Raw genomic sequence first — 128,443 nt, forward strand, 5'->3', positions numbered from 1 at the left:
AACAGATTTATTTAGAATTAACATACATTTTAGATATTCAAAGTTTGACTTTATATAAAAATTGTTGTAATTAATGTACTTTGATTATTTTGGCAAATAATTTCATCTTTATATTTAATTACCTCGTGATTATTTACAGGATCTTTTACTTTCGGTTTTCTTCCCATCTGGATCTAAGATCTAGAGTATATTATATGAGAAGTAATTTTAATTCTAATATAAATTAAATTTGATAGTAACTATTTGCATTAATATCGGTGATAAATTTTACAATGCTTTATGAAATAACGGAAAAAATATAAAAAAAAGTGGGCCAACTGCAAATAGCTTACCTTTTTTCACCTAACCTGATACTGGTATCAAAAATTTTTATTAAATTAAAAAATATATATTTTTATTAAATTTAGATTTTTAATTTATTTATTCTTTTTATTGAATTAGGAGTTTTTATCTAATTTTAGATTCTGAGCGGAGCGATGAATGTATTGATTTTACAACGATGTGTTTTTTTATTTATTCATTTTTTTTGTGTCTGTGTACACTATAACTTGTCGAAATAATGCTTCGATTTTCAACTTCAGTAACTTTTCCGGTTGGAAAGCAAATCTAGTTGATGCATTGTGGAAGTCATTTTTTGAAATTCCCAATAGTTTTCAAAAGCATTGGGAAAAATCAAAACAAAAAATTAAGGAAAAAATGGGAATTTTTACACAAAATACATTTTTGAAAAAATAAATTTTAGATATTGGTGTAACTTTAAAACAAATTACCGGGCATTTTTTATACATAATAAAATTTTCAAAAAATTTCAAACCTTTTAAAGTTATTTATGAACATTTGAAAATTTCAATTATTTTTTTTTTTTTTTTTAATGATAATACAATTTTATTCGTTGGGTAAAAAAGCTACAAAATTTAATACAAGGCTTCTAATATATTGTCACAATAGTAGTTAAAAAGTATAAAAAATACAAAGTCACAATTTTTGATTCTGAACGGAGTGATGAATGTATTGATCTTACAATGATGTGTGTGTGTTTTTTTTTTGTTTCTGTGTACAGCATAACTAGTCGAAGTAATGATTTAATTTCAATATTTAAATAATATAATATATCCTAGACTGACAAATCATCTCTGTTTAGAATCGTTTTTCGTATACAATGATGCCTACCATTGCATTCAAATTTAACCTACCCTAGTCAGAGGTCCACGGTCCACCCCACCCCAGAGTACAGCAGAGCGGTACTCACTTACCCGCTTTTTTTTAATAAGCATTGAATGTTTTTTTTTTTTGGTAGTGATTTATCATTGCTTTAAAATATATTATAATAATACATCAGTGGTTAGCTCCGAATTGAGCGAAGCGAGACGAGTGTCCAACACCCCAGTCATTGTATCCGGTCAGTACATTTTTTCTTATTATTTTTAAATTATGATTTATCATCACAATCCACAGTATGATTACTAATCGTTTACTCACGGTTTTTTTCTCTTTTGCAAAAAAAAACCATCATTTTTAAAATTTTTTAGTTAATATACATTATTATTTATTATAGTTTATAAGTTATATGCGTTTGTAACGTACCTGTACATTCCAGGTTCATATTTCAATAACATGCATGATATTATTAATATTATAACTAGAGGTAGGTACTGCATTTATCATTTACGTTTATTACAGGGAATTATAATATCAGATATACCTATAAAGTTACAAATTAAATAAATAAAATATAAACATTATACCTAATAGAAGTAATATACTTGAAGCTCGGCTGTCAGACAAACGTTTAAATCGTACCTAACTATTTAAATTAATTATGTGTGTTTATTTACCGCTTGGACCAGTGCAAGTCATTTTTGTGTAAGAAATTATAATTAGCTGTATACAGTTATGATTATTATCTCACATTTTTGACATACTTTGTTTCTTATATTATATATACCATATAGTTGATGATTCAGTCGTAGCAATTAATATTGTCATAAATCATAATAGTCGTATATTTTCTAGAAATGTTCACTCACTTTTCAGCATTATAATTGTCTTATATCCACACTTAAAAATTCCAAAACTATTAATTAACTGGCTTAAGTTTATTCTCAAGAATATCGATAAAAATTACTTCAATATTTCCTTCAACCTTAGGGTATTGGTTATTAATTGTTTTTAGATAGAATTAAAAGTATATTTGATACAATAGTATAATAGTATTATTGAAACTATACAAAATTAAAAAGCATCTAAACAACAATAATTAATAATCATGGAAACCTTATTCTAAATTCCAACCGTTTTTTAACCTGCGTACGGCAATCGTACCCCAACACCCCAACAGAAGAGATATAGGTACGATATTATATTATGTAGCTACCTAAAAATATGACTATAGCGGGACGGCAGTATTTAATTACTAATTATGGTTAAATAATAATTTTATTATTTAAATCAGCACATTTGCTTCATTGGACTGGCTTATATTAATAAATTATTTAATATTTTTCTAAAACGTATAATTCATACTAAACTATTTGTTTCATAAAATATTTATAAATTTATTATAACTGTCTTTAACATGAGGTGAATGCAGGAGTTCGTGTGGTATACTGTGTAGTTTACAAAATGTAATATAACACATTAATGATATATAGGTAGTGGTTTTCGATTTTTAGAGACAAAAAATACAAAATAAAATAAAATACCCGACAAATATATTTTTATGAAAAGTATTTAAATGAAGCAAACTTATTGTTAATAATATAGGTACTTATATAGGTATTATGTTTTGCATGATATCTATCGACCAACTTTGTGCAAACACGTTTTATATCAACAATTTATAAATAGAACAGAGCATGAAAATATCACTATAGCGCTATATGTAGTACGTGGTATCCTGGTATAACATTATATTATAGTCTTCAGCGTTATATGATGACACCTGCAATGACACATCGATCGATGATATACTATGTATTATACAAGCTGTCTAGGTATTATATTATTATATAGGTAGTGTATATAAAATTGAATGTATGAATGTATATAAATAATAAAATGCGTTGCACGCGTTCCGTTCTAGTAGTTCAAGAAAAATGCTCGTAGGTACATATTATAATGTATAATCTATTATAATATTATAGAGGTAGTATATATTATTATTTTGGTCTAAGAAAAAGTTATCTGTTATATATATACGTTTTAATATGTATACTGTATAGGTGCGCATTGTACATATTATGGTACACTATATATTATAGCCATAGCTTCTAGTGTGCGGTTTTTTTTTATTTTAAAAACGGTTATTGTTTATCCTCTATACTGAAAATTTTAAACTAATGACCGTTATTGTTTGTCACCACATAAGGCGTTCGAGTAAAAGATGCATAAAATTATCCAGAACCATACCCTTCAGTAGCTATAATAGTGTCATGAAGCTAAGTTAAAAAAGCAGAGCGCGCACTATAGTTATACTCGTACAGAGTGTAATAGAAAGAGTGTAACATAATTTGTTTTTATTTTTCAAGTCTTTCTGTTGCATTTTGTATGCATGAAGCAGAATGCACCCATTACAATTTTCAACATTGTGAACTACAATTTTTCTTTAAGTTTAGTGGTTCATAACAATGGAAAAATTTGTTAATTTACGTTATCTATACATTTTCGCAGTAAAGTATATTGATAGATAAGGGAATAACACAATAATTTTTAACATCAGTATAGACACTGGTTAAAATGGCCTGACTGACGTAAACAAAAATGTATTGTTGAAAATTATTTTTTCCAAATAAAACATGATTCAGTTTTTTTCCCTCAGTGCTATTGTCTTGACAGCTGATATAGAGGCAGTGAAGGCACAAGGCAAGTGACGGAAGTTGACTTAATTTCGGTGGATTACCTGAAAATCAAGACAAAATAGGTACATGGGAGATAGGTATGTACTATGTAGACTTGTGATGTGTCTTGAAATATGTCTTATACATCATAAATAATGTTACTACCTAATATATTTTATACTGTAGGGCTGACATATTTTAATTTACTTAAACCGGGAAAACATTTTTTATACAATTTTTATGGGAAAAATCGTAGATATTTATCATTTATCAGTCTCATTCAATATTCTGTTGCAACTAGAATATATACATAACACACAAAATGGTCAACACTCTACTAAACCTGCTGTGCTAGATAGCAAATATGTTTGTTTGGCAAAAACTAACTCACCGTTACAAATCGGAATGAGTATAACTAACGAAATAATCAATTAACGATAAGTAAAAACAAAAATTGGAAAAAGGGAACAGAAAAACAATTAATGTATTCATCAATAATAATTGTTGTCATCAAGCTAAGAAAATAATTTTAAAATAAATTTCATCAATCAATCAAATAATTATCTTGATTATTTTATCAATTATTAAGATAATGTTGTTTTTTTACTATAAGTGATAAGCGACATACAATAGTTACCTTAAATTACCAAAGTTTGATACAATTCCGAAATACTTTATTCAGACATTGGTATGCTATATTTTCAAAACTGGGAAGTATGTCAACCCTAACTATTTGACATAAAATGTTTAGATGTTGGTTATTCGGTTATTAGAATAGATTCTGTTTATCGTTAAATTAATGAGTGAATTAGTGAGCACATCAAATTCGTAATACAATGAACTAATAAGCCAGCCATTATTATTGAGTGATTAAAAAAGTAACATCTTTAATCTTTTGCTAAGCGATTAACTAATTTGATGAGCGATGACTAATAAAAATATTTTATGCAACAACCAATCATAAAATCAATAAAAAAATTAATCAATATTGTGTTATCTAGCCCTAAAGTTATTAATATTGATATTAAAATAATATTTTATGCTCGAAAAAGGGAATAAATCCTTATACATTTTTAACTAATTAATTTGTATATATTGTGTTGAATGACTTCTTTATTAACTTCGTTTTTATATTTGATCAGCACGTTTTTACGTGGTGAAGTGTATCTGTCAAGATATATATTATAATAATAGCGAACATGACATTTGGTGTGAAAAAAAAAGTGGGTCAAAAGTCTTTGGCTGTTGTCCAAGACGTTTTGCACATTTCATCTTTCTACACCTTTGGTGTTTCAAATATACCTATATGCGCTTATATACAATATACTTTAAAAAACTATAGATACATTTGTATATTACGTAAATAAATATATGGAATATAGATATTATAATATATAATGTAGAGTGTTTTTTCTTTCAATCTATATCGTTATTATGTGTGGTATCTATTATAGATATAGCTTCATTTTTTTCTCTCTTCGAAACGTTTAGTTTTTAATTAAAATTTTTTAAAGGGAACGAACGTGGACGGAAAGAATAAAAACAAAAAAACTGCAGCCTACGTTTAAAAGGCATACTCGAGCTATATACACTTTCTATGTGACCGGCCAATCGGACACGTACGAAATCGGATACGGCCGATGACAATCGGAAATCTTCATCTCCCGCGCATAACGACTGCTGAAACATTCTATTGCACGCGCGGTAGTGACGGCGGCAAACAAAACGCATAAAAACACGTCTACGGACCAGGCGCAGTGCGCGTATCGTACCTTGTCCTGTGCGGTCGTGTGTTGGTGCATAGTAGTATTCGTTTATATTATTATTTTTACGTAGTGTTGTCGGTGGTGGTCCGGTGAAAAACGGAACTTATTCTTTGTATTAATTTTTATTTTTTTTTTTACCCTAACTTAACTCTCGATCTATTTAATATGCTACGATTTTCGATCACCAGCGTGTGTGTTTGTGTGTGTGTGTAAATCAGCGGTACGTGGACATATAATATAATAATAATTATATTATATCATTATTACATCAAAACACTACAATGGACGAGGATACAGCGTTGGTTTTGGGCGTGCAACTGTTGGCCCTGTGTTGTATAGCGTGTTCTCTGGTGGGTACCTATTATATGGCTTCAATAAATAATATATTTTACATTTTGCAGACGACTATCTAATACAGGTACTTATGCTGTGTTTAAGGTGTACTTGCTAGACTAGAGTCTACGTCCCCTTTACAATATTAAAATACATATCTAAACTCAAAGTATTCTGGTATATATATATATATATATATTTATGTATCTACCTATGTAAGATATCGTCTTATCCCAGAATAAAATTATAATTTACAGTCTTAAGCACGCACTTATTTCTTTTTATTTTGTATTAAAAAGTTAAATTATTTACTAAATACATTTTTGAAATTAAATCGTTTGAGTATTTTCGAATGTGGTTCAAAATAGTACATAAATATGTAGCATAAATATTAAATATATACTAAGTATACAGTCCTGTACCGCTATCACCTAGAGGTATAGCCAGGCATAGACGTGCGCAGACTCTTGTTTCATGTGTGGCTTTTTATTTATTTTTTTTGATTTTCCATCCTCCTTAAAAAAAAAAAAAATGTGTAAAACAATTAAATAGAAATACAAGACATGATAGGTGCCAGTACGATAATTTTTATGATAAAATTGATACAAATAAATTTCTGGTTTACCAAAACAGTGAGTTATCTGCTCCTTTTACTTAAGTACCTGGTACCAATTCCCAGCATCAGGTTATAGAACTATAAGCCTCACCCGTGCACACACCTGTATGTGATCAGGATTTTGCGTTTGTAAAAAGCTGATCATTTATTATACTAGAGATATTAAGATATTATTTGTTATATAAATAAACTAGAATCCCTCATATACCTACGTTTGTCGTGGTTATATAACAGTTAATACTTTTACAGCAACCTGCATTAAACAAACAATGATTCACTTGATATATTGTCAGATGTGGAGAACACTGCACATTGGAAGTATTTTTAAATTTTCTTGATATCTGCAGCACCATGAGCACTTTTGATTAGGTACGCTATTGCTGTCACTATATAGTCCAAAAGTCACTTGTTGACTGCTACTATACTGCAGACTCAAAGAGCGGTGTACTGGAGTAGTAGTCAAAGTACACATTTCGCATTTAGTTTTTACGATTGCAACTGTAATATTTGATGTAATTTATTTATTAACTGTATCGAGTTTCTATGAGAGCAAATGTGGTAGATTAAAAATGCTTCATTTTAATAATATTTATAGGATTACACTATGCAAATTAGAAAGAAACTGAAAATAAAGTAGTTTAATTCTGCAGGTTACTACTATTATTCCATATATACGCATTGATGATGTATGGTTTAAATTTTGTATTTCTTATAATATGTACTTATAATTTTATGATTATATGGAAATACAGAATAAACTCATTGGTTTTATTGTCAACGGAAATAAAATATTTGACGATGTTGATGAAGTAAGCCATGAGAAATGAGTGTAAGAAAGATTTCTCATGCATATTATCAATAATTTTCAGGAAATAGCTAAAAGAACAAATATGAATAATAACCTCCATATTCCTATAAAACTTCGAACTGTAATGATATAATAACAAAACTATATTTTAAAGTTATAAATTAATAACGATATTCGATAATTAGGTTTGTATTTATCTGCATCTTAAAAGTAAAAGTCATGAATTATGAAAATAGGATTTTTATATATATTTAAAATGTCACTAACAACAGTATACCTATAATAATAAACGTATATAAAAAGTATATAAAGAATAAACATAATATATAAAATTAAATTATGATTAAAAAAAAATGTCAACGGTGAATTGTTTATAATATAATATATAAATTTATATGTGTAAGTAATAGTTACTATAGTAACGATACCTATAGTAATAGCTTGAAGAATCTTTATTCTTCATGAGTAATAGCAATCTTTACCATATATTATTCGTGTACAGACGTAGATACATAACTACGTGATACGTAGACTATTATAGAGCTAAAATGTTCACACTATACACTATACTACTATATTAACAAATTCAATTTCTACCCGTGAAGTGTATACATTTCCAATTACGTAATTTGATATCGTCATTCACCAAAAAGTACTTCAAAAAATAGTATATTATACTTTTAAGTATATATAGCATCATATATTTCAACTATTGGTTTCGTGAAACTGTACATACAAAATATATCCCTTTTAAACTTAAAACTTTGAAGTTGGTTTTTTATTAATAATGTATAATATAAATATTATATCTATAGTATATAACTATTGTAAAACGCATGCTCCAAGACTTTCAATTGACATTTATTTCGATATTATCACATATTATTATACTTAATTAAATGTATCCTACCTAACTGGGTTATCATTATTAGGATTACTATTAATTATTACAATTATGATATTATGTCTATATATACTTTTAACTTGATACAATTCTACTATTGTTAATCGAATTAATTAAATATATATAATTACTCGCATTACTGCAACATACAATTATTGGATTGGATCGCCTTATTTTTATATGCCTTCAAAAAAATGATAAAACAAATGCGTAAAATTGTAATTGATATTTTATTGCGCAATCAAGCCTTACTATTTAAAATTTTAATCACTGATTTGAGAAATCTCTTGAATGCCTCTATTAATTTCGTTTGAATATACATAATTGTATTTATAATTAAAATTATTGATATTTTTTATTATTATTACAAATTTGTTTATAATTTGTTAATTTAATTTTTTAATTTGTTTATACAATTTTCAACTAATCAAAAACTATACATTATATATAATAGATTGGGTAACAATATAATATAATTTGTACCACAATAACATAATATAGTAGAGAATTGGAATATTGAATCTATGTATAAAGGATATATTATCGTAGCTTATAATATATTTTACCTAAAAAAAGCGATAAAATACGGTATACCTACTATATACCTAGGTAACATACCTATAAATATTATATTTTATATTATATATTTTACACATTATCGCGAATAATTCACTAAGCATGCTTATCCACATTTTTTTTTCTCTTACTACTTAAAAAGTATCCTGTGGTGTTACAAACTTATGTTTTTTTAATGAGAACTCCATCTCCTTATTTACTTATTTGAAAAAAATACTCCAGTCGTTAAAATGGGTAAACATTATTATGGTGTGTGTGTATGTGTAATTACATATATAAATTGGAATCTACATAAAATATTCGATAATAATCATGAAATAATCGGACTCGATACTTTAATTATTATTTGTTACAACACACGCAGTGTAGGTATAAGTATCCGAGTCACAGCATTGATAAATATGTAAAGGACCACTATGTTTAATACGCTTATAACATAAAATTGTAGGTAACTGTACGCTTAAATACTATTCTACGTATCAATTCTTATGTATCTAATACCAATATTACGTATAGATATATACATAATAATATTATGATATTATAATATGTAAGTGTTTTGCTAATTTCATTCAAGTCGTGACCGACCACTGGTCGTGGAACTTGGTAGTTGGGATATCGATAATATGTTATATTATATATATACGAAAACACGCTACCAACCAATAACAAAACTGGTTACGCTTATAAAATATTTATTTTTTAATATTATTCTCATATACGACTTATAAAGTAATAATATAATCAATGCATTCAGTGATAAACAGTCGACAAGCAGTTTGCCTCTACGAAAGTATTATTATAATATGTTGGTAGGTACTTAATCTATCCATAATATAATATCATGTATTATATAATATACTTACTTGTAAATCCGTAGACGAGAACGTTCAAAGCGCTTTCTATAAGATTCGCTTACCAATTATTATTATAATTTACTAGGTAACTATCAAAATAACAGAGGGCCTTTTTAGAATATTATTGTAACGTTACTTTCGACCGATGTCGTATTATCGTGTTAATACCGCGAATCGTATTTGAAATATTCAAATATAAATAATTATACGCGATTCGGGTTGGAGTGAAGATATATAGGTACATCTGGAAGTTCGTTATTACTATATAAGTTTGTTTTACGGAGTAACGGTTGAACTAGCTGAAATCTTTTCTTTATTCGTTTGAACGATTTTGATTACAACCTGATCTCAGATCTACAGTATAATATATATATATAGATATGTACAGAGTGTTTCAGAAAGACTTGAAAAATAAGATGATTGATAGGTACGTATGACAAAAGTTATGAGAACTACATAGATAAGATAATATATGATTTAAAAAGTACCAATACTTAATACTTAAGTAAGGAAAAATATTTTCAAAATAGTTATTACCTACGTTTAATTAATTTACTATAATAAAATATTGATATAATAAAAAATAAACTATTTGGCATAAATAAACGTTTCTATACCCTAAAAATTGGTCCAAAAATTAAATTTACAAATTGGATATTTTGAATTTTCCATATTTTCCAGTATTAAAAATTAAAAATGTACTTGTTGCGCAAACGTCTATAAATTATATATATATAAAAAAAAATAAATATTGATTGTAAAAAGTTATTACTTATTTAATTTGTCAGGTCTCTATGCATGACACCTTGTAAGTTGTCAGTATTGGTATAATATACATTAAAAAATATACTTTATATTGTATAGATAAATTATACTCCAAGTTTATGGTGTTTTCAATGATTTTTAACCAATTGTTAGAGTTTTATAAACGTCAACACCAGCGTAATTTTAATATAATATTTTTTTTTTTTTTTTTTATTAATATTCAATAATGCAACACTTTCTAATAAATAGCACATCTTAATCACGAAAAATAGAAAATATTATCAGATGACAGCTTAATTGTTTATTTTTTTTTTCTATCCGTGTGTGACTAAATAGGTATAAATTATATCTAATCAGATGACATGATTTAAATAATGTAGTGAGTATAATATCTTCAACAAAAAAGAATTTAAAAACTTTGAAGGTTTAGAAAAACATTATTTTTTTCACAATAGAATTATTAAAAACGTTTAATCTCTAATGAATAAATTATGATGGTGAGGACTCCATAAACAATTTAGCTAGTGGATATATTTAATACTTTGATGTTTGATTTCACCATAGTTGACTTTCCAATGACTAAAAGACAACATGGAATGCTAATTGATAGTAAATGTTATTACTATTGTCACATGAATACAATATTATCGTGGCACTATAACTATTATTAATTGATTAGGTCTTAGCTGTCATTGAATATGTATTATGGAATTGATTTGACTATTAACATTTTTAATAACCAGGCAAAAAATTATATTTTTACGTCTTTGTATATAATAACATAAATGCAAAAAAAAAATATTTGACTAATGTATATTTATGAAAAAATAATTGAATAAAATAAACAAACATTTCATTGAGATATTTTAAAATGAATAATTCATTAAAACAAGATAATTTTTAAATTTATTATTGAGTAATATAATCATTTATAACTACTACTAATATTACCGAACAATATATGTTTATGACTTCAATGATATCTATTTTTAACTAATATTAAAATACATTTATTGGAGTTGGATTTGCTTAAAATGATCTTCTTACATTTTTTAACATTTTGATACAGTATATAATGTTTATGAACGTCAAACTGAATTTTTACAATGTAATATACTTGTTAAAGTTTAGATTAAATGTATATAGAAATAAAAAGATAGATAAGTAATTACAATAATATTTTTTATTTTTTATTTTATTATTCTCAACTCTACTAAAATATTACTTAAAACTCTAAAATTAATTTGAAATACACATAAATACATAATATTTAATTTAACCTTTAATTAATGAAATATTTTAAAAGATTGATGTGTACATTAAACATGGTTGATTAAAAAAATAAATATTTTGATAGATAGTGTATTCAGGTCACAAATTAAATATTTATCAGAAATGTATAATTATTTAATTATTTGATGTTTAATGAATGATTGGTTTATGTAAGCGATAGATGCTTGCAACATCGTGTAATATTAAGTAGGTATCCACATATTTGAATTATAATTTTTTTAATTTCATGTAATACCTATCTTATAAATTCAAACGCAAACCTATTTATACTACTATACTCTATAGTCTACACAATATAATAATTATTTTCATTAACTCAATTATTTATCATAGAAATAATTGAAAAACGGTTAATTAATAAAAAAATTAAAAAATTTACCAACTTAAGACTTGAATTTCTTTCACAGGAAGGTTTCTGTATTCTGTGAATTATTATTTATTTTCTTTACTCAAATATTTACAAATTCACTATTGTTTAAAAAAAATTAAATGGTTTTGTTGGATAAAAAATAATACTTGAGACTTATACCTAATATTATATACTTTATAGATAAGTATATAATATTTACAGAAATTTGATCTTGAGTTATTTAGTGGTCATTTGTATCTTCAATCATTTTTTATAAGCTTCTACATTTTAATACATTTTAGTAAGATAATTTATAAAAATAATATAAATATAAACCTAGTACCTATAGTTTATTAAATGATTGTCTGCTGTAATTGAAATCATAAATATACAATAAATAGGTGTTATAATATAGGTAAATGTAGGTGTCTACTATAATAGTTGTCGATAAAAATGTTTTACAATTTTTCACATTAAATATTTAGGTGTAATATCCAAAACAGTTGAATGCGCAACTATAGTATTATGGATGGTATACGGGTTGCTAATAATAATTTAATAACGTTACCAATTACCAAAACAGTTGTATACTTCAATAGAACGCATAGCCGCATAGGTACTTATGAACAAAAGCACAGAGTATAACGGAACGTTTTATTTTCTTTTTGAGAACAAGCAACAAGGGCTTGTCTTTTTTTAGATACAATATTCTAGGTTAGGAAACAATAATAATTGGCTTATTAAGTTTATTTCTATAGGAAGGTAAGCGATGTGCAAAAACGTGTATATTCACAATTCACAACTAAATTATAAACTACCTATACAATATAATCATGGCTAAGTACAATAATTTTTTTCACAGTTTAATTTGGCTCAAATATATTTACTCACAATATACGGTTAACTATCATAAGCGTTTAAAAACGTACAATCGTATAAACGTATTATAGGCGTCTAGGTGGAAATTTATAATTAATAATATTATTTTATTTTTGTTTATTTTTTACGCTTTCCTACGTTTATTGTAAACACTTCATTTTTTTGTTATTAAAAATAATATAATATTAGATATTTAACAATCTGTACCTATACTACTGCACATGAAAATACAACAAGAAAATTGGCCAATATTTATAATTATAGACATAGACGCAAAGTAAACAATTAACATACCTAATGTATTTTTAAAATAAAATATCTCTAATAGCCAAAAGCTATTATTTGGAAATATTCAATTAACATGAAATTAATGTATTTGGCCATAACTAATTGAGTTTTGTAATGTCAATTTATCAATGTTGACATTTTAATATAGGTAGTTTGAAGAAAGACGTTATATTTTATGTCATACAACATAATAAGTTGGTTAGCATATGCTACATGCAAACAAATACACAATATTATTATATTATTATAATATTCAAATAATCTAGATTCAAGGAAAACATAAGTGATTTGAATAACATCTCGTGATATCATATCACATGGAAAATATCAAGTGTTGTAAAGACACTACAGTCTTCTAAGACGCATAATGAAAACTTTACAAATTTAATTTTATACAGTTTTTGGGTGATTATTTGGTCCTCATAATGTTGAAGTAAATTTCGTAACGATAACCAAAAATTAAGAGGAAATCAGAGGCCGAATAATTTATAGCACCACCAGGTAACACAATATTTTAACATAAAAAGACCGTCGTCATTAGTGCGTGGCGCACATTCACACGTACATAAGACAATTGAAAATATCATTATAATAACTAATAAGTAATAAATAACTAAGGTACCTCAAACTATTGTGCATGATAATTTGTGTATATATTAACCAACCACCGTGTCTCTCCACCTACACTTTACTTATTACGGCTCATTGAACGTTGATTGATTAAAGCCAAGAATTAATAGGTGTATAAACTTACTTGTACTCGTAGACGAAACGACTAATTATTAATCCACTATAACTGTAACAATATAATTTGATAAATGTATATTAAAATATGTTAAGAAAATACTGAAACTCGGAGGTGATTTTTGAAAATATATATGAGTAATCTAAGTGCATTATATTGCAACTTATAAATATTAAATATGATAAAAAACAATAGTACGTCTATAGCCTATTAGAATTTATTATTTTCTCATTACATACATATAATATTGTATTCCTTCAATAATATTCAAAGATTCACCACGACTGATAAATATTTCATTGTTTTAAACAACTACAGTCAATTTCTATTTAAAAAAATGTTTTGTATATGCTCGTGTCGTGGGCTGTACGAATTTCACTATTTTTCAGATAACAACATTTTAAATAAATAATTTAATTTAAATAAGGCGTGTAATAATACCTATGCTTTTATATCATTTTTATTTTGAACTTTTGCAAATATGCAATGAAGTGTAGACGTTACACAGTATGTACAAAATTTATTTTTGAATCAAAAAAATATATTGTATTGTAAGTTCAAAAAATCATTTTTTTCAAATCAAAAGTTGATAAAACAAGTTTTTATTTGCATGCGTAATATCCAATACACCGGTTCGAACGTCCCGCGTGGCCGCGTGTAATTGGGTGAAAGTATAGATTTGAAGTTGTTCTCGACTGCGGTTTACTGTATATTGTACGCTTGTACGTGTATATATATATATATATATATATATATATATATATATATATATATATATATATATATTTATACACTATACACATAAATATACAAGTCAAATACGGAATTTCTATATTTGGATAAGACACTCACCTTTATGACCTAAACCATCAGACCAATTGTAATCACTCGTAGATATTTGCATGAAATATATAATTTCTATCGCGTAATAAAAAACGGAAGAACATTAGCGCCATTCGTACGCGTTGAATGATCAATAATCATATTTAATGATATATAGGTACAAGTGTACAACCATGGATATATTAATTGTTACAGGAGGTTATTAGTGTCTGATAAGTTAATAATCAAATCTTAACTTCTCTTCTTTAAATATATTTTCTTTTGAAGTATTTTCGGATACTACAGTAGGACTATATTACTTATATTATCGATTAACACGACTTTTTAACTTCAACATTTTTTATTCAATTTTTATTTTATTATTATTATTTGTTTTGCCAATAAACTGAATAAACATATTTGACTTTATAAGAATACTTCAGAAAATTCATATACTGCATAATTGCAGCGTGATATTTTAACTATAAATATTATTTCGAGGCGTGGTTGAGTGTGCTCCATCGGTTTTCCAATCAGTGCCCTCATAATTTAAGATTAATGAGTTCTTATTTTAAATAAATAAAAATATTAAACTAATATGCATTGTCATGCCATAATCATCCATCATTTTAAAATAGTCGAATAATATGCGTTTATTGAATGACAGTGCAGAGGGTGGTAGCATATGGGTCATCATAGTTAATATTATATTTATTTCCATTTTACAATGTTCCTCAATATCTAGGTTTTCATTAAAGTAGCTTTCAGTGGCACAACCAAGGGAGAGATTTGGGGGTTGTAACACCCCCCGAAATGTTTTTAAAAATAAAATATTTCAAATTGAAGACCTTTTTCTTTTTGTTAATTCATTTTTTGATTTGAATAACCCCTCCCCCAAGGGCCAAGAGCCACTGGTAGCTTTAAATTGACAAAATTATATTATAATCAGGCATGATACACTATACAGTGATAAAAAATATCTTTTATTCTCTAAACAGAGTCAGAATGTGCCCAGTGTTATTATATTAAAATGTACAAATCTAGTTTTAACGTAGGCATAATGATGGCCAGCTTGGTGTTTTACTTGGTGGTTTTACCACCTTTACCTCGGTAACCAATAACCACGTGATGAAAATAGCGAGCAACGCTAATGTAGGTACTCTTGTAGTTTATATAAAATATTTATCGATATTAGGTTACTGACGTGGTAATTTGTTCCAGGTGCTATATTTGTTGCGGAAAATGAGCAGGAAAACCGTGGACGCAGTTCCAGCGCTCCGATCAGTGCTGGTCACATCGTGTGAGACGTCTGTCGGACTACAGCTTTGTGACCGGTTCGCGGCCGCTGGTTTCCGGGTGTTTGCCGGCCACAAACCGGACATGCGAACGGACGCGACCGAGTCTTCCGATCACGCGCAACCGTCCAGCCTGTCATCCAGTGCCTGCACCCTGCTCCGGTCACGCGTAAAGCAGCGTGAATCGGCCGCGACAGACGTTGAGCGGGCACACGGAGGTATCGTGTTTGTGCCGTTGGACGTGACTCGTGAGGATTCGCTCCACGAGGCAGTGGTAACCATCAAAAGACATCTACCCGCCGGCGAAGACGGTCAGTAAACCGCTATATTTGACATGCCCGTTGATCTAAATTTTAATCTTTGATCAGTTTGATCGAAAATGAATAGTGATAACCATGCAATTGTAGAGAGATACCTGTAGTATCTACTTAATAAAAATTAAGGTCATCTGAAGGTTGTGTGAGTGCCAACTGGTAATATATAATATTAGATTGATAGTGGCGTACCTGTGTAGAATAAAAAGGTATGACCTACCTGGCTACCTATTTGCATATAATTTTATATTATAGGTTAATTTATATATTTTAAATATGATATTTGGGGGGTAAGTAACATTTTAAAAGTAATACATAGAATAGAAGCTATAGGTAATATACACATAAGTCATTACACTGGAAGTATCAATTAAATTTGCATTAATGAAATAATGAATCTAAATCTGTTTATTAAATTTAAATCACTACATTCCACGCAAATACCTACGCAACATTTTATAAAATGCAATTATGTACTATTAACATTACTATTAGTGTTACAAAAGTGTTAAACACGACATTTTTGTACAATTAACAAGTTGTCATTTTGTGATTTTTAAAATTTCTCTTATTCATATTTGTTTCATATTAAATTTTATAAATACACAATAATTAATGTTAGTATTATTATCTTAAATATTGGGATTGCATGATTATGCAACTATTCAAGAAGTGAAATTATAACCTGTAAAATAATACAATTTTCTTATGGAATGGGTCATTATATTTATGGGATGGGTCAGTGATCATCACTCATGCCCATTGCCCATACATTACTATATAATATACTATTATACCACTCATTATATCATTAATATTTTATATAATAAAGGTAACATCTTGTACGAAGTACCAACGTAATTCTGAAGCCATAGATGAACTTTATGAATGCTGTTTAAAACAGAATCTGTTATCTGAATACCAGATATCCAACCGGAAATGTACTCGAACATCCTTCCTGAGTATAAAATATTTAACATTTATACTTAGGTATAGCATATCTATGTACGTAGCGGCGGAACAGTTGCACATTAAGTTATTCTGTATTATAGATGTTTCTGCGAATCATAAAAACGTTATCACTAGTAGAATGTTGAAAATTTTGTAGGTATTTATGAATTTATGGTAATAACTTGTTTTTTATGAAAGCGCACAAAGTTATAAGTGTACAACCTGATGTGACTTGATGTAGATATATGTTGTTATGTATAATATATTATTACTCATAAAAACGTTTAACTGAAATAATTTTTCGAACTTGTACAATAGAGGTTTTTGTTGTTCGGCATTCACTTGGCTTTTGAATAATAATTGATAAACGGCCATGAAATGAAAATACTTTGCAAACTATATGCCTACACATATGACAACACTATACTCAGCTGAACCATTTTTAAAATTTTTTAAATGACACCTTCCTACAACAGTAGTACTAAAGTGACGTATTTAATTCATAATAGTATACCGTTTTACTAGTAAAGCCGTAATAAGTGGATATGCTCGTAAGTTGAGGCATATTATTTTACTATCGGTTCAAGGTCTTGGGTTCGAACATTGGCATAGTATCGTATTAAAAGCCTATACATTATAATAATAATGTAGCCTTCATTTTATTCACAAAACAACCTACATTTAATTTATATTATATAATTTGTAAATTTATTTTCTTTATCAAACGGATTTCCGTTTAAAATTTCATCATTTTATTGCTGTACATACTGTAAAATAGGTACTGAACCTGTTGAATTTACTCAAAAAAAAAAAAAAAAATTAAAATTATATGTCGTAAAAATACAAATCACGAAGTCATGAAATTATAATATAGGATATATATTTGAATAAACACTATTATTTCCTATCGTTATTGTATTTGAATTATGATTTTTAAGATTATTAAATTCAACTGAAATGACAAAATATTATAAAATAAAATAGATTACGATGAAAATGACGATAAAACAAATTAAAGCAATAATTATTATTGTTTTATATTTAATTATAATAATTATTAACATTTTTGTAAAACGTGGTATCAAAATTATATTACATATTAATCTCCAGTTTTAAATTTTCCTAGAGATATTATATCCTTGATAAATTTTGTTTTCATAGATAAGCATCTCGTATCTGTATCTATAGAATATCTCTGAGGCATCGAAATAACATTCATTTTTTTTTTTAATAATCTGTATATATAGCACAGATATGTAATTGATTAGATGTTAATGTACTAAAAAATTTGATCTTCTGAATAATACGTATATATACGAGTATAATTTAATTAAAATATAATATTAATTACATATAACATCATTATATGATTCACAATATTATAAAATCTATATTATTTATGAAAATCTCAAAAATATGGTGGAAATATTGAATGACACATATTTAGATATCATATGGATATAAAATAATGGACAGTGATTGTAAGAAGGCTTTATAATGTGCCAAAATAATTTTAAAAATCTTCTAAAATTCAATTGATATATTTCAATAAACATTATTTTAATTTTAACTCTATAGGTAAGTAATAAAAAATAATAGTAATTAGGTATAATAGTAATGGCTAGTTAAATGTTAATAATACGATAAAAATATAATAGTTAATAATAATTATGCAATGGAAAAGAAAGTAGGTATTCTTTGTAAACTGCATACTGCTTAGATTTAAATGGTAAATACTCATTATATTCATCATGCTCATTAGTAAGTATTATTATAGTTAATTTTTGAGCAAACTACATATTTCAAACCCATCCAAACTTAGAGATATTAACAAAAAAATACATAATTGATTGAAAGTGCATTTTGCAATTTAATTATATATACCAAAACAATTTATTATTATATATTTATATTAGTATATATTAAGTTGTATATAATCATTGTAATTCTGTTTTTTATAATATGGTATATTAATTATTATATTATATTAAGTACCAATAATTACCAATAACCTTAATTTAATTTTTAATTTACAATATTTTTGGATTTTTATACTTGGTAATTAGGTACTTATTGATATCTTGTTTGAGAAATAAAAATTTATCTCATTTTATTGATTTCATGATGTATAGTTTATAATAATTTATTTAAGAATTTCATAGGATTCATTTTTTTTTAGATTTTTCGTTCTATATTAGAATATTAGAAGTATAATTGTATTTAAGTATATTTACATTAATTATCATAGTGTTTGAAGTTATGCCTGTATAACTCTAACGTATTATATTATACGTGCTTAATTCATAATTATTTTGATAAAACTATCAAACCTATCTGAAATAAAAGTATACGCTTGTAAATAGGTATATATTTAATTTTTATGCATCTAAAATTCATATAAATCATAATTAAACACGTTGATTCACATTCTGTCGGCTGTGCCTAATTTGTAAAAAGAAAAAAAAACTCAAGCTAAACCGTAGATTTCCTAGACAGGTATATGATTATGGCAACTATAGTGACTACCAACAATAACCTACATTGGCTAAGCAAACCCGACTATATTATTCGTATCCGTAAAGTGAGTGTAGAGACTATCTTAATAATTTTTGTCATCGAAAGAAAAATAGTGTCAAACGCATCTTAAATTTTAAACACGGCGTTTCACCTTCTATTGTATACGCGATGTCCTTGTAAATGGGTAGGTTAGTGTTTTAATTTTTTATTCATGAAATCAAACGTATAAAATATCAATATCATCGGATTTAAAGTTTTAATTTAGGTACAGAAAATTCACGAAACAGTTCATGCTATGTAAATACTACTATATATAGTTAAAATTAATAACACTGTAGGGATCTCACAAAATAAACACTATAAACACTTAAATAAATTTAAATTATTACTGTTGGTCGTTTTATTTTTGTATTTTCACATAATATAATACACACATTATAGAAATGTAGAAAATATAAAATTCAGTATAATCGTATATTACGTACTGTATTGATATACTATGTACCATTACAATAATATTTTAAGTGGCCTGGTGTGGCCCAGCGTTTGATGCCATTAATATGTTTTGAGATCAAGCATGAGCCGGTGTCACTAATTCTAGGGTGAGTGACCAGTGACCACACGGGTTTATACTTTTTCAGTGACAAATCTTCGCCACATGTAATCGTACACGTGTTCTAACCAACCGTATCCTCCTTTACAGTTATGAACCTACTAAAATAAAATATTTTCACCTTCCTATAGAAGCAATAATAATATTTCCTATGTTCCTTACCGAATGATTTGTCGCAAGTAAAAAATAATACAAATTATGAAGTAGCTATATTTAATAATAACCACTGCGTCGTAAAGATGTGAGTGTCATTGTTTTAATTTGTCTCTGAATAAATATATTTATCAAAAACAATAATGTCACAGTAAAACGTGCGATAATTTAAAAATTAAATAAAAATATATGCCACGAAAGTTGAAAAACGAGAAAAATTTGAGCAGTAAAATGTAATCTTTCACGGAGATCAACGACAGTTAAAAAATAATATTGCCTTAAGAATCAACCATACAAGATACTTTCTCGATTTTTATATTATATTATAGAGTGAAAATTATATTTACGCGCACATTCTCTATGCAGATGGCGTCATCGATTATAAGACGAACATTTTTGGTGTATGACTTAATGATAAATGATAATAACCAAGTTCATATCCAATAACATTGACCGGTCTTAAATTTAAATTGCATATTAACGTATTTATAGTAAAATAAAACAGTTAATGTTATACATAGTTGTGTTAATATTTTTTAATCTATACAAATAATAAATAGCCTCTTACTGTAAGAATTACTTGTGGAATTTATCACTTGTATTATCACATATCAGTCAGATATTATGAGTTATGACATGTGAAAATATAAGTAGGTATATTATTTAGGCATAAAATCAAACCCACAATGTAATTGTTAAATTTGATATTATATGTTAATTTTCTGGTTTTAAATATTAATATTTTAACTACTAGAAATAAAATTTCAAGTGTTAAACTCAAAGATCAGACTTCTGATTAGTAGGTATATATTTTGTTTTTTTACTAATTTACCAGGATAAAAACTATTTACGAGATCAAAATCATCTTAATAAGTTTAATTTCTATTTGATTATTTCGACAAAATATTTATAATGTACTATAATGTAAAGTATTTTAATTACTGTAAAATTTTTTTTAACATATTTTACGTACCATGATAAAAAAAAAATGTATCTTAAATAAATATAATAATATTAAAATACTCGACTAAGCACATAAATATAATCATATGAGTTATGGAGTCTTATTACATTGTTGTTTGTTATTACTGGACACTTATTGAATACTAATACACCATCGGCACCACATAATTATAAGAGTAAGCTAAATTTCACAATTTCACACACAAATAATCTAACTGGTCCAACTCGGGTACAAATTATTTAAAAATAGAATGTTAAAATTAAATTCTACACATGGATATATGGAAATATGGTTGAATAAATTAGTAGACTACAAATTAAATCATGACTATTGGCAAATTCCCATTGAATACTATTCTGACATAGTAAAATTTGTTTTTCATCCATAATGCATAAATAATTCGAAAAGAGTATTATGTAATCAAGTATTTTTTTGATGTGCACATAAAAAAGGAAAATATCATAATACATATATTAATATAATACATATCATACGTTCAGATCACTTGAAAACAACAGTGTTAAAAAATTCAAGACTTATCAAGTTCACATATTTTGTGAACACTATGCGAATAATGTTAAATGCAAGGGTAATGCTTAAAATACTGTAATGTTATAATACTTACTGGGAATTATACATGAACAACTATTATGATTATGTAAAAAAAAATCAATCTTGATTATTAATTATGTTTATTAAATCAATAAGATTCTTTTTTTCATTTATTGATTTAATTGTGTCAATACATGCACAGAGTACGTATTTTTTCAATATTAATTATAATTTACGATTTATATGTTTATAATAATATTTACAGTAACTTTTAACTTTGGTTAGCTTATTATAAGTCTAGATCTAAATCTGAATCTGAAATATCTTCTTTAGGTACAAGTAGAATATCCTATGGTAGCCGTGGTTTTAATCTTAGATTGGTGGATCTTCTGCCAATTTTATAGTGGAGTGCTCCGTCAGCTTTGTGAACTTTTCGTGGACATTTTTGGATTGTTGTGTTATATAGATAGTTATGGTCGGCCCGTATCATTGTGTAGTAATTTGTTTCTTATGCACCACGAGGTCTTTAGGATTATTTAAAACAATTTATTTTTGAAAATGTAGTTTTTTAATTTTTGTTTGTGAGGCAGCTGCCCACACCAGGCATGTGTAAGTTATTAGGAATCGATAAGATTATTACAATTATTGAAAATATTGAAAATATACTTAACACTAGGAGCATAATATCTACGTCAATGATTATAATCATAATATGTATTTTTTAAATATTGTATAATTTTACACCGACTCGTGACTCTATAGAAAAATATTATTGGTAACATATAATAAAACAAATTATAATCAATATTAAATTAAAAGATTAGAATTGATTAGTTTTGTAAACACATATCACATTAGCTAGGTATCTCATATATATTGTGTCTCACTCAATTTATGTAAATTTGATTTTTCTAAATATTACTCTAGAAAAATGTCTAAACCAGTTCACAATTTATTCGTTTCCAGTTTAATTTAATACTATATATTTATTATGATATGTATAGTATATAAGTATAAGTATTGGGTATGTATGTACCTATAAATTATAATATATCACGAACAACTAATTAAAGGATGTATTTTCAAGAGGGGATCTCTTTAACACAGCTTATCTGTAATTACTTATATTAACCTACATTGACGTTCTTAAGCATTAAAATAAAATAACTCTATTGAGTAAACGTCTGTTACTATATATAATATAAACGAGTTCGTTTTGCTCTTAGCAGAAGCAACTGGTTTATATAACAAGGAATCTAGTGCATTTAGATAACGGGCAAGTAAGCATTATGTTTATATATATAATATATGTATTATGTACATATATAGGGCACAACGTGCCTTGAGCTATCATGGAAAATTGTTGGAAAATATTTTTTTCCAACTGACAAATAATTAACCATAATAGTGACGTCTACAAGGGTGATTTGGGGGTCAGATTCCCCATATTTCTATTTTTGAAATTCTATTAAATAGTTGTTACGAGGTTACATTTAATAGTTGTATACCTAATATAAATAATAATACAAAGTTAATAGGTTAGTACTTAAATTATGAAATAAAATGTTACCTATATTTTTTTATTCATGATTTTAATATGCAGATACCTAGTATTTTACTATTTAAATTATAATATTGTAATATGTGAGTTTGCGTAAATGTGGAAGAACAAAATAATATAAAAAAGACATCTTTACTTTATTCCCTCTATATATTATATTACATTACAATGAACGCTGAAATTGTCGTGTCCCCGATCTTCTTTTTTTTCGTTTCGCATATTATTCGTCGGGTTGTTTTGTGCAGTAGGTATTAGGTATATCATTATACATTTAACAGCCGATATCATTTGTCACAGTTTGACACATTAACTTCTATATTTTTTTTCTAAATAATACCCACACGCACGCACGCGCACACACACTATATAATATATATATTATTATAAACATATATCGCACGCGTATATAGATTATGACAGAAAATCTAAATGGTAAAGTGACATGGAAAAAAAAAATTACACGATTGAAACGCTATATATACTTTCTCTTTGACAACTGCCGCACCATGTGCTGGTATGTTGTGTACTGTTAGGCTACTCGGTCATTCACATCGCGGTGACCGGCCCTGTTGGAAGAAGTAATACTACAATGATCGTAGGTATGCCGATGAATATATATATATATATATGTCTGTAGGTAATATGTATACACTATATAAATGCAATAAAATATTAATATCTGATACATCCACGATCGTATAATATATTATAAGATTATCGAAATAATTTATAATTGCAGAATATAGAATGGGGGGAAAAAAAGTATTATACCGTGCTCTATTTGTTACGATAACTACTAATTAGTATATTTATATTCCTCCTTGCGTTCTCTTTGGAAGGTAATACAAAAAACATGTTTGTTTATTGTATGTGTATTGCGTTTCGATCGAGCTCGCACACAGCGCGCTTGTATTATCACATAATAATGATTGGGCGCGTGTTATTGCGAAAGATCGTCCGTGGCGATTACACAGCAGATGATTATTATAAATGCTGCAGAATTAGTATGCTCACGAGCAATACGTTCATATTTTATATTAATTATAAGCCTTATCAGTACGCAGGTATACAATAATGATAATAATAACAATAACAATAACAATAACAATACGAGCGCGTATATATATATATATACACACAGGTACTACACTACACGTCTACCATGTGGTAATTACATTATGCTATCCGAAAAAAGACAGTAAATTGTTTACGGCCGATGAATTTAACAATTATACAACAATAAACAAAATAACACGGTAATGACGCGTATTTTTTTTTTTTAGTCACAATCTCTGAATCTCGTGCATAAACATTCCGTTTGTGTACCTATAGTCTTTAAATGAATGCGCTGTCGCGGTTGTTTGAGAGTACTAATAAGTATAATAACTATTATAAGTATTGGCTGATTAATCGAATTCGGTTGACCGGCCAAGCAAAGTGTATCAAATCAATCGGTATAGGTTGGGCATAGGCACATAATAATCATTTGGACTTGTGCGATTACTTCTTATATAGTGGTCTCTATAATTGATCGTAACTGTTTTTCTTTTTTTTTATATTTTAATCCGAAAATCGATTAGTTTTTTTACAAGACCATAATCTTATTTCTATCTATTTACTATATACGTATATATGGATACTATTACACATGTTTACTCGTCTGTTTCCATAAAGATACACTATAATATGGATGCATTCCTATGCAATATTTTTTACATTAATTTGGATTAACTAGTCATTGTATTTATTATTATTCAAAATACGGTATTTTTAACACGTATGCAATAGTGAGAAAATAAATAGCTATACCTCCATTACTATTATATTTATATTATTATATGTATAGAGAACACTGACTACCTAGGTAAAAGATTTTTAAATTTGATTATTTGCAGTTAATCTGCACATTTTTAGTTGCATGTAATATTTTGTAAATTCTATGCACCAATCTTCCTAGATAATATACGTTTTGAAGGACCATTGTTCCAATTTCAAGATTTGTTGATCTTTTAACGCACAAATGTGATTAAACAAACAATAACAATATTATTACTCATACAATATAAGACAAGACACACCCTAACATGGCTTATATATATTATATATTGTCTATTCAACACTCCTTAAAAAAAATAACGTTAGGTGTAATAGATAATTACTTTCGAATCAACGAAATGTACCTGCTGTAAAATACACCTAACAAATAAACAATCTTAAACCGTCAGAACCAATTTGATACATTTTTATTATACAAAAAAGTTAACCAACCATATAATTATATTTTTAGTTTCCTTTTAAAATGCAATACTATAACGCCGTAATAAAAAATGTAGCATTGAGCTGAACAGTTTTTATCTTAAAAATAAATACTATGCTTATAAGTCTATATAACGCTTATTAACGGAATTGTAAAATATTGAGACCTATCTGCACCAATCAGTATTCACCTAAATATTATACTATAAAACATTGATTATTGAAAAACGCAATTCTAAATTAGTAAACAATCTCTCAGAACAATAAATTATTTCATGAACACGGCTAATATGAACCTACTATTACAGATTATAAAAGTATCTTACGTTATTAACTCAAAGTTTACCTTGGGCAAATTATAATTTACACGTAGTAATTCGAGAAACTAGAATTTAATAAACGTTCAAATTATTTTAATTTTGTTGGATATTTGAAATCTATATACCAACTATCCATCTGTGGTAGATATAACTATACATTTTAAATATACAGTAATTTATAAACAGTATAATATTATATTATGCATATATGTACCTATATTGTTAGATACTACGTCAACGAATGGAATAATAATATAATATATATATATATAATATTATAGAATTATTTATATGTACCTGTTTATTAAACTTCGATAGGTTGTTATGGTAAAAATGTTAATGCCTGATCGAATAACGAACATTATACAACAATTAATAAGCAGTAATTTATGACGTATTATACTATGAGACGATCTAAATATTCTTATGGATAGTGCTTCAATATTTTCTACTTACGTTCTGATAACATTGTAATAATAAATATGACATTATATTGTGTGTTTATTGAATAGGAACTGTGCACGGAAATATATTATACACATTATATACAAGATATGAGAATAGGATTTCGAACAATGATATTGCCAGGAGTATTTTTTCATCTGCAGTGTATTATTTCGCGTATGCTTTATATAGTGTAGTGGATATATGTATATATATATTGTGTATAATAAAAATATTGTATGGTCCACATCTTTTGCAAATATTTCAAGTTTTCACATCTTGACAATGTCTGAATAAAAAGTAATTATTGCGTGTTTGTTGTCAAACGTTATATAGATAGAGTTACAATAGTGTGGTTCTTACAATTTTACGGTCAAATCGTAATTGGTTGAAGAAGATGGAGAATAAAAGGACTAGATAGATATAGGTTCTGACCGGCAGTGACCGCGTGATTTGCGCCACGCACTGCCACCGTTGAACGAACCCTACACAGCTGCACAGGAAGTTGTAACTTAATTTTCTAAACCTTTATCGCGATGATAGTCATTGTAAAACATTGTGCTTGTAATGTGAAGTATAATATATAATATATAAATATAAGTCTTGCAAACAAATCTTCATATACATATGACGTATGAAGTACATTGTGCTTGTGCACGTTGCATATTGTATATTTGTATATACCTGATGTTTATTTCCTATGTGTATCATGTATATGTATGTACAGCGTAGGTACACAAATTATGAATCCATTGTAGATATTGAATGATATTGAAGATGGCTACTATAATACGGGTGTTATAATAGTATAATAAATTGCTTACGTAAGAAAATTAAAAAAAAATTACTTTTTCTACAACAAAGCCATTGTAAAAGTTGAGGAGTATAATAAATTGCTTGCCTATGTGAACATTACAAACAAATTACTTTTTCACCCTAGCCACACACACACACACACACACACACACACACAAATACTTACATGTAATACAGATATTATTATATTATTTTCTGTTGGCCAGATGCCTGTGCAGTCTATAATATGTTCTATGTATACAGTAATATACCTATTATAATGATGCCATACCCAGCATACCCTACTCTTCGGAAACGTCTATAATACATACATTATTATTGTACTTACATATATTATACATATAATATAATCCTGTAGTATATTATATATATACTATAAAATATAAACAGCTATGTATGATGTCAGTCACGCGGAGGAATGCGTATGCCCGAGATAGATTTAAGCAAACTAGGCGTACCTCGCTGAGCAGTCCTTGTGAACAAGTTATACATTAATAATAATTATTATTATTATCATTCTAAGCGCGGCAACCTTGCCGACTATCGTATTTTTAACGGTGACTATCGCGCCCGATTGCTTACAAATATACGCGTGATTGTGACAGGTATTAACATTCCACTCTCGACCCTTAGTTAGGTACACATATAATAACATAATATAATATTATTATACAACTATACAAGGATTATAATAATAGTTATAATACTTTAAATTAATATATACATTCTGGACAATAGTAAAAGTCATATGAGAAAAACACATTATATACGTACCTACTGTACGTCTGTATGTTCGTACAACAATAATAATATTATGATTTATGGAACATTAATATTGTAAGACGCGTATGAATTATTAATCATTGCTGTGTTCGCAAAATTATTAAAAAAATAATTAAATATAGGTATTATGTTAGATCTGTGTTATTAAATGAAATACGGTTATTGAAATTTTCTACGCACAATCAAAAAAATAAAAAATAAATTTAAATTGTTTAGTACGGTTTCAATAATTTGTAAAGTAAACATATTATATAAATGCTAGGTATATTAATGTAATAACTAATAATATTGATTCATCACTTATTAATAGTTATTATTTATACATTTTAAATTATTGCTTTTTAAATAAAAAACCTACCTGACAAATCATTGTCAATATTATTTAGTTGTCATTACTTTTCATTTTTCAATGTAACCATAGTGCACCCAACATTTAATATTACTTAATATAATATATTGATTTAATACCTATTATACTTGTCTCAATTGTTTTATTTTTTATAAACATAGATTTACTTAGTTTAAAACTCTTGTCTCCAACTTGAGCTTACTTTTGAAGACAGATTATTTTATAATGAGGCTGGCGTGTATGATATCTTTGAAATAATAATAATTTGCTATTTACATATTATCATATAGTATGGATGTATGAATACCGTATATACGTATAAGTAGGTACATCACGTTAATAAAACGAATTCATCTTCATAAATAAATTACTGTTGTTTTTAAAAAAAAAATAATAATGTTAAATTAATAATCAAACTTATTATGATACTACATTCCCAGTATCCTTGAATTCTCAAGTCTCTTACTTTTATTAATACCAACCAATGATTTTTTTTAATCCATACTTTTTAATGGTTACTTATTATTATTATTATTATAGTTTTAATTTAAATATACTTTTTATATTTTAATACTGCACATTTTCTTATAAAAATACTATTAAATATGTTATGAGCTATAAATATTAACAATAAATATCAATATAAATGTGATTTGTAATTTAATTAAAAAACATTTTATTATCAATTAGATAAGAAAACATAATTTCAAACCTATCGATAATTATTTATAATAAAAAAATTCGTGACAAAAATACGCATTCCGTACAAACAATGAATTCTAAGTTCTAACCAAACAACATAATATATTAATATTATCTTAATAATACTACTATAACTTAAATGAGTTTGAGTTAATCTAAATTAGACATTAGTGGCTTATTTTAATCTAAAAGTTTATGTTTATACTAAAAATATTACGTTAACAATAAGATTCTTACACTGTTATGGCTTAATGTAAAATTCATAAAATGTAATATTATCATTGTGGTAATGATACTGAGATATAATAATATGTAGGATACGTTTTAAGGAGGAGTTTAGCCTTTTTTACTTCCTCAAAAGCCGTATTTTGAGGGGCAAAAGTATACGGCACTATAAAACTACAATCCACGAGAATTTCAAACAAACTACCAAACATACGATTTCTTAATTCCATATATTATTACTAAAATATTATTTTCTTACAATTTGTTGAAGGATTTTTATTTCATTTTTAGGTTTATGGGCTGTCGTAAATACCGCAGACGTTTGCCTGAAGGGAAGAATCGAAATGCAAGAGAGCGCTCAATGGGAGACGTTATTTAAGACTAATGTTTTTGGAACACTCAAGACAGCCCGAACATTTTATCCTTTACTAGTGAGCCAAAAAGGTAAACAAATAGAATTTAAACAAGAATTATTTTATATATGGTATGCAACGTATTTTTTTTTTAAACTACTGCATCTATAAATTATACACGTATATTTTAATAATTGGTCACAATAATTCTATAATGATAATTTCATGTAAAATTGTATGATAATGATTTTAACGTAGATATGTTTTGGGGCTAGGTGGTTAAATTTTTATTTTCCTATCAATTTTCGAAGCGCTTCGTTAATTGCCATAGAATTGCACATTTACAACAAAAACAAGAACAAAAAAATTGTATTAAATTTCTAATAACAAGTAGAGTGCTACTAGCTATTTTGTTCACTGTACTATAACCAAAAATAATATGTCTGTGGTTCCTCAGTTTTCCTTGCAGAAGAAAAATATCTAGTAGCATGCAAATGACAAGTATTATGTTTATAGTATAAGAAATTATAAAACCAAAAAAATATTTCAATTTATATTTACAATTCAGCGAATCTTTTAAAATTAAAAATAAGAACTAGAATCAGTCGTGAAAATCAGATAATACAATGAATTTCTATTTTTAATAATACTAATACCCATTGTATTTAATATGTTTAATTATTACTTACCATGCAGTCTTAAAAAATGTATTGTTTATCAATTTATATTAATTAACGCAATAAAACATACAAAAAATAGCAAAAAACAATTATCTTATTAATATTAATTGGTCGACAATTTAATAAATATGGCATGTTCATATTTCATACTCACTATCATTTTTTTCTTCTTCTTTTACTTCTTAGTGGGCTTTTATTGCACTATATTCTAATTGCCTATCTTCCTATAGAATAACTTTTTTTAGATATCCAATTATCTGTTATTCGTTCTATTTCATCCGAGAACAACTCAAGTGGTTCTTCTTGTAAATGTATGCATACTGCCACTTGTTAAATTATTTTTCCATCGGGTCCTCATACATAACAGTTATTGATATATTAATACCGTACAAACGAGAGAATATTTTTAGCTGTCCATAAATACTTTGTTAAGACCAATATTTATACTATATTATGGCACATTCTCTATTTTATGATCTATTTTTTGGGCTATATATAGAGATTCAAATTTGTTTTTTAATACCTTCCTTTCTAAAATTCCTACATACCTATTCGTTTTTAAGGCGGCTCTTTGTTGTTTAAGGGGCAGAATGTAGGCAATTTCAAATAGTTTGCATTGCTCGTGATTTCCATGTTGTACGTAAATGTGAGTGTAAGTAACTGTAGTTCAATATGTGGGTGGACTTGATTACTATGTAGTACAGTAAAGTTATGTGCATGCATAAGGCATCAAAGGTAGGTACTCGAAAATATGATTGAACTACGTCAATGAATTTGCCAATAACCCTGTAAAAAATAAATACACTTCTAGTAGTCCAATAATTATTGTAATCTTGAAAAATTATTTGAAATTCATACATTTTTCTCTATGCTTTATATGAAATAAATTTCTACATTTCATTACCAGCTTGTTGATTTAAATGTATGGAAAATATAATCGCTTAAAACCTTTGAGTCTCCATAATTCTAAATACACCTTAAGTATTTTTGATTAAATCACTTAGCTGTACGACATGATTATTGTCTGTACTCAAGTGTCAAGTGTAGATTCTTATAGTCAATTCACATTTTATAATGTTCACTAATTATTACAATAACAAAATGTTTTAAATTGTTACGTTTTTTCAGGTCGTTTTATTAACTTCGGTACATCCAATGGACATCCTCACCGACATGGAATGACTGCTTTTGACTCCGCGCGCCATGCCGTGGTCGGTGCTAGCACCTCGTTAAGAGAAGACCTGAAGAATTTGGGTGTACACATAATCGTTATAAACACAAATCATATTTTGCCGGAGCACATGTTCGAACCAGTACGGTATTCAGGCAAATCAAACGAACAAACGCTCAATGAAATGTTTTTGAAAACACCTCTACCCGAGTATGCCATACACACACTATTGGACGCACTACTCGAGTCCAATCCGAAACCCGTGTACGGTTTTGAAAAACCATCGATGTTCAATTGCAATAGCTTTTCAAAAAAAATTTTGAAATCCGAACGCTATGTTGGATATGAAAATATTTAGTATAACACCTTTGCCCAAGTTCCAACTAAATGTACAAAATCTAACAGGCAATGAATTAGAACTAATTAAAGTTCCATTATTATTTTATTATCATAACATTAAATATTTATACAATATTATTTAAATGTTATCCAAAGAACATTATTTAATGGTCAGTATAGTTTTATATAATATGTTTTTAAATGATTGTATGTTTTATTTATGTAAAATATATTATGTTCAAACGAATATGATAGAAAACTCTGTCAAATTACCGTCATAAATAATGTATCTACATAATATTATATCAATTATCCTTGTTATCCAATGAGTATGATATTGTATAAAAATTGAAAAAAATATAAAAAACATTTAATTGTTATCAACAAATATACCAATGTGTTATAATGTATATTTTTTAAAAACCAATCAGTACATAAAATAATATACCTTCTATTGTACATATAATTATATTTTTAAGTATACCATAATGTTCATATTAGTTATAGTCTTATATTATAGAACAATATCACTTCAAATATGAGATACTGTTTTCTTCCATGGTTCATACTATTTAAAAAAACATATCTCATATTATTGTTTAGCAAAATTTGTTAAAAATATTAGCAAGATATAGTGACTAGATAGGCAAAATTTCAGACACTCTCGTTTCTCATATTATGCATATTATAATGCACTCTCATCGTTAGTCATTAAGCATTCACATATTTGCAATTAGGTACATCATGAATTTCAGTAGACCCTGTTATATTTTAGATTCTGAGAGGATTTTCAATATCAGTAGTATCTTCTCTGGTAGGAAAGTGAACCTATTTAGTGCATTAAGAGGTCGAAATTGAAGATTCCCAGTAGTTTTTCAAACAACGGACTTAAAGAAGAATAAATGTAAAAAATTCCTAGTAATTTTCAAAAGCACCTTGAAATTAGTCTGCACGTAGAATTTTGACAGAATTAGTAAAATTACGTAAATATAAAAATTATATTGAGTTAAAAATTCACAATTTTTTTTATATATGTATGTGATACGAGATTCTTCTTAAGTTTAGAAAAAAAATGTATTAGCGCTTAAGATAAAATATTTATTAACTTGGATATTTACTTAGTTTCTCATGGAGATTAAAAATTTAATATCCAAGGCGTTTGATATATTTTACAATAGCAGTTAAAAAATATTAAAAATACATAGGTAGGACATTTGTTTAAAATTAGTATTGTAAGTTCAAATTTCACAATATATTTTATTAAATTTAAAATGTACAAATTATCTTGATTTAGATTTTTTTTTAATGTTCATAATTTATAGCTAAAAATTGAAAATTTAAGACAAAATATTACTAAGTAATTATGAACTAAAAAATTCAAAAAATATACAAACGCAGTTTTTTATATAGGTAGTTATTTTAATTTCAAATTTGTTAAAAATTACATATTAAATAACCAAGAGTAACAATTTTAGTTATTTTGTTACAATTAAAGATATTATTCGTAAGTACTTAGAGCTTTTAGAGTATATTATTATATTTTATACATATATTGACTAATAAATGACACAAATAGTTAATACTGAAGCTAAAATATGAAGAAGTATGTCACGAGTATAACACCAATACAATTAGAGATTGAAGAAGAAACGTCAAATTCAAGTAAAGAACACGAAACATACGGAAACCAGTTTGAAAACTTATGTTTTAAAACTATGGTATAGTTAAGTAATTAATAAACCTAATAATAATATTAGGGTACATAATTGTGAATACTAGACTGATGATGATGGAAAAATTGATACATTAAGATCGCTGAGCTACGATGATATTAAACTGGAATTATGAACTTTTGAAAAATCTATCAAATGAGTGACAAAAATATATCTCTAATCTTCTTTTATTAAATATTCTAAACATACCATGGTATATTATAGATTCGGGTAATATATATATATATACCTATATAGTATATATATCGGTTAGAAGTACCCACACAAATTTACGGATGCATCACTCATGGCTTATGGTGCATATTTATATTTAAGAACAATTAATTAACATCAAGAACGCGCTATTGATATTATTATGTACTAAATCTCAAGTATTTTCTTTAAAGACAATATCATTACTTCGATTCGAATAATGTGGCACACATTTACATTAACAATAAAGTCCATTTGATTTTTGAACAAATATGTCATCACAAATTACAAGTACTTCATTTTTCAGTTGTCATCAATTATTTATAAAAAACGATAAGTAGTTTTGATAATAGACTTCAAGTGTAATAATTCATTGTTGAATAAAATTATAATTAAAAATTCAAATTAAAAAAAAAAAGCGGGTAAGTCGTGGATGTCGCTCTGCTGTACAGTAGGTTACTGTAATGGATGGGATTAAATTTGAATGCAATGATAGGTATCATTGTATACGGAAAACGACTCTGAACGGAGATGATTTGTCAGTCTAGGATATATTATATTTAAATATTGTCATATATTCTATTTTGAAACAAATATTTTATTTTTCAATTAAGACGCATTTTGCATAAGGCATGGTTAATCAATTTTTCCAAAAACATTGCATGTAGTTATCATAATTCATAATACCTTATAATATTATCATAGGTATACATATACCTGGTTTGAGGATAACTCGTTATCATTACGCAATCTCATAAAAATTTAAAACTCGAACGCTCAAAACATTTTTCATATTATGACGGTTCAAATTTTCTCTATAGCTATTTGAAGCAAAACTTATGGAAAACTTAGTGTTGAATTTTATAACCTTAGATAAAAATACAAACAATATTATGAATTTTGAACTACAAAATAATTTGCAAATAACTATGGTTTTGACGAATTTTTGTCAATATTTGAAATTCAAATGCTTATAAAAATTTAATTTGCATTTCCGGTGGACATTTTTCTTTTGATAAAGATTGAAAAACTTGTATTAAATTATCAAATCTTAGATTTTAAAAGAAAATTTTTATGAATTTCTAGCTTATAATAATTTACTTTTGACCTCTATAATGCACCAAGGATATTCACTTTTACATCGGAAACCACCCCCAATGTCTGAAATTGAAGCATTATTTCGACTAGTTATGCTGTACACAGACACAACAACAAACATAAAAAAAAAAAATAATACACATCATTGTAAAATCAATACATTCGTCACTTCGTTCAGAATCTAAAATCATAGAAACTTTGTATCGGCCTATAATATAGTATCTTTAAGGTCTATTATTTATCAAATTTTTATTCTGTTAGCTTCTCTATTATTTATTAGTAATATATTTTAATTCTAAGCTGGGCGATAAATATATTAGTTTAAAATAATTGTGAGTATAAGTATTATGACAGAAAAATAATTCGATCTTGAATTTTTAAAGTGATTTCTAGAAGAAAATTAAACTTTTGTAACGTAAAACAAGACAATTTAGGATAAACAACAAAATAATGAATCCCCTGGATTTTCACTCAAAGTCGTTTGAAACTATAACAAATACTACAACATATTTTTTTTTCAATTCTAACATAAAGACCGCAAGGATATGTAATTTTCACTAAATAGTCATGACAGAAATTACTATAGATTTTATCAAATTTGTACAATGTAATTTATCAAAAAAAAAATAAGATATTATAAAATATAATTAAATTTTGCTTAGATATTTTCAATTATATGCATAATAAATATACAAAATATTATATTTTGTAATATAAAAATACATATAGTAAAAAATATGATAGTAAACAATTTAAGTATATTATTATAAATAATATGTACTGAGTTATGCTTATAATAATAACTAACGAATAATGTTATTATTATTATTATATTATTTTTACTTATCGTGTATTATTTTTATTTATTATCTACATATTTACCCCCCATATTTTACGGGTTGGAATTATGATTATGTCTATAATACTTTGTGAGGGCAACTAGAACATATTTTTTGAAATTCCAAAAACAGCCGTTGAGATGAACGGGTCAACAACAACATTTAAACTTATTGTTATTTATTTAGATAAAAATTAAGTAACTATATAATATTTAAATACATTTACATCATTGATCATGTTATATCTTAACAAAAACGCTCTGTAAAATTTTGTTTAAAATTATCGCTAAGTATATTATTTTTTTTTAAACAAGTAAATGTTGTCATATAAATTTATAGCTATATTTTTTAACTATATATTATATGATTTAGGTTAAAACGGTTATTTCATTTAATAATTGTATTTAGCTTGGCGACTTAGATTTAAATTATAAAATAAAAATACTATAGTATAATGAGTACATATACAAATATAATTTACTAGTATAGGTATTGGAATAGGTAGTGTATTACTTATCAATTGTCATAAATGGGTATTACAATAAACGTGAAGAACTATAATTTGTTATTATAGATCGCAACCCTAAATTCATATATATCTAAGAAACCAATTTTTATATATAAAGCTACAACCCTACAGTCCAAGATAGGGATCTTCAACATTTATAAAAAAAGCCATAACACATGTATCAAAGCAAACGGAGATGTGGGCTACATGATCAATTAACCATATCCAATCATAGAAATCTTCCTCAAAATCAATCTAAAAACTATCATAATTCATAGGTACTATCGCTCTGTTCTACACAAATATAACAGTATATAACATTTATATACCCAATTAGAAAGAATTTAATCTTTCCGATAAAGAACATATTATTGTTTATCACCTTTCTCGCCATGGGACCTTTAACAGCCACAATGAATGCTGGAGATCGTATATGTCAGACTCTAGAGTACAAATTATCGTAGAGCTGCTTTAAAATGACAATATATTGATATTAAAAACAACAGACGGCTCACAAGAATAAACCCTTCAAACGGACAACCCTCAGTCAACGACTAATCCTTAGCAACACTGCCAAGGCCAACACTATCTTATTCTCACACAAGCTTGAATGGCAAACTCTTATTATAACATTTATAGCGACCACGAATCTCGTTATCACTTCCACTAGATCACATGCACCTAATTTACCCCTCCCATAATATAATTTAATCGTGTAATAGTTACGTTATAATTTTGTTTTCCTATTTTTATAACCTTAACAAATAATTAGCAAGAAAAGTAAAACGCCACAGATGCTCTTTAGACATTTTAAACACATGTTATGTTTACAACATATGATTTACACAAAAATAAAATCACTCATCAACCAAAAATGTGATAGGTATAGATTAAAAAGGCTATATATTTTAAATTAAAACTTTCTCAAATTGTATATCAATACTTGAAAAGGCATATATAACACTCCTGTATAAAAAATCTTTTTCAATGTTATAGGTAAAAATCTCAGTAAAAAAAAAAAAAAAAAACACTTCAAAAAAAACTAAAAAAGCGGGGGAAAGTGGATATCACTCTGCAGTACAGTACAGCGTAGGTTATAAGTGGGTTACTGGTTACTGTAATGGATGGAATTAAATTTGAATCCAATGATATTACCTATATCATTATATACGAAAAACGATTCTGAGCGGAGACGGTTTATCTGTCTAGGATATATTATAGATGATTATGAATTTCTATCTAAGGTAATTTGAACATTGCCGTAATTTTTACGTATTTAGTCAAAATATGAACTTTAAATGCTTATAAAATAAAAATCATGCCTATGTATTTTTAATATTTTTCAACTGCTGATGCAGTTACATAACATAGTTAACTTTGTTACAATGTGTTAGAAGCCTTGTATTAAATTTTCAAGCTTTTCTACCCAACAAATAAATTTTTATCGATATTTATAGAAAAAAAAATACTAAGTAGGTAAGTTGAAAAATCAAAATGTCAGTAAACAGCTCAAAACAAATATTTTGAAAATTGTATCGAATATAGAAAATGCCTATATAAACATTCAGTGAAAATTTCAAGTATTATATCTGCGGTCATTTTTTTTAGAGTTACATAAAAAACTAAAATTGATTTTGTCGAAAAGTGATTGTGCTTAAAATTTCCCGTTTTTCTTATAATTTTTAGTTTGTTTATCTCGATTATTTAGAAAAATATTAAGAATTATTTACATTTGACCCCCCCCCCCTCCAAAGTACCAACTAGATACCAACTAGTATCAAGCTAATACATATAATAATTTTAGAAAAATAACATCATTTATGCTTATTGTACTTTTTTTTTTTATGTACAGTTTGGTCAGTTTGTATAAAATTTAAATAAAAAATAAAAAATAAATATTGAAAGACTACTGGGCCTCCTCACTGCAGAGAAAAACTCGAGTGGAGACTGAAATCTTGTGTAATAACAATATTTTTTGGAAAAACTGTCACAATCTCATAATTGTTGCGGCAGTGAATTCGTGTTCATATCACTGGAGTTCCAAAATTATCTTTTATCCGTGACTTTGTTTTAGTTATATATTATAGATTAGTTGTAAAATGTCTTGATTTTTTTAGTTTTATTAAATCTTTATTTGCTTTTTATAATATATTATCCAGTACGTGTGTTACCTCCGACCGACACACACGTGTGCCACGGTCACCGTAAAACGCATTTATATAGCTTCCGATAGCAGTAATACTCTACGAACAGCAATTAAGAAGGTATGTAGACACACTATTGTTATCCATAGTTACAGCAGGTGCCTAAAACACTCTCTCCATATCCAAAAATATGGACCTCACCAAACCCAACTCCCTCGACTTTTCACAGTACGTTCCTCAAACCAACAACACTAAAACTTTCGCCGAAACCACAGCAAATATACAATTTCCTAAAAAAGATCAAGCAATCGTTTTTAACTCAATCGAAGATGTCCCTCAAATAGAGTATATTAAAGCTTTCAGTCAACTCACTTCACCAACCAACATAACATTCGCCTCTAGAATATCTAATAACAGATTTTGCATTTATTTTGCAAATAAAAATATCGTGGAACAAATCATTAGCCAACAGTCACACATCGTCATTAATAACTCAAAGATAACATTCCGTCGTCTAATTAACCCAGCCAAACGAATAATACTATCTAACGTGCAGCCGATTATCCCTCATGATGTATTTAAAAACGCTATCGAAAATTTGTCAATTAGAATACTATCACCGATAACTTTTATAAAGGCCGGCTTCGCTAATGACGAATACGGGCATATTGGCAGCTTCCGCCGTCAATTATATATAAACCCAGACGATAATGATAAATTACCCAGCTCAATACTAATAGTATTCGAGCAAACTGAATACCGTATCTTTATATCAGATGATACGGTAATATGTTACTTATGTAAACAATCTGGCCACACTTCCAATCGTTGCCGTAAGGCAACAGAATATAAAATTACTGATTCTCAACTGCAACACCAAAGTACTATCTCAGACGGCTATGACGCAGATAATACCAATGTACAACACGATATTGAACATCTACCCAACACTTCACACATTAGCCAACCACCTTCACAAGAACAAGTAGAACAAGTTAAAAGACCAGCGCCTTCATCTACTTCTAGCAATTTACAGACGGATAATGTTCCCCCCACAGAAAATATAATTAATTTATCTCAAACAAAAACTAACGCGCAAAACACACCAACCAATAAGAGCTCATTAGCAACAAAATTAATAGAGTCACAATCCAAAGAAAAAAAAGCAAACAATTCAACACAACCGCCTCCAAAGAAACCAAAACGATCAAACTCCGTCGAACAAATTATAGTTAAATTAGACGAGTCGTTATTACCAGCCAAATTGGAATTCGAAAAAATACCCAATCTTAAAATAAATTTTAACCAACTAAAATACATAATAGAAAACACACTTAGCATCCCGAACCCCTCTAGTGTTCTAAAGGAGTTCAACATAGCACCAATGGAAATGATCGAGATTCTGGATTCAATCCGCCCCAAGATAAGGAATCTTAGCATCAAAAATAGACTAACCAGACTTTCCAACTCTTTACTTGAGATAACTCTAGATACTGACCCTACCATAAAGCAATAAATATAAAAAAAAAAAAAAAAAAAAAAAAATTAAACATACGCATCTACATGTCCTTAATACTACAATGGAATCTGAACGGGTTTTTCAAAAAACTCGACGAACTTAAAATCATCTTATCAGAAACAAATCCCGAAATAATATGTCTGCAAGAAACAAATTTTAAATATGATAACACAGGAAAATTACCAAATTACACAGGATTCAGTAAACACCGAACTGCCGGAGCTAGAGCCAGTGGCGGAGTAACAATATACGTAAAATCTGAATATCCCAGCAAAATTATCAATATTAATACGCATTTCGAAGCTATAGCAGTATCAGTGAAGTTAAGACAGTTAGAAATTAATATATGTAATATATATATCCCCAATCAACTTGACTTCACCCAAAATGACATTGAAAATCTCTTAAACCAAATACCTACTCCCTTCATTATCACCGGAGATTTTAACAGCCATAACCTCATGTGGGGATCTATGAACACCGATAGGAGAGGAAAAGAAATTTATAAAGCATTTGGTAAAGATAGCATAGTAATCCTGAATAGCAATGAACCCACCCACATAAACATTGCCAACGGACAAATGTCCAACATTGATTTATCACTCTCCAATGCATCGTTAGCACAAAGATTAGAATGGATTGTATATAAAAACATAACTAGCAGTGACCACTTTCCAATCATCATCAAATATATACCACTGACTAACGATCCTTCTCCGGTCGAAAGGTGGAATCTAAAAAAACCCAATTGGACACTATACTCTGAACTATTGGAAGAAAAGATAACAAGTATAAAAGATACAGAAACAGTAAATATCAATACACTTGTAAATACTTTTACCAACTCAATCCTACAAATAGCAAATATAATAATAGGAAAATCAACCTCCAAGAATGGAAAACCTAAAGTACCCTGGTGGAATCATAACATTAAAACTGCTATCGAAGAAAAATACAAGGCTTTAAAACAATTCCAATTATCCAAATCCCAAGAGGACTTTATAGAACTTAAAAAACTCAGAGCGAGAACAAGGTACTTGATTAAAACCAGTAAAAAATCATCGTGGGAAAGCTTCACAAATAGTATCAATGCAAAATCCGACACGAAAATAATATGGAATAAAATCAAATCCTTAAAAGGACTCAACAGAACTCGGAAAATAAATCTTATAGTCAATAATTCCGAGCTACTATGTAACGAAGAATTAGTTGCTAACCTATTGGGCGAATATTTCTTCAATAACAGTAGTGATTCTAACTACTCTCCCCAGTTCCAAACCTACAAACGAAAATGCGAATTGGAAACAATTCCAAATACTATAGACCAAAATAAGATGGACCAAAGCCAACTAAACCTACCAATCACTATGGAAGAAATCACATACACTCTTTCAAGATGTAAAAGTCACAGTCCCGGTCCTGACAGCATACCTTACATTTTTATTCAGAACTTCGGACCTAACACCTTAAAACTAATGCTGGCACTGTTTAATAGAATTTTCACTGAAGGTTCATGGCCAACCACATGGAAAAAAGGCACAATAATACCAATTTCTAAGAATGAAAAAGATAAGTTCAATCCCGAAGGGTATAGGCCAATAACTCTTTTAAACACCTTGTCAAAAATACTTGAAAAAATTATTAATTACAGACTCACTTGGTTACTAGAAAAAGACAAATACCTTTCTAAGCAACAATGCGGTTTTAGAAGAAATAAAAGCACAATCGATACTCTTACTCATATTAATCATGAAGTAAATCAGACCTTTAAGAACAAACAAATTATGGGGCTAGTCAACCTTGACATATCCAAGGCTTATGACTCAACATGGAGACACAACATCTTAGTCAAGCTTAACCAAATCCTGTGCAAAGGCAAGATACTCAATCTGATAACCAACTTCCTAATAGACCGGCATTTCAAAGTCAAAGCTAACAATCACTATTCTGAGGAATTCATCCAGGAAAACGGAGTACCACAAGGTTCAGCATTATCGGTAACTCTTTTTCTTATAGCTATAAATGACATAACCAAAAGCTGCTCACCACCCGTAAAATGCAACTTGTTCGCTGATGATTTCAGTTATTCATGTCGTAGCAACAATATAAGTTCAATACAAAAATTCCTACAAACAACCACCGACAATTTAACAGAATGGGCCAATAAGACAGGATTCAAATTCTCACCAACTAAATCCAACATCATCATATTTACAAAAAAAAGAAATGTCAGCGAACTAATAATTACACTAGACAACACTCCAATTCCAACAAAAGAATCAGTCAAAATACTTGGTATTTTCTTCGACCGCAGGCTCACATGGGCAACCCACATACGCTACCTTAAAACATCTACCAGTCAAACACTTAATATTTTAAAAATATTATCTCACACTTCCTGGGGAGGTGACTCTAGTACACTTATCAAAATTCATAAGGCAACCATTCAATCGAAAATATATTACGGATCAAACATATACAAAACAGCATCCCGATCTATTTTAAATGCAATAGATAGTACCAATAATACTGGACTAAGGCTCGCGATTGGCGCTTTTCGCAGCAGTCCAATTTACAGCATATATAATACAGCAGGCGTACCCATACCTGAGATTAAAAGGAATGACCTATCGCTTAAATACATGGTTAGATCCTATATATGTAACAACCTACCACTGCCATTAGAAAACTCCGATTTATATGATGAACTAGGGAAAAACGGCATTATTATGGATCAATCAATGACGAGAGAACAATTGTCCCCACCCGCATGGACTTCCTCTTTCGACATAAATACGGAACTCAGCTCCTTTCTAAAACAACAAACTCCACCAGAAATTTACAGAAGACACTTTCAAAGCATATTAGAAAATTACCGAGATTATCAAGAAGTTTACACGGACGCATCCAAGACACAAGACCAAGTAGGAATTTCAATAATACTAAGGAACCAAAACGTAACATTGAAGCTACCGAACACCTGCTCCATATATACGGCCGAGGCAATAGCGATACTTGAGGCGATCAAAACAACCTTAGATGATGAACACCCCAACCACATAATATTCAGTGACTCCTTGGGTGCCCTTAATAGCATAAAAAACCAGTTCAAACCCGGCGAAATAGCAACAAAAATACTGAACAAATTAAATGAAGCCTTGCATAAAAACAAACAAATCACTCTCATGTGGGTCCCCGGGCACATCGGCATCGAAGGAAATGAACTAGCTGATAAACACGCTAAGCTCGCAGTCACAAGCTCCGTATGTAAAATTATTCTTGGATCCACCTACAACGATCTCAAAAAATACATAAATGACATAACTAACACCAGATGGCTCAATACTTGGAAACAACAAAACACCAAGCTTAACAGAATCAAAAGCAGTACATTTAGGTGGTTAAACAGCTCTTTAAATAGAAAAGAAGAATCGGTACTCAACAGATTGAGAATAGGACACACGCGACTTACACACGGGCACCTAATGGCTAAGGAAGAACCACCATTATGCGAAGTATGTGGTGTCCAAATATCAGTGAAACACATAATAACAGAATGCCTAAAATACCAGCAAGAACGTCAAAACATCGGATTGGACACGACCCTCGACATCGCATTGGGACCCAATGCTGTGGAGAACAATAAGATGATCTTTTTTTTGAAGTCAACAGGTCTTTACAATTTAATTTAATGATTCACATTTGTTTTTTTTCTTTCTTATATAAATACTTAGAAACCATACTGTTATAACTTATCTTTAATATTGTAATCCCCTTTAAAAAAAAAAATGTTGTAAAAATCTTAAACCATGTAAACATACCACAACTGTAACTAATGGCCATGTAGTTGCCGAGTTTTTATTTGATCAATAAAAAAAAAAAAAATATATTATCCTAACGAACTATTGAATTTTGTAAATTTTTTTGTATTCGTTTTATTACGTTAATGAAATCATAAATTAAATTTAGCTTTAATTTATCAGTACATTCATTGATTATGTTAGGTGGTACCTAAAAATTTTACAGAGCCAGCTAGTAACGTATAAATATTATACAGTATATTATTATTGCCAATATTGCCAATAAGTTTTTTAATTCATAAAAAATACATACTTTATCTGATATTTCTATCTACTCGTCAAGTCATTTCTATTGAGAAGGTATTTTTAATATAAACCTGCATATAAATATTATGCACATAGAAATATAGTATAATATTCAATTCGTTACATATAAATTATTTAAACAAATAAATTGTTTACTGACGACATTATTGGCGGGTCTATAAATTATAAAGTATAGTAACAAATTATACAAGAATTATGAAGAAAAAATATTTATAATTATATTCCAAATTTTCACATAGTGTATATTATAATTAGTTAGGTCTTATGTGCCTATTTTATATTTAAGATAATATTACAGTAAAACCTCTAAATACTGTTAACTTATGAACACTGAAATTTGGTCCACTATTAGGAAGTGTTCGCTATTCAAATGTTTTAGTTTGTATTAAATTTGTAGTTTATTCCCAGAGAAACGTCCACTATTGGGAGGTATTGTTCGTGTTTAGACTCTCATTTAAACCCATCATTAAAAATGGTATATATATATAATATATAAATAGATATAATATAAAATCTATAGTTTCAATAAAATCATAATATTATCTTAATCATATCAAATGGCTGTAATAAGTATATTATTACAATATTGTAGTATAGTTTTATATAAACATTCCCATACCAACAGTAGGTAGGTGCTTTATTCTACTGCAGTCTATAGTCGAATACTATATATTCGTTAATGGACTGGTTGATTCAATGGTGTCATAACCGGCTGGAGTAGGTGTAAAATCGTGATTCTTAATCCATTATAACACATTCTGTTAGCTATACACATTACATAGCAAAATAGTGATCAGTATTTAAAAATTGGTATGCTGTATAATAGAATTATATTATAAAGGATGTTGACCCGTCAGGAATTTAAAGTTTTAGTAGAACAACATGTTTAACGTTCACATACAATCAAATTAATATTAATATTGTAGATATTTAAAATAAACATCACGGTATAAGTACCTATTCATTAATAACATTGCCACATTGAATTGTGAGACTGTGAGTATCTATTTAAATTTGTATTCAAACAAGTACACTATATAAAATATAATATTATACTGATGTACATGTTTTTGTACCTACCAGAAATGGTGGGTGAATATATAGATATTATAATCAAATAAATAATATGCCATCACTATCATCATGACATGTGATTTCAAAACTAATCCTTCAAGTACATACAGGTCAATTTGAATGAAACATACCACATCATTAAATTAAATGAAAAATACTAATAATTTTAAGGTTTACATAAATACGTTTTATTTAATGTTAGGAACGAGGTAAATAAAAAAAATACATAATAACTGATTTAAGTAATAACATTATATTAATTTACCATTGCGGAATGACTATAATTATTTTGTATCTTCTAGAATTTAAAAATGATACCTATTATAGTGGGGAGATTTGCGAGCGTCAAGACGTAGGACAAGTGGACTGCCAAACTAAGAATCATTCGAATTCGAATTTAATTCCATGTTGGTTCCGGTTCTGGATACTAGTGAGTAGTGACTACATTATTTTGCAGATGAACAAATCCAAAGAGTGTGCAGCGATTTAACATAATACACTTTTGTCAGGTAGCGTATATTTTTATTTCACTCTTTATTATAGATTATAATACTAAGAACTGAAAGTTTATTATGCATTTACGTATTTATATTAAGTATTAATTGTTTATCCAAATAGAACTTTGTTGTTAAGGAATATTAATCAAAAAAGCTTTAAAAAATAAATATATCTACGATTTTATTTTGAAAATTTGGTATTTTTCTCATATATTTTCAAAACTTCCAATTCTTAAAGTCTTAAATTACATTTAGTTTATTTATAATTATATGTTATAGTTTATTAGTTGTAATATTTGATTAACAATTTTCATTTTTTTTACATTTATAGCCATAGAGGTGTGTTTTTTAGACACAGATTTGAAATATTACTCATATGAGTAGTAAATAAATAAAGAATAAATCAAATTTTAAATCAAATTAGTGTTAATAAAATTGAAAATGTTTACCTTTTATAGCATGAAATTACAGTAACCAATTTTTAGTTATATGAATATAACAATACAATACCCGCATAATAGTAGGTACATTATATATTAATATATTATTAATTTTCTATAAATATAAACTTTAAATATATTATTACAATATTTATTGAATATCATAATATATTTTATATTATTCATTAATTATCATTATCATGTATAGCTATAATATTTCGATATTAAAAGCAAAATAATAGTAAATTGTGAACATATACATCATATTCATGTGATGAACATATTTCTATAAAGATATAAATACTAAAATAATCACAAATTCAAGTATAAACAATTAATGCTGCCTAATATAAATATAGTATTAACTAACTAACTATTGAGTATTATTAAATACCTGCAACAACCTAAAAATTAATAATTTATGGTTAACATCTAAAATATCAATTATTTATCTGTATTAAAAATTTAAAATTCACAGACGTAATAATCATTACTATTATGGTTTACATATTTATATCATTAGAGAAATTAACATAAGTAACAAGAAACGTTGAAATGATTTTTAATATTCTTAGACGAATTATTTTAATATCAAAACTATATTGAAATACTTATATATTAAAATAAAATATAGTTTATTATAGCCTTAAAACAATTGCAATAAAAATATTATTTTTTTCTTGGTATATCTAATTATTTGTAGGTGTATAATATGTATAAGTTGTTTTTATTAGTGAAAAATAAATAAATTACGTAGATACCCACTTAACCTATATCAAATGATGGTGCACGAGACCAAATATGCTGAATGACATCGATGCATCCCAAACGTATTCAATAAACAGACATGTACAAGTTTACAGTTCTAAAATGCAAATTTTATTATTTGCAAATTTTTAGAATTCTAAATTGTACATTCTCGTGTGTTTTTGTTGACTTTTTGCCATTTTACTAAGTATACACTGTCGTCATAACACCACTGTGTATTACAACTAACCGTAAATCTCAAAAAAACTGGTTTTCGGAATATTTGTGAATATTAATAATGGTAATATGTAGGCCTCTTTGAAATAATACGTATTACAAAAGGGGTCAATACACTGATCAAGCAATATATGATTTTTAAAAGTCTTAGACCACTCTGTATAATATAGTTACTACTGCATCAATGGGCCATGTACTTGCACCTTATTATTAATCTAACGGAATCGCATATTACGACATAAATAGAAAACAATCTGTTTCCTTAAAATATATTCATGGTATGACATATAAAATATTATAATAACTATCTTACGATACACATAGTAGTGTCCTTCAACTTGACACTTACGTGACATAATGCATATACGGTGCTTAAATCCAAATTATTTTTATAATTTTCCCTGCGTCCAGAAAATACGTCCGTTCACGCTTCTCTACAGCTATCGTACATTCGTACCTATACACCTAATATAAAATACAATATATAATAAATAATATTTCAAGTCCTACGCACGATACATTTAGTTCCTATACACACTGTTTCATGTAACCTACCCATGTATGAAAATAAAAATAAAAACATTTAATATTTTTCAAAATTTATTGTTTCTTGTTTTAATGCATTTGGATATTAGGTTGTTATATCTACTTAGCTACATATTTATAACATGTACGTATTAAGTAAAATACAAGTGTGGGCAAACCTCGGTGTCGAGGACCTCTGCAGTCAACGACTTTACCGTAAATACCCAACACTCGGCGCTATATTGTGATTATTATGTTGTATGTATAGGTACGATATTCGTTAGGTTGATATAATAAAATTGCAATCCTAATAATATATAACGTCATGATTGTCCGTCTATGGAATAGGGATATTATAGCTTAAACCTATGTATATAGCTTAGATGTTATTTCATTTCTTTCTTTCACGCTGCAACTTATATTGCATTATCTATTACGGGCTACGGCGAGTACAATAATAGTTTATACGAGTGTTACAATAGTATTATGATGTTGATGCTTGCGTCCACTGCAGACGGGCAGACGATGTATTATTTTCCTAAATTTGTGTATTAACGGAGTACGGCAAGAATGTTACCACATAATATTATATTAATCCCACTTTTGGATCGTTTTACAACAACGTAATAAAAATTCTATAACTATATAATACTCATCCGAGACATCCGTCTAGATTATTGTACCACGTCATGTGTTATTCACACTGAGTAGGTACTGTGACTATAAACGTGCGATTACATAGACGCTATATATTTTGTTTCATACCTAATGGGTTTTAAATTGCATTCATTTACATATACGTCTCAATATATGCATTACGTATATATTCGCATGCTGATTGTTTTCGAGATTTGAACCCTACAAATGTATTTACATAAAAAAAATGTCTTAACATATAAAGCAGGTACATAATATACTTACTGCTTATAGTTGATGCATACCTGCGTGGCTGTATGTTATACACGTGTATCAAAAATAAATTTGTCTTGAGGATTGTCGATTTGATTTCAAAATGTAAACATATTAGATTTAGCCACGCGTTAAATTGTATATCTATATCGAATATAATAATATTTTATACAGCTGTCTGTTATAATAATTATATATGAATGTTATTAAGTATATAAACTGTATTATAATTTATAAGAATTAAACTATTGTCTAGAGCTGTTATAATTAAACTATTTAAACTTTAAAGCCATAATATTAATAAATATTACAAAATAATAATATAAAGAAAAACAATTTTTCGAATAAAAAATTAAGATTTATAGTGATAGCTTCAAATACCTACACTATATTTTTAAACTAGATTACACATGAGTTCTTTAATTTATTTAAAATCTGAATAAAATTTATAACCAGACCGTTGTTTTAATATTAAAAATTTAAAACCACAAATTGTTTTAGTGCTTGTAATACAAAATTTACAATAAATGTCTCCATCACCGATAATAGCGTAAGTATATTATGATGATTAAATTTCACGTCGTAAAAATATGAGAATCTGTTTTTATAAAATTTAAAATTTAAAAAATTTCAAACAAAACGACGTCCTTATGGCTTATACAGATACTTTTTGTGATTTTGAAACGATACACGTATATATATATATATAATACTTGTACACATGCATATATATATAATCACTGTAAGTATTAGGTTTATACATAAATAAGTATAAACTAACCTATTTATCTGTATATTATATTATTATAATACATGGCGTACTTCTATATGCTATATATTATGCATAAACGTCGTCGTAGCCGAGACGTTTTTTTATGTGGTCTGCTGCAACATTTACCTATATACCTCGAAATCGTAATTATTTTTCTGTTAAAAAATGCCAGAGACCTGTATTGGCCATTATGATTTGAGAGAATGCGCGTGAATACAAAATAATAACAAACATATATATGTCAATACAAGGTCGACGAAAGCGCGAGCATTATCCTACTACAATACTCATAGGCGTATATACTTATATACTATAAGTCTATCGTTTTGTTCGCGCCTCTTTTGTCATATTTCGTTTATTTTTAAAATTTTGGGAAAACTTTTACTTTTGCACGCTTTGCGCATACTGAACACTCAGGTAATGTGTGACGTGTATATATATGTACAAAACATAATATATTGGTACCTACTCGGCTTATACCTCTGTTACGCGACTGTTTTGCCATTGAAGCTCATCGCGTGTCCTTTTTATAGGCGGTCACCTGGTGCACACGCTACCATTCAGTCTTCAAGCTCAGGCAACGCGCAACATCATCCGTGTACACACAATATATAAGGCAAGTTGATAAATAGGTGATAGGATAACCAGCCACGACATGACGGAAACACTGAAGGTAAGTGATTTTCGATTTTGTGTTATTTTTCTTTTTATTTTATTTCCCAACTGTCCGCCTTGTTTTACGCCATAAACGGGTTCACATTTTTCTCAAACGGACATACCTAATTAATAATGTCTTTGATTCGGTGTACACATTTTACTTAAAGTTATAACATGAGGAATAAACTCAAATAGCCGATACACTATTGCTATTATGCAGTATTACCTATGCGTGATATTAAATTCTTTCCAACAATTTTTAAATATTGACTTTAGTAACACTTCTCTAATCAGTCTAATGTATACATTATTATACTAGTATATTATACAGAAAAAAGAAATGATAAGTATACTTCAGACGTAATTCCAGCTATATATTATATTATACTAAGTATTATTTTATGTTATGTGATATAGTAAGATATGCAAAAATCGTAAATTAATCTTAATGGAACATTCCCAACAAACTGAATAAAATATATTTTAACAATTTATCTACAAATTAAAATAAACGTATATTATGCTAATGCATTGTATTGATTGTAAACAATTAAATTATTTTTTCAGGAAATGCTTCTTCGGACGATGTTGTTGTTAGTGATCACTTTGGACGTATGTTGGGGATCGGATCCACCAAAATCGTACGGACCATCTCCGCCGAATGATAACTACCAAAATAATTACGAACCCGAGTTCCAAAGGCCGTTAGCTGTATTCACAGAGAGACCCGTGAATGTAGCTAACTTTGTACTGATTCCAATTGTGCAAGTCCCGTCCTCAGATCTAAGGATGATTTATCGGCCACAGATCGATAGCGTTTCAAAAACTGAACCAATAATAATGTGCAAATCATTAACAAAATCATTTGTAAGTATATAAATGTATAATATTTGTTTTTGTTATTGTTGCTATTATTTTAACTATCCTTTATATTTCTAAGGAATATAAATTAATGAAAATAGAATTATAATAATAAGAACCGTAATTTTTATAATCTCCTACAATGTATTATATAATACGTATGTTGTAAGTATTAGGAAAAAACTATACGTGTTGCAAACTGTAATGATGATGATGTTTTTTATTTATTAACAGTTTGTGCTTGACAACTATTATATAGACAATTAATTAGCTGTTAATAGAATGCACTATTCAAGTATCTATGGCATCGTTTAAGTTTTAATGTAAGTGCAAATTGTGTACATCAAAATATTATTATATATTATATAGACGTCAAATACTTAGATATTATATAAGTATTATAAGCTATAATTATTAATTATTACAGTCATATTATATTACATTATAGTTTGGGCTTACCAAAAACCAGAATATTGTACCTATATACATAAAATGATAATAATGTATATTTTGTGAGGATATTGGATTAACGGGAATTTATGTTTTAGTTAGGTCACTTTAAATGGCAATGATAATAATTGATAATGCCTGTATTTGATAAATGTGAAATAAATTTGACACGAGATGAAATTTCAATATTTTAAAATTAACATCAGCAAAGAAAATTCTATAAAAAAGAAAGTATATTAAAAAAATATCTTGTTTAAAAAAATACAATCCTAACTAAATATCGCTAATGTTTAATTTATTCAATAAGGACAATTAACTTTAAAAGTTTAAATGAAATTTCGTTCGTTTAAGCTTATGAAGCGTAAATAAATAGTGGACAAAAAACGGCATGTACTTCAAACGGTGAAAAATAACGAATAATTGTCGAGTAGGTACACTTAATAAATGGGTTATAAAACACTTTTACCTTAGAAGCACATACTATTAGACCGCTACAAATCGCGTGCCTTTTGTCCATAGAACTTACAGTAAATAGTACTTCACGGAACTATTAGTTTAACTATTTAAAGAATAACGATTTCTTTGGTTGTAATTTAACTAATTATCATTTGTACACACTCTTGTGTTTTTAGATAATCGTTCAGCAACTATAATATTTGACTACACATTTAATATTATATTATTTTAATATGGTTAAGTTATTTGATAATATTTTCTTAATTTTTAGTCTTAAATTTCGCGTCGAAAAACGATATTTTTATCGTGATTTTATGTATATATACTATACATATATCTATGTATATTATCCAACATATTCTAATTGTCTAATAAACGTAAATTCTATCAAAAGCATATAGTTATTAATATTAAGCTTTTAGTGAACGTAAAACGAGTTAAAAAATTTAAAATTTAAATTATATATTAGTAGGTAGTTAATATTAAATTGTACAATATTATAATGAATACCTTAAAATTAAATTTGAAATTTGAAGCCCAAAGTTTGAAACTAGTCTAGTCTTGGATTTTTTTACAACTGGTTACTAACGCGAATTAAAACAATAATAGATTTTTTTTTATTTCTATTAATAACTTGTTAGCTATAAAAAAAGTTACTTGTCCACTGATTTAAAATCAAATATATAATTTTTCTATTATTTTAGTTTTTTAACATAATTACACAAAATATAAAATAACGAAGGTTATATATAGGTTAGGTTATTCAACCTAACAAAAGTTGAATCATATTGAAAAAGCTAACATTTATTACAGTCATTGAATTCAGGATCAGCTACAGTATATTACATATATTATATCATTCTACGGAAGTATAATATTTATTACCATTTACCTAAATAAAATCTATCCACCGTTATTATTGTGAATTTGACAATGATGGTAGAATAATTATAGACTTGAAATTATTATACATCTATTACACGGCTGTCAGCTTTAAATGAAGTTATAATAATATTTATGTAAGATAAACATCTACATTTAAATAATTAAACTGGAAGAACGCTTCGGGTTCATAATATAATAAATATCTACGCAAAAATCAAGATTTTCAATCATGTATTTTTTTAATACCGGATAATAATACTCTTTGACGAGTTTATATTTTTTTTTATTCGTATCTGTTATTTCGATGCGAGAAGTTGTATTCTATTTTTATTATTATTTTATTTTTTCAGTTGCCAAGTTTTTAGAATTCAATAACGTATAAAAGTTGAAAATATCATAAGTATACAGATTGTAGATTTTTTATATTTTAATAGCAAAAAAAAGTTCATAACAGCTAACTTTAGTTATAAATTATATGGGAAACTTATACTATGGTATACAAACCGTTTATTACTTTATATCTAATTATTTTAGATTAGATCTACGTATTTCATAGAAGGTCTAATGCTATTTAGATAATCTAACCAACTTTTTCTCATATTTTGCTAGAATAACTTTACTGAAAAAGTGATGAAAAATTATAGAATCGATTTTTTTAAATTTCATAATAAGATAATTGACACGACACGATACAACATCGACATAGCTACAAGTCGTTTGTTCGATACTATTTATTCGAATGTTTATGGTGGAACTTGTTTCGTGTATAGTGTATAAGTATATAGGTACAGTTTAGTGTTTACTAGGTACCAATATAAAATGGTTACAGTACAACAATATAATATTTATTTATAATTTATTCTTGTTTCGTATTTTGAAAACTATTTCAATGAACAAACGCGTCAATTTCAAGGTTTGGAGTATATAATATTATAATGGTTGCAGGAAGCTACGCCAGCGGTGCAGGTGCAATTGCAGCAACCATTCTATCTGTATGACGAACGAACGCTTATACCGTTCCCAAAGTCAGTTACCATCTTGCATGGTGGTTATCGCATGTCAATCCCGGTCGGCATGGTCGTTGCACCGGTTCCAGTGGATCTCCTCCGAGCAGGTCCAGTGTTTGTCACCACCCTATACGCTATACCCGCGGGTCCCGTACCAGCGCCATCACCAGTAAGGTGAGATCGATGTAAATAATTTAGATTTTTGTAGATCTGTAAAGAACAGAATTCTAAAACAACACAATTTGGATATTATTGATAGTTGTTTTGCAAATAATTACAAACTAAAATTAATGGTATCGATCGTTCAAGCTCGTGAATGACACTCATTGGCACCCATACTGGGATGCCGAGAAGAGCGGGGCGCCCTCCGCTATTTTATAAGGTTATATTAATGGTTTTATTACTTGTAAAAACAAAAAAAATAGCACCTATATACCTAATATGTGCTGTGTTATCAGAGATTTTTTACTTTGCACTCTCCTGGTTTATATTTCTGTCAACGAGCTTGAACAGTATACTAAATACTACGCAGTCGTTAAAAATGGGTTATTTACTAACATGAGTGACGATACGATCTTATATTTTTAGTCATTAATTTGTAAGAGATAAAACAATTTTTGCGTATGACGCGTTACCAAAAAAAAAAAATAAATCAAAATGCCTCTAAAATCGATTTTGGAAAATTATAACTGTATAGATGATCATGGGCATGTAAACTATAAATAATAATTTTCTATTTCTATTTTTAACTGAATGTGAACTGTGTAGAATAATTTTTAAATATTTATGCATACATCATCAAACCATGCTTATCTATTCATCGATTTTTTGCGTGTATCATAATGTAGGTTCGTTCCGTGGTCGTCTTATCCTCCAAATCCAACGGCGATTCAGCCGTACTCAGCTCAACCACCGTCTCAGTACTCGGTACCACCGCCGTCCCAGTATCCGGCTTCGTCGTCTCAGTATTCGGCAGCACAATCACCGCACTATCAGTACTCACAACCGGCACCACCGTCGCCAACTTATTACCAACACTCGGGAGACACTGGTGGCGGTTACGTTGAAGAGTCCAACGAACCACCTGGCAAACTCTACTCGCAGTTGGCGGCGGCTTCGTTCCAAAACTCCAAAGAATCACCACTGCTGCATCAACTCAGAGAAGAGTCGGAAAAGAACCGCCACAAGTACGTGCCACCTTCGTATAACAATAATTATCAAACGGTGGACGCTGCATAGACATTAGACGGGTCATCGCCACTAGAAAGCAGAGACGCAGTGGATGGGTGCACGCTTTCCACGAGACATTCGTACTATTTTTTTGTTTTATGATTAATGTTATTATTAATCGACAAAACCTATTTTTCTATTCCGTATATTTTATTTTATAGGCTAAACTTTTATAACGAAAGACTATTATTCTTATAATATTATTTATATAATGTTTATTATTAAAAATAGAAAAAAAAAAAAAAATAATATGAAAATATTATTATCATATTTACATATTTTATACATGTGAAATATAAATATACTTTGCAGTAGTGCTAAGAGAAGAGAAAGAAATTATAGTTTGGAACGATTTACTTTGTTGAGTATTAACATGTTATTATAATATTATTTATTAGCTCTTTAGTTACTAGGAGAGCTGAAAAATAGAAACTACCTATCGACAAAATTTTCCAAATATATTAGATATAATAAGTGTTAGGTTTAACGTATATTAAATATACGTTAAACTTATATACCAGTCCTCATAAAATACCTACATTTTATATTATTTTTGCAATAGTTATTGATATTTATTGTACTATTTGTACTTACGTTAAGTTTTATTTTATGTTCAGAATTAAATAATTATACCATAATTCATTGAAACTATTTTATTTTAATTTATCAGATTATTTATAGTTTATTGTTCATGCTGTATGGATAGGTATACCTAATAGTTTTAATATTTTAAATAGTAACAAACAAATATATATTCCTTAATTTAATAACTTAGTTTGCACAAACTAGTACTTAATTTTGTAATTACCAAAGCCGCTACTGATAAAAATAAGAAAAAGTAGGATGTATTTTTTATAAAATGTTAAATTATTATTAAAAATATTTTAATGTCGCGCAATCGTTATGAGGTATTAGGGTGTGACCCAGTAGGTGTTTATTAAACAATAAAGTCCGTTAATTTTAGTAAAGTTAAGGTATAATATTTTTCCTTAAACTAAAAATAAACTTTTTGAGTTACACATATCTACCTATTATTTGTTAACTTTATAATATGCACATAGGTATCTAGGTAAGTACTTATAATTTTAAATTCATAATATTGAATTTATTTTATTACAGGGCTTAAAACCGATTCCAATAAACTCAGTAATCGGCTCCGTTAGGAGCTAAACGTTTTTGAAAACCAGCAGGTTACCAGTTATCGTGTAATTTTTATATTATGGTAACGAGTAAGCGTTTCTTTAAAGATATCTCAAACATTATGATAACCGTTAATCGTTTAAAACCATTGATGAGGTTTCTAAGGTAGTCAATTAAAATGTTTTGAAAAATCATATTACTTTAGATTCTGAGAGGAGTGACGAATGTATTGATTTTACAACAATGTGTGTTTTTAAAATTTTTTTTTTGTGTGTACACGATAAGTTGTCGAAATAATTGTTCGATTTTCAACTTCAGTAACTTTTTTGGTTGGAAAGTAAGTGTTAGGGAAGTCAAAATTTAAAATTCCCAGTAGCTACAATAATATGCCAATAGCACCTATAGCGCAAATAAAAACCTTTTCGAACGCTTTTATTGACAGCCAATGGATATATTCAAATTAACAATATTTCAGATTTCTATTGAAAGAAATAATAGCTTATTCGTAGTTATTAATTAATTTATTATAATAATAATCAGTGTTGCCCGGACAAAAATTTGTTTTTGTTTATGTGCAGAAGCATTGATTATGAATACTATACAGTATATTTTATAATCAATGGTATAAGTATACAATTATTATGAATTATTATTTTGGCTCTCGATATTTCTTTAATTTTGTCTATACCAAAACTCACTAAACCATTAATGACTTTTTACTCTATGTTTACGTCTTTCTCCGTTATTGAAAATAAGAAACTGTAAGTTTTAAGCAAGTTAGAGTAGGAAATTCACTTAAGACGCCTCTTGCAAAACTTTAGAAAACCATGTTTTACACTAGATAGCGCCATTATCTCAAAATAGTGAAATTTGCCGTTACCGAGTTTTCGCAAGAAGCCGAAATTATACTCTAAAAAAACTAGTTTTTTTTTAACATGTGCCTAAAAGTACTGCAACGATTTTACAATTATGCTGATCCATGCGTTTTCATAATGTCAACCCACTACTTATTTGTTCTAGTTGTGATGTCCCCATTCGTGGTTGTTCATTAATTATAGTAAACTTATTAATATATCGATATTATAACAATATATTACAATAAAAATGATTTGATTACATTTTATATGTAATTTTCATATGTTTATAATATATAATATAGACATTTAAAAAAAAATCAGTTGAACAGTCAGTACAAATTTCATTATTTACTCATATTTTGACTTGAACCTAACCTTTTGATTTTCGATAAACTATCAAAATATGTACTTAAAATATTTATAATTAAATTTGATCACATAATACGTTTTAAAATATGCCTTGTATTAACAAATCATAAAACAAATTTTACAAATAAAAAAATAATACAAAATTCATAAAAGTCTTTGCTCCAGTAATACGTAAAGATAAACCTATTCGGAAACCGTAATTTAACCAGCTAAAAGGAAAACAACTTTTGAATGTAGTTAAGAACTATATAAATTACGTTACGAAAATGAAACCAACTTCTATTACTAGTTTTATAAATTTAATCCAAATTTAATACTGGAAAGAAATAAGATCTGCTGATAGGTAATATTTTTAGGCTCTAAAATTTTTTTCGAGTATATTATAATTTTAGTCGTTTATTTATTTATTTTTTTGACTTCTTCAATTTATGATTAAAAAAAAAAAATTATATAGTTTTCCGTAAATATATTTATTACTTATTTAATAGATATTTTAAGTGACATACATATTATAATTATTATCTAAATAAATAAAAAAACATACTTGAACTTGATGAAAAATAGAAATACAAGTACACCTTATCTCATATAATGGATTATATTATGGTTTCTATATGTTTAAAAAGTAAATTTGAGGCCTGGCGTGGTACAGTGGTTGGCCGCAGTCATTTACTTGTTCTGAGGTCAACCTATCGACCGGCGTCGCTAGCTCCCGGATGGGCTACCACCTGGGTTCTTAGTGAGGAATCCTCGTCCTATTTACAAGTGTTTCAAACCATACAATTAAACCAGGCTATGCAGTTGATGCATTTAACAAAAAAATTACCTCTGGTCTGTTATATGCACACAATAGTCGTAGGTAGTGATGTAAGAATACTAAAAATAACATTTCTATTTAGATTATAATAGATGGGTACACGGTACACAACAAGTTTAATTTGGGCCTGGTGTGGCGTAGTGGTTGGCCGTAGTCTTTTCGATGTCAAGCATTACCTGGCGTCACCAGAGGCGGCTTGAGTCTGCAAAACTCCAGGAGCAAGCTTCATGAGCTACCCACCACCCACCCACCCATATTTTACTTTGGACATAATATATCTATTACACCTGGTTTACCACATATTACCCCCCACCCCCCAGCCACCACATAACAAAAAAAAATGTACTCCTAGTTTTGCCAATGCACCCACCAACTACGTTTAATAGGACCAATGCTATTATTATATGAAACAATAATTTTAAAAATATGGAATTTGATTAAGTTGAATTTTTTTATTCAGTATTAATCAGTGGCGGTTTTATAGGGGGCGAAGGGGGCGCTCGCCCCCCCCCCCCTTGGATTTTTTTGTGTCAACTGTTATGTTCTATAAGTTATATATGCATATATATAAGTTATATATGCAACTATTATGGAGGGTAGGGGGCACAAAAATTGAAAATAGCCCCCCCCCTTGATGTTTTATCAAAACCGCCACTGGTATTAATTAGGTATAGATATAGATATATTTTATTTATAAACATTTTAAGCTTCTAATCTCAAACAATTAAACTAAATTTATGTTGTGAGAACCACGATTTAAGATAGTACTATCATTAATTTTAAACATTTATAACCACGATTAAAGATTTCTTTAATCGTGTTAATAACCAATGGCACTATCTTAAATAGTGATTATGGCTCACTTGTTATATTGCCATGTTTAGCTATTAGTTATTACATTGTACTTAGTTTGTTTTGCTGTTACGGCATACCTATATTTACGTGGTAAATAATTATAATATTTAGATTAAATTGCATATTAGTTTAGCATACAAGTATACAACCCTGAATAGTAGATACACACCCACCCATTTTCGAGTCAGGAGCACTCGCTCCTGGTATTCTTATAACACGCCGCCCCTGGGCGTCACTAACTCCCGGATGGGTGACAACCTGGGTTCTTAGTGACGAATCCTTGTCCCACGTACACACGTGTTTTTACTCAACCTATAACTACCTATGAAATGCTAATGGCCATAGTTGACGATTATAATGTTAAAAAAAAATGTATTATGCCATAACATAAATAATACGAATCCAATTGTACATTGTTTAAGTCTATGTAAGATATAATAGTTCATAACACAAATTTTCAAGAATAATAATTAATAATAAGTATGTAATTTAAGATATTTTATATTATTACATTAAATAATAATCATAATTTGAATGTTGGATAGGGCCAGAATTAAGATAATGACCCATTCATATAATTATACTTCAAAGTTGTTTTGCTTTAATGAGTGCGTACACCTGTACAAGAATTAAGTTACTCTTACATGTGTACCAAAACATAAACAATTTATGTTCGATACTTATCAGTAAGATCATAAGATCAATAGGACTCATAACTAGGTTACAATACATACAAATAAAGCATTAATACTTATTAGTTATTAATTCTATAATTTACATCCAATCATACTTTCGTGTTAAGATCACATACTATAGGTATGCCTATATTAAGACAGTTCCCCTCCTATATGTATGCCTTCATCTTGTTCAGACAATCGTCACTTAATCATGTGCTTAAAATTAAACACACTCAAAAAGTGGGCAAGCCTCTACCCATAATGTATTATATAGTGGCCCCGAAGCTATTAAAATCTAGTAGAGCAAATAATATTTCAAGTGGCCCAATATATCAATATCGGAAAAAATGGCGTAACGAGGACAGAAAAGTGGTCCATATAAAACGGGCCTATTCTAAATATTCAAAATATGATGGGTCATGATTTTCTAAGAAAGGTATTCCTAAGAGGTCAACAATCAAGGGATCAAATTAATTATGAAAACACATAAATCGGAAATCAACTCAGAATCTTTTTATTCAAAGTGTCCTACTTAATCATTTGTTTGTCACGCGTTAACCAAATACTCTTTGTTTTTCTACTGACATTCAGATTGATACATATTAAGCCCAGTGGCGTAGTTAGCCTCCCAGAGGGATATTGGGTGTATAGTACTGTATACACTTTTAACCTCTACAAATCCTAACCCTGGCTACGACACTGCCTTCCTCGCGTGACAAGCAGTTGGTTAAGTAAGTCATAAAAAGGTTAGGTTAGGTGCCTCCTATACATAGGCTATGGTTAGTTGAAGCTATGGTTATGTTAGAAGACTATCATCACAGGTCATGACCATTGCAATGATCTTTTCCTACTAACTATCAAGGTATTCGACATTGTAAACATAACAATCAAGGAGAATATTTAAAAATTGCAGAGGCAATTTAAAATTATTTTAATTACTGATATTTTTTTATATTCTATATAAATAATAATTTATTAAAATTAAAATAAATATTTCCTAACTTTTATCACAGTTTTAAAGCCAAATTAGAGTTATACCAGTTATTCCTAAACCTAAATATCGTTAATCATAATTCATAATATATATATATGAAATATTCATATAATAATTTATTTTAATTAAATCAATACAAAATTACACAATGCTGACTGAAGTGTATAAACCTAACCTAACTATTAATTAAATAATGATATTTTATTTCTTATAAGTTTCTGGGTTTCATTTATCATTAAATTACACAATACAGTAGGTATTCGGTGTGTATTTCAGCTGTATACATTTATATACATTTTATTATGATTCTTATAGCAAACTTGACTGCGGGCACCAAACCTCCCTGTCGAATTTTTTTTCTGAATTTCAATCTAGTTGATTTTTGTGTACACAGTATTTAAACTTTAATGACAATGTTCAACCTATTTATCAATTCTATTTTGATTTCGTTGTTTTTCCTAGTTTTTTTGCATTCAATTATTTTAAAATTACACACTGCAGACATCAGTGTGTATTCCAACTGCATAACTTAATATTAATTTTTTTTTTCGCTTTTTCAAACACAATTGGTATCTACAGTTAGGTATATGTTAGCTACAGTTAGCTACAGTTAGTACAAAAAACTACAATTTGTTTCTTATATTTTCTAAATATCATTTTAGTACATACTAAGCCTGCACCACTTCAACTCTACATATGTTTGTAGAAATATAGTTTTCACAAACACTTTTTTCAAATTAATATCAATAATCAAAATGTTATTAAATTTCTAATACGTAAATTAATTATTATTTATTAATGTATTTTCATATAGGTTTATGATTTACATCATATTTCAGCGTTCAGGATATTCTTCTTCTAGTAATATGGGTAATATAATTGCCTAACTATTAAAATCATAAATTTAAATATCTGATTTATATAATAATTATAATTCAGTAAATATTATGAATTAGTGTGTAGAAATTGATATTTTGTCATCAATATTGTAAATTCCAAATATTATTAAAAAAATGAAATTAAATATGTACCGTGGATAACACGAGTCAACGAGTACATAGGATATACATATACTATAATATCAGTATTCAGTTACCTATTATAGCTACTTATTACTTACTTATTAAAATAAATATTAATAACAGAGATCTCCTTAAAGGTACATTTAAACGGTAATATAACTACCACGTAGATGCACAAATTGCCTATGCGATCGCCTTATGTATACCTCGTAAACAAACGCATATAATTATAAGCTAGAAATGTACAAAACCACCCCAGGAACCCAATGAACAAAATATCGCAGATCTGCGGTTAAAATGATTATTATCTTAACATTTTGAATACACCCCTCCTACTGCTGATGTGATCCTTCTGCGTTACAGATCAACACAAGCATAGGCAACTCAATTAAATATTTAAATTTTAAATTTTTTGTTTTTTTACCTCAACCTATTTAAAGCCATTTTATTGAATCGCGGAGGTACAACTTGCGATATTGAATATTATTATTATTATCGTGTCGGCGTATAGCGATGTGGTCAAACTGAGGCGATGGAGGCGGCGGCGTCAAGACACTACACAATCGATCCGCGCACGCTCCTGGGCACACGACCCTACTACGACTCACGAAGTAATGCGCGCAGGAATCCACGGGTACACACTCGTTTGCGAGTCACTCAAAACGTATTAATACTCCATCGCTTTTTATTATTAATACTTCATCTTCGAACCAATCACCAGTGAACCATACTTGGTTTCGTTTTTTTTTTTTTTTTTTCGCGACACCAACCGCAGGACAGGTGTTTACTAGTATAACGGGTATCTACCTAATTTTACACAAAATATAACCACACAATTTTTCCTCGGACGACGCGATACGCTGGAAGAAAATCGATAACACTGCGTGACGTAACGTCATGGTGAGCAGTGGCTGCAGTGGCAGTGCCGGTGGCAACGGCAATGACAGTGGCAACAACAACAACGCTGACGACATAAACGTCAACAACAACAATAATAACAACGACGGCATGCACGATGGGTGTTCGGCCGATTCGCTGGACGTGCACAGCTCCGAGGACCAACGGTACAAGCCACTGTTGGAGGCCATCAAGACCGGCGATTACGATGGATTCGAGTTCGCTGTGGACAAGTGCGGCGGTGAGGCGCTCAGCTTCCGGGACGAATGGGGCTACACGCCTGCCCATTGGGCCGCGCTCTACGGAAACGCCGAGGTGCTCAGGTACCTGGTGGCCAGAGGCGTGACCGTGGACATGTCGTGCTACGGGATCCAGGGCTCCAAGCCGGTGCACTGGGCATGCCGCAAAGGTCACACCGCCGCCGTCCAAGTGCTGTTGCAGGTATTATCCGCACACATAGGTAGGTCAATCACAGATGTGGGTGTCGATCTAATATTATACTGCTGTATACCCACTCCCCCGCTCGTCAATCTGTCGTATATTATATAGGCGTGCAAATTAATAGGAAAAAATCGACTAGATTTGGTCGAGTTAGGTCAACTACGTTATAATAATAGGTACCTATAGTTACTGCAATATAGACGTCAAATAATTTAGTTTATAGATATCGTCAAACGATATTGTGCCTACAATCCTACACAACATTATAATATTAAGCTCTAATGTTGTCACGTATAATTTAGGTAACATGTTAAAGAAATTATTATTAATTTGCTCAGAGTTGGTAAATTGCGTCCCGCAAAAAAGGTCATAGTTATATACTGTGTAAATTCGGCCCGAGTATATTTTATACATACGTAAATTGCGGCCCGGGTATATTTGAAATGTACGTAAATTGCGGCCCGGGATATTCCGATTTCCGGTCGGCTGGTTATATTATCTTTAATATTGATCGATAAGGATATCACTTGATGCTCACATATTATATGAATATTATTTATTGTATGAATAAAATTATATTGCCAGTCCTAAGTCTGAAAAATGGGAAGGAAAATATTGATTTCGTAACCTTTAATGTAATTTACATAACAATGACATATATTTAAGTACCTAGCCAAATATATTAAAATATACCGGGGACGCAATTTACGTATGTATATAATATACCGGGGCCGCAATTTACGTATGTATAAAATATACCCGGGCCGCAATTTACATAAAAAATTTGAAACGGGACGCTATTTACAGCGACCCTTTTTAACCTATAGCAAATTCGCTATAAGCAAGGGTAGCGAATTTGCTATAGGTTAAAAACATGGTCACTAATATTAATTTTAATTACCACGGCCTGAATCACTCGCATTGCTTGTGCAACTACCTATTTGAGCATTCTATATAGCAACTATGATCTACTGTGGGGCAGAGATCTCAAACCGATTTATTATTAGTGGATCTGTTCATAAATTTGAATACACACAGTGTATTATTAATTATAAATGATTATGCAAATAAATATATTCATACTACCTGCAAAAAATAAATTTGAGTATACAATACGCTTTTTGCACGTCAATTAAAATTGAGTAAATATATAATGGTTATTATTTATTTACCTCTACGGCTCCACCGTGCTTCGTTAAAATATCAAAGTAAGAGTTCGATCTTGCATACTACAAAATAATTGTTGAGGCAACTGTTATGAAATATTAATAACATTTTGTAGATCACCAAATATACTTATAATTAAAAGATTTATCACCTGATACACAAATACTCAACTTTAAAATGATAATATGAATATTATTAAATAATAACTACAAAATGCACGCGTACAAAATGCATATATATTTTACTGTGATTTATTTTTTATCACCCAATGTTAAATGTATTAGTTAATTACCTGAATTACCCAAGAAATTTATCTTCTATAGTTCCAGTTTCATATAATTAAATCTAGGAATATTTATTGGTTCATTTTTAATTTTTATATAAAAACCATTATGTTAAGATAATGAGTGATTAAACAAAAAAAAAAGATATTTACTTAATTTTTAATTTTACCAGAACATTTAATTGTAATAATAATTATTATTAATAACAAAAATTAAAATAATAACCATGATAATATAGAATATTATATACAATAAATAATAATACATTTAAACGTGGCATTAACTGTATTATTTTTAAAATTAATTAGAAATAGCTATGTTTTTATAATAGAGAAATTAACTTTTCAACTAGTTAACTAAATAGAAAAGTTAATACCCCTTTTAAGAATTTATTAATACGAATACAATCTTAAAAATATTGGGTATTGCATCCGTTTTCTAAAACCAAGGCATATGAATATATATATATTTTAATTCTTTTTTGGGGGGAGGGAGGAGGGGGGTAAATTAAAATTTTGAACTCCTATATTATGTCATATAAACTTCATAGTAGCACATAAAAGCAATAATTGAGAAATTTAAAATAGACACCTATACTTAATTTTTTTAAACATTTTAATTGTGTTTGTAATTATACATATATTATATTATATTATACAGATTTATTATCATAAATCATGTCCATAATAATAAATCTATTCAATTTTGTGTATGTCATTATTCAATCGTTAATATATCCGTTATAAATAAATAAAATTGTACTTATATGGAGCATTTTTGACTATTAATGTATTTTATAAGTGATAAATATGTGAATTACCTTCAATATATTATGTTCACACAATATACAAATGCATAAATTTGATTCGATTTTGAAAAAAAAAATAACTACCTCCAGGAGAAGAAGTTAGGGGATATATTTTCTACTCCTTTGTCCCATAAAGCCCCTTATTTGTACTGCCAAAATAATTTATTTAAATATATAATTACTTAAAACCTCAATCCGATTTAAGATTCATAGGCTCACCATTACGCCACTGACATACCTATCTATATCTATACGAACTGATAATTTTCGTACCCATCAAATTTATATTTGCGTTCTATAGTTAAAATATTACTAAATTAATTTTTTACTCGTTATGTCTGAGTACTAATTTTATTACCTTGTACGTGGTAAAATCACAGTAGAATTATTTAATAAACTATATGTATAATAACTGCAAATAATAGAATCAATATTCGTATCATACCTAGTAAGTATTGCAAGTGTCAAACTATGAATTTGACAGTTTTATTATTACCTACGTATGAAAATGTTTATACGTTTTAAACATTGAGTTTCGTGTACCATGATATTTGTTAAAAATAAAAAAAATACTTAGAAAACCTAACTGTCTATGAACAATAATCTTTTATGTAACCTGCGTAATATTTAATAATAGTCTGTAGTTGTGGCTAATCCACGTTAGTTGTTTCGTGAATAATTTAATATTCGGTGATACGAAAACCATGACCCATAAAATAAAATTGCATGTAGGTATACAAAAATAAAACTTAACATTTATAATTATCTTGAATGTAAATCGTTGATATTTCAATAACCTTGAAAGGCCACTAAAATGACAGATAGAATTTAGACCAAACCCATATCATAGTAGGTATACAATTCTAATATTATAATTACTCAAATGATATTTTTACATATGTAATTTATCATAATATTAATTAAATGTTTTGAAAATCACTATTCACGATTCAATTATTTTAAATGATTAATGAAATACAAAATAGTATCATGTATTATATTATAATGTTTAAATGTGTATCTTTAAAATGAATATTCATGAATGAATAAACAAAATAAATAATTAACGTTAGATTTTATAAGATTATTAAATATTATACATGTTTCATGTTTGGTTGAAAAAGAAAATTATACAAAAGTACACTATAATATAATTAATAGTAGGCTAATCGCTAATATCTATGTGTATTAACAGGCATAACAGTGTAATTAATATTATTGATTAACGAACTAGTAAGATAATATTTCAAGTTTCAACACAATAATCCAATTTTTAGTTTAAAAATTTTCTTATAATTATTATATTTATCTTTAAAACAATGATTATAAATTATATCTATACAGTATTAAAAATTTAACAATATATTATAATATAGGTAACTGGTTTGTATAAATGGTATAATAATAATTGTGTTATTGTCGTTTAAATATTTGTTTGGTTATAATTTATTATAATGATTAGATATTGTTTGGATCTATATCTTATTTACAAAATATTTAATAATATAACCTATTAAGTTTTATGTAAAACCTAGAATTAATGTATTTTCGTCTACTCCATTACGTTTAGATAAAATTGTATTTGAATCAGTGTATAATCAGCCTATACCCTATACGCTCCATTAATTTATTGTTTTTTGACTCTCATATTATGTTTTGAAGGCTGGAGTAAACCCAAACGTATCGGATTTCAAAGGCCTTACACCCTTGATGACCGCCAGTATGTTTGGAAAAACGTCTACGGCAAGTTTCCTGTTGGGCATGGGTGCTCTGCATCATCTAACCGACATAAATGGTGACACGGCATTGCACTGGGCCTCGTACAAAGGTCACCCGGAACTGATAAGGTTATTGTTATACTCTGGAGCTGACCTGACGAAAGCTGACAATTTCGGGTCCACACCGTTGCACTTGGCTGCTCTTTCAGGAAATGCAAAATGCGTTGAAATACTTTGTCAGAATGTAAGAAAATTATTTACTTAATTAAAAAGACATTGTCAATGGACTTTTCATAATTTGTATGGATTTTCACTTATTGACCATTACAGAGCCAAATATCTTTACAACCCAGGGACAAAAATGGAAAAACACCATTGAGCCTGGCCGTGAACCACAGGTACGAGGACATCGCTGGGCTGCTGAACAGAGAGATTAAGAAAAGAAAGAAATGGATGGTACCTCTACACAAAGCGCTGTAAGATTACACAGTGCTATAAAATATGCAATTTGATATTTTGAAATATTCTGCATTATAAAACATTTAAAAAATATTTTTTATAGAAATGCAATTTTTGGAAGTTCGGCGTATTCAAAAGGTCCTTTGCTGCTATTTCTATGTTCCTTCTTGATTTGGTGGTATCCTCTTTACATATACAGAGTGAGACAGTGTTTTCAGTTATCCATAAAATGTATGTCCAGATTTTTAATAGTTTTATGCAACTATATTATAGGTAGTGCCTGTTACGTGGAACATAACGAGAGGTTGCCACTACACTTATCTAGCATGGAATATTTTTATGTGGATATGTTGGATTATTACGAAACATTCAGATCCTGGATTCTTACCAATCGATTCAGGGAGTTACATTCAAACCATTAGACAAGTAATTTTATTTATCAAATAAAATATATCACCTGTTAAATATTTTATATAATCGTGTGTTGAACTCATAATTATAAATATAGTTAAAGTTTTCTCCTATAATGTATATTCTTAATATTTCTTAATATATTACGTATCATTATTTTAATTAAATCTGCATACAAATTTGGAAACAATTCATGACATGACAAATATACGTGAACTCTTAACATAATTATACACTATGATGATATAATCATATGAGTAATGAAATACACTTAATTTATACCAACGAGAAAATTATATAATACTTACATTTGATTATAATAATTTATCTCGCCTTTCTTTATTAAAAATGATCCTTATCAATTCAAAAATGTATTATATTATTTTAATCAAAATATTGAGTTGATTTGTGGAATTTATTTAGTTACCATTTTATCCATGTGACATGGGTACCAAAAGAGATATTCTGTCAAGGCTTTGTCATACATGTCGCTGCGTAAGACCCTTGCGAGCTAAACACTGCAGGCTGTGCAACAGATGCGTCCAACATTTCGACCACCACTGCCAATTTGTTATCAATTGTATCGGACTCAGCAACAGGTATAGTTTAACCAAAGTATTTTTTTTTTAAGCCCCAAATTTAGTTGTTTTAGGGATCCTACAGTCCTAGTCCTATGTATATGGAATATAGTTTGTGGTAGAAATATTGCATAACCGGGCAACCCTGTGTTGAAAACCTTACCAATAGTAACTTAATATAGGTGTTATCACTACGATTGATCTCTATAACTATACGTTGGTACTGTTGTAGGTATAGGTTATGGGTAACCAATAAATATTTTTTAAGGGCTAAATTAGAAATATAGAATTTTTTGCAGGACCTCAACATTTCTGACCTTAATAAGAACTAATGAATAAAAATGATAAATTACAACACTAGAACGTATCATATTAACAGTTTTTACTTTATTTTAAAAATTGTCTGCGGGAAATATAGAATTAGTCCACCAGTCTGCACCATTTGATAACCACTGATATAGGGTTTTCTTATATAAATATAATATTACAATTATCTTTTGTTTTCAAAAAAAATTTTTGTTTTTTTTTACAATATTGAAAAGCTAATTCCGCTAGTACGGTTTCATAATTTTGTATATTTATAATATAGTTGTGAGTGATTCGTAGCAATTAGTACCTATACATTACCTCTCTATATAAAAATATTATATGTTTAAAGCCAATAAACTTTGTTGTTGAGGCTCAATTAAAATAAAAATAAATAAAAATAAAATATTATGTGTGTGCGTGTCACTGTATAGTTAATAGCTATATAAGTATATTAAAACCCAACCCTGCAACCTAAATCAACGGATAACATGTACGTGAATGTTTGGATTTGTTCATAGGTCGTGGTTCTTCTGGTTCGTCATCAGCTTAGCAATGAACTGTTCGTATGTGATTTACCTGGTGTGCTGTACGATAAACGTAGAAGGGTTTAACGTTTTTTACGTCCTGGCACTTTTGCAAGCGTTCGCTTTTGGTATTCTGAGCTGGGCCTTGACTGCGACGATCGTAAGTAATGTATATAATAACCATACATTATGATAATATAGGAAGATATAAGAACAAATTACAGGGTGTCTCACTGTCTCAGTTATTTTTATACCTACACATGTGAGTGCAATAAAATTACGAGGTAAATTTCACCATTTTTTTTTTTTTTATTGGTGAATTATTTTTTAAGAAAAAGAATTTTTCGTGGCCCATCGTACTAAATGCAGTTCAAAAAGGCCTATTTGTAAAGAGATATTCATATATTTTTCATCAACCGATGATAAATAAAAATACAATAGTTATTCTACTAATAATATTTTATATTTTATATTTTATAGACAGTAGACACTGTGTGTGTACTGTGTATAAGTAATTTTTAAAAGTACATAAATATAAATGTTTTGAATTTTGAATAAATAAAAAAAGGTAAATACTGTGTTAATTATGATGGTATAATTTTAATTATTTATAAATTATATTATGAATAGTTTAATATTCATAATAAGTACCTATATACTTGGCTGATACAGAACAACAGATTCTATTATAGTTCAATATTGTTATTATTATTCATATTTAAATTAATTGCCAAAGCACACAACTATAGAAATAACATTTGTATTTTATAAAAAAAAAAAAATATAGCTCTATGATATTTTATTATTTAATCTTCGATTATATTTTACCATTTTTACCACTTAATTGGTCAAATTTACTGATATTTTTTAACTCAATAAATTCTCTATCTCACATAGTTCTATACCCATCTAATTAGGTACAAATGCATTATAATACTGTATTTATCTATCAAAAGTCTATCTTAATTTTAAAATTCACCTCATAAGTATTATTTTTTAATACTTAATGGAAAATCAATTTATAATCCTATTTCTTAGATATTCATATCGATATATCAATTTGATATTTCACTCTTTAATAGAATTAGTTATAATTTCTAAAGTCGTGTATTCAAAAAAATTATAAAATATAAAATGCATTGTTAGAGACACGCTTTACATTAATATACAGTCAATAATAATCTAATAATATATGTATATGAATTTTATGCACTTACCTGTATCATCTTATATACGGATAAAGTTCCAACGATGTTTTTAAATACTTATTTATATTTGTTTTTTTTTTTTTGTTCTGTATAGTGTATCAACGCATTGATGAATTTAACCAGAAACGAGATGATTAACCATAAAAAGTACGCGTACCTAAAAAACAGCAGAGGCAAATACTACAACCCGTTTTCTAGAGGCGTCGTAATCAACGTTTTGGAGTTCTTCGGATGCACGCAAAACAGAACGAACTACGAAGGCGATATATATAATTGTAGTTATAATTGAAGGGGGGAGGGGGTTACAAAATATAAGAAAGAAAAAATGTAGGTACCTATACAATATTCCTACGTAAACTGCCATCTCTTTAAAGGTGATTACTGATTCCTGGGTAATTACGAAGAAACGAATCAAAGAACATCTTTATAATAATATTGATAAGATCGGATAATTTTTAGCAATATTATTCTGCCTCTTAAATTTCTGCACATTTATTTTTATATGAAATTATTATCATTTTAGTAAACCATCTTTAATCGTAATATTTCAATAATATACTATAATAAATTAGGTTCTATTTAAATGCCAGTGTATGCAGATAATATATTATTAATATAATATTATTTTTATTTCAGACCTCAGTATATTCGAAAAAGATTACATTTACTAAATTATTATTATTATTGTTATTCAAATATTTATTTTGCTATGTCAGAGATCACTTAACGTGAATATTTTTCACACAAATTTTGCATAAATGACTCTACTTTTAGCGCGCGTGTTATGTGTCTCAGTCGCGCATAATATCAAATTAACATAATATTGTGAAGTACTGAAAAAAACTTCTCGAATACCAACGAAAGATACAGCGATGATAACGATGATGTTGATGAGTTTGGGCTAAGCCTATACCTGTTTTACTTTTTCAAACCAAAAATAGGAGACTGCCTGTTTGGTCATTCAAACACCGTAATAGACTCTTTGCTTACTTTCTACTGGGTAACAGCTGTTGTGCACAATAAAATATATAGCTATTTGCATACAATAAAACGTGCGTTCACCGTATGTATAGACTCGCGTATTTTTTTCCCAGCATTTACGTTCAGGTACAATAGGAAAAGAAAGAAGTATAAAAACATTTTTGCTAAACAAAACTCACTTCTTCTGTGATTTGTATTTATATTTTTTTATCTATAAATATTAAATATATATAATATATATATATTTGTTTATTACTATTATTATTAATTTATTATTATTATTATTATTATTATTATTATTATTATTATTATTATTATTATTGTCATTAATTATTTTTATGTTTTCTATATTATATATATTATATAAAAAAAAACACAAACGCTGATTTGTACGTATATTAGTAATATATTAGTATAATTTATTAATTATTTAATTAAACATATAAAATAAATTAATATTTGCTCAACATTGAGCACGCTTGCGTGGCACATTTTTACAAGAATTTCTAAAATAATACTATATACTAATAAGTGTAATTTACTATGGCAAACACTTGCCGATTGTAGACAATGGAGTATAGATTTATTGGCTGTGGTTCACAATGGCTAACAAATAATCACCCGTAGTTGTGTAATCTGTGAGATTCGTACCTATTACATTCACAGGTTTCAACATTGGTGATTCTATTGTTTCAAGTCCACTTAGACCGAACGAGAACGGTTTTGGCAATGAATCATTATAGATGAAAATAAAAAAAACAAGTACATTAACTCGGATACATAATAGTATTCAGGAGTATCAAATAATTTGACATTATGCTTACATGATAATTCCGATCAGTCGACACTGACCTATAGTTTTATGGAAATATAGCCACGGAAAACAGATATTAAAATACATATCGATAGTTAAACTAATAAATAAAATTAAAGTTATACCTACTCATTTTGACTAGCTGTACACACAGTAACGAGATTGAGGCATAGTTATAAAAAGAGACTTAAATCAATGACTCACATTAACGTGAGGTTTGATTGGTGAAAATATCAATATTTATGAAGCATCAAAACGTATCGCAACGTTTCAGTGGTGTATTTCGAACCATTCAGATTGTTTACAATTTGGATATTTTATAATTGATATACTAAAAAAGAAGAATATTGTTTATTTTTATTATTTTTAACTCGATAAAATAATTACGTAGTACGATCTTTGGCTGTATATACGCAGTAACTGATAAAATAATAATATACTGTATTTTTACGAAGCCGCGATACACTCTGCTAAAACTCAGTTGCTTATATTACTCAGTCACCATTACATAATTTTGAATTCTACTTTCGGGACATAAGACTAAACAACTATTCGATCATGAATTCATATGACTTATAAGTTTTTAACTCTTGTACATGCGCAGCAGCTTAAATTTGTTTGAGTGCGCCCGCTTTTGTGGACACGCGGTACATCGATGTCTGCGATCAATTACCTAGCTATTTCATCTACTCATTTTATCAATACACCACTGGACGCTGCGTACTTACTTATAATATAATTATTAACAATTAATTATAATCCACTGCGATTATAGCAGTGGCTATATATAGTTTATGCTCAGCCTATATTGGTTATCGACACCGTTGAACGGCGACACTAATGGCGATGTTTTGAAAATAATTACACATAATATTATTATAACCTATGACGTATTTTATTGTGCGGTCCGCATCAAGTCTCCAGTCGTAACGCACGCCCATCAATTTCATTGTCTCCGAGTGCGTAGTTTATAATAATATTCTAATAAATTGCGAGTTTTCCTACTTAGTAAAACAACGCCCTGCGTGTGACGTCTATAATAGTAGTTATGTCCTTTGTATCATTAATATTATTAATTATATGTGACAAAAGAAGAGGGACGAGAGAATCGCAGAAAATCATAAAAATTAACACTAATCATTAAAGCTACCTACCTACCTACTAGCATCGCTGCAGCGGCTGCACCGGAGGAAAACGGACGACGATTCTTTAATCTTGTATTATGGACATGTGCATAATACATCCGCCATCATCTATGACATAATAATATTATGACATGATGCAACGATATCTGATATGACTACGATATATTTACTGCATGCGTGCGCATAATCCCTCCGACGGCCAGCTGAGCGGGGTTATATGGTTTGTTACGGTTCTGCTGTATATTATGTACACGCGTGTTTACGTGACGTAACCTGGCGGCGACGACCAATAGTTGATCATATATAATCGGACAGGACCCGTCGTCGGCGGCACGGTGAGCTCGTGGCCCGATCACTGCGACGGACGTGGGTCGTAGGGCTCGGCGTCGAGGCCCACGTAACGGTTGTTCTTGCGGTGCACGAACCCGGTGCCTGGTGCCGTGTTGTAGTACACCACCCTCCTGATGCCGAACGGGTCCACGTAACCGAAGCTGCCGGCGCGCGTGTCGCCCGCGTCGTCCGACTGTTCCTCGTGGTAGTGCCTGGGCAGGTAGTACTTGAAACCGTTACGAACGAACGACACGCCGTCGTACTGCTCCTGTTCCGCCAGCGGTCCCGGCGTCGTCCTGGCCGACATGTCCACCACCTTGCGGTACGCGGGCCTGAACGTGTGCGGCTTCAACGGTTGCTCGTACAGCGGCTGATGTTCCCCGGCCGTGGACGCCGTGACAGTGGCCACGGTGGACGACGACGAGCGCCGTCTGTACGGTCGTCGCGCGTCATCGTCGCCGTCTCCTCCGTCCGCGTTGGCCGCGATCGAGTTGACGTCCACTGGCCGCACGGAATAGTAGTCACCGATGGGCGACGCTGTGCTGGTCGGCTGCGGCCGCCGGAACTGAGATGCTACTGAACGCGACGACGACCCGGCCACGGGGAATCGCAATGGCGACGATTGGGTGTCGGACGGGTACACGAACGGCGAACCACGCCACGACGATTCCCTGGGTGGTGGTTGAGTGACCGCTACGACAGCCGCCGGCCTGGTGACAATAGTGGCCGTGGCCGACCGGTACGGTGACACCGAGACGGCCGTACCAGCTATCGGTGGCGCGTATTTGGCAGCCGACACGGCTTGACCGACGGGCGTCTGTGTGCCGACGAACAGCTTCTTGTTCTTCACTATTCTGTAACCTGCAGCACATATTATTATGAGACAATGGTTATTAATTGACGCTTACCAATCGAATTCAAATTAAATTACATTATTTTCAATACACTTTTTATTTGAGTTACTTAACAATATTAACTATTAAGAATGATATAATTCGTGTAAAAGTGTAATAATTATATCGATATTGATGATACTACGATAACAGTTAAAGTGTGAAAAACATACACAGAACGGAATATTTTCAGAAAATTAAGTTATAATAATGTAGCGCAATACACAACATGTTAATCAGACTTCCTAAATCATTTTGTACGGATTTGCAAGTGCTTTATAATGCTTAGCCTCACTCTGGCTAGTATATAATATGTTGTATTGATGTCGTACAACGTACAATTTATATTATAATCGGTTGGAATGCTATAAAATAGATTTGATCAAATATACACCTACCTACCTCCTTCATCCCTAATATTATCTTGTTGTAAATGTTTACTCAATTGGAAAAATTATTATTCAAATCAATTCTATTAATAATACTAAATCAATTATTATTTGGGTGAGTATATAAGAACATAATATTATACTGACTTTGTCTAGGTTTTGTAATGCAATTTGATTTTGTATTGTTCAAATCGTCTTTTAACACTGATTTAAATTTAAAGTGACACCAGTGGCTTATTTTTAGATTTAAAAATATGAAATATTAGTTATGATGTTAATACTTATGTGTACGGAAAGTAGCAAAACTTGAGAGGTCCCTCCCCAAAAAAAATCCTGAGGCCCTTCTTTATATATATATCATAGGCGAATCTAGGAATTCATAACAGGGTGTGCCTTAACCTCAAAAAGACCCTCTGAAGTTCAAAATACCTCTCAGTTATCACACGTTTAGAATATGTTTCCCATTTGAAATAACATTAGGTAATAATATTAAATAATATTATTAAGATTAATTTTTATTACCTAGTTTATATGCTATTTTTCATGCTGTAAAATAAACATGTAATGTTTCAATTTAATAAACCATCACTATTGCAAAGTTCAATATATGTTACTCAATTATTATTTTTGGACATACAACTAACAATCAAATTGTTAATCAATTATGTTTAAAATTCTTGGAAGTTTAATATAACATCTTATTTTTATTATTATTAATAACAAAGAATTGTATGAAATATATAATATAACTGGTATCTAGTAATAGGTGACATGATATTATACTTAATACTTCTATGTTAAATGTTAATACGAAATACGAAATAAAGTATTTTTCATTTTGTCAATAACTATAAAAATGATAATTACTGGTAAAATTAAATTACATAAAACAACTATGATTATGGCAATAAATTACGACTATAGCCGTGCTATAAATAAACAGGCATGTTTTTTTCTTTTCTTGAAAATATTGCTGATCATTTATTAACTATTTTTATCACTATAATATTTATTGGCAATATTTGTACCCATAAAAATGTATTAAAATTAAAAACAAATTGTTTAATGTTTAGACTCATTACTCAATACCATTGTAACTGAAATGAGTATAATGGGCTCTACACAGGTTTTTAAGAGTCGCAGGGTGTGCACTGGCACACCAGGCACACCCTGTAGATTCGCCTATGATATATATATATATATATATATATATATATATATATCAATATAACGAAATTCGTATATATAATATATATACTATCTTTAATAACTAAATACATTTTCACCCAAAATGCAAACAATTACCTAAGTATAGTAAGTTATCCAATTAAAATATTTTGTAATTATTTTTCACTATAAAAATATTATAAGATTAAAGGCGAAAATATATATAAATTATAAATAGGTACATACATAGTATTACAACGTATAGCATAACAACGTAATAATTCTGTTGTGTTATAAAAATCGTCAAAAAATAGGTATATAGTTATGTTGGACAAGTTTTTTCGTTTCCGCCCATCCCACACGTAACATTGCGTATAATACTAAAATTACGTCTTCCATTTTTAGTATTCACCATATAAAGTTGCCATAATATATTAACTCATGATATTTTTACCGATTAAACATTTTTATATATACGCGTAAGATTTAAAAAATAACATTATTTTTACATTACGAGTATATATACAGTAGAAGATTATAACAAAAGGACTTAAATCAGTTTTTAAAGCCTAAGTCTTTGGTTTAATTTTCATTTAACGATGTGTATAAAATTGAAAATAATAATTAGGTTCACGTTATTATTTTTCCCTCTCAAAAGCAAGTCTTTAATTCATACAACGTTTAATAATATTTATTGTGCTCATAATTTTAGTTTGAAATCCAGTTTCCCAATAATTTAATATATGTTTATGAAATAATATGCAATTTGCTATTGTCGGTAAGCGTCGATTTGAGGCGTTGAAATTGCTATTTTTAAACTAATCAAAATTTAGTATGGCTCTGTTAGTATGTATGAATATAATAAAAGTATACATCTAATATCTAATGTTAAAATAAAATTGGATTAAATCTGTAGATATTGGTTAACGGATCGAAGGTACGAAAATACATTTTTCAAAGTTTAATATTATGCAGTTTTAAATATTTAAATAACTTTCCATTATTACATTAAAGTTTAAAATATATATTAAAAATATGTATTAATTTAATTTTAATTTTTATTATTATTTTATTGGTAAAATTTTAAATTATGATAAAAAACAATTGTAAATAAATTATACTTTTTAGAGACGTATAAAAAACCCTATATAGCTATATATATGTTGCATTAAATTTAAAGATATTTGAAAATTATTCTACTTTTATTTAAAATACTTAATACTCAAATAAAAATGTATGTTAATTTAAGGATATATTTTGATGAAGAAATTAACCAATCTTTGTTAAGCATTGTAGGTAATTAAAATTTAAAGAAGTGTATTTATATACATGATTATTTTTAGTCATTGAATTTTGTTATTATTACATTTTAACACGAAGTCTTCATTGTGGATAGTATTTATTTCACAAAACTATATTTTTGCTAAAAATAATTAAATTAATAAGGTAACGATTAAAAATATTAAGAATATGCTTATATATTTTATAAATTAGTATACTAAATATTTATGATGAATATTAGCAGCGTGTAATGCAATGAGTATATTGTTAATATTAAAACTGCCCTGTTCAGTGTTCATAAATATTTCTTTACAAATTTACATAAAATGTATATGATGTGCACGCAATTCAATAACTTTTACTATAAAGTTACGACATACAGTTGTGAAAATAAACTAACTCATGTCTTATAAAAAATAACAATGATCTATTTAGAACATTGAGGTGAATAACTTTTAAGGTTTATAAATTTAAATAATTGTGACTATCAGATCATAGTAAGTATGCCTACAGCCTACTTATATTAATTTACGTGTAAAATTATTTAATTTTTTAATTAGTTTTTTATGTAATATCGAGTACATTCTATCTACTCATTAGCATTAATTTAGTACTAATTTGAATAGAGTTGCATTTTAAAATAATTATATTATCATCGAAATGTAATTGCTGCAGTATGAAATTTGGTGAACATCAATAATAATATGTATATCGTTGTAGCAATAATTCAATATGATTTTTGGGGTTTTTGAATCAGAACTAGGAAGAATTAATATAAATATAGTGTAGGTTCTAAGAAACAATTTAACACTTGATGAATTACATTTGTTTGTTATTTGTATAATATACAAATGTATTAATTATATCATAGTTAATAAATTGTAAATCAGCGTTCTTATGAATACAAACAATTATATAGATCTTAATTATTTCGTATAATGTTGATCCGTTACATTAAAGTGTTTACAACCTAAGCAAGTAACAAATTACGGGTTATTATAAAAAAATAACCAGTTCAACCGTCATGTACCTGCATAATGGTAAATGGTTACTCTAATTTCATAAACGTTCTTTGATCCTAAAAACAATTTTAAGAGGATTATATTTTTTATATAATTATATAGATATTAAGAATATTTCACGTTTTTATAGATAAACAGAACTACAGAAGATTTGTGCTATGTATAGTCGGAGATTGTTATTTTTATGTAATTTTTAAATCCATAGTTCTTGCTTATACCGTATTGTGATCTGATTTAAAATATGTTGAAAAATTTAATTCTATACTCCTAAGTCTAGGAAATAAATGTCAGGAAAACTTTAAATAATAAAAATAATGAATAAAATAGAAGCACGAATGATAACTGGTTCAAAATTATGTTTAGAACTAACTCAAAAAGATATTAACAGATTGCATAACGTGCTGCAGTATGTAATGCTGCGCTATAATGCAATACTGTTGTAGAAACATTTCCAACACTTAAGTCTTGAATATACCACAAAAACTAATGCATACACTATACTCGTACAGTATATTATATTGTATACATTATAGTAGTCTAGTAGTCTAGAGTATATTATATTATAATATATTACACTCTACTAATTTAGTTTAAAATTATTACACTTTAGTCACGATTTAAAAAAAATGTGTTATTGCAATTACGTAAGTCCATCATATATGCTTATCGAGTTTATTCGAGAAATATAATTTAAACGCGCTTACAAAATATTTCGAAAAATTTAAAAATGTGGTGTGTATATTTTTATAAGTTAAATGGCGAGAAATAAAAATACCGAACACCGAACGTGTGACTTACCCTTCGAATCGGCTACGTAGTCGTTAAGCCTCAAATACCCGTCTGCGTCTACCCAGCCGTACGTTCCGACCACGCTTCCATCTTGTAGTCGTCTCTCTTTACGGTACTGACCACTAATGGTTTGATACTTGAAATACCTTTCGGGCCCCTCGTCCGTCTGTATATGGTACTGCGTGTTCGGCTCCGTGTCCCATCCTCCGTCAATTTTGGACGCTACTGTTCCCAAAATGGTGAGCTGAGAATAAAAATATTCATACGTTTTATTAGTACACATTATAAAATACTAAATAGAAATAATATGATGTCACGTCAAACATTATATAAATTAAAAGTATTGCAGTTTTACAATATTAAATAAATTGGACTATTTTATTCTATTGGGATTTTTTTTCTTCAAACACTGTATTTACCTATCCCCCGATTTGCAGTTCTGTAGACTTATTACGTACGATGACATGCTTACTATATGCCTTTCATTAGGGTAGCGGACCATTTTGATTATAATATAGAGACATGTATTATTTGTTATATTTTATTCGAGCACATGTACCATAATTACGTCTCTTGAATCAAGTAAGTAATATCATGTCATGTATAATGAATACCAATTTAAATATTTTACACTGCAATTCATCCGACAGTCAACAATATCCCTTTATGGACAGAAATATTTTGGTTTTGGTTACATTATGAACAATTCCGATCTGATGCATAATATTAATCAACCGGTTTCGATAAACATTTAACTAAAAAATTGTTGATGATGATAATTATTACAGTACGTTGGTGGATAATAATATAATCTGTCAGTTGACTGGACAAGACAAAGCAAACCATATTATAACCACGCAACATGCATAGCACGCTTATACCTTTGATGTGTAGGTATACATATACATTTTTCTGGTCAGTGCCTTTTAAGGTCTTAGTCCGACCAAGAACCTATTCTCTCTCTAAATGCACATATTTATATTATATTTACGAATATATTTCCTTTTTATATACAATATTTTCATTCTTTTTGAACCTTCATACTTACTGTATATTCTAATAAATCTTTATTACGAATCTAAACTTTCAAATAAGATCTACTAACATTTATTCACCTTACCTACGAGAATCTGCATAACTAATAATTTTCCGTATAGAAGTTTTTCTATCTTATCTTGTAGACGACTGGTTTATGATATAAATTATAAGTTATTTTATTATGTAGACGTGTAGTATAGAGTAGAAATACGATTTATTCAGAATAACATAAGTGACTATAAATTGTATACACACTACACAGGTAAAAAAATGTATTATATATGTTGTTAAAAACTTAGAATGCGTATTGTTTCATTGTGTATTCAACGTATACCCATACACTCGAATGACTCGATAGCCAATGGAGCTGATTTACGTGTCATTTCCCGCACACTTATAAAATATATACACACATTATACATCAAGACTGAAGAGAACAGAACTCATCCACGTACAAACAAATGTGTGCAAGTAGCTATTTCAAAAGTTTGTTTGAAAAAATTGTCAGTTCAACAAAACAAATGAATACATTATAATATTACATTAATGTTCTAGCATATGATATATTATAACAATATATTATGGTATTATTCAAACTTAACAAAATAATATTATCTAAAACATGAATTAAATACATTTTTGATTTACCGTAAATAATATTTTTAAGTTATTCTTAATAATATACGTTTAGTCTTAAAATCCCGGAAGCTGGGAAATAAGTAATTTTTGAACACAATAAGTCCATATAAAACATTATTTTACCATTTAATAACTGCTACCCATTATGTAACGGTATTAAGCTAATATTAAAGCATAAGGTTGTAAAAATATATAATTAAAATTGATAAAAAATGCTATACAATTTGAAGCTGAACGTTTTTAAATGTAATAATTATAAACAAAAATGCATAAATAAATAAATTTGAACATTAGTTTTGCCATAAAAAAGATTTACCTATTTATTTTTTATCATTACTATGAATTTGGACACTAAAATGTTCAAAATATTTCGTATGGAAATATTATGTAATTCAATTTACCAATAATTTATTTAAAAAATTAAAACGAGGAATAAAATATGTATTATATATTATTATAATATGCATTTATATGATGTAAATAATTATCAAAAATGCCTAAATTTGTTAAATATAATGGTACCTAAATATTGTATCTATTATATATTTTTTTTTGTGAAATAAATATTGAAGTACGCAAAAGTAACACAATTTGTATTTGATTTCAAAAAACAAATTTATGTGTTAAAACCATCACAAAAATAAATATACATAACATGTTGTGTCGTCGTGATCACTATTTCTAAGGTAAGTATTGATTGCAGTTCTATAATTGATGAAATATGATGTATAGGAGATTATTAGAGACCTATATCATGTATTCATATGTACGTAAGATTAAATGGTTTTTATAATCTTGTTTTAGAATTAAAATTATTACTATACGCAATAACGGCTGTTATATAATAATATATTATATCCATTGTCATGAATAATAAAAGAATGATTAATTGGTTTTATCTTTTAGGGAAATCACGAATAATATCCATTTTTTTTTATGAATTACACTTTCTTACATTAATTAATGATATCGTCAATTTCGTAATATTTTGACAAATTTTTTCTTTGTCTACCTCCAATCTTTCTACTATATATATATATAATATATATATAAAAAAAAAAAACCAAAAAAAAAAGTATTTATGAGTATGGTATAGAAACACCTATGTATACACAATATATGCAGAATGCACATACCTAATACCTATAATATATTATTATATTTGTTCAATTTACGTCACCGACAATATTCTTCACAGCATGCAGCAGTATAGACTATACTTTAACCACAAGGCGACATTTCGTAATAGTCAATAATATTATAATATTATGTTCAGCCTACACCAGTTTACAAATAGAGGAGAACTCATTACTACTTTTTACACCCACGACAATAACAAGACTACACAATATAGTTATTTCTATTTGCTTATTTTCAACCATGGGAGATGATTTCGTACACTTGCACATATTACATGAATGTTGTGCAGCAATGCTACTCATCCTATATCTATAGCATATATTATATTAAAATATGTATCAGGAAATATTAGTACACGTATAACTATAACATATTGTTGGATGTACAGTGTCGGTAAGCTTCTTCTCGATAACATTATAATATAAGTATGTAAATTATATAGATATTTTAGTATTGACACCTTATAGTAAACTATTAGGTAACATTTTTTTTTATGTAATCGTTCGAGTTTGTGTAGATCGTAAAAAATTGAAAAATATTAAACAAATTTAAATAAACATTATATTTTAGTGTTACGAGATAAATTTTTAGATAATCACAAGGTATAACGCGAAATAACAATTTTATAAATGTAATTCAAAGAACTTATGTACAAAGTAAACAAAAAAATCAAATAAATTAATATATTGTAAACCTATTGAGTTTTGAAACATCTTCTGGAGTCGACCATTAAAACTGTTGTCTCATCTCACTCAACCACGCTGAATATATTTTTCTAAAATATTTTAGGTCATCTAATTTAAGCAACTAAACAAATTCAAGTTATATAATTTATTAAAATAATAATAATTGTACCTATATCAAATTTTTCACAAAAATAATTTATAAATAATATGCCAAAAGTTAAATTGACCGCTATAGAAATTACATAATGTATATTATTTACAATGCTGCTTTAATATACATAAAAGCTATACCTAATCATATTTTTATGCATTGTAGGTACTAATAACCATTTTAAAATTCAAAATAATAAAAGTTGAAAATCGTTGTTATTTTTAAGTACACTTAACTTAAATATATAGGCATGTATATTAGAATGTTTATCAACAAAATGTTGTTATGTGTTGCTGATAATTTTTAGTCGGTTTTCGTTCACGTATCAGCTATAGGTATATAATATATAATAGCATTTCATTATAGAACTGTTACAGACCATAATACATTGTCTTGTAAATAATAGAGTACCTAGATAGAGTAGATCTGTAGCACTATAGTCATAATTTACTCAGTCGAATATTTTTTGGTTACCTATTAATTATGAAAAAAATAAATAATAATGTGGTAATTTAGTAACATTAACAATTTCTACAACTTAACTTACCTACTATACGCTGTAACTATGTAGTTTTATGTCTTATTATTATTATGTATTTGAGTGCTGTGAGAAAAATCGTATGGACTACGGGTGTCAAAACGTAACAATATTATTTACAAAAAAAAAAAAAAAAAACATACCATCGACTTCCGTGAGAGGACTAGAGTAGAAAGTTTCGAGTACGGTCACGAATCACGATCGTCGTCGCAACCGATTCGGTAGTTGTAGTCTATATACGTCGTATTTATATTTTCACACTATATTTCGAAACGCGTCGCACATTTAATAGGTAGGTACCAATGTGTTTAGACTAACTCGACATTATGATTTTATTCATATCGTGTACCTAGATGTGAATGGAATGTGATAATTGTGATTCTTAAAATACTTAAAAATATTGATACTTATATATTGCTGACCACCGTAAATATGTTGTCCGTAGAATAATTTCGACAAGTTGCTATTTAACTTCAATATTTTAAATTTTTTTGAGATCACAACAATATATAACCTTGATTTAAGTATTTTAATTTATCTGAATTGGCTGATCTGTTTTATTATTATTACCTACCTATTTAGCAATATTTAACTTAATTGCAAAATACAATATGTAAAACACGCAATTACCTATACTTTTTATAATATTATTCAAGTTCCATAAATGGCAACGAATCACGATCATATTTAAATTATTTTTTTTTTATATATAAACGAAACAATGATTTGATTTTACGCGTGGGTGATGGGAATTATTATAATAAATTTTAATTAAAAAATTACTCAGCATTTAGGCCTAAATGTTGATTCTATGTTGCGATGAATTACGTAATTAATTATTATTATTATTATTATTATTATTATTATTATTTGATTAATAATTAATTATAATAACTCATGATTATAATCGTTCGCGATTTCGTCAAAAAAACAATCGTAGGTACCTACCTATACATAGATTAACGATTATAGATACCTGCTATACTTAAAATTCTAACATATTATGTTAAGCTTTCAACGAAAGTCAAAAACAAGTATAAAAACAAATTTATTCTCAAATATTGTTAAACCAAAACGACCTATTTATGAACTACGTAATGGATATATATTATGCCTGTATTAAATAGGTTATATTATACAAATTATGTTACCTGCAGTGTTGTGATAGTATTAGCACCAAAAACATATATGTAAAATGATAGCCAAGTTCAATAATATAATATATGCCTTGGTTGTTGACTTCAACGACAAAAAAGTGAGATATAAATGGATGCCAAGTTCAATGGTCAGTCCTGAAATTTATTTGTAAACATAAGTATACGAATTATGTTATAGCTTTCGCAAGTTCTAAAGTTTTGAGTTCTTTTTTATTCTTCTAAAAATTTGGTTTGCTGGTAGAACTAGCTATCGAATATAGTGCTTTTCCATGACTGTTTTAGTAGGTACTTAATAATAATTCGTATATGACAACTAGCCAATTCAGACCTTATAGGCTTCAAAAAATTATTCTAAGTGATAAGAAGAAATTATATTTTATGTTGTTATAAATAAATTTCAGGACTGAGACTGACCATTGAACTTAGTATCCATTTAGATCCCACTTCTTTTGTTGTTGAAGTCAACAACCAAGGTATATATTATAGTATTTAACTTGGTTATCATTTTACATAATATATGTTTTTGGTGGGACATCATTACTTTTTGTATGTAAATTATTAATAGCTACTTATTCATAATAAAATTATTTCCAAATGGTTTTTGTTAAACTATTGTATTTTCCTACGTTTACGGGTTATAATCAGTATCTGGATTTTCTTTTACGCTTTTTTTTGTTTATACTTAATTTGGCCAAGTCGGGGTGGAATAGCGTGTGCATAATATGTATCTCGCAAGTCTGAATATATGTGCCAAATTTTACATGTTTATGTGGAATATATTTTGAGTTATGAGGGGGTCAAAAGTGGCTTCAACAAATGGTTCGTGTAATATTACACAAGGTGCTGTCGACAGTTCTGTTAGCTAGATAGAACTTGGCTTGACACGCTTACCACGTGTCTAGATTTCTACTGTTTATAATAATTTAATGAAAAGAAAAAGTCATAGCTATAAGTAGCTAGATTTTGAATGACGAATACTAATTGAAATCGATTGCGGTGATACTCCTTATACGCTATATGTCATTGATAAAATTAGATTATTGTTTATATATATATTCGATATATGTACCTATACTTATACTGTATAGACTCCGCTCACAAGAATTACATTGGGACCATCTCAAAGTGAGTTTTATGACCAATTTAATGCTATAATAGGCAATGTAGAATCAGAATTCTGTCCATGTGTGAGAACTGAAACATTTTTTGTTTAAAAAAAAGGTCCCCCCATCACCACCCACGCGGCACCCATATGAATTCATCATGCTACGCCTATTGTAATAAATAATAATCAACACCGAAAAGTTTATGTTCTACGACTTTTCTTAAGTAATTTTGAGTCTTCACTTTTTTTTTATAAATGTACATTTTGAATATTCCCGAGCCTTTCTAAGGGATTTTGAGTCTACAAGTGACTGAACCTTATATCTTTGAGTCTTATAAGTCTCGTAAGTCTTATAAGTTATAAGCGGCGTTTACCTTATTATACTTAAATAAATGCAGTTGACACGCGTGACCTATGGTCAAATAATATGAACCATACATACAATATTGTTGTTAAACACCGACCGTATGTTGGGCTAATACTACATCATGAACTACAATATTATATCGTGTGAACAAAAACATTAGGCTAAAAAGTAAACACGTCGCTCATATATTATAATGGATGTCAAGTTTTGCGCCCGTGACCGACCGGATTCGTTTCGCATCCGATTCAAAATGTTTATTCGGCGACCTACGCACGAACAAATGCGACAACGTGCACCTAATATTTCATAAAGTTATGACTTGTGAATTATAATATTTCACACGTGCGTTTAATGTTATTAGTGTCGTTGAGCAGTACTAAACCACACAGTTATAATAATGCGTAATTTCTGATTTCTATATTACAAATATGTCCTACGTATATTACGACATATATATATATATATATATATATATACAGGTGATTCTTTTAAGTGGGTAAACTAATTATTATCTCGAAAAGTATTTACTTTTTTCAAAATATTTTTTATCCTTATCATTTTTTAAGTTTTTTACTTTTTTGAATGACAACCTAGAGTTTTAATTTCATATTCCAAAGCAGAATATTTTTCAAGTATTTTGATACGTAAAAATCGAATTTTGGACAAGTAGTTTATGAGTCATAAGTATTTAAAGTTTAGATTGGCGGAGTGGAGTGGTACGGGGTTACCCCGCGAAATGTTTGTCCACTACTCCGCTTGTCTAAACTTTAAATACATACCTATAACTCATAAACTACTCGTTCTAAATTTGATTTTTATAAATCAAAATACTTAGAAAAATATTCTGCTTTGGAATATGAAATTAAAACTCTATGTTGTCATTCAAAAAAGTAAAAAACTTAAAAAATGATAAGGTTAAAAAATATTAAAAAATATAATTTTTTAATAAAAACGTTGGTTTTTTAACAACTTGAAACCAAGTAAAAAAATATTTTGAAAAAAGTAAATACTTTTCGAGATAATTAGTGTACCCACTTAAAAGAATCACCCTGTATATATATAATAGGTATAGGTAGGCAGTGTTATAAAGTAGGTATTCGAGTAAAGGTATTCAAATACTCTTTAGGTACTCAAACACGTATTTCAAATTATTTTGAAATAAATACTTTAACAAAGTATTTTAAACCTTTCTCAAACTATCTTATCTTAAGTCTAATATTTATTTTCAAACACTTTAATAATTTATTCTTTTTGATTTATATATTTTATACTTTAATTTTGATCACGTAAAATAAAAATTGAGAGTAGGTAACATAATATAATTTAACAATATATTTTTTTCTTAGAATTATATACTATATACTCCAGCTAATATTCCAGCCAATAAAACTATTGAGTATTGTAAAGTTCACCAACATTGTGTTAAATATATGCTCTAAAAAATTTACTTGAAACATGAAATTCGGTTTATTTGATTTAAGGTAAAAAAATTTAAAGTATCAATAAATACTTTTTGCTGATTATTCAAATATTCATTTTAAATACTTTTCGAAATGAGTATCTGTACTTGAATACTGTAGTTAGAATACGAGTACCTATATATGCAGTAAAGATTACCCTAAAAACTAGGGTTGTCACTCATCCTGGAACTAGTGACACTTGTTGTTGTTTGACGTCAGAACACGTTAATGACTAAGGCCAAATACCATGTCACATCAGACACATCATTCTATTAGTCGATTATTCTTTTGATTATTCCTATCACTAATAATAGGTAGGTACATCGTGACTCAGGCACTCTGGCATTTCAACTGTATTTTCTGCACGATTAAAATCATTTTCATTTCTTTCGTCGATATTCTGACGTACGCGCGAAAATTTAAGTATTTAGGTGAGTAGAGCGAGGCAGCCTGAATAATTCATGAGAGATCAGCGGGCGCCTATTGTTATTACCGCCCCAATGATGATTGTATCGCTCGCGCGCGCACGCCCGTCATATATATTTCTATAATATTGTTATTATTATATATATGTGTGTGTACGACACGAATTACATGACACGCCTAATTGAGAATTCGCACGTGTTAGCTAAGACAGTTTTATTTACTTTTTTACGTCATTGTTGCCGTCGCCGTCCTTCCGACAGGCGAAAAAATCTACGCACTACGCTCCATTATACGGTTATTATTATTATTATTGTCATCGATGGACATGGTGGAACAAAACACAATAGTAATATTATCAAACATGCGGCAAATCGTATAATATATATAATGATAAAAATAATGAATTGTATCATGATAAATCAATATATAAAAATGTCGTGTCATATAGTGTTACTTATTGAACTCCTCCGAAACGGCTTGACCGATCTTCATCAAATTTTCTGTGAATATTTGGTAGGTCTGATAATACGTTTATGGCTAATTTAATAAGGTAATTCATCACCTGCGGGAGGTGCTCAAACAGAAATTTTGAGATTTACGATAGACATTTTTGTTTATTAATGGTTGGTATGTGCTATATGATTTGAGAACAATATATTTTTTTTATTATTATTATTTTTTTTTATTTGAATATATTCTATTTGTTTGTGTCATTAAAAATTCAAAACAAGTATTACTACCTCGAATCCCTATTACTACCATAGATATCCCAATTTTATTAAAACGGGTTCAATTCCTTATTAGATTGGTATTCGAAATGATAATCAATAAGTGTGGCTTAAATTTGGGTGCACCGTGTTTTCACATGGACAATTATACGCGTGGCATGTTATCGCGTGGGTAAGCCATCCTGTTAATTTGTGTTGGTTGAAGATGGACTCACAAAAAAATAAAAACGTACACTTCATTGCACTAAGAGACTGATAATGTTATTTTAATTTTCATAATGTGTGATAGAGGTGTGATTTAAAATGTATTAGTGAAGATAATAAAAGTACAACGAATTAAAAAAAAATGAATATTTAGTGTTTTATTATTGTTTCCAGTGCTTCATTCCTCTTTAAGTCATATACCAGTAAAACACATCAACACACTATTACAATAATTTAGTTATTTTTTATTTAACTACATAGGCGCAACTAGATCTATAAAACGAGGGGTGCTAAATCTATGAATACATCACAGGGCCGTGGACCGTGGGGGGCAAAGCACCCCACACCCCCTACACATAGACCAACTTTAATCGATACATCAAAACTTTAAAAAATATATTAAGACTTTTTAAAAAAATAAAAAAATGAATAATATTTATAATACGCTTTTTTTACTACAATATCAGAAACATATTGAAACATTTTAATTTCATAATCCTGTTAAATAAATAATAATTTATACATTTGAAATCAGCATAATTTTTATGGGTTTCATGCAATATTTATTAAAAATAGTTTCGGTGCAGTTTATCTTATTGAATAAATCTTTTTCAATATTCAACAAAGATAAATAACAAATTATATTATACGACCAAACAGTTATAAATTTTTTCAGGAAATTTCTTATCATTTAAAAACATAAAATTCATAATATTAGGTATATAATAATAATTATATATAAAAAACAAGGGGTGCTAAATTTTAACTTGGGGTGCTAAAGACCTTTTTGCACCCCCTAGTAGCGCCACTGTTTGACTACCAATATATTCATTAGAAATAATTTATATGGCAAAACAACGTAGTGCCGTGGTCAGTTAGTAATATTATAATAATATTTACACAACAGTATTATAGGCGTGTACTTCTAGGCATAATGTCGTCGAAGTGTTAAATACAAAAAGTATAAACGAGTATTTTTTTTTGATTAGAATTTTCGTCGGAGCGAATCCCCAACTATCTTGCTCAGCTCTTTCCTTGACAATTATTATTTAGTTATGCAACTTCGGCAGGACAGATGTAGCTCGCCACAACAAATTGCCATTATGTTTTGTTCACAACTCGGGCGAACTGCTGCAGCCGACCAATGAATAATATTATTATTATGCATCGAATTTAAATAGAAATCAGGCCGAAACCCGTTGTCATAATGTATAATTCATGGAATGAAAAATGCCAAATTACAGTGATTACCTAGGTATTATATAGTTATACGTATTATAGTTACACTAAATAATAGGCATGTGCCTACGTTTTAGGTGGTTTTTTACGAACGCATTATGCCGTCATGCACATTTAACTTCACAATAAAACAGTTTAACAGCCATGGTATCCATATTATAGTCTCATAATGTACCTAGATTCATAGTAGAAATATGCAAACTATAACACCTATCGCATTGTTAAACGAGTAATTAATAGCTAAGGAGACACCGTATAAAATATTATAATAAGCACTTTGTTTCATAGTATATCATGTATACCTATTAATATATTTTTATTCATCAATAACATTACTGCAATATTTAAATTTATATTTAGTGGGATGTTTAACAATTTTTTTAATTTTCTTACAAATGTTTCGAAAAATATCAAGTTTTTATATTATAAAAAAGCTAGACTAGCTATAAATTCCATTGCATAATAAACTTAATGAATAAATAACAACAAACGTTTAAACCATATAATTTTATCAATTCGGAATCTTTCGACAAGTTTCCATTTCGTATGACCTTACTGTAATGTAGGTCAGTCAAAAGTGTTTGTTTTTATTTACAGTCAATGTAGGTATATACCTATTATTAAATTCAATCCCTACTGATAAATGCGCATTGAGTGCACTATCCACAACTATAAGATTGTGATCAAATCAAATACGTGAAAATTGCACGTTATTAGCATTATAATAAGTATAAAGATACTATAAGACTATTATATTGTATTATGGAATAGATACAAGAGAATCAGTGGGTGACCGATTTTATTTTATTCGAACTCAAGTCGGCGACGAATCACGATGACGACGATAAAAAAGTTATATATACATATATAAAGAATAGAACCTAAATATCAAACTGTCTACATTGTGTACAAGTTGTATACGAGTACTATTTTATATTACACACATATCAATACCATTAGTGTCATGAGTTCATAATATGATCATTTGATAAAATATATGTGATATACGAGATCATTCGTCACATGTGTGACGACCCTGTCAACGCGACTACGGAACATAATACATCAATGAACCGTTTGTACCACCTTTGACATTTCTAACATATCAGGTGTTATAATAGAAGTTATATAATCTCTTACAATGATATTTTAGACAGTTAACTATATTGATTATAATTTATAGTGGGTACCTATAATTCCATAACTCTTTTACAGTCGTACCGCTACTAATAATTATTATGATTTCTTGATCGGTATTTGTTTCGTTTACATGACGGAATAAACTGTTTATGAATTACTCCGCTCTACGGACGTAATTTCTTATTCAATCTAAACACAATAACTACTTAATTTTCAGTTATTGAAAAAATCTTTATCATAATATAAGATATATCGTCGTAGCACATATTATTTTATTGGTAGGTAATTAAGTATACTTATTTTGAATATTTGATCTTAAAACACGTTGTTTATTAAAATAGAAAATATTTAGTATGCGTCTCGATATAGTTATTGAAGTGCAGTTATTATACATGATATTTACCCGTAAATGGCGTGCATTTTGTATTTTACCAACAATACGTTTCAAAATTTCAATATGTGACGTATGTATCACGTATTTTAACAATAAAATTTACATTTTTTTAAACATATTTACCTACCGACTACCGCCTACCACAAACGCATCTGAGCGGTTTTCTTTTTTCGTTTCAAAAATAAGCCTATAGTGACTATAGTGCCTACTTTATATTATATTATAATATATGACATAACACGAAACCGCGGTGGAAGTCGACGCATACCTATTTTGTGCCGAGAACTCGTACCGACCAAAAATATTGCCTAGCTCTATTAATTGTATCCGAATATAATATATTACCTATACAATATTATACAGACTGTATAATATTATTATTATTATTATATTATATACATATTAATAGGTATTATAATATGTGTTAGTATTTTGTGTAGAATGCGGTAACGCACAGCGATGGAATTTAAATATTCAAGTAATTTGTGATATAATGCAACGATATTATGCAGGAATACAGTTGAAGTGAAGTCATCGTCGTCGTCTGCGAAGACGTCATACGGCGTACACATTTGTGTGCGTATGTTAATGTGTGTGTGTGGAGCGCGCGAGAGAGTTCTCTTGGTGGACACTGCGGAAATGATATCGTTGCACGAGCCGATCGACACGTATATATATATATCGAGTCGGATCACTCATCTGCAGTCGATAGTTGGAATATTATGTTATTATTATCTTCGTTGGACCGGTCTCCCACCATAATAATATTACACATTACAATACTATGATATACTAAACGCGTATAGGACTTAGTAGTCGGCAAACTAACTATGCAGCGATACGAATAATACGAATGTTATCGCGTGTAAGGTTACTGAGAAATAAGAAAATAAAAAGGAAAACAAGCGCTATGTCGCAAACCCGATCACGTTGTACCTATATAGTACATACGAATCTGTAATGTTGTAATGCATAACAATGATGTATAATAATATTGCACTGCGCACACGCGCAATAACAATAATAATAATAATGCGATCATATTATTATGGTTCACCAGTGGTTTTGCCGGGTCAAAGCGCCCCAGACTACTACATTGCGACGACCGGCGGGACGCGTGCTCGGCGTGTAATTCAGCTTAGGTCACGACAAAATTCTATTCATTATACCTACGCTTATAGTATACTATACTGGACCCGTTATTATGGTTATTAGCGTAAAAACGCGCGCGATGGCCCACTGAAGGAGAGATATATATATATATATTATGTGGGTATTTTTTTTATATTTTCCACATATTTGGCCGCTTTTTACCGTGTCTTCGGCGTCACTGCGTATATAATAATATATTTATTGTAATTGCATGCCCACGATCGACCGTCATTATTGCAATATATATATATATATATATATATATATATATATATATAATATTATTTTACGTAAATTCCACCGATTTGAAGGCAGGCGGCAGTAATACTCGGGGTTTAGGCTATATTATAACATTTATAACATTTGACCTGTGCAAATAGTTCATTCATCAACTCCTCCGTTACGTAGTTTCGTATAACATTATAATATGGTCCGTATTATAGACCCCCTTACACCGAATAAATCCCCCAAAATAATATAACAATTTTAAATTACCTACTGAACTATTATTATGGTAACGATTAGTGGCTTTACATCAACAATTTTATTTCAAGGCATTTTAAAGCACTAAGCTAAAAACATAATTTTAAGTGCAGTTTCTTTGTAAGAAAATTTTATATTACTATAATAATTGCAGTCCATAACATATTCTGCTGAAAATAAATATCATACAAAAGTATTTTAAAACGCATCGAAGGAGTAAACATAAATTTTTCAGGTAACACGTATAAAATAATAGGTACCTATAATTTGCAATATATATTATACCAGTTACAATGTTACATAATGGTAAGATTCAAGTGCCCGCACGTGCTACATCACCGGAAACCGCGAAACGTTAAACGCATTTTAAATTGGGCATAATATTGGTTTATTTTGGAATAAAAAATAATAACAACAACAAACACTAGCACATAAATTACTCATATGTCGAAAAACAATTTAGAGTATAATATAGGACCTTCTATGATATATGTATGTATACTACATAATGAATCAAAGTTATGTAGAAAAACACCGTTCAACATCGATTTGAAACAAAAGTAATATCAAATATGGTATACCGATGCAAAACCATTATTACGTGACCACAAATTATATGACGACAAAATACTGAACCGTATTTTTATTTAAACTATGTGCTTTTTTTACTATAATATCTGTAAATCACATAATATCATTATATACATTAAAAAAATATACACCATATAATATGTTGACTTTTATTTCCCAAATGGCCAAGTATAGGATAAAGGAAAACTATTACGGTGATTCTAAGAAATAAACAATGATCTGAATAGTACGAATTTGCTCGAAAAAACAAGTTTACCTATAGAGCGTCGACTTAAAAATACAACTTTTATAATATAAGTTAATGATTTATTATGGGTACATAATATGTATAATAGACACATATAAAACGACTATTTTACTATTTCATGGTGTTTAGAAAAAAAAATTCACGTACAGTTTGAAAAAAAAAATAATTAAATTGAATTTTTAAATTTTTAAAATTCTACTTAGCTCTAGTTTAGTCAATTTTGGGTTTAGGACACAAGTTGATGCATCAAAATGGCTTGAAAAAAATCCATGACCCCGAATATGATATTTAAATTACGGGTTGCCTTTTAAAAAAATGTAAGTTTTATTGCGCGTGCGCAAAATAAATGAGTTAAAAACATTGTAAGTCACAGAAATGTACGATCCATTAGTCTAGTTTAATGTCCCGCAAACAGAATTGAAAAATATGTACATGGTAATAAGTGGTAAAGTGGCCCCTGATTTTTGGGGCACACGGTATATAAGTATAATAATGCATTAAAATTTAGTTACTAACATGTTTTACACATAATCCCGTTCAAAGAAAAAAGTATGAACTATTTTATAATAATTACATTATTCATTGATTAATATCATTGTTTTGCTAAATTTTTAGTTAAAACTGTCAAAAGGTAAATACACTTTTTGTAATTTATGCACCAATAATCTAATTAAATATCAGAACATAGGTATATTTTATTTCTTTTATAGATCAAGAATATCTACGTCCTTTAATTGTTAAGACGTATAATAATTATTGAAAATAAAAAAATATTTTAAGGTTAAAGAAAAGATTATTTATCATTAATTACTAAAAATTAAAGATGACCTAAACAATTTAAACTACCTAATGTATATATCTATTTATAAATATAAGTTTAATGTACTAGAGTAGTTAATTAAAACTAAACCAGTTATTCCGAATAAAAAAATGATGATAGATTTTTAATATTCTAACTAAATTGTACAGTGAATTATGATATTTTGTGACAAAATATGATTTTTTAATTATTGTTATTGCTTACTTTAATATTGAAGATTGATCAAAATGGAAAAAAAAACAAAAAGTATAGAAACCTTGTTAAAATTTACATGAGAATATACTGTATTGATAATGTTTGATCAATATCATAATTATATTAAAAAGTATAAATATCATATTATAATATATAACATTACAAATACAGAGGAGGGAAAACAGGTAAAAGGAAATCTCTATAATTGGTCGAAAAAATTTTACACGCGTACCGTACAAAATACGCTACGCACCTCCAATAATGATATGTTAATTTAATTTTAATCATATAATTTAAATTTTAAACAAATTCTGCTAACTGACTGCTTAACATTATATTCATATATCGTGCTATAGTTATTCAAATAAAAACGATATGTACAAAGCTTATTTATGTGAATAGTCACACCCAACAAAATCAGCGGACATATGAAATGGCATATAAAATAAAACGACATTCCCTAAGTTTAATCCAATCGAGTTTAACGATCCGACCTCGTCCTCGATCTATGGTACAGTGAGACGAACTTAAATTGTCTGATCGTAGTGTTTTGTTATTATTTTTTAATTTGTTCTTAATTTAGTGCACCGAAGGAGACACCTACTGTTCCAGGTCGTCGATCACTAGTTGCTTCCAACCGAGACAGCTTTTGTTTACAATGGAGACAGACCACCGTGCAGGACGAAGGTCATTACTTGCGTAGGCTCTACCTATCATGCCAAAATGAAACACCCCACGGGTGCAACATTTCAAAAACAAAAGATTTGGTTTTAATTGTGTTTAACTCAATATAAAAATACAGTCAATCTAATTTACGAGACCAATTGCCGCGTCGTAGGAATAGTAATCACAAAAGTTCAGGTATATCACAGGTGCCTAATCAATTTAAATCGCATTATATAACGATTTATCATTTTTCTAAACTTAATATTTTTAAATTTTGTGATACGCTAAGTTTCTAAACTGTAATCAACCATGTTTCAGAAATCACGGTAATATATTCGCGTATGTAATAAATATAAATAAATAATTAGATAACTACTCTTATATAGTTGAGGAATTCAAACTAACGATTCAAATTGAATTAAATTTATAACTAATATAATTGTAAAATAATATCATAATGATATAATAAAAAACATAAAGCTCAATAATTAACTATCATTACCATTTCATGTGAATTATTGAATAAAAATATAAATTAGTTGAATGCAATTTAGAAATTATTTTTACTGCAAAATTACTTCGTGTTTATACTTCCGTTAAACTGCACCTATATAGCATGGACAGTATCACTATTACTAAACTTCCTCGAGGCTGAAATAAATTGATTGCTCATGTGTAAAACATGGTTTACTTAGATATTACGAACGTTTGAGGTGAAAGAGATGCTGTAATAGTAATATAATGCCTTGCTCATCAAAACGTAATTTTTTTGGTCTGACTAAGAATCATTATCTCACATGATTATGTCACACGATCATCATATGGCACAAAATTTATGCTTCGGATAATAATAATTATTATAATGACCATGAAAACAAATTGTAAAATCTAGTCTACTTATTTAAAAAAACTAAATATACGTATCTATTTAAACAGTATCTTTTAAATTAAATTACGGATCGTCAATTTTTTTCAGTAGTTAATAATATAATAATATCGTATAATAATATTAAGGTTTATTGATGGATCATAATTAATTACAGGTACATTATCCGTGTATAATCACTTCGGATACCAAAGTTCTATTCGTTCTGCTATTATTGTTTATAGAATTGTTTCAGACAACTTCTTTTTGGAAATTCTTTTCAAGTCAATTATGCAATATAATATATATTTATTTTACATAACGCATATTCAATAGAAGATGAACATTATAAAATTACGATTATTTAAGTATCAATTGGAAATTATTAGGTATTACAATTTTTACATGACTTAAAAATATTATTAGGTAGTCGAAAATATTTTCTAGCTTAATCGATTCTGATCAAGTTAAATAAATTATGATCCAGTTGGTCAAGTTATTTTATCTCAACAATCTACAACTCTAGCACGTGTTCAATTATGTAATAATAAATTCCTACGACTGTTTTTATTTCTCATTTTTACATTGAAACTGATCAGAAAAGGCACTACCTATATTACACGGAACAATAAAATAAAGTAATTAGAGAATGATCACATGTAGTATATTTTTAATTAAAAATCTTTTTAATTATTGTACCTATATGAGTATGATAGATGTATGCTATAGTTATACAACCATTGAATTTGCCCGATTAAAATTAAAAATATATTTATTGATAGGTAGATTTATAATATTAGATCTAATACCAAAATCAATGAAAATAATAGATGTATACTTGTTATAACTATTGACTTTTCCGATAAACTATTCTGCCTTCTAAGTCACTATAGAAAGTTATAATTTTGTATTCATAGTTCATAACATACGATTTGTCTTGCAATTCACCGAGTGAGTACATTACAAACGAATAGGTACATCGTCATAATTTTGTTATGTTTTTTTTCACATGACGATTTACTTTTATGGTAACATTCTATTGTCATGCATCATGTGAAATGGTGAAAATATCGAGGTATGAGATGTTAAAATATTAAATGCTGGGGCCGTATGAAGATTTCTAGTAAGCAAATCTAATGGTACATATGTTATCACAGGTCATTAGCTTTACAAAATAATCATGTTGTTCAGATGGCAAGAAATTGAAAAGAAATCTTTGTAAACTTGGAAGAACAAATAGGTATCACTGATTTTTCACTTATGTAGGTATAGTTTAGTATCTTGTACCTATATATTTAATATTATAATATTATACTTGAATGTCACAACATTTAACTTATAATTTTGAATTATAATAATTATTATACAAATAACTCTTAGTAATTTCTATTGAAAAATTTAACGATTGTTTCACCAACAATTCATATACTGTTGACTATTAATTATATCAAATATAAGTACAATTTTAAAGTTATAACTTTACTTATGGTTATTTAAAAATGACGATTAACTTTTACTGGTTTAGTTTTTTTTTTTTTTTTAATATAACTATAACTTCTCCGTTTGAAATTATCCAGTAGGTACCAATCGGAATTTTTTTCAATAAGCAAACTATTATGACCTTATGAGTAGTATCTTAAACTAGTTTAAATATAAAATTATTTACCAATGAGTAATGATAATTATTCCAAACTGTTTGGTCTGGAAATTAGCAATGCACTATTTAGACAAAGTTATGTAAAAAAAAACAACCAAAAACTCAAGTTAATAAATTTATAGATAAATTTACTGAGTTCTAAAAATTATTCATCAACTTTTCCAAGCTCGCAATTAATATCGTACTCAAATAGAATAATTCTTAACAAAATAATTATCTTGGAATATTGTTATATTTGGTGTTTAAACATATATTTGAAAAATTTAAAATAATGGGAAATAATAACTTCTATTTACCTACGTAATAACTATAAGGTTAAAACCTGCTTTTTGCACTTCCAACTGTTTTTGTAGGACCGTTATAAGGTCACTAGATTAAATTTAAAAACATTTAAAATGCAATATTTTCCAATTTCGGGGCATTTTTATGTTGGATACCTAGATACCAAAAAAAAAAAATTGTATTTTATCCTTTAAAACTTTTTCGAGATTTATAGGTGTAATATATAGGTACTTAATTATTGGAAAATTAAATTTCGGGCGTATTAAGATTAAATGAGCTAACAAATTTTTTATTCTCAAATTCAAAGCACTGGCCACTCGAATATTTTATGGTGTAGTTGCGTAAAAATGAAGATTGAACTTTAAATATTGTATTAAATAAGAGTTATATTTTTATAACCTAATTTTAATGCATTTTCAGTGCATCAATAATTGAGTAAAGCTAGTTTTGACGATCATTTATTGTGTTAAGTACACGGTGGGGCTATCTTGCGCGCGTTTTCACTCACTTGGAACATGCAGTAGAACAAATACGTCAAGTGGGCGATTCTAGAAGAACGTGTGGAAGATTTCACATGGTCGGCTTGAGTCGAAAACATAATGGTTCCTGCAGTAACAACACCGCTATGACTATTGCGATCCCATTGGAAACAAATCGTGTAAAGTGCAGAGCAAGTACGATATACCACATTCACAGGTATAAAAATATTTCACTTGGCGGCAGAATTGCTTATAATAACCGACTGATGGCGATTTTATTATTATTACTATCGATGTATATTTTATAACAATGTCTAATATTTTATCGAAATATAAAATATGACGTGTTATTATTATAGTCGGTCGCGTGTGACTTACTGGCCCGCGGACAGAGAAAAGTGAAGTAAAATAGGTAACAAATTCGCGATCGGAGAGTTGAACGACGAGACACGGGTCTGACGGCGGCGGCGACGTGCGCGGGTGACGTCGTCGCGCGTACCAATATTATACTATACGGTTGTCGCGTGACGAATGAAAGCCGCAAACTCGCTGCGGCGGACCACCACACGCGGAACCGGTCCCCGCAGACTCGATCGCCCGTTCCCTCTACACGTCGTCGTCGTCCTGCAGCTACCGCCGCCGCGACGATGGAAATCGAAAGCGGAACTTCTGACGGCCGATCGCATCGCTATATTATTTTATAGCAATAACACGTATTATAATAATATCATAACCAGCGCCGGGGTATCCTGCACGACGTGTAACATGTCCGCGGTGTCGGTGACGATTTATTATTCACAGCAAAATGACATGCCAAATGGTATTTAGAAGTATAGGCACCTACTTTAGTGATCTCTACAACAGAATCTTTAAGCGATAGGATGTACGTCGTGTAATCATTCAAACGCATTGCTCCGTGCATAAAATATGTTAAATGTAATTTGATTTACCTGAAAAATATCCTTAAAAATACCTTAAAAAAATTTGGAGTCACTGTAACAACTGAAAAAAAGGCGTATCTAAATGTGTATTAGAAAAGCTAAATGTAAATAAAGTTACGATTGTTCGTCGTTACAGTGACGATGTGGTAACGATAACTATTAGTATCTGACATATATAAACCTGAGTTATACCTTATACCAGCGAGGTGCCTACCTAGTTATTATTGATATTTCACACATTTGATGCGAATCCGATTCGCCTTTCCCTCGTGATCATTTCGTTGCTCGTTACTCGTGTCCGGGTCACGTGCAGCTTAGAGATGTACACCGAAGTGCCTTTTGTAATAAAGTATACTATATCAATTAATTATCATGTATGCCAGCTATTCTCTATCTATTTGATGCCATGGCCTGGTATAATATCACCAAGATGTTTGGCAATCCTTTGAATATGACAAAATTAAACAATGTTTATTCATTAATGGACCTAAAAAGAATCTGTGGCCCTCCATTTTGAAAATCACTAATGTACTATGTATACGTTTCAATGCAATTAAAAAAATAAATAAATTTATTGACATACAGTCAATTTCATTCGCATAATTTATTTGATCAATATACAACAAAATAAAGTAGTTTAAAAGTTACCAATTAAACTGGGTAACGGAGAGTTGAATTAAATTATCTCGTTAATCGTTATGTGTATTGAGTTATGCAAATTGTACAATTAATCCGATTCGATAAGTAACTTGTTCCGATAGGAATTTACATTGAGATGTATTTCATTAAATTGTCGATGACCTACCGTAGTGTCATGGAAATTTCAAATTCGGGATTTCCGTTGATTATTATGGTGTAACCAACTATGTCGTTGGTATAGTCACTGGTCGCTATATAACCAATATACCGTCATCGTCAAACACGGGCATCGCCGTTGCCTTATTGAGGTCATACGGACCGCGGTATTTACCATTTTACCACAATCCGTAAAAAACAAACAGTGGTTTCCTTTTACACGATATATTCTCCGCGGAAGTACTAAGAGAGATTATCTAATGTTACGCGATTATCCGGTCATCGTTAAACTGTTGTCCATAAATAACGTCGATGAAATAAACGATTTTGAAAAGTAATTTTTCTTACGGACGGGACGCAATAAATACGAACAGTTTGATCTGCAGATAATAATCACGATGAATGATAACTTCATTATATATTATATTGACCGTTTCGAATGTCATAAATTATATCGTTTCTACTCGACTTGCAAAACTCATAATGTATTTACAAAATAATATATAATAATAATTACAGTAATATTATAAATATCAGAATCACGTCTATAGTATACATTCCTCAGAGCGTAATTATGCGTTTACTCCCACACAATTTTAAGTCTAATTATTATTCGCTTAATTTTGAATTTACTTAAACAATATAATTAGAGTTTAAGAAACATATTAATATACCAAATGAGTCAAATATTATTATTTTAATACAAGCACGTATGTAATACTCCTAAAAATAAATTTAGATTCATAGTGCGGAGATGCGATCTAATAAAATTAGAAACACATATTGAGAGTAGGTATATACGATTTAAATACGCCGTTAAACAATAATATTTATAACTCATCAGTCATTATATATCATACAGAATAAATAAACAGTTAATAAGTCTTAAGCAATCGAAAATACCTTATACCAATATCTAAAACTAGTTTAAAATAAATCTCGTTTTATAATAGTTCTTTTTGCCTTTTGAATTATTATACGGTCGTGTGTGTCGAATTTCATTACTAAACTGTCACATTTTGTCAATACATGTTTTTGACAAAAATTATTCTTAAATCTGTTTAGTTGTTAGGTGTCTACCTATTTAGTAACAAATTATTTAAGAAAATAAAAAAAAATAAAACCGTAATCAATTTAAAAATAACACGGATCAAATCTATTGTTTCAAACAATATAATGTAAGTAATCAGTGATAACTGTTCTACTTTTGATACCTGTGAATTATCATAATCAATATATTATGATATTTATATGTTAAGAAATGTATTGAAATTTATATGCCTACATATTAAGTATTAGTTACACTAAAATTTTGTATGAAACGAGCATTTCTTAACAGTTTGATCAATTTGGAATTCTGTACCTATAATGAGTCCAGTATAGTTTATAGTTAATATTTTGATTATTTATAAGTTTAATCATTTTTAAAATGTATGATATATTTATTACATAATAATGAATAGGTAGCAAGAACAATTTACATGATGAAAATTCTTTTAAATATAACAACAAAGTATAAAAACATATTCTATACCTATAAATCAGATTTTAATATGGATGTTTTCGTTTATGTAGGAAGTAGCCTTAAGTAAAAAAACCCATGGGTAGGTTATTGAAGGAAATGGGAATTCTCGTATTCTTAGGTATACAAATTATAATAAATTATATACATAAATAAAATTTTTATTGTTTAACCTTTGTTTTAGCTAAGTTTAATTTACAGTTAATATTTCGATACTATCTAATGTTTCATATTATCTAAATTAATTTCATATCATTAAGGAAAAGCAGTAGTCATTTTAATTTGAAATTCATATTTTCCTATCTAATTGTCTTATATTGAGGCTTATATTATAAACATAAATATACCTTCTTGTTCAAACTATTGTCCTTGTGCAGGGATTACACAATCGCAACGCACCTAACATGCGTTGTTTATATGCATTGTTGCAACTCATTACTCATTTCAGTTACATATATAATAGGTAGTACCTACTACCTATCATTACATTATCATATATACGAACATTAAATTGTATCAATGTCAATGTTAAATTATCACTTAGTGTCAAAAAGTGGGATTCGTTTAGTAAACATGTAGGATGATAATCCGGAGGCGGATTCGCGAAGTAGGATGCAAAATAATAAATGCTCTTAATTCATGTCGACCTTGTATCTTGAAAAAAAAACAGATTAAAATTTTTTTATCGTAAGTGTGTAGACACAATTTTTTCGATACAACGTTAATATTATCCTAGAAAGACCTGTGTTCAAGACGATCTCATTGAACATGTATCTTACAAGAACAAACAGAATAATAATAATGAGCTTAAAAATTGTGTTCGTGGGATGATAAATAACTGTATGGTAAATATATTAGTTATGCTACTATATACCTACTACCTAATAATGAGAAAATCCTTGAAATATTATCATTCAGAAACTTTATTGAATCAAAATGTTCACAAAATACATTTTTCGAATATATAACATAGGATTCCCAAATTAGGGGACGTTTCAAGGATATTTCATACAATAACAAAAACTATGACCAACGCTATTGAAAGCTTAAATTAAAAAAAAAAAAATATTAATATTTAATGCTCATAAGTACTTCCATTTATACTTGTACTTCAATGTATGTGTGTAAATGAGTAATGTACTTTGAGTAGGCATATACATTTAATTAAACAATGAACCTATAGAACATATAGTATATGTTAACTTTAAGCTTTTAGTTGAAAATCAGAAATTAATGTCATAATGTAAAAACTATTAAAAAATGAACTAAAAAAACTCTAAATCCCAACACCCTAGAAGCTGGTTACACTCAGACCGGACGCAGACACTACCTACCAAATCTTAATATTATTAACAAAATATAAATTATTGGATATAATTTAAAATAATATAATTAAGATTTTTTTATACATTAGGAAAAAAACTATAATTAATTAAATAATTAACAGCTATTGGCCCATATATCCGTTGTTCCTTAGATTTATAATTAAAAGAAAAAAACAACTATTACATTTTTCTGTTATATATTTTAAATTAGAGCTGGACGATAAAACATATCCAAGTCCACAGCTAATCAACGTAGAAAAATTAATTAATTATTTAAAACTAATTAAACTATACCAACTAATTTAATCTAGATATATTTCAATCTATTTTTTATACTATTATTATTGTTATGTATATATTATTGTTAATGCTACATACTTATGTAAAAAAATATTAATGTTTATAGCCAATAACCTTTGTTGTTGAGGCTTAATTAAAATAATAATAAAAAAAAAAACATTTATGGTATTAAGAACTTTAGAAATGTAGCAATATATTATGATAAATAATCAATAAAATGTTTCAGTGAAAGTGAACCTTCGGGCCTGCGTGTTTTAAATGTTTATAGGGCTCATACGTATTTGTATATTGTTTCAGTTAGTAGATCGTGGTGGACACCGTAGTTCCAAGGACTTTTGTTTGTATAACAAACTATCAAGCATCATTAGATCTAAATCCAACAAATAATATTAATATAAATGTACAATTTATGTTCTATGAATAAATGTGCTGCATTATTCAACTCCAGCACTATAACTATCAAAAAGCTAATAGCAAAAATGCGCAAAGAAATTTATACAAATAAAAAAAACAAAAGAAATTTAGTACAACAATTTAAATCTTTGTTTCAAAATCTTAGATTATTAACATTCCAAGAATATTTCAGTTGTGAATTCATACGCAAACAATAAGCCGATTGTTTTAAATTATTATAAGCTATATATTACAATTATGTGGTCGACGATCGTCCGAGTATTATTTGATAATCAATAAACCAGCTTCATTACTTTTAAAATCAGAAACATGAATTATTTTTAATTAAGTATTCTAATAACTGATATATGCCTTTTTTTCATTGTTAATTTATTTCGAAATTCTCGCAAAAGCCTAAAGCTGCAAATTAATTAATGCTCAACATTTCTAATTTACCCGATGGACATAAGTAACTAATTTATATAAGTAGTATACAAATAATGTAATTTAATCTTCTTTCTAAGTCAATATTTAAAAGTATATTCCGTTATTTAAATGTCTTAAATAATGTAGATGTAGAAATTTTGTTTGTGATAATTGGTTGGTACTATACAAACATTTTAAGAAATATTATTATAATATTGATATAATTTGACCAATCAAATATAAACTATTATAAAATAATACAATTTATTAAGAAGTTTTTAGAAATTACTTCAATTTAGTGATGTTTTAACTAAACTTTTATACTAAAATGTGTATAAAATTATTCATCAATGTTTTTCATATTTAATTATATTTATATTATATTTAGCTATATTTAGCATGTTTAATGAATATGACGTATAATATTACAATTATTGAAAAACATTGTTCATAATTTGTGAGTGATAACTAAAAAATTAACATCAAGTCAGATTTACGACTCAGATGGTTCATTTAAATTAATAGCCATACATATTTTTTCTTAAAGTATATAGTTGTTTGTAGTACAATAGTATATAAATATAGTACAGACATGCCTAGGTGATATTATATTCATTAAATGCACATATATCTATTATGTTTCAGATGAATTACAAAGTATCAAGGCCCAACATAGAAAAACTTATAAAAATACAATTTTATTTATACTCATATGTTCGATGTACCTATACTAACGAGATATAAATATAATATGCATTATCGTGCATTTAAGATGTAACACATTTAATTATCAACAAAATTATCTTCCCATAATTGCATAATATACATTTTATTATTAATAATATGTATAATAGTAAGTGTTGGTAATAAAATCCTGTGAAATGTGTACGTAACAGTAGTAGAACGTGTTCTTCATTCTACCACCTATTATATGTAGGTGACAAATATCAATTTCAATAATGGATATAAATATTACGTGCTTCATAAATTAGACTAGGTAATACCTGAGACAAAATACTGGTTTTTATTATACCATAAAAACAAAAAAAAAAAAAAAAAATTGTATATAGGTACCTATATATAGTTAAAAAAAATCTAAATATATAATACAAAATACTATAGCTTATAATATGAAGTATGCGTATAAAATATAATTACTATATTAATTATATGCATACTGAATAGTATAATATATAATAAAGTATATAACTTATTACACTATATGTAGATAAATGCCAACATTTTTTTTGGATTTTAAAGATTTAGTAGGTTTAAAAAAAAATAATCAATAACTTTGTATTAAGTTGAAAATTGCTTTTTTATAACTGTGACCAGGTTTGTTTTAACAGGGAGAATCGTAAATATTTTATTATTTCAGTACAGTATAAGTCAGAGGTATTTAAACTGTGCATCGCAGCTCCTAGGGGCGTTGCGAAGATTGGCAAAAGGAGCCATGTTTATAGCATTAGAAACCAACAATAATGAAGGTCTTGTATGGTTTATTAATATTAATATTACATTTTATAATCATTATGGAAACGATAACGAAACATATCATGCGAGCTTTTGAAGTTTTATTTATAATACTAGTCACTTTTATTATCACCAATATCAGTTATATTGTATTAATTTTTTCATAATAATTTGGGAACCGTTTAAAATATTATGATATTATGAACATACAGCGAAGCTGCGGGATGAACGAGTTTGAATACCTCTAGTATAGCCAGTATAATTAATAATTCACTTTAACAAACTTGGAAGATAAATAAGAACTAGGAAAATACAAATCAAATAATTAATGTAAGAAATAATGAGTTCCTCATATAAAATTAAATCAATAAAATGTTTTTTTTTTAAATTGATTGAACAAGTTTTAAGTGCACGTGGCACAAGGTAATTATCCTATAATTCTAGTAAAAAAGCCAACCAACAATTAATTTAATTCGTCCTATACATAATACTTAACCTTACTAATTTAAGTTATAACAAGTAAGGTTCCACTTTTTTTTTTATTATTCTTTTTTGTTTTTGCTCTTTTTCTAATGTTTACTAATAATGAAAATGAAATGATGATTTTCACCATTAAGAATAAAAATAAAATTTTTACTTACGATTACGATGACGTACAATCCAAAATCCATTTCAATGTAGACTATATTTTCAATAGTAATCACAACAAAAACAATAATATAATATAATGATACAACTGACGATGACGATAATATTACACGCAACTTATTAGCGGTGACACAAACTTTAACAACACGCTATATTGGCACAATATTGGTGATTTTTACCACAAAAACGACAATACATGGACGACATGGGTGTACGCGACGCGACCAGCCTGGACTGTATGATGTCCAGGTGTGTGACGGTGTGTGCCATTTCGGACCAGCCGCTGTGGTCGTCGCGTGCCCACTCGAGGTATCTGCCCACGCAGGGGCACGCCCGGTTCGCGAATGTCCAACACTCGCGGTAAGTCTAGATAATAAATAGGAATAAAAATTGTTTTTGTTTTTTATTGTCTGGAAGCTGTTATTGTTGTATAACACCCGATAATGCCGTCGCCGCCACCGTTCCCGATTTATTATCTTGACCCCTATTCGCGTATATAATAATAATGTATGTCTAGTCGATAATACCAGTTAAATATAATATATAATGGCTATAAAATATAAATATATAATGTCATATATAAACATATTAAAGTAACAGCTTCGACTGAGAGATAAAGATTGAGAGAAAGAGAGAGTGAGTGAGCGAGAGAGTAAAGAGACATGAACGCCAGCACCGACGACAATGGTCCGCGCGCGACTTGACCCGGGGCAACACGTTTATATTTCGTATATTATAAACACGACTACGGCCGACGAGAATTTGATGAAACGGATACAAGCTACAAGAACGACTGCACGAGGAAACAGCGAACACAGCGATGACGTAACGGCCATGTTACATATTATTATTATTACCGCCACCGCCACTGACCATTCGACAAAACTTATACACAGTTATCGTTTTATTTGATTGATACGGTAGGGGGAGTGGAGAGGAGAGAGTGTGAGAAAGTGGTAAGAGGGAAGTGAGTGCCTATATAGATATTTCTATTACTCATTACTCAATTACTTAAAACTGTGCCGTCTTTGTTTGAGGGCTTACACAACGCAAAATGTATATCAAGACAACTTACTTACAACAATAAAATATGGATATGTAATAATCTTGACTCAAGGGGGGAGGGTGGGCAATATTAGGGAGCCAAAAACTTTATTCTAGTAAGAAGAAAAAAATATACCTGCGTGATCTATTTTTTTTGGTTCCATAAGCCTCGATCTGAATAATCCTTATGGACAATGGATATTGTTATTTTTCTTTTTAATAATATACCGACTAGGTGGCAATATTATTTTGATATTAAATATATTTTATTTTAATATACAAGGTAAAATGGTGTTCAAAAGTTTTGAAATAATATCTACAGACATATATTAGGAGTACCTAATAAATGATAGTCGTATGATATAATTAATGAGGTGATTAAATAGTTTACCAAATAAATCTACAGTGGTTAGTGTTTCTGTTATTACCATATGTATAGATTTTAAAATATGTAAACAGTAGGTAGTAGGCACATAATTAAAGCATTTCTAAATATTTTGAACATCTAGTAAACATTTTAACGAAAAAGTTCAGTGTTCATTTAACGTTTGTATACAATATTATTTAAGTTATAACTTATAAGTTTATATTATTTATGCATGAGCAATAAAAAGTTTTAATTATTATATGATTTATATAAGATAAATATTAGTGACATTCAAATTAATATCCCTATTCTTATAGAATGCAATAATATTAAAGCTTACATGATATACACATACTATAATATTCTATACCCCTTTGCATTACGTATATATGATGGCACCATTCCAAAAATAAAAAGCTCCACTCGGAATCTAAAAGATCTGGGGGATCTATATTATATCTTCATCACTCTTCATTCCATAAATACTCCACTGGTAATAGTCATACATAAAAAAAAAAAAAAAAACAACAACGCTAAATCAGTTGTATTTTATATCGAGCACACACGAAATCTATGTATTGTTATTAGTCATAACTCATAACATAAAAGTATTCTATGCTAGTATGCTACAAATATCTTCCTGAGTAAATCATAGGTATGTATTTTTTATCCTATACCCGTTATAAAAGACTCTGGTACATCATACATTGTTAACAGTATTTTCCATGTTCATAGGCGTGGTTATATGTTTGATGTAATGAATATCAATTCAAAGTGTTTCATGGCCATTGGTGACCTATATTTAATACCACAATAGTCACAATATCATAAATATTAAAATATGCTTAGCAATAAGAAGCTGTAGCAACATTAAATTGTTGTCCATCATCATGTTGAAGTCTAAAATATAAATTATATTATTTGTTTTGCTATTCCGCATTAGACACAGACAGATAATAATATTTATTTCATCAAATCAAAAAAAAATATTAAACAAAAAAGCAACAGAAAGCTTAGATTATACCCCTGAACAAGCATAGCTTGTGTTTAGAGTGAGTAAGTTCAAATCAAACAAATTATTACATAATACGTCATGATTTAAAAAAAAAACAAAGTAAATATATTTATATAAAAAGTTAGTATACGGATTTAAATAAATATTCTTATTTACTAAAATTATTAATAGAAAATTATTTATAGAATAAATGGAATACAACCATAATATGCCTACAATAAAAGCATCAGATTACTAAACTGTATCGACATATTGATGTTTTGTAAAATGTACTTTAAATAAAAATATTCAAGTACAGATTTGAATACTTAGCAAAAATGTATTTGATTTACAAATACATTAAAATTGTATTCATAGATACTTTCAAATATGAATAAAATATTTTTATTACCTTAAATTAATTGAACCGATTTCATGTATTACGTTAATTTTATAAAACATCAATTTTAAATAGTATCAATATTTTGGTAGAACTCAAAATATTCGACTGATTTATTAGTCGTGGTTTTTGATTTTCGAGTGAGTAGTATAATCCCAAGAAAAAAAAAATATTGCCATTATTTAAAACAAACTAATGGAGTAGTCGAAATAAGTATTTTATTTTACATACAAATACTTTGAGACATTATTTTGGATACTTTGTTGAAGTATTTTTCTAAAAAAGTACTTAACTACATGTTTGAGTACATAAAAAGTATTTGAATACATTGACTATACGTATTATTTTAAGATTTTAACGTTTTTACCTGTTTTTGTAATGGAATCTGGAAAGTTTTATGAAATTGACATAAAATACACGTACAACAAGAAATTAAATTTGATATCTTCCGGATAGATTCGTAGAAAACCAAGGAAGTTGTTTTTTAATTGTAGTTATATTACACTTATTCCTATATTAGGAAAACTCATCTAACTCTCGATTTTCTATAATTAATTGAATTACCTACATATATTGTATTATAAAGAAGGATTTAAAAACTAAAAATACTGTAATATTTTCGGAATAATATTATATGGTAAATTATATACGCAGTATTTTAATTACGCCAAAAAAGTCATAGTTGGCATGATATGAAATTATGGAAAAAATACTATCTCCAAAAAGCAAATAATATTGTGGTGCATGAAACAAAAGAAGCACAACAATTTCCAGAAAGTATTACTGTACCCTCGGGAATTAATGCATATTAATCAATTTTAATATAGCTTGCAGTATTTGGTATCAAAATATACCTGCAGCACATTCTATTATCCATGATACGCCTTATTGGTTATTGCAGTATAATATTGATTACTTTACAATTTTACATTAGATATTTTATTATCCGTTATCGTAGAGCATTAATTTAATTATATTGTCATGTCGATACATATTTCAAAAAAATATACATATATTACATGTTGTGTAAGTTTCTTACGCAGATTTAAAACTATGATTATTATCTTCCAAACGTAGGTATAGTTCGCACATATAGTATTGTGGTTTTAAAGCTAATTACATTTACTCTAATATATAATATAAGCATAATATACCTCAGCTGTTGTAATATTATTGATAGATTCGTGACTATCTTATATCTTATATGTTGGTCAATATTTTATGAGTTCAATATACCTCTGTACTTCCCGAAATTAATAAATTATAATTTCTGCCTTACTTTCAATATTGATAGTTTCCTATCAATACTATCTATATTAAGTACTAGTCATTATAATATAGTATAACATATTAAATTGGTATAAATAGATAAGATTTTCGTTGTCGTATGAATAACTATTAACAAAAACATTTTAATGATTCATAGATGTATCTTGCAAAGGAAAAATATCAAGTCAAGTGCTATGGTTTCTATTGTTATTAAAACTGTCTATTTTTGAAAGTTATAGAGATTTTGAGTCGATGTATCTATCGAATTTTGAATCACATAACCGCCATTACAAGCTATACAAATTTCCAAAAATCTTAAATTACATAATAAATAATGTTTTATAGTTTTATTATATGTAAACTTATTTTAATGTATTGAATAAAATATCCTTAATTATGGTCGTAATTTTTGAAGTAAAATGAAACTTTCCAAATATGTTTATGAAATCATTAACATACATACATAGGTAACTTGGTACTTAGATAGCCAATGGCCACATTAAGTAAATGATGCATAAAGTCATAGCTTTCTAATATTATAAAAAAAATGTATACAAAGTTAAATCATTGTTATCAAAATATCTCACTGGTGTGGAAAGCGTACATCTAAGTAATAAATCTTTATTTGAATTTATACTATAAGAAGAGATAAATAATTATTATTTCTATATCGTAAATGTTGAGTATTGGCCATTAAGTAATATAATTAATTGTATAAATAGCGTTGGTACTACATATATTAATTACCTAATTACTCAAACACGTCTACTTAGACTATATAGAAATAGGATTTTAAAAAGTTATCGAATTCAATATTTATTAAAATAAGTTGTTTAAAGTTATTAAATAACATTTGAGTTATTAATTATAAATATGAAATCATTTCTTTATTATTTTATTAATTCATGAAATAAAAAAGCGGGTAAGTCGTGGATGTCGCTCTGCTGTACTGTAGGTTACTGTAATGGATGGGATTAAATTTGAATGCAATGATAGGTATCATTGTATACGAAAAACGATTCTGAACGGAGATGATTTGTCAGTCTAGGATATATTATATTTAAATATTGTCATGTATTCTATTTTGAAACAAATATTTTATTTTTCAATTAAGACGCATTTTGCATAAGGCATGGTTAATCAATTTTTCCAAAAACATTGCATGTAGTTATCATAATTCATAATACCTTATATTATCATAGGTATACATATACCTGGTTTGAGGATAAATCGTTATCATTACGCGATTTCATAAAAATTTAAAACTTAAACACTCAAAACATTTTTCCTATAATGACGCTTCAAATTTTCTCTATAGCTATTTGAAGCAAAACTTATGGAAAACTTAGTGTTAAATTTTATAACCTTAGATATAAATACAAACAATATTATGAATTTTGAACTACAAAATAATTTGCAAATATCCATGGTTTTGACGAATTTTTGTCAATATTTGAAATTCAAATGCTAATAAAAATTTAATTTGAATTTCCGGTGGACATTTTTTTTGTGATAAAGATTGACAAATTTGTAAGGAATCTTGTATTAAATTATCAAATCTTAGATTTAAAAAGAAAATTTTTATGAATTTCTAGCTTATAATAATTTGCGAATTTTTGTGATTTTTACGTATGTTGTCAAAATTAAAATTTGAATGCTTATAAAAAAAATGTGTGACTATATATTTCTTTTATTTTTCAAATGCTATTGTAAAAATATTTTAGGAGCCTTGTATTAAATTTTCAAATCTTAGGTATAAAAGGAAATTTTTTAATGAATTTCTAGGATAAAATAATTTACGAATTTTTGTGATTTTTACGTATGTTGTCAAAATTAAAATTTGAATACATGTAAAAAAAAATTGTGGCTATACATTTCTTTTCTTTTTCAACTGCTATTGTAAAAATATATTATGAGCCTTTTATTAAATTTTCAAATCTTAGAATTAAAAAGAAAAACTTTTATGAATTTCGATCTAAGATAATTTGAAAATTGCCATAATTTTTACGTATTAAGTCAATATTTGAACTTCAAATGCTAATAAAAAAAAAACCGTGCATATGTATTTTTATAATTTTTTAATCACTATAAGAATAACTTATTATGATCTTTGTATTAAATTTTCAAGTATTTTGATAGGGCTATAAAAATTTTATCGACACTTCAAAAAAAAATTTTCAGAAAAATTGAATATCACTAAAAAAGTAGATATCACTAACATTAACATTTGGTGAAAATTTCAAGTATTTACAGTGATTAGATTTTGAATTACAACTATATAAAAATATCGATTTGGTCGAAAACTGGTTTTGCGTAAAAATTCCCGTTTTTCTGTCATTTTTTTTTGTTTATCTCGATTTTTTTGAAAACTGTTATAAAACTATAATGCACCAAGGATCTTCAATTTTACATTTGAAACCACTCCCAAAGTTTGAAATCGAAGCATTATTTCGACTAGTTATGCTGAACACAGACACAAAAAAAAAAAAAAAAACACACATCATTGTAAAATCAATACATTCATCACTTCGTTCAGAATCTAAAAATAAATTTGTTAAAATGTCAACACAATCAGCCAAAATGTATAATACAATTTTAATAATGACTTTTACATTAATTTTATTATCATAATAATTTACTATACACTAATCTAGATTTCAGAATTCAAAATACATTAATTTGACTTTTATATTAGGTATACCAAAATGTTTAAAACATATTATATAATATTAACATCAGATACCAGAAAAAATCTAAAATTGCCCGACAACCTCTTTGAAGCCCTCAGCCCTCAGCTATGACAACACCAACAAAATAATTACATTTTTAAAACAAATTGATATGTATAATCTAATTTAAGAAGCTATTGTATAACCATATTTTACTATGTACTAAATACTAGTTTTGTTACAAGCTAATAACCTTAGCAGTTGAAGCTGTACCAAAAAAAAAAAAAAAATATTAAAATCATAATAATTATTATGTTAAAGAAAATAAGTTAAAAATTAAAAAAACGTTATATATAGTCACTGAGATAAATATTTCAGACTTTGGTGAACACAACACAATATTATAATATTAATATATTAGGTGTTATAGGTGTTATTATTTGTTACCACTGTGAGCGCCACATGTTTCAGGTTTGCTTTTTCGATGTCCTACAGGTCGTTGCCAGACGCCCACGAAAATTAACAGCTCCACACACGCCTTCTGCCCAAAAAAGTTAGTACCTGTACGCAAATAGATGTAAATAAACCTACTAGATGTTATAAAAAAGGAGCTATATTAATAATTAATCAGCATCCTAACACGTAGCTGATGCCCTGTAGTGTTAAAATATAAATCGAATAAATTAGTTATAATACCGCCGTTAGACATCATCAATAATAATCGAAGCATGATATAATATTTATCTTAGAGGCGCCGAGGCGTGGATTAGGCGATAGCGGGTGGTGCTAATCACATAAAGTACAAACTTAATAAACCCAATCTCTTTGACTATTTATATTTACATGGCAAAGAGATATTTTTTTTTATGGATTTTGTTAGACTTTTTGATTTTATAATTTAATACCTATTAAAAGTTGTCCTATATTGTATTTGAATATTTTAAATAAGTACATTTATTCAAAATATCTTGATAAATCACTTTAGACAGATAAAGTTTGGATTTTTCCAGATAATTGCAATACAAAAAAATATAATACATAATTATTATACTATAGTTATTATTATTATTATTATTATTTTTCAATTTTATCTTAAGTCACCACACTTGTTCAGTGATAACTAACAGAAAGGTTTACCAAAATTCATTGATACCTTATTTTTTAGTCAACATATTGGTTTTGGTGTTTTACAACAATTAATTATTTTACTACACATAATTTAGAGTATTATAGAAAATAACGTTATTTGTTACTTCTATATAGTATATTATATGTCAATTGTTTCTACGATAATTTACAACGCCACAACAACATATTATTACGCTAAATTTTTGAATTATACTGTATAATTATTTTGAGCCTATATATTATGTATATGTGTATATGTATTATATAATTATTGACAAACTAACATACATTCGTGTATTGTTTAGGAGGAGACGTCCATTAAACACATACTTATAATTACTGTCTATATTTAATAATAAAACCAACATATTATGGATATCATATAATATGTGTATTGTAATAAACCTATACACACCTATACCATAATAATGCACTGCTCATTTAAACATAATAATAACGAGGGCGATGTGTATCTATCTTATATATTTAAACTAGGAAATCGAATTGATGAGTTGACCCATACTTTGTGATATAACTTAATATTATGGGAATTGGGCACTGTTTTTCATTCTTATATTTTTGTTTCTTGAATAGTAAAAAATTGATAAGTTATTTATTTTAGAATAATATTATGTTTTCAACATATGTATAGTAACAACGATACGTGCTTACATAGATCTGATATAAAGTAATATACATAAAATATAATGACATATAATATTCTACATGCCATAAATATGTCATTATTATTTGATAACTAAATCACGATCTACTGCACGACGTTGTTTTTGATTGGGAGGTATACAAATTATCATATATAGATTGATTTTCCAGGCTTATTTTTATGTGTGTGAATTTAAACTCCCACTTAGTCTAAATTTTACCGGGGAAATTGTAAGGCCAGTGATTTGTAACCAATTTTTAGTGAGTTGTCCAAATTAATTATGGACAAATAGGGATGAGTAATATGTTAAGTAAGCTAGCTCAATAATTACGATGTCTGATATAATATACACTTCATAACGTATATTCAAGTTGAGACTGTATATATAATGTAGACGCATTTAAGTTTAATCATAAATTCTTCGAAGAGGTTGTCCGAATTTCGTGCAGGATCACGCACAGGAATCGGCATTTCAAATACAATATGGACTGCAAGTTAATCATCTTAATACTACTATGGCGACATGTAGCTTACACAACAATATACAATATAAAAATATAATATAATGTCAATAAAAAAAATTGTGAGTAAAATATTACGAATAGACGTCATAAATTCGTACTTCTAAGCCACAGTCGCCGCAGCCGCCAAGGATCGTTGTGTCGCGAAATACCGGTGTACGGGAGTGGGCGCCATGCGTCCATACCAGGCGATATTATATTAGACAACAGTAATGGTGGGCTTGCCCCGAATAATAGTAATAGTTATAATAATAATACAGCATAGTGGTATAATTTTCAAATATAAATATATAGGAACGCGCCGGTGAGTGGGTGGCTGACCTCAACACGTTCTTGAAATCAATGTTATGTCACACTATACACACACACACACACACACATATATACATGGACATCGCGACAAACTGCTAAGTTGCCGCTGCAACCGCCGATCTATCAATCGGTTCGACGAACTCGACGCGAAGTCGCGTTCTACATCATATTGTATAATATTATATTATATTGTGCAGAGTAAGACTTCATTTCGTTAACTATAGCGTTATTGCAGGGGACTGTAGCAACCAAAACGGGTTTAAAGCGGAAATGCACAAAATAGTGGTAACATCACACAAATTAATATTACTTTTTTATTTTTAATATTATTTATGTATTATTAATGAAATTAGACGGCTTTTTCCCCTTGAAAGATCCAAAATAGTTTTATTTTAGTCTCATTTAGTTTCCTCGTCAATATCTTTTGGTGAGTCAAAGTTTAAATTGTTCGAATGAAGTTATGTCCCTCCTTTATAAAATGATTTGTTTTTTATACTTTATGATACATTATTCTAGAAAAGTAGAAAACACAATGTAATGCGGAACGTATTATGATAGGTATCTTTGTTTCGGTTGTTTAATTAATATTACATTGAACAAATGTTTCGGTAAGGTAATTCAGTTTAAAATAATTTCAAAACTCATTTTCAATCATATTTTTTTTTTTACGTAAGTACATCTACAAAAAATACTATTCTTTTTCAATTTTTTTTTTTTTTAATATCATAATATGTAGCTTGTACCTATAATGTAGCTATAACGGTGTTCTTTTCTTCCAAAGATTTAAATAGTAACATTTAAATAATTTAATCTGAAAAAAATTGTATTCTATATTTTCAGTGAGTCAAAATTTAGGTTGTTTGATAAAAATCCTACAGTCTTTCAAAAAACATTTAGTTTTTACACTTTACAATATATTATTTACTTGTTTAAGTAGAAAACGAGATGTAATCTTGCAGAATATATAGGTGTATTTTTGTTTCAATTGTTTAATTAAATTAACGTCGAACAATTAATATTTCAGTAAGATATTTTATAATAAATTAGTTTAATAATAATTATATTTCTTGTTAATCTAATGGTTATAAAACAGAAGTGAAATCATCCGAGAAAAAAAAACTTTTACGTTTAATAGAAGTTATTCCAGGTGCAAGATTATTGCGAAGTGAACTGATCGTTATAGACGGGAACCGGCAGAATTATATCCAAGAATATTTTTTTATAATTTTACATCTACGAGTAAAGCTGAAAATTATAATAATATGTATCTGTATAGCAGTGATGTCCAACCTTTTTTGTTCAGCGTGACACTTTGGTAAGCAATTACCTTCGAACCGGCCACCAAATATATATATTTATTTTATTTTATTATTATCTTTTCTATTATAAAATAAATAAATAAAACTTTATTTTTTTTATAATATATTGTTTGATTCAAACATTTGTAACGGGCCACACAGAATACTTTCGAGGGCCTAATGTGGCCCGCGGGCCGTGGGTTGGGCACCACTGTTGTATAGCATCAAAATTCTACAGCGACTGATTCAATTCCATACTATAGCTATACACTCACATATATTATAGTGATAGTTCACAAAAATGACACTGAAATACAAATTAAAATATTAAATCTCAACTCGTGTTACCACTATATAATAGGTTCATCATTTATGATTAACAATCAACAATATATTTAAGCATTAGCATAACCAGAAGTATTTTGGATTTTTAACCTCCATCCACTTTGAAATTTTTACATCCACCTAATGAATGTATTATTTATATACAAAAACTGTAAAACTTTGTTTAATTTATACCTTAACCCCTTTCCCCCGTTTCATAGTAAGTATCATGTTAAAACAGTCTGGCCAATATTAGAGAACTGTACCTGTAGCATAATGTTGTAACATTAAAGTGGTATATTGGTATAATACTATATGTATAACAGGTTAGGGATGGTCAACATAAATACGTCAACGAGTCACATGGATAAATACAATGATATCAAGAGCCAAAATGTTTATAATTACACATCACAGTTTTTATAATTTTATCGTTAATAAATAAATAATGGTTTTTTATTTATTAAATAAGACGCGAGTCTAATACAACTACGACGAGAGCCGCAAGTTGGCCATCTCCGCTATATAATATGTTATAACAGTTAGTAATTGCCAAAGTATATGATAAAATGAACGCATAGTTATTTGGTATTTACCATTTTTAAATAACCATTATTTTGTTCATCTACAGAAGATCCAAATTTGGACTGATTGCTCAGATGGTTGTGGTCAGTGGATCATCCGATTACACAGTGAAAAAGTACGTGGAAAAAATACAGCAAACAAGTATTGAACGGTTGTATTGATTCTTGAATTCAATATAATATTGTGAGCTTAAATCTCAAGTGCTCTTGAAAAAAATTCAATGATTTCATGATTTAGAATTAGTTATAATATTAATTGAAGACAGACATAATAACTTACTCACAAGTACAACATAATAAGATTTTATACTTATATTAAAATTATTTTAAATCTATCTTGATACATGTGTATCACATATACTTCCATTTAAATTTGACTTGTTAATTGTTATATTACATTCTTAGAGAAATGGTAAATAGGTACTACAAATTATTATCATAATTGAAGGATGATTCATGTTGGAGCCTAATAATTCCTTTATATGTATTCATTTTATCAACGCTACTAAAAATTTCTATAGAAATAAAAACAAAGAAACCAACTTCCATTTTATTAAAAATCAAAATCCTGACAAACTTATAATTTTTTGGTCTGTTTAAATTTTCGTTAGAAAACTGCTCAATAAAACAAAACATTTTCTTTTTTAGCTTTTAACATAACTTTTTAATAGGTAACAGTATTAGCAGACTAGTTTTACGATTTTTTTCTTTTGTTATTATAGAAATACCATATTTAAATATTGTTTAATTTGCCCCTCTACTTTAATTATCAATTGTACGTGAATGTGAATATAAACTAAACCTTATATGATTACAATTATATGATTCAAGGCTTATATGACACATTAAAATATACACGGTAAAAAAAAAAAAAATTAAAATTAAAATTAATTGTAACTAATATAGTTTTATTTTACTCCCCTTGTTTCTATAACATTTTTTTCGTGACTCATATAATATAGGTATGTATAATAATCGAATTGTGGAAAAAAATCCCTAGCATATTTTATATAAGATATAATATAAGATGCAATAGAAATAAAATGTATATTCTATATTATTTTAAAAATTGTCATATTATAAAAAATTGCCTTTTATCCTATATTATATTATGTAAAAAAAAAAAATGCATCCATGTAGTATTTATGTAATTATATGATCTAGTCAACCAAAAACTTATAATAATAATAAATAACTATAAATTAAAATGTAATGTGATTGTAATATTATTTATCTACGACGATTATAGGATGCATGGTATCTACTTTCTACTATCTACTATCTCATATCGGAATTGAAACAAATAACAACTAATTGGTCAGCTGGAATTACATCTTGATCGCGTTTATTTTGAGTATACTGTTGAAAATTCCGAAAGTTTAACCATCGTGGCATACATTTTATATACATATAATATAATACATGTATATATTTAGTAATACTGTATTTTTAGGGTATAATACCGTTTTTATAAAATAAAAATTTTTAACATAATATACGATATTTATTTTATTTTTCATAGAACATAATTTATAAAATAATATAATACTGTCGGTTTAATGTTACTGGAGAATTTTTTTCAACTATCTCGCAAACTAAGATGTAAAATTTCAGAAATGATGCATATGGTTTAACACCTATAACTTATGTGCATAATTATATTTGAGCTACAGAGTGTAAATATTATTTAGATATGGATATTAGCATTTTGTCCTTATCTATTACTTATTATTCTGTGAATATTTAGAATGTACCTTAAAAAAAAAATACTAAATATCCTGTACACAATTTGACCCTTGACAACCTTAAATAATATATTTCCCTTATTTCTGTAGAATCCCAACATTTTTTTCCTATCCCCGTGGAATTGGATAATTGGTTTGTGAACTGTGTAGAACATTATATATAAATTATTAACTAAGTATAATAGTGGCCTGCACTAGTGGCTGTGTAGGTTATATTCGCGGATATGCAAAATTAACATACCCATAACTAATTTAAGAGTTTAGACATTACAACCAAATGTGAAGTATTTATGATATAAATTTTATACAATAAAATAAATAAATTATGTAGTAAAGTTATAGTTGAAATAAATTGTTATTAATGAAATAATTGCATAAGATTAATTGCCTAATATTGCGTTAACATGAATTGATTCTGTAATAATTTTAATAAACTGTTAATTATATGATGGTTAATAATAGTAATAAGAACATATAGGTACTAACATACAATGTTAAACTAATATAAAAGTAACATTTCATCGTACATTTTAATTATTAAAAAAATATATTATATCATATATTATGAAAGGGGTTAACCATTAACCCATTTTTTTAAATTATTGTATTTGATTAGGCTAAATTTTAAAACACTAGATATTCTTTAAAAATATTTTCTATTTGATTTGATAATTAGTTTCATTTTCCATAATATTTTTTATCTAAATATAATAAAAATAATTTGAATCTAAAATAAAATAATTCAAACACATCGTAGGTATTATATTGCACTATATCATTACTGCATTCTATAGTAAATTAAATGTTAGGTATTCTTATTGTTCACACAGTACACGGTTTAATCAGCGGCCTACTCGTTTGATTGTGGCATTTCTATAACAGCAAAAATTGCATAGAAATATAATTAACGAACCTTTAAGAATATTATTACCCTATAGACCTGTTAACTACAATAACAGTATTGTGTTACTTTTGTTCGTCTGTTTTTGTGTGTGCCTGTGCTGTAATGCTGTGATGCTTATGGCGATTTTTGACCACTATCGAGGTTGCAATCAGGACCGCAGATGTCAGTACGACGACCTGAACCATTCTCAAGACGCCTACCATTGATTCAGTAGGTAGAAAGAACAGTTAAATGGTTATTATTGTTATTATTTTTTTTTTTAATACAACCAGGTATTTTTACGTGGGTGTTTGTGTAAGACCTTCAAAATAATAAACTTTTAATATGCATTGCATTGATGACAAACTCGTTTATTTATCCGGAACACGTTTGGTCTCCAAAAAGTTCTTATCGACCTACACACGAACAAATATTAGTTTAAATATAAATTTACAATACGAGTATTATGTATTTCAAGTGCAATATTTTATTGATTTAATGACAATGTTTATAAATTACTGAAAGACAAATAAGAAATTGAATTGCTAAAAATAATATAATGGCCGTGTAATACGTGTAATTGTTATTGAATAATAAATCACTAATTTGTACATTACGTTATTTAAATTACATAATTTAATTTAATGTAACAAACTTTATTTTCTTATACATTTTTATATTTATATATAATTCAAAAAAACAGTTTTTGAACATATTTCGAGTTTATAATACAGAACCCATGTGTAATGTGTATGAATAATGTAAACTTCATTCTCGCCCACCACAGTAGACTAATATATAGAGTGTGTGTGTGTGTGTGTGTCGTTACTTAAGTCAACTATATGCTGTTAATTATATTTAATTAATAATTTAAATAAACATTTAACAATATATTTGTGAATAATTGAACGCTAATATCGTGGGTATTTTTATCTAATTAACCATTGTTTATTTGTCAGTTTGTTGGTTTATCAAATAAATCGTTAGCTGTACATTTATAGCAATACGAATTAGATATTGTCAATCCAACAAAGTTTTAGGTTTCGAAAGTGCGTTAAAAATATAGCTAATACTTTAGGTACCTACTTATTTCTATCTATGTCTTTGTATATAATGCGTCGTATCATATTCACTTATCAATGCTTACCAGCATGCATAAATGTGATCAACGACCATAGATAATTTAAACTCAGCGCTTTCTGGAACATTGTGTTTGTTTCATAATTTATATTCTAAAAGTACAATCATTTACTCATCCGGAAGTCCCTAATATCAACATTTATTGCATTTTAGATCCATGTAATCTAATGATAATGTGTCGTAACTGTAACGGGCTGAACTAAGTTCATCAGATTTTAAATGTAGTATATTCTTTGAATATCAAAATAAATTAAAGGAAATAAAAAAAATGTTCTTATAATAAACTAAGCTCTTCACATATATTCATTCTATACAAGTCTAAAAAAATTAATGTTTAATTCGCTTTACAGGTTGTTATAGTAGCAGTGTAGCAGATAAATTTCAACTTATACGTAAAGTCCTATGATCAAATTTTAAAAATGTTACTATCAGTATTTAATTTATCAGGATCTTTGATAGGCTCTTATATCTTATGAATGAATGAACATAAAACGATTCTGAGTGGAGGCGGTTTTGTCAGTCTAGGATATTTTATCCTATATTATTAATATTATATTTTTTGCCAAACGAATAAAATGTTACTGTCATTTATAAAAAAAAAACTAAAAAGATTGAAAATTGAAAATATCTATAAATATAACTAAAAAATTATTTTATTTGGAAATTTTCACAAGTATAGAAAATATCAGTGAAAATTTCATGTTTCTATGGTAATTTGTTATAGAGTTACAACAATATATTTTTAAATCGATATTCACAAAAATTGATTTTGCGTAAAATTTCCCGTTTTCCTTATTTTTTTATTTTATTTTTCCCGGCGCTTTTGAAAACAACTGGAAAATTCAAAATTTGACCTCACCATTACACCAACTAGCTTCACATTCCAATCGATAACCTGCTGGAGTTGAAAATTGAAGCATTATTTTGACAACTTATAGTGAATACATACACAAAAATAAATAAAAAAACACTTATCATTGGATTATCAATACATTCATTGCTCCGCATAGAATTTAATATTATGGCGAATTTAAAACAGAAAAATAATTTGAAAATTTTCAATATTTTGATGAATTTTGTCAAGATTTTAAATTTAAATGTATATAAAAATAAACTTGAACTTTATAGTTTATTTTAAACTTCAAAGCTTTTTTATTGAGTGAAAAATTTTTATGCCAGAATAATAAAAAAAGGGTAAACATTTTTTTAAATGTTTATACAAATATTTGATTAAAATTTCAAATGTCCACCAGTTATTGGTTTTTTAGCTAAGCACATACAAAATAAAATTAATTTAGCGTAAAAATTAACCCTTAGTCCTTTCTTGATTTTCATAACACTTTCTAAAAATACGGTAAGTTTTGAATTTAACATCTCAAAAAAAAATAAATAACTTGTTCACTAAAAAATTTAAGCAAAAGAAGTTTGAATAAAAGCAAAAATCAATTTTGTTTATTATGTCACTAAAAAAACAGCCATAGGATGAAAATGTTCCTTCAATGTTTATACTAATATACTAGCAATTTATATGCACTGTGAAATGTTCGAAATATAATAATTCTTTATTTTTAGCTATTTATAAGCATAGGAAAATTTCAAGTTAATTAGTTTTTAAATTTATTGTCGATGCAATTGTTTTCACAAACCATACGTACGAGTATATAATATAATATTACTGAAACGTTAAATGTTATTTTTATGAAAAGTATATTTAGATGCCTAACTAACAGGCGTATTTTTTACACAACATACATTTTTTTTTTTGGTGTGATATATTTTAAAAGTGAGAAGTATGGGAACTTGGTATAAATTATATTGATTATTACGTATTTTGATACGTCTCTCGATAAATTTTGTTTTTTTCTATATATTATCTAAGTCAATTAATGTCTATTCGTTTTAAAATATTTAGTGGAATTATTAAAGTCGATGGAACAAAGTGGAAAATTGCAAACATCTGTTCAAAGCATCTTCACAGTATTTAATTTTCACACAAGTTATTTACTCGAGTTGGGTTAAAAAAAATAATTCAGGTACAAATTTACGGAGCTTAAGACAAACGATGAATTATATTTTCATACCTATACATTGGTTATTACTGAATCGTCTGAATCAACAACTTATTATATTATGAATATTGCTTTTTTATGAAACAGAAAATGATTCTGGTGTACCGACATACCAATTCATATTAAAAGAAAAATAAATTTACAAGATAGCTAAAGATAGAAAAATATTTACAAATTTCTAATTAAAATTGATTCGAAAAATTTTGAATTTCCATTAAATAAACTTATGAAAAATCTTGCATTTGCAAGATCCCAAGCTAACGTTTCAATTATATAATATCATTACATGGTTATGGTGCTTATACACCCAATGATTCCTTATACACGCTGTTTGAGATATAATAATGGAAAACGCAAAACGGTTTAAATGAAAAAAAAAAAAAGGAGAATTGGGTAACGATCCACTGATCGTTTGTAATAGGTGTTTAAAGGGTCATTATAATGGATGTGTTAAATTTTAATTAAATGATATAATATGATCATAGTATACGAATAATAATTCTTAGCGAAGACGGTTAGTCAGCACTCAGCATATATTATAACTAGGTAGATATATTTTATAATAATATTATTGTTGTTAGAATAATTTAGTATCATTAATATTATATTAGGTTTGATTCATATTCATTGAAAAAAATGTCATTTGAAATAACATTGTTTTTAATATTTTTTAAATATATTTGATTTGTACCTGCTTGTTTAATTTCAGAATATTAAATATCTTCTTTTTCTTATACTTCCATACCTATGTCAACGAACAATAAGTATTTTTTTTTCAAAGTGTAATCCAATTTTAATAATTAGTCTTAAACAATATTTTATGATGCTCCTATGATTTCTTAATATGACGCAATTCCTACAATACATATTATCTCCCTTGATGAAGATTAACTTGACATTATTTTAGGCATGTGATTTTTGGTATCGGAAATTTTTGTACCGAATAAAAAATGTATGTTTTAATAATTATTAAATTGGTATATACGTATTCATGATTTTAAGTATACATTTATGATGTAAAAGCATTTCATATATTATAATTACAAGAAAATACTTTTAAAGTATTAGTAATGCATTAGAATGATAGTATTTAAATATAGTTTTTCAAATACTAATGAGACCAATTATTACAAGTATATGTATTCTGAATACAATTAAAAAGCATTTTTGACAAGACTTATTAATTGTTATGGTAAGTTTACATCGGCGGATTATTATTAATATTTCATTACAAATTAATTATAAAATTAATATTAACTACTCAGTGGTACTCACTGTATAAATTATCGGAATTTCAACTGAAAATATTTAATTTCAAAAACAGCGATTCTGAGTATTGTGTTCAGTTTATAATATTATTACAATATTATATATATTGATTTATATTAATATTATTGTAAGTTTTAATGGTTCAATAAAATAAAAACACTAAATGTAAATATTTCAATATTTGTTAATTGTTTTGTTATATTTACATAATTCTAAGTTATCGCAATAATTAACACATTAATAATTATAAAGTAGATACATTTTCTAAATAATAGACCATACAGATTCTATAGTGTTTCGATTTGTTTCAAAATCGATTCTGTTATAACAAAATCAGGAGCATGGTTGAGCAAATACTTGAAATGGTGAGTACACGCACATATGGTGTTAAATTGCATATTCAAGCGCCGTCAATTGAAATTATTTAATTATAATGGAACTATTTAATTATAATAATATTAGAGGAGATTTGACTGATAAAATAATTCACAATAATTATCTGTTCACTTATAAAATCTCAAGTTGATTCATATTATTGTTAACATACAACAAACGTATTTTTTTTTTAATAAAAAAAAAATTAAATAGAAAAAAAATTATTGTATTGATTTTTCGTATGATCGACAATATGGAATCAATGGCAATTTTAATAATTATTTGAAATATTAAAACTGCATTACATGAAGTAATGCAGTATTTAGTATTAATACATTTTTACTTCTTCTTATTGATAGATGATTTATATATTATTTTAAATTTAAATTATAGTTAAATTTTTAAATACAAGTTAAAAACTTAGACATAATATTCTATTAATATATAATATTATTCTGCTATGTTTTATTAATCAATTGAAATTCATAAGTATGCAACTTTATTATAATAATATGTGCTCCTGATGATCTATACCTTGTATATTTTTGTTCCTTCTTAATACTTTTGCGATATATTCAAAATTATTTTTAACATTGTATTTTGTGTGATGTATTTAGAAACTTTTTTTTCACTATTGAAATTAAATATATTCTTGTTACCAGTAGTATAATGTATTATTCGACAAATTTGATCAGTATAATTGATCATTATTACTGTTTGCTTATGAGTATTTTATTACATATGTTTTATTTTATAACTATAAAAAAAGTAATTTATTATAATTAACTGACCTAAACTACATATTATATAATAGGTACTCATTATTCATACAGAATGGTAAATTTACCCAAGTACAGGGGCTGTCAGAACAACCGCATGTTTTTCAAAATGATGCTAAGCTCAAAGTAATTTCAGTAAAAAATGTTTTATTATATCAAAAAATGCATAGGCATATGCAGTTTATTCATATGTAACAAAATTTAGGTTTTGAAAATAATGTCAGGCATATGACGCCCTTGAACCACTAAGTAGGGATGTTGGCACTCGCAAAACGATTCTATCGTGTCAATCAGCATCTGTCTCGAAATTGTTCTCACCGCTTGAGTGATCTCGTCTTTCAATTCATCAAGGGTTCGTGGTTTGTATTGATAGACTTTTGGTGACCCCACCCAAAAAAATTGCATATTCTCAAGTCAAGGAGCAAGGAGGCCACGGAATGTCTCCAAAACGCGAAATGAGCCATATTTATGACATTATTTTCAAAACCTAAATTTTGTTACATATAAAAAAACTGCATATGCGTCTGTATTTTTTGATAAAATAAAACATTTTTTACTGAAATTTCTTTGAGCGTAGCATTATTTTGAAAAACATGCGTTTGTTCTGACGGATCCTGTATAATACATAATATATAATGTAGACTGTAGAGTATATAATATTATAAAAACTTGTTTAAACGGTGTTGCAAAAAAATTATATTATGATATGGATGAAACAATATTTATTATTACATAAATGTAATTGTGAACTTTTAAAAATTGTACTTTGATAAATTTTAATTTATTACAACTATGCTTCTCAAACTGGATACCGTGGTTATATGACTGGTTGGCCGTGAGTAAAGGGAGTTATATATTACTTCTCAATAGAGGAAACTCAATTCTTGAAACCCAATTTAATGAAAAAGAACTTAGTGAATTTTGGTTAAAACACAGCAAAAGTATCTAGTGATTTCGAAAGTGACTTTGCTTTTATTAATGCTTTTCACATCGATATATCTTTGTGAAACTGCATTTTCACAACTTAAAATTATAAAAACAAACATAGATCATGTTTTTCATAAATGTCTTTAGAAGCAAACTTGCGTAATTCAGTTTCAAATATCACACCGTACATAAATATGTTATGCTAAAATATGCAAGTCCACCCGTCACATAATACTCGTTAACATTATTATTGAATATGTTTGTATTGTTTTATGGTAATTACCAATTCATATTTGAATTTTTTTCATTCGTTTTTGTTTTTATATGTCTAAAGTTTAATACTATTATAAAATTTATTAAAATACATTTGATTAACTATTCTTTTTAATAATTTATTTGTGTGAGATAATGCATGTTATTTTAGTATATAATTAATGATTTTTATTTAGGGGGCCTTGACAAGAAAGTTTGAGAAGCACTGTATTACAGTAAAAATTTCAAAAAACATTACATTGTTATAACAATGTAACGTTACAAATATATAAACATATACAAATCAAAT

General features: G+C 28.0%; 4 protein-coding genes across 5 annotated transcripts; 3 read left to right on the forward strand and 1 right to left on the reverse strand.

Moving 5' to 3' along the window:
* Positions 1-5,573: 5,573 nt before the first annotated feature.
* LOC107163785 (D-beta-hydroxybutyrate dehydrogenase, mitochondrial-like) lies at positions 5,574-32,585 on the forward strand. The gene is made up of 4 exons (XM_089219561.1): positions 5,574-5,952; positions 16,059-16,443; positions 29,944-30,096; positions 31,814-32,585. The coding sequence occupies exons 1-4, from the start codon at positions 5,884-5,886 to the stop codon at positions 32,212-32,214; spliced, it is 1,008 nt and encodes a 335-aa protein (XP_089075687.1). The 5' UTR covers positions 5,574-5,883; the 3' UTR covers positions 32,215-32,585.
* A 13,200-nt stretch (positions 32,586-45,785) lies between these two features.
* LOC107163795 (uncharacterized) lies at positions 45,786-56,123 on the forward strand. Its single transcript, XM_015511376.2, has 5 exons — positions 45,786-45,938; positions 50,090-50,229; positions 50,781-51,080; positions 53,811-54,046; positions 54,721-56,123. Exons 2-5 carry the CDS (start codon positions 50,212-50,214, stop codon positions 55,109-55,111), a joined length of 945 nt encoding a protein of 314 aa, XP_015366862.2. The 5' UTR covers positions 45,786-45,938; positions 50,090-50,211; the 3' UTR covers positions 55,112-56,123.
* A 6,314-nt stretch (positions 56,124-62,437) lies between these two features.
* Patsas (palmitoyltransferase Patsas) lies at positions 62,438-71,860 on the forward strand. The gene is made up of 8 exons (XM_089219202.1): positions 62,438-63,171; positions 67,093-67,392; positions 67,479-67,624; positions 67,711-67,807; positions 67,881-68,033; positions 68,442-68,617; positions 69,424-69,589; positions 70,732-71,860. Exons 1-8 carry the CDS (start codon positions 62,731-62,733, stop codon positions 70,924-70,926), a joined length of 1,674 nt encoding a protein of 557 aa, XP_089075328.1. The 5' UTR covers positions 62,438-62,730; the 3' UTR covers positions 70,927-71,860.
* A 141-nt stretch (positions 71,861-72,001) lies between these two features.
* On the reverse strand, positions 72,002-107,691 carry LOC107163787 (uncharacterized). 2 transcript variants are annotated; one of them, XM_089219205.1, is made up of 3 exons: positions 107,114-107,691; positions 79,458-79,692; positions 72,002-74,768 (listed from the first exon to the last, which is right to left on the reverse strand). In XM_089219205.1, the coding sequence occupies exons 1-3, from the start codon at positions 107,141-107,143 to the stop codon at positions 73,930-73,932; spliced, it is 1,104 nt and encodes a 367-aa protein (XP_089075331.1). In that variant the 5' UTR covers positions 107,144-107,691; the 3' UTR covers positions 72,002-73,929. The 2 variants fall into 2 exon arrangements, with proteins under 2 accessions (XP_089075331.1, XP_089075329.1); XM_089219203.1 differs by lacking the exon at positions 107,114-107,691 and adding an exon at positions 99,327-99,832.
* Between the last annotated feature and the right edge of the window lie 20,752 nt (positions 107,692-128,443).

Source organism: Diuraphis noxia, unplaced genomic scaffold, assembly GCF_037042655.1.
Source record: "Diuraphis noxia isolate RWA-SAM2 unplaced genomic scaffold, SU_Dnox_SAM2 contig0002, whole genome shotgun sequence".
Lineage (NCBI taxonomy): Eukaryota > Metazoa > Arthropoda > Insecta > Hemiptera > Aphididae > Diuraphis > Diuraphis noxia.

Coding starts and splice junctions, on each gene's coding strand:
- LOC107163785 (XM_089219561.1), top strand. CDS start 5,884: ATGGACGAGGATACAGCGTTGGTTTTGGGCGTGCAACTGTTGGCCCTG. Junction 16,444..29,943: donor TCTACCCGCCGGCGAAGACG/GTCAGTAAACCG, acceptor TTTCATTTTTAG/GTTTATGGGCTGTCGTAAAT. Junction 30,097..31,813: donor TTTACTAGTGAGCCAAAAAG/GTAAACAAATAG, acceptor ACGTTTTTTCAG/GTCGTTTTATTAACTTCGGT.
- LOC107163795 (XM_015511376.2), top strand. Junction 51,081..53,810: donor AATCATTAACAAAATCATTT/GTAAGTATATAA, acceptor TAATGGTTGCAG/GAAGCTACGCCAGCGGTGCA. Junction 54,047..54,720: donor CCAGCGCCATCACCAGTAAG/GTGAGATCGATG, acceptor ATCATAATGTAG/GTTCGTTCCGTGGTCGTCTT.
- Patsas (XM_089219202.1), top strand. CDS start 62,731: ATGGTGAGCAGTGGCTGCAGTGGCAGTGCCGGTGGCAACGGCAATGAC. Junction 67,393..67,478: donor TTGAAATACTTTGTCAGAAT/GTAAGAAAATTA, acceptor TGACCATTACAG/AGCCAAATATCTTTACAACC. Junction 68,618..69,423: donor TGTATCGGACTCAGCAACAG/GTATAGTTTAAC, acceptor ATTTGTTCATAG/GTCGTGGTTCTTCTGGTTCG.
- LOC107163787 (XM_089219203.1), bottom strand. CDS start 99,416: ATGTTTTCGACTCAAGCCGACCATGTGAAATCTTCCACACGTTCTTCT. Junction 79,693..99,326: donor TGTTCTACTGCATGTTCCAA/GTGAGTGAAAAC, acceptor TTTTATTCTCAG/CTCACCATTTTGGGAACAGT. Junction 74,769..79,457: donor CTACGTAGCCGATTCGAAGG/GTAAGTCACACG, acceptor TATGTGCTGCAG/GTTACAGAATAGTGAAGAAC.